This window comes from Malus domestica, chromosome 05 (genome assembly GCF_042453785.1).
Source record: "Malus domestica chromosome 05, GDT2T_hap1".
NCBI lineage: Eukaryota > Viridiplantae > Streptophyta > Magnoliopsida > Rosales > Rosaceae > Malus > Malus domestica.
Genome location: NC_091665.1, coordinates 34,106,031 through 34,220,388, shown reverse-complemented (window position 1 = coordinate 34,220,388; position 114,358 = coordinate 34,106,031). Strand labels below are relative to the sequence as shown.

Below are 114,358 nucleotides of genomic sequence, written 5' to 3'. Positions count from 1 at the left end.
TTTGGAGGTGAAGCTTTGGAGTTGAAGCTTTGTAGGTGAAGCTTTAGAGTTAAAGCTTTGTAGGTGAAGCTTTGAGGTTGAAGCTTTGTTGGGCACCATGAATTGATTTTGCTTCACAGTATCTTAATCAAGAGTGTGTGAAACATTTGAGAATTGTGGTTGCCCTCATTTGATGAAGCTCTTGTTGGCACCATAAATTGGTTTTGCTTCACAATGTCTTGATCAAGAGTGTGTGAAGCTTTTGAGAATTGTGGTTACCCTCCATTGATGAAGCTCTTATTGGAACCATAATTTGATTTTGCTTCACACTATCTTGATCAAGAGTGTGTGAAGTTTTTGAGAATTGTGGTTGCCCTCCTTTGATGAAGCTCTTGTTGGCAATATAAATTGGTTTTGCTTCACACTATCTTGATCAAGAGTGTGTGAAACTTTTGAGAATTGTGGTTGCCCTCCATTGATGAAACTCTTGTTGGCACCATAAATTGATTTTGCTTCATACTGTCTTGATCAAGAGTGTGTGAAGCTTTCTACGAGTTGTAGTGTTTGCATTGTTACAATGGAGAAATGTTTGAAGCAGATGCAAGAGGGCTGAATAGCTTGATCTTCGTATGCCATGCACTGAAGTTGTTGTTGGCTTGCAATAAGGCTTTGTTGGGGACTATAACTCTTGTTGGGCATAAGTGATCCCCTAGCTGAGTTGTCAAGCTTGAGGGTTTTTTATTATTTGTGAATGCTAGGAGCTCACATGTACAAGTTATACCACTCGTCTTCTGGTAGGTGGAATGAATGGTGAGTTGCTTTCATCACTTGGTTGGTGGTACGAATGTGAGTTTCTTGATCACCTTTCATCATATTTCATCACCTGGTTGGTGGCACGAGAATGAGTTCCTTCTTCCCCTGGTTGGTGGCATGAATGGCAAGTTGCCAAATGATATTAGAGTACGGGTTGTACATTTCATCACCTGGTTGGTGGCATGAGGGAGAGTACAGGTTGTACGTTTCATCACCTGGTTGATGGCATGAAGATGAGTTCATTCTTCACCTGGTTGGTGGCATGAGTGGCAAGTTGCCAAATGATATTAGAGTACGGGTTGAACAATTCATCACCTGGTTGGTGGCATGAGGATGAGTTCCTTCTTCACTTAGTTGGTGACATGAGTGGCAAGTTGCCAAATGATATTAGAGTACGGGTTGTACATTTCATCACCTGGTTAGTGGCATGAATGGCAAGTTGTCAAATGATATTAGAGTATGGGCTGTACATTTCATCACCTGGTTGGTGGCATGAATGGCAAGTTGCCAAATGATATTATAGTACGGGTTGTACATTTCATCACATAGTTTATGGCATGAAGGAGAGTACGGGTGGTACATTTCATCGCCTGGTTGGTGGCATGAAGATGAGTTCCTTCTTCACCTGGTTGGTGGTATAAAGGAGAGTACGGGTTATACATTTTATCACCTGGTTGGTGGCATGAAGATGAGTTCCTTCTTCACATTTCATTACCTGTTTGGTGAGAATAAAGGCAAGGTGTCTACGCACATTGTAGTAAGTGTCAAATGACACAAAGTATGTCGAACCCTTTCAAAGAACAGTTGGCTTATGTACGAATGTGTTGGAATGTATGATTGAACGAATATACTGTGAAGCTATTCGTTTATTTGTATAGTCTTGTTGACATATACTTAGAATTTGTTTCATGTTGGAAGCATTCATGTTGAAGCTTTGAACCCAAGTGTTTCATTGCTAGGAATGTAAGAGGATTATGACCGAGTTGTCTAAATCACCTCTTTATTGAATTCATGCCAAATAGTCTTCGTTACATAGAATGTCGAACGGCTGAAGCTTAACACTTGTACAATGTGAGTTTACTTGTAATAGTACTTCAAGTGATCAGCGTTCCATGGATGGCCAAGAGTCTTGCCATCAGAGCTTCTAAGCTTGTAGGAACCAGGTATAGATATCCACTGTCTAGGCCTACTATTCAGCCATTTATGAAATGACTACATAAGAGGTATCATCAAGATGACCAAGCTGATTGGCTCTAGTGCAAGTGGGAGATTGTTGGAAATGTGCCCTAAAGCCAATCATGTGATGATACTTTACGGACATTTCACATGTTAAACTAATCTAGTTTTACATATAAAGGGCATACATTATTGTTTGAGCCGTCTCATATAAATGTTATATGCTTAAACAATAAAGTCCAAGGAATTTGTGATTGGGAGAATGTAATCTAATGAAGTTAGATTCTTGAGACCATTCTTTCGTAGACACATCCTAAACGTTCCTGATCATAGGATTGCCAATTGGGCATTGACAGTCCGTCAAGATCGGTACGTACTATGTCTTCTCTCAGGGAGAGTGATTAGTCTCTAGTCATTGGTGTGTGTGACATCAAGACAAGTACGGTAGGTGCTCAATAGAGAATGAGTTCACTGAACGCGATCAACGAAGAGTTCTCATATTCCATGTCACATGAGAACTCATGGTTGGGATAATGCAAAGTAGTCCTTTGACCTGAGGCATCATAGTTGTCTTGTGGTTAAGACCTTGATCTTTGATTATGTCAAAGTCATCCCACCAGGAGGGTGTCCACGGCATCGTTGGGGTCAAGCCGCTTAGCTATGGAGACAAGTGAATGCGCAACAAGGGATCTCTAACCTTCAAACCGTTTGAAGGAGAATACTCTCTGATATGATTTGAATCTCTGGCCAGAGTATGAATGAGATTTGGGAATGCGTTCCTAATCACATTCAAGGTAATCATATAAGCACAAGACACACATTGGATAGTAAACATGAGAAAATAAACTATCAAACCAAACAATATGGTCAAGAGTATTAGATTAGAGAAGGACCGTATTGCATTTGTAATCCCAGACTGAATAGGTTCTCCACCTCTTCTGATTAGCTTGGGTAACCATGACATACGGCTAGGTGTCACTCATGGTTTGTGGAAGCCCTAAACGTGTGTAATCACTAAAGGGAGAATTGAAAATAGTTTCAATTCACAATCGATGTAAAATGGTTTTAATCGCCCACTACCTCGCAAAAAGGAACCTAATGGATCGTACACCGTGTAAGGTAGAGATGGACGAAATAAATGAAATGAGTAAGATTAATTGAATGGTTTAATTATTTATGGCAATGATTAATTAATATGTTAATTAATCAAACGAATAAGTTCGTTAAAGACCACGGGATAGTTTTGGACCTTAAGGCCCAATGGGCTTCGAACGTCAAGCCCATTAACTTAAGTTGTATGACAATTTAATGAATAAAGATTCATTAAAGCCCAAAAGCCCAAAAATCCCTAAATGGCCGGCCATAAGGAATGAATTAGGGTTTTGGTTATTTAGGTCACTTAAAGAAGTGACTATATAAATGACTTTATAGCCAAATATTCATTAAGTGAAATAAGGGTTTATTTTTGGGGAAAATGGGTGAGAATTGTCTCTCCATTTTCTCTCTAAAGAGGCCAACACCTTGGAGGTGATTAGCTAGTCATCTAATCCTCCAAGGTCACTCATTCATCATCCAATCTCTCCTTGGTGTAGAGACTTAGAGGTTCTCAATTTTGGGAACTTGGAGAACCTATTCTTCCATCCAAATCCATGGATCTAAGAAGCAAGGAATGAAGGCCCTATCTCTTTGGGTGATTAGCCTTTGCTTATGCAAAGAGGAATCTACAAAGGTAAATTTCAACTCACTTTGTTTTTGAGTTGATTATTGGTTCACCAATCTACTAGGCTTTGAATTTCATGGTCATGTTTTGTTTTTGAGTACATACAAGCATGATTCCGCCTTTAATTGTTAATTGCATGCTATATGATGTTGCTCAAATGAACATGTTTTCCCAAAAGATTTCCTTCACCAGGGCGACTGATGCCAACAACTTCAAACGGTCTATCCCAATTTAGACTAAGTGTTCATTCATTCGGGACTCTGTCGCAGAGTAATCTTTTCTTCAATATCCAGTCCCCCACTTTGAAAGAACGAGGTTTGACCTTGGAGTCATAATAGTTGGAGATGCGTTGCTTGTAGGCGACATTCCTCAAGTGAGCCTGGTTTCTGTGTTCCTCAACTAGATCTAAGTTGAGGGTAAGTTGTTTGTCATTTTCGCTTTGCACGTAGTTTTGGACTCGGAACGTTGCTTGCTCAAGCTCAACTGGGACAACTGCCTCTATACCAAAGGCAAGTGAGAATGGGGTTTCTCCTGTTGATGTCCGATACGAAGTGCGGTATGACCAAAGAACTTGGGGTACAAATTCTGGCCAACAACCTTTAGCCTTGTCCAAGCTAGTTTTCAAAGTTCGTTTGATTATTTTTTTGATGGCTTCACCTTGTCCATTAGACTGAGGATGAGCTGGGGAGGCAAAACATAAGTTGATGTTGAACTTAGAGCAGAATATCCTGAACTTATTGTTGTCGAACTATCGCCCGTTGTCAGCGACTATCGCATTGGGAATGCCGAATCTGCAAAAGATGTTCTTCTATACGAAGTCTTCTATTTTTACCTCAGTAATGGTTGCCAATGGTTCTACTTCGGCCCACTTTGTGAAGTAGTCAACTGCAATGATTGCATAGCGAACCTTGCCCTTCCCTGCAGGTATTGGGCCGATCAAATCAAGTCCCCATTGGGCGAAAGGCCAAGGGCTGATCATAGGATTAAGCGGTTCGGAAGGGGAGTAAGGAATAGTTACGTAGCGTTGACACTTATCACATAAGCGGGATATTCTGATGGCATCTTGGTGGAGTGTTGGCCAGTAATATCATTGGCGAAAAGCCTTGTGTGCTAGGGATCGAGATCCAGCATGATCTCTGCAGACTCCTTCATGTATTTCCCGAATGACAGTTTCCGCCTCTGCGGGCGTAAGGCATCTTAGGTATGGTAGGTTAAAACCCCGCTTGTAGAGTTGGTCATTAATGATCAAGTAACAGGTAGCCTTGTATCGAATCTGCTTAGCTTGGACTTTGTCATTTGGAAGGGTGTCATGAGCAAGGACTCTATAAATCGGGGTAATCCAGCTATCCCCCTGTTGTAAGTTGCACACTTCCGCTACCATGGTGCTTGGTGCTACCAACAATTCGACCTGAATTTTTCTCCCAATCTTGTCTTCCACCGCTGAGGCGAGGCGAGGCGAGCCAAGGCATCTGCATGACTGTTTGCCGCTCGAGGAATTTGGGTGATCTGGTAGTGGAAGTGCTTAAGCAACAATTGTGTTTGTGCCAGATATGCAGCCATGGAGCTATCCTTAGCGTCAAAGTTGTTGGTGACTTGGTTAACCACCAATTGGGAGTCACTGAAGATATCAATTCGTTTAACCCCAAGGTGTTTGGCCAAACGTAAGCCTGCTAAAAATGCTTCATATTCGGCCTCATTGTTCGACGCCATGAATTTGAAACGAAGAGCATACTCCATCGCCACTTTGTCAGGGGTCGTAAGGACTAGTCCTGCTCCACAACCCTGTTGGTTGGACGAGCCATCAACATATAGACTCCATGCTAAGGCTATTGGTTCTATTTTCTGAGCTTCTGAGGGTAATGAAACCACTTCTTTATGCGTAGAAACAATGTCAACATGATATGTGAAGTCGGCGATGAAGTCTGCCACTGCTTTGCCCTTCTCAGTTGGCTTTGGGTGGTAGGAGATGTCAAACTCACCCAATGCTATCGCTCATTTGATCATTCGCTCGGAAGTGTCAGGACTTTGGAGTATCTGTCGAAGATGATGATTGGTAAGCACGATGATGGAGTGTGCTTGGAAGTAAGGGCGAAGTTTTCGAGCAGACATGACCAATGCTAGAGCTAATTTCTCAATGTTTGAGTATTATGTCTCCGCATCTTGTAAGGCCTTGCTAGCGTAGTAGACAGGCCGTTCGACATTACCATCATTTCGAATGAAAACGGAACTTACTGCTGAAGCCGATACTGACAGATAGATAATGAGAGTGTCACCAACCTCAGGTTTGGAGAGCAGAGGGGCTTTACTCATGTAGTCTGTGAGATTCTTGAATGCCTCAGCACATTCATCAGTCCATGTAATGTACTTCTTACTTCCCTTAAGTGCTTTAAAGAAAGGAGCACATCTGTCTGTGGCCTTGGAGATGAACCTAGTTAAGGCTGCCACCTTGCCAGTAAGGCTTTGGATGTTTTTTGAAGTTACCGTTTCCTTCATGTCGAGGATTGCTTTGATCTTCTCAGGATTAGCCTCAATGCCTCGTTAGCTTATCATGAAGCTTAAGAATTTGCCAGAGCCTACGCCGAAAGCACATTTGTTGGGGTTCAACCTCATTCGATACCTCTTCAGAATAGTGAAAGTTTCATATAGGTTGGTGATGTGTTGGTCAACATGTTTGCTCTTGACTAGCATATCATCAACGTAAACTTCCATGCGCTTCCCAATCTGTTCGGCGAACATTGAATTAACCAGTCTCTGATAAGTCGCTCCTGCATTCTTTAGGCCGAAAGGCATGACTTTATAGCAATATAGTCCTATGTCAGTAGTGAAGGCTGTGTGTTCTTGGTCCAGAGGGTTCATGAGGATTTGGTTGTATCCTGAGTAAGCATCCATAAAGCTCAGAAGTTCACACCCTGCCGTAGAGTCTATAAGTCTGTCTATGAGAGGAAGAGGAAAGCTATCCTTTGGGCATCCTTTGTTTAGGTCGGTGTAATCGACACACATTCTCCATAAGACCTTTTGGAGCAGAAAACTTTCCTTGGTCGGATTCTTTTTAACAAGGACAACATTTGCTACCGACGTTGGATAATTGACTTCGCGGATGAAGCCTATACCTTTGAGTTTTTCAACTTCTGCCTTCATTGCCTCGTATCGTTCAGCGTCATAAGATCTTCACTTTTGTCTCACTGGCTTGGTCTTGGGGTTAATACTTAAGCGATGACAAATGATATCGGGAGAGATGCCTGGCATGTCCTCGTATGACCAGGCGAAGACCTCAGTGTTCTCTTGCAAAAAATAGATCAATGCCAACCGAATGAGTGGTGACAAGGTGGTGCCAATCTTCACCATATGATATGAATAATCTTTTGAGATAAAGACCTTCTCCAACTCTTCAGCGGGTTGTGTTTGCTGGGTGAAAGAGTCATCTCGAGGATCGTCGGGTTAACTGTTGCCACCGTGAAGATCCAAGTTGTCTTCGTCTGGGCTGGTCTTTATGACTTGGTCATGTATAGAAAGGGTTTCCTTGGGCACAGGCAGGTGTTGTTGCTTGACCGAAGTGTTGTAACATGATCGTGCACTAAGTTGATCTTCTCTGATGTAACCATTGCCATAGGGGGTTGGAAATTTCATTAACAACATATGTGTGGATACCATGGCCTTAAGATCATTGATGCCTGTGCGTCCGAAGATGACATTATATGCCGTTGGGCAATCAACCACCAGAAAGTTAGTGGTAATGGTAGCTGTGTAAGGGCCTGTACCAATGGTGAAAGGTAAGTGTATGCTCCCCAAAGGTTGCACGATATCACCGGAGAAGCTTATCAGAGGGGAAATCGAGCGATCGAGCAAGTGTTCATCTACATTAAGTGCCCTGAAAGCTTCAACAAACATGATATTGATTGAAGCCCCCGTGTCTACCAGGATTCGTCGTACTTCAAAGTTGGCTATGTGAGCTTCCACAATCAGTGGGTCATTGTGAGGGTAGATGATACCTCTTTCTTCCTCAAGGTAGAAACATATTGGATCCTAGTTAGGCTTTTGATACTTACCTCCCATGATGTCTTCCACGTGAAACACTTGGTGACCAGACCTTAAAGCTCGCTCACTATTTTTCATGGCCCTGTTGGAAGATTTAGATATGGGTGTGCCACCACTTATGGAATATATCACATTCACTTGGCGTTGGTTACGGTTACCCCTTGGAGGGTGAATAAAGAATTGATCAATTTTTCCTTCATATGTTAAAGCTTCAATATGATCACGAAGGGTGATACATTTCTCGTTGTCATGGCCGTTATGCTCGTGGTAGCAGCAAAACGTGCCCATGTTTTTCGTGGGCTTGTAATCCGGGTGCCTCGGCTTTGGCTTCGGTATTATGTGTGCTATGCTGGGGTAAATGGCCACGCATGTGGCGTTCAAAGGTGTGTATGCCTCATACCTCGGGGTAGGGGCTGTCCTGACACGTGCTTGACCCACTGTGTTGATTGCCTGAGGTCGGGGATTATCATGGCGATACCCTTGGTTATCGCGGTAGTGTCCCTTACTCCTTTTACTAAAATGAGACTGGTGAGGATGGAAATCTTTCCTTTTGCCCTGAGATTGATATATATGTTGACTTGGCAAAGTATTAAGTAAGACATGGGGAGGCACCACTATCGTTTGGAAGGTCGAGGTTTTCTCATTTGGTTGGATCTGGCTTCCACTCCCTACTTGCTGATAAGGGGTGGTTGTGGGGGGTTTCCCTTGATATGTATTTGCCTCGGCAGAGGCATGGTTGTAAGCCTGTGTCATCACCTTAGAGTAAGTCTTCCAAGTGTTAGCATTGATCATGTACTTGAAGAAACAGTCACGTAGGCCTGCTGTGAAGGCTTTGAGAGCAGTCTTGTCATCTGCCTTGGCACAATGGGAATACTCATGGTTGAAACGGCCAGCATACATACGTAATGACTCGTCTGGCTTCTGGCGAATAGTGTACAAATCATCTGCAGAATGCAAGTGATCGGTTTGGAAGATGTGTTGAGAGATAAACAGTTTCCTTAGTTCCTCAAATGAGTCTAATGTCTCAGGTGGAAGACGGCAATACCAGTTTAGAGCTCTGCCAGAGAGGATGGAGGGGAAGATAAGACATCACTCTTCGTTGGTGTGCATCTGATATGCCATGGTGGACTCAAAGAGGTTAAGGTGTTCAATTGGGTCATCCCTTCCAATATAGAGTTGTAAACCAAGCTTTTGTTTTGTCTTCGTTTGAAGGGGGTGTCGATGATCCTCCTTGTGAGAGGGCCAGGCCTGGGTTGGTTCCAGTCAGGTATCTCGGCCTGACGTTCAGCCTTCAACTTGTTTACTTCCTCAAAGAGCTGGAGGACAAGGGGGTCCTAAGTGGAGTCATGTACCACTGGGATTTTCTTTCGTAAGTCTTCATCGCCTTTTGGAAGTAGGAAAGTTTGCGCAATGGTGTGTGATTTTTCCTTGGACTCGCCGTACTAACTTCTAGGGCGAGTCTGTCGGAATACCTCAGAGTCCCATGTACCTTTATGTTCTTTTGGGGCATGTCGTTTCTTCCCTAGATTAGCAGCTGGCCTGGGTTGTGGAAGAGGACCGAGTCTTTCAGAAACCTTTGGGTCATTGATCTTCAAGCATATGTGGAGGGGATTCTCTCGACGTTGCTTTAGGAAGTCTCGACAGTCACGATAAACGGCTTTCGATCATTTCAACCCTTCTGCAAGGAGGTGTCTTCCTCCACTTCTCTTGCTTCGGGTCGAAGCAGCTGGGTTGAGAGAAGTCTCATGTTGATCAATATTTTGATGATTAGCTCGCTCCTCATCAGGGATACCCATGTCGAAGGAAGGTGACCCTCCGTGTTGGGGGGCACCCAGGTGATGATTGATGTCCACAGGGGTAACGAGCTCGCATGTTTGAATACGCCTAGTTTCGTGGAGCTTCTCATACTGCTCCTAGAAGACCTCATTCTTCATTGCTATCTTGTTGTTTTGAGCTTCTAGCTCATCGACTTTAGCTTGAAGAGCAACCCTCTTTCCTTCCTTCTTTCGTTGATTCGCACTAGGTGCAAGAGGGGTGTCATTATGTGTGATGTGGCTTCCTTTGCTCCCCACGTTAGAGAGGGATGCTTGGTCAAAAGAGAGTGTACGAATGGTGGAAACCAGCTTGACAAAGCTGAACAGAGTGGGAATAAGTGTCGTTCCCACAGACGGCGCCAAATGTTGATGCACAAAATCAGCGAGGACTTTGGTACAACAGAAAATGTTAAGTTTGTAACCTTCGCTAGATTGCTCCGGTCACTAGTGTGGATAAGTATATAAATGGATAGAGACAGGGAAGCAAACACAAGATGTACGTGGTTCACCCAGATTGGCTACGTCCACGGAGTAGAGGAGTTCTCATTAATTGTGAAGGGTTTACACAAGTACATAGGTTCAAGCTCTCCTTTTGTGAGTACTAGTGAATGATTTAGTACAAATGACATTAAGAAATATTGTGAGAGAATGATCTCTATTTATAGAAGAGAGTTTCTAATTTCATTCTGACATTGACACGTGTCGTGTTGTGATTGGCTTCTGATGTTGACACGTGTCGCGCTATGATTGGCTTCTGATGTCGACACGTGTCGCGCTGTGATTGGCCTCTTGGTTGGAGGGAAACTCTTCTGGGTCCTTGACGGTATAACGTTGACCGGTGTTCAGTAGTTTCGGGATTGGTCAAGTATAGTACAAACAGAATTTTTAATTTTCTCGGCAAGTTTGGTGTTTATAGGAGATGGATTTGGATCCCATCGGATCCAAGTTCTAGATATCCTTACATCTTAATCATTCGATGTAAATCATACGGTAAGAAATTATTTAAAAAATTTTATTTAAAATTAATACAAATAATATGTAACGAAAATTAATTGTACGATGTGAGAATTCTTAAGAGTTCTAAGATTTTTTTTCATCCATAGGGTCGTATAAAAGAAATTTTATAACAAAGAATATTTTGTGGACTCATCTTCTTCCACTAGTTTTGTGGTCCGCTGACACGTTGGTTTGGAAAAGAAAAAAAACAACAAAAAAAAAAAACCTTTCTATTTCGAGCTTCGTATGGTATGGACCAAAAGGGCCAAAACTATGTTATTGAGGACCGGGCCAGGATGAACAACCAGAGTAATTGGAAACTGGTTTGGTTGGGTTTTGATTTGGTTTCGATTTTGTACCAAAAGGAGAAAAATTTGTTTCGGTTTAGTTTGGTTTGGTTTGGTTTGATTTATCTATTGAGGAGAAGCATGTAAGCGATTACGTTAAGGTGCGGATATCGTGTTCTCTTTGGCAAAGCTCTCAAGACATCATTTAGACAATTAGGTTAAGGAGAATCAAGCCCTCATCAATTTGGCAAAGCTCTCAAACCAGTGCATCAATATATCTTTTGATTTGTCCCATCCAAAATACAGTAACTCAACCGAACCATTGTATGATTCAAATCTATATGCACAACAAGCCTTAACAAAATTAGTGTATAACAAATCTATATGCACAACAGAAAGAGTCCAAAATTCTACCACAAAAACACTTTTATTTAGCTAATAAGAAAACACTGAATAATGAAGAAGTAGGAGGATGATGGCCAGGAGAAGTTGAGTTGTGAGACATAGTATGAAGAAATGAGGGAGAAGGGGTGTCATTTGTAGGCTCTAGGATCACCACTTAGTCAATAACCACCAAAGGTCTCTCACTTCATGATGAGTTACAGGAGTTACACGAATAATGAAATTTGTAGACTTCTTAATTAATTATTCGAGAGTTGTTATTTTATTTTTTATTTTTTTAATAAATTACGTATTTATACTAAAAAGGCAGGAGAGTGGGTTAAGTCTCATAATAGAGTAGCAATAATGTGGTTCAAATCTATCTTTAGTGATAATACGCCCAATTATATTAGACACTCCCCAATTAGACATTTTTCACTATGATCGGAACATGGTGCGGTATGTCTTATGTCATTATACAATTGGAGGAATTTTTTTTTTCAAGTGTTCTTCCAATTATATAATGATATGTGACAATATCGTCCTGTATTCTGGTTATAATGAAAAATCTATCCTACCAAGTTTCAAAACATAGTCGAATCACTTTAACATGCTTTATTATAAAATTCCAAGAGATCCTTAGGGACATTTATCTTTATTTATGAGAGAATTTCAAGAATATTGATAGAGTACAACATCATAACCCCATGATTAATCACAAATACAATCATATTAGCACGATCCACCAAATTGAATGCAATGTGGTTAGAACAAAATTTTTTTAATTAAACACAATAATCAATAACAACAAAGGGATGATCTTTGAATTAGCAGATCAAACCCTAATTAATCAGAACACATAGAGGGCAGCCAATTCTTCCAATGACTCTGAAGTGCTACCAAAGCTGGGATCTTCTGCATTATTCTCTAGCATCCACAACAAGTGATCAAACAAAACCACCTCACAGTTTACCAAGATGCCATCTTCCTGTCCTCGATTTTGGTTCGGTGACTTGTCGATCAAGGCATCTAACAACGGATGGTTGAGGTACTTTGAGCTAATCACATAACGCTTCCTCGTGCTTCCCACGAATATTACAGTTTGGCGATGATGAAGTTCATGACTTTCATGCACACATATATTCTCCCTCGTAGATTTCGACCTTAGGCTACCGCATGATGAAGATCGCCCTAGCTGTCTTGACAAGCTCTTGCACTTCCGTAGCAGAAAATTCATCTTCTTCATCCTTAAAAGCCTAATTGTTTTGGATCGAAGATCGATCACAGAGAGAGAGAGAGAGAGAGAGAGAGAGAGAGAGAGAGAGAGATGGGGCGTTAAATTTTGATTTAAATTTTGATGGAGAAGTAATTAGGGTGATTGGAAATATAAGGGAGGCTTGGGAGACACTCATGAAATCACTGAAGTAGGATTTAAGATGTGAGGATTGGGTTGAGTTGGTGCAAAGTCGTTGTTTTCCGGTACTCGAAAAAATGTGGGGTCTATAAATTTGCAACCAAGCATCTTTTTTAGTGACAAAAACAAGTCATCTTTTTTGTTGAATACAAATGTTGTGCCTGGTGTGGTAGGGGCATCTTTTACACACCTGGGCACAGTAGACAGTCAAGCAAGCACAAGCACAAATGGTACTAGGTAGCTAGCCAAAGACATGTTCCTTCTTAAAGAACTCAAATGTTAAGAAAATCTCACGTTTACTCGATTCTATTTAGCTTTGATTCCTTTTATTAACATGATTGGTTATTTAGGATGTTCAATGATGGATAAAATAGCGTACGCTAACTAGACAAAGACGTGATATCATTAATTCTTAAAGAACAAGAAACAACGAATGCTTTGAGAAAATTTCACTTTTGGCTACTTTTCTTCGGCTGTGATCCTTTTGTAGGCATGATTGACTGCTTACGATATAGAATGACCATTTAGAGCATGATTTATGTTTAACCAATCTACACTTTAAACAATCAATCATGTGTCGATAAATAGGATTAAAGTCGAAGAAAATTAAACAAAAATGCGATATCTCTTTACACGTCTGTTCTTTCTTGAATAATAACAAACGTCATGATCAGAAAAGAAATCACCAGCCAGCACCTCATCATATCCCCCAATGGTTCTATATACAGGTGGACTATTCACTTGGCCAAATACTAGTTAGTCACTTCAAAGATAACAATAAATCACATAGGGGTCCAGTTTTAATGGTGCGTAGCATTCAATTTACAAGTATTTTAACCGTTAGATTTGATTTTCACAACTATTAAATTTTTTATTTTCAATCTTAGCCGTTCAGTTTTGGTATCATTCAATACTACGTAGCATTGAAGAATTTCCCTCGAGTTAATATTAAAAATAATATAATTAACAGCTAAATGAAACGTATTTGCAACAATCGAGAAAACCCCTTTCATGACGGCAATCAATTAATTATATGAAAGAAGGTTTATTGAACCCTGCTCAAGTTCAAATCCCTCTTTCATAATTTAAATAAAATTAATATAATTATCTTACTATTTATCAAAGAAAAATGAGTTATTACATGGGACCCTGGGGGTTAATAATGCAATTAAGATGGACCAAGTGTTGATTGGGAATAGAAAAATGCAGATACGTATGTTATCATTTTCTTCTCCTGAGCCAGCTGGATTCCACCATTGATGTATTGTGTCGTGTAAAGCGGTGGTAAACTGCTTGTTGTTGCTGAGTCTTGACAAACACCGGAACACATGCTAGCCACTCACCAAATATGTTGAAAGCATCTTATCATCCGGTTGAAATGACTCCATCTCCATGCATTTCTTTCTCCTGTTCAGATTGACATGGCATCCTCCTTTTGATTTGGGATGCATGTTTTTCCACTAATGTTATCAACACCAACATCAACACCAACATCACTGACATAGGTTTTTAACTCAATCACCTTGTTAGGGATCTTGCACGGTTGTATAAGTAAATTGAGATACTCATTATATTTCTAATTGGTTTTATGGTAATACCTTAATTTTCTTTATGATATCAAAGCATGTTGTCCCACATGTGAAGCCCAACGGCCACACGTACGTTCCATGTCACTCCGTTTGTGTTGTCTACGTATTTGGCTTGAAAATTCTCACAAGTGACTCGGTGACATGATGAGAATGAGTCTCATCAATGTGTTGAGAATAAGTCCACATTGATGGGAGGAGAGACTTTGCATAGGTTTATAAGTAAGTTGGGCTACTCCTCGTATTACAAATTAGTTTTTTGATTTGGGATGCATGTTTTTCCACTAATGTTATCAACACCAACATCACTGACATAGGTTTTTAACTCAATCACCTTGTTAGGGATCTTGCACGGTTGTATAAGTAAATTGAGATACTCATTGTATTTCTAATTGGTTTTATGGTAATACCTTAATTTTCTTTATGATATCAAAGCATGTTGTCCCACATGTGAAGCCCAACGGTCACACGTACGTTCCATGTCACTCCGTTTGTGTTGTCTACGTATTTGGCTTGAAAATTCTCACAAGTGACTCGGTGACATGATGAGAATGAGTCTCATCAATGTGTTGAGAATAAGTCCACATTGATGGGAGGAGAGACTTTGCATAGGTTTATAAGTAAGTTGGGCTACTCCTCGTATTACCAATTAGTTTTATGATGGAACCTCAACTGTCTCTACACCTATTACTACATGTGAGATTTGATCACAGGCATCAATGAGATTAGTAGTGAATCTCCCACTAATAAATTGTTTGTCATACTCGTTTTGATTTGAGATGCATGTATTTTGAGTTACTAAATCTGTAATAATTTAATCCGCGTTGTTTTCGGATTAGACATTAAACCCTAGATATGGAGAAAAACTTTCATATTCTAAATGCACAAACTCTATGTTTATATCTCTCTTCTTATGCGGCACATTAAGTGTAGACGTGAACCAAGGTATGTACCCTCGTCAAGTTTTTTGTCCCGGACACATTTCACTTATTAATTAGCAACAATGTTTATTCGACCAACACTATCGTTGCGCAAACACATTCATATATGTTCAACACTAATTCGTCGATTTTAAGTCAGTTTCAAGTCGTGTAATCATGTCATTCGCCCCACGTAAAAAGAACCACTTGATCATAATAAAATAATTAATGCAAGTGGGACCAGGTCACATAAAAGTGTTGTGTGTTTTGGAAAGCAACGAATGGTTTCTTTCTCCAAACTTCCGAGTGTGTGTGTATATATAGTAGCTGGGCGCCAAGTGATTAATCAATGTGTCATTTGTTGGCCAACATCATCAAAACTTGTCCATTTCAAACCAAATACAAAGACAAATTATTCTTAGTAGTCGATAGCGACGTCCGATCTTCGTTGCTTGTTGCTTAAGATTTTTTTTGCACTACAATGTAATGTCACATTTGTAAAATAACTCCTACCCCGAAATTGATTTAAACTCTGAGGAAAAAAAGCCGAGCATAAGTTCACTTGCGACATCATTGTGGATGCAAATTTCTTCCTCATTCTTGGACAAAATTGCACCTACAAAACAAATAACACCTTAGGTTAAGGCCAAGAGCCTCACGCGCCCACGATGAATGGAGGGCTTTGGCTGAAGAACTTCCAATGCCAAAGTTAGAATTTTGAGAGAAAAGTGTTTGGAGAATTTAGAGAATTTTACGAGTGTAGAACTTGGGTTTTGGAGAGAATGAAGGTGTTTATATAGGGGTGTGGCCGGCCCCCTTGGGAGGAGAGGGACCGGCCACTTGGATGGCTTTTTGGTTTAGGTTCTTAATTTGTAGCTAATTAGTAAATTAATTGAATAATAAATCAAATGATTAGCTAATTAATATAATTTGAAATGACAAATTTGGGGGTTACCTTGTGGAGAATATTTGATGAGGATGGATGAAATAGGTTTTAAATAAATACCTATTTTGAGCACTTTTGACTTGATTGAGGGATGGTTATCCACTGCTCGCGCGTAAGAGTTCATGTGTTCCTCGAGATTAGTTTTGTCCCTTTAACCCTAGAATCCACTTGTCACCTTAATGTATCAATATGAGGTTGTTATACTTTAAAACGAAACAGCATCACATCTCCTTCTTGTACAATGTATTCTTTATCCTTAGATTTCAACTGCAAACATTAGAGTAGATTGGGTGAGTCAGTTTGATCTGCGATGATATCAAAGGACAATAGACTTTTCATCGATGTTTGATCTAGAATGTACGTACATGTTACCCTATCTGTTTGTGTCCTTTATATATCAGTACTAGTTGCTAGTCTAGATAACAATTACTGTGTGGGACTATAACCTATGTTTGTACCATACTTGACCAATCCCGAAACTACTGAGCACCGGTCAACGTTATACCGTCAAGGACCCAGAAGAGCTTCCATTCAACCAGGAGGCCAATCACAATGCGACACGTGTCGACATCAGAAGCCAATCACAGCGCGACACGTGTCAACATCAATAGCCAATCACAACACGACACGTGTCAATGTCAGAACAAAACTAGAAATTCTCTTCTATAAATAGGGATCATTCTCCCACAATAATCTCTAATGTCATTTTGTACTAAACTATTCACTAGAACTCACAAAATGAGAGCTTGAACCTATGTATTTGTGTAAACCCTTCACAATTAATGAGAACTCCTCTACTCCGTGGACGTAGCCAATCTGGGTAAACCACGTATATCTTGTGTTTGCTTCCCTGTCTCTATTCATTTACATACTTATCCTCACTAGTGACCGAAGCAACCAAGCGAATGTCACAAAACCTGACACTTTCTGTTGTACCAAAGTCCTCACTGATTTTGTGCATCAACATTTGGCGCCATCTGTGGGAATACGCTTATTCCTACGCTCTACAACTTTGTCAAGCTGGTTTCCACCGCTCGTACACTTTCTTTTGGCCAAGCATCTCTCTCTGACATGGGGAGCGAAAGAAGTCATAGCACACAGAATGACACCCCCCTTGGACCTAGTATGAAGCAACGAAAGCATGAAGGAAATAAAGTTACTCTTCAAGCTAAAGTCGATGAGCTAGAGGTTCAGAACAACAAGATAGCGATGAAGAATGAGGTCCTCCAAGAACAATATGAAAAACTTTTCGAGATGCTTCACGAGGCTAGGCATGCTCAAACACACAAGCTCGTCGCCCATGTTAAGGTCAACAATCATCTGAATGCCCCCCAACATGGAGGGTCACTGATATCCAACACGAACATCCCTGATAGGGATCGAGCTACACATCAATGTGATAATCAACATGAGACTTCTCTCAACCCAGCTGCTTCAACCCGAAGCAGGAGAAGTAGAGGAAAACACCTCCTCACAGAGGGAGTGGAAGGATCAAAAGCCGTCTATCGCGATTGTCGAGACTTCCTAAAGCAACGTCGAGAGAATCTCATCCACATAAGCTCGAAGATCAATGACCCAAGGGTTTCTGAAAGACTCGGTCCTCTTCCACGACCCAGGCCAGCAGCCAATCTAAGGAATGGGCAACAGGTCCCAGAAGAACATGAAGGTACATGGGACTCGGAAATATTCCGACATACTCACTCTAGAAGTCAGTGTGGCGAGTCCAAGGAAAAATCATGCTATCTTGATCAAACTTTCCTACTTCTAAGAGGCGACGGGGACTTACGGAAGAAAACTTCAGTGGCGCACGACTCTACTCAGGACCCCCTTGTCCTACAGCTCTTTGAGGAAGTAAACAAGTTGAAGGCTGAACATCAAGCCGAGATACCTGACTGAAACCAACCCAGGCCTGGCCCCCTCGCAAGAAGGATCCTCAACACCCCCATCCAAGCGAAGACAAAGCAGAAGCTTGACTTACAACTCTATATTGGAAGGGAAGACCCGATTGAACACCTTAACCTCTTTGAGTCCACCATGGTATACCGGAGACACATCGACGAAGAACAATGCCTTCTCTTCCCCTCCACCCTCTCTGGCGGAGCTTTAAACTGGTATTGTCGTCTTCCACCTGAGACAGTAGACTCATTTGAAGAGTTGAGGAAGCTGTTTGTCTCTCAACGCATCTTCCAGACCGATCGCTTGCATTCCGCAGATGACTTGTACACTATTCGCCAGAAGCCGGACGAGTCATTACGAAAGTATGCTGGCCGCTTCAGCCATGAGTATTCTCGCTGCGCTGAGGCGGATGACAAGACCGCCATCAAGGCCTTCACGGCAAGCTTACGTGACTGTTTCTTCAAGTACATGATCAATGCCAACACTTGGAAGACTTACTCTGAGGTGATGGCACAAGCTTACAACCATGCCTCCACCGAGGCAATGACATATCAAGGGAAACCCCCTACAGTCACCCTTTATCAGCAAGTAGGGAGTGGAGGCCAGATCCAACCGAATGAGAAGACCTCAACCTTCCAAACGGTAGCAGTACACCCCCTGCCTCATTTAATGCTTCGCCAAGTCAGCAGACATATCAATCCCAGGGAAAAATGAAAGATTTCCATCCTCGCCAATCTCATTTTAATAAAAAGAATAAGGGGCACTATCGTGATAACTCAGGATATCGTCACAATAACGCCCGTCCCTAAGCAGTCAACGCAGTGGGCCAATCACGTGTCAAGACAGGCCCTACCCCGAGGTATGAGACATACACACCTTTGAACGCTACATGCGCGGCCATCTACCCCAGTATAGCTCACCTGATACCAAAGCCAAAGCCAAAGCCAAGACAACCAGATTACAAGTCCACGAAGAACACGGGCATGTTTTGCTGCTACCACGAGTATAATGGCCATGATGGCGAGAAGTGCATCATCCTCCGTGATCATATTGAAGCTTTGGCACGTGAAGGAAAAATTGATCAGTTCCTCTTTCACCCTCCAAGGGATAACCGTAACCAACGCTAGGTGAATGTGATATATTCCATAAGCGGCGGCACACCCATGTCTGAATCTTCCAATAGGGCCATGAAAAATAGTGAACGAACTTTAAGACCTGGCCATCAAGTGTTTCACGTGGAAGATATCAGGGGAGGCAAGTATCAAAAGCCTAACTGGGATCCAATATGTTTCTACCCTGAGGAAGAAAGAGGTATCATCTACCCTCACAACGATCCGCTGATCATGAAGGCTCACATAGCAAATTTTGATGTGAAACGAATCCTGATAGACACAGGTGCTTCAGTCAATATCATGTTTGCTGAAGCTTTCAAGGCACTTAATGTAGCTGAACACTTGCTCGATCGCTCGATTTCTCCTCTGATAAACTTCTCTGGCGATATCGTGCAACCTTTAGGAAGTATACACTTACCCCTCACCATTGGTACAGGCCCCTACACAGCTACTATTACCACTAACTTCCTAGTGGTCAATTGCCCGACGGCATACAATGTCATCTTTGGGCGCACAGGGATCAATGATCTCAAGGTCATGGTATCCACACATATGTTTTTTATGAAGTTTCCAACCCCTTTCGGCAATGGATACATCAGGGGAGATCAATTTAGTGCTCGATCATGTTACAACACTTCAGTTAAGCAACAACACCTGCCTGTCCCCAAGGAGACCCTCTCTATACATAACCAAGTAGTAAAGACCAGTCCAGATGAAGCCAACTCGGATCTTCATGATGGCAACAGTCAACCCGAAGACCCTCGAGATGACTCATTCACCCAGCAAGCACAACCCGCTGAAGAGTTAGAGAAGGTCTCTATCTCCAAAGACCATCCAGATCGCATGGTGAAGATTAGCACCACTTGGTCACCACCCCTTCGGTTGTCGTTGATCTCCTTTTTGCAAAAGAACGCCGAGGTCTTCGCTTGGTCATATAAAGATATGATGGGCATCTCTCCCGATATCATCTGTCACCACTTGAGTATTGATCCCAAGACCAAACCAGTAAAACAGAAGCGAAGATCTTATGATGTTGAACGATACGAGGCGATGAAAGCAGAAGTTGAAAAACTCAAGGACATAGGCTTCGTCCGTGAAGTCAATTACCCAACATGGGTAGCAAATGTTGTCCTTGTTAAGAAAAATCCGACCAAGGAAAGTCTCCTGCTTCAAAAGGTCTTGTGGAGAATGTGTGTCGACTACACCGACCTAAACAAAGGATACCCGAAGGATAGTTTCCCCTTTCCTCTCATTGATAGACTTATATAGACTCTACGACAGGGTGTGATCTCTTGAGCTTCATGGACGCTTATTCAGGATACAACCAAATCTTCATGAACCACTCAGACCAAGAACACACAGCCTTCACTACTGACAGGGGACTATATTGCTACAAAGTCATGCCCTTCGGTCTAAAGAATGCAGGGGCAACTTATCAGAGGCTAGTTAATTCAATGTTTACCGAACAAATTGAGAAAAGCATGGAAGTTTATGTTGACGATATGTTAGTCAAGAGCAAACATGTCGACCAGCATATCACCAACCTATATGAAACCTTCACCATTCTGAAGAGGTATCGAATGACGTTGAACCCCAACAAATGTGCCTTCGGCGTGGGCTCTGGCAAATTCTTAGGCTTCATGATTAGCCAACGAGGCATTGAAGCTAACCCCGAAAAGATCAAAGCAATCCTTGACATGAAAGAGCCAGTAACTTCAAAAGACATCCAAAGCCTTACTGGCAAGGTGGCAGCCTTAACCAGATTCGTCTCTAAAGCCACGGACATATGTTCTCCTTTCTTCAAAGCACTCAAGGGAAATAAGAAGTACATTACATGGACGGATGAATGTGCCAAGGCATTCAAGAACCTCAAAGAGTACATGAGTAAAGCCCCTCTGCTCTCCAAACCAGAAGTTGGTAACTCTCATTATCTATCTATCGGTTTCGACTTCAGCAGTCAGTTCTATTCTTATTCGAAAGGACAGTGGTGTCGAACGGCCCGTCTACTACGCTAGCAAGGCCCTACAAGATGCGGAGACACGATACTCCAACATTGAGAAATTAGCTCTAGCATTGGTCATGTTTGCTCGAAAACTTCGCCCTTACTTACAAGCACACGCCATCATCGTGCTTACCAATCACCCTCTTCGACAGATACTCCAGAGTCCTGACACGTTTGGGTGAATGATCAAATGGGCGATAGCATTGGGTGAGTTAAACATCTCCTACCAATCAAAACCAGCCGAAAAGGGTCAAGCAGTCGCAGATTTCATCGCCGACTTCACATATCATGTTGACATTGCTTCTACACCTGAAGCAGTAGCTTCATTACCATCGGAAGCTCAGAAGATAGAACCAACAACCCCAGCATGGAGTCTGTATGTTGATGGCTCATCCAACCAACAAGGCTGCGGAGCAGAATTAGTCCTCACTACCCCTGACAAAGTGGCGATAAAATACGCTCTTCGTTTCAAATTTAAGGCATCGAACAACGAGGCCGAATACGAAGCCCTTCTAGCAGGCTTACGTTTGGCCAAGCACCTTGGGGTTAAACAAATTGATATCTTCAGTGACTCCCAATTAGTGGTCAACCAAGTCACGAACAACTTTAATGCTAAGGATAGCTCCATGGCAGCATATCTTGCGCAAACATGACTTTTGCTCAAGCACTTCCGCTACCAGATCACCTAAGTTCCTCGAGCGGCAAACAGTCATGCAGACGCTTTGCCTCGCCTCGCCTCGACAGTGGAAGACAAGATTGGGAAAAAAATTCATGTCGAATTGTTGGCAGCACCAAGCACCATGGTCGAAGAAGTGTGCAATTTACAACAAGGAGATAGTTGGACACCCCAATTTATAAATTCCTTGCTCATGGCATCCTCCCAAATGACAAAGTCCAAGCTAAGCAGATTCGATACAAGTCTGCCCGCTACCTGATCATTAACGACCAACTCTACAAGCGCGGTTTTACCTTGCCATACCTAAGATGCCTTACACCTGCGGAGGTGGAAATTGTCCTTCGGGAAATACATGAAGAAGTCTACGGAGATCATGCTGGGTCTCGATCCCTAGCACACAAAACTTTTCGCCAATGATATTATTGACCAACACTCCACCAAGACGCCATCACAATATCTCGCTCATGTGATAAGTGTCAACGCTACGCAACTATCCCTCACTCCCCTCCCGAGCCGCTCACTCCTATGATCAGCCCTTGGCCCTTCGCCCAATGGGGACTTGATTTGATCGGCCCAATGCCTGCAGGGAAGGGCAAGGTCCGCTATGCAATCGTTGCAGTTGACTACTTCACAAAGTGGGCTGAAGTAGAACCCTTGGCAACCATTACTGAGGCAAAAATAGAAGACTTCGTATGGAAGAACATCCTCTGCAGATTCGGCATTCCCAATGCGATAATCACGGACAATGGGTGGCAGTTCGACAACAAGAAGTTCATGATGTTCTGCTCTAAGTTCAACATCAACTTATGTTTTGCCTCTCCAGCCCATCCCCAGTCTAATGGACAAGTCGAGGCCGTTGAACAAAATAATCAAGCGCACTCTGAAAACTAGCTTGGACAAAGCTAAAGGTTGTTTGCCAGAATTCGTACCCCAAGTTCTTTGGTCATACCGCACTTCATATCGGATTTCCACAGGAGAAACTTCATTCTCACTTGCCTTTGGTACAGGAAGCAGTTGTACCGGTTCAGCTTGAGCAAGAAACATACCGAATCCAGAACTACATGCAGAGTGAGAACGACAAACAACTCACCCTCAACCTGGATCTAGTCGAGGAACACAGAAATCAGGCTCACCTGAGGAATGTCGCCTACAAGCAGCGCATCTCCAACTATTACGACTCAAGGGTCAAACCTCGCTCTTTCAAAGTGGGAGACTGGGTACTGAAGAAAAGATTACTCTGTGATATAGTCCCGCGTGAAGGAACACTCAGTCCTAACTGGGACGGACCGTTCGAGGTCGTCGGCATCAATCGCCCTAGCTCTTACAAGCTCAGAAGCTCCGACGGCAAGACCCTTATCCATCCATGGAATGCTGACCACTTGAAGTACTATTACAAATAGACTCACATTGTACAAGTGTTAAGCTACAGTCGTTCGACATCCTATGTAACAAAGACCATTTGGTATGAATTCAATAAAGAGGTGATTTAGCCAACTCGACCCTAAACTCTTTTACATTCTGAGTAATGAAACACTCAAGTGTTGAAGCTTCAACGCAAATGTTTCCAATACAAAATAAAATCTAAATATGTGTCAACAAGACTATACAAATGATCTATGCAAATATAGCCAAACATTCATCAATGATAGGGCAAACACTTAAAGCTTGATAATGCAAACACTTAAAGCTTCATAATACAAACACTTGCTTGATAATGCAAACACTCATAAACATGCAAAACAAAAGAAAAACTCTCAGGCTTATAACATGGCACATGTCATACAAACAACAAACTAGTGCAGGTAGAGTACATGCAGAAAGTGAAAGCACTTCTAGTCATCCTCATCTGAGGTTGAACCCCTGATCATATCACTATGAGTCATACCGCCATTTTCTGCATTTTCAAACTCATTATCACCCTGATGACTCTGCTCATCAACACTAGCATCATCGCCAGACTCATCTGCACTGCTAGAATAAACTGCAAGGTCGAAGGTCTCACCTTTTCAATGATGCTCATCTATTTCTTCACGGTATTTTCGAAGAACGCTTCCATCATCATAACGATCAAGGACAGCCATCCACTTTCTTTTTTCAAAGTGAACTTCCCGGGTACAGCGAGGTCTAAGTACATGGAGAAAGGCCTGGGAACCCAAGAACTCCTTCACAGCAGCTTCATTCTCAGTCGGGATACTACTCTTCAGCTCAGAAACCTCAACCAATGTACTATCCAACTCCCATTTAACCTTGGAAACCTCGAGTATAATTGTCTCCAACTGTACCTTGAGTCTCAAGTTCTCACCATTCCGCCTCTTCAAACTCTCAAAATGTTGATCCTTGACTTGGATGGCCTCAGCCAAAGCTTTGCTCGTCTTCCTGGCATCATTCACAAACTGCTTATTCTCTTTCAATTTCATCTTGCACCGCTCAACCTCTCGCAGTCTGTCGTGATACTCAACCATGACCTGCATGACAAGACGATCATCGCTACCAAAATAATGCTAATAAAGAGAAGAAAACAAGGAAATGACAAAGTAACACTCACATATGAAGACAGCTTCAACATCCGGTCGCAATTCGATTCATCTTTAGCTAAGGGCTCTCCAAGCTCATTGAAAGTGAATCGACGTCCTGCCAGTCAATTGTTGATATACCTAAAGTCCTTTGGCCACATGGCAAACTTCAAATCCTTCCAAATGACATTATCAACCTCTTCCTTATCTTTACCCTCGCTGCTAGAACTAGGATCACCTTTCTGCCCAATGTGCTCCCTAACTGGAGGAAAGATAGGATTGATAGTAGGAAGAGGAAGCAGCAATCGCATATCTTCCCCGGCAACTATGGCAGCAGCACATCCAATGGCCTCAGCTTCAGCTTTCTTTGAGGCAGCAACCTTGAGGACTTCTTCTCGAGACTTAGTTTTAATGATTGGTCTCACTCGGTGCTTGCGAGCTTCCTTGTGAAACAAGATGTCTTCTGAAGGAACTAACATGGGCACTCTCATTTTCTTGGTGCTAGTCTCCACTTTCTTGCCCACCTTCTCCACTGAACAAGGAAAATCAAAGTAAGGAATACCACATTATATATCTATATAAAAAAAGAAAAAAAAATAGGGAAGAACAAGGATCAAGTGAAGGATACAACTTACTCGCTCGTCTCTGGCACTCGGAAACTAAGGGCTGGAAACCGTACTTTCGAAACAAGGGTCGTAGCTTACCCAAGTGTCTATCTTCTTTGGGCACCCTCAGCATTTTCTCTACATCAGCTAGCTCCTGTCCGGAGAGTTTGATGGTGCCTCGTGTCACTGCATGAAGAAAAATCTTAGAAGCAAGAGAAAATCACAATAGCAAATAATGAGAAAATGGATACATTATAACCTCAAGTCTGGAAGTGAGTAGGAACACGTCGCTCAGGCGTGACACCCTTATTATGCTCCCATGGAAACTTATCATTCTTATATATAGTTCAACATGGCTATTGACATTCAAAATTCAAATTCAAATCATGAGAAAGCCCTACATGGAAAATCTTCAAACTTCTAACACTAAGGAGTTTCAAATTTCAAATGTTTCAGTTCCCCCCTTAAAAAAAAAAAAAAAAAGGAAGGGGGAACACAGCAGCTTCATCAATATGATTCAACTACCAATCTCAAAAACTTCGCACTATCTTGATGAAGATAGTGCGAAGCACAATCAATTTATGGTGCCAACAAAAGCTTCATCAATGGAGGACAAATATCAATCTCAAAAGCTTCGCACTATCTTCATCAAGATAGTGTGAAGCAAAATCAATTTATGATGCCAACAAAAGCTTCAACCCCAAAACTTCACCTATAAAGCTTTAACACCAAAAGCTTCACCTATAAAGCTTCAACCCTTTAACACCAAAAACTTCACCTATAAAGCTTCAATCCTTCAACACCAAAGCTTCACCTATAAAGCTTCAAACACAAAGATTCACCTACAATACAAAATTTCAACAACAAAACATATAAAAGTTTCACTCTTCATCAAGATAGTGCGAAGCTAATTCAAGTTTTGTGTCCTAAAAATAGCTTCAACTAGTCACGCTATATACCCAAACAAAAATCTATAGTCAATAAACCTTACCTATTAAACTATTTTCCAAACACAAAACCTTGTGGCAAATAAACAAATTTTGTTCACAAAACCAAGATTCTCTTGAACTTGTACAACAACACATGACTAAACACAAACATTTTTTGTTTTACATCCGCAATATCCCTATCATAAACAGACATACAATTATATAAAATCCAACCTAAGCAGCCTTTTTCTCCATCTCCCTCTTCCGCCTCTTTCTATCTATCAAATTTCTGCAACTCCTGCTCTTCCTCAGTGGAGCTGAATTTTGGACATCTTATAGTTTTTGAGCAGATGAACAACTTTCACGAAGGAAATGTTTCTATTTGAGCGACGGAAGTTAGAGTTGAAGCTCCAAACATGATGGTCAGATTTCTGCAAGCTTTAAAGCTACTGCGGTGTTTCGAAGATCTGGAAATATTCAACCGTTAGTTTGTTCTGAATTTTTGATATGTTATGGAAGAGATGATGAGGAACAACTTCGATAAAGAAAGTATGTTGATCTGAACAAGAGAAAATGAAGTTTCGAAGCTCACAATAAGTCTGGCGAATTAACAGAAAAATGATGAACAGCTACTCTTCATACCTAACTTTCTGAATTTGTACTACTTCGATGGATCTCAAATTTGGATATGTTGTAGTTCACAAGGTGAGGAACAACTTCGATGAAGAAAGTATGTTGATCTGAACAAGAGAAAATGAAGTTTCGAAGCTCATAATAAGTCTGACGGGTTAACAGAAAAATGATGAACAGTTACTCATCATACCTGAATATCTGGAGTTGTACTACTCCGATGGATCTCAAATTTGGATATGTTGTAGTTCACAAGCTAAGGAACAATTTTCATGAAGAAAATCTTGCGATTTGAGCTACAGAGAATGGTGTTATATTGAAGAGCTACCGCTCTCTCTACGTTAACTCCCTCATTCACTTCCTTGGCTCAAACACCCACATTTCTTTCAACATGGCTTTGGAATAATTCAGATTTTTAGTGGAAATGAAAACTTTTCCAACAAAGAAAGGAAAAGGCAAAGCAAAAGAAAAGCTAAATGCCACAAAAAGTGACGGACAAAAGGAATAAATGAACAATGCCATATTGAGAACAGTCCAGGGAAATGGGGAAGAAGACACAGGCAAAGGGATGAGACATTGTTATTATTTCTCTACCTCCCAACATGAAGCAAGAACCCGCCAAGTTGAATCATTGGCGGCTGAAGTGATAAGTCTCAAACAGGAGATTAGAGGGCTCAAGCATGAGAATAAACAGTTGCACAGGCTCGCGCATGACTATGCTACAAACATGAAGAGGAAGCTTGACCAGATGCAGGAATCTGATGGTCAGGCTTTGCTTGATCATCAAAGGTTTGTGGGTTTGTTCCAAAGGAATTTATTGCCTTCGTCTTATGGGGCTGTACCGCACAATGAAGCTCCAAATGATCAACCTCCAATGCCTCCTCCTTCTGGGGTTCTGTCCAGTACTGAGACTCCGGATAACCACACTCCGGTGCTTTCTCTTTATAGGGCTTTACCGACTGCTGAGACTTCTCCTAAGCAACATTTATAAAGGCTCCCTCTTGTTTGTTTATTTTGACTCATGTATATGTACATATTTGTAGCTTATCGGAAATATTAATAAATAAGTTTTGCTTCATTTCAACGTATTGTGTTAAATACACCAAAACCTTCTTCAAAAAGTTCTTTGAATTTTTTCTTTTGTTGAAACTTGTATTGTTGAAGCTTTGTGAGTGAAGCATGTAGTTTGAGGTAGTGTTCCCTTAATTTCCCTAGTGAGGAAAACTTCTCGGTTGGAGACTTGAAAAATCCAAGTCACTGAGTGGTTGTGAGACTTCCGAGTATCAAGGTGCAGTAGCATATGGTGGGAGTCTCCCAAGTCTTCAGGCGAGGAGAGTTGCCGAATGAGGTGTCTTACTTGCTACCAATTTGTCAAAGTAACGAAGCCTTGTTTTGATGTCACACCTTCATATATGCCTTATCCAAAAATATTTCAAGCTAGTTTTAGCTTTGCGAGGGCCCAAAATTTTTGTGTAGCCCAAAACTGCTCATTTGTTTTCAAGCCCACGAAAAGAGGGGATCCAGTGCCTTTGTTCATTTTTTATTTGGTTGGCAAGCCTAAAGAGGAGAAGAGGTTTGTGCCCACTCCCCTTTATTTTATTTTTTTGTGAAGCCCAATGATTTCTTGCTTCATGTTGGGAGGTAGAGAAATAATAACAATGAGACTCAAAGTCTCATCCATTTGCCTGTGTCTTTTTTCCCATTTCCCTGGACTGTTCTCAATATGGCACTGTTAATTTATTCCTTTTGTCCGTCACTTTTTATGGCCTTTAGCTTTTCTTTTGCTTTACCTTTTCCTTTCTTTGCTGGAAAGATTTTCATTTCCACTAAAAATCTGAATTATTCCAAAGCCATGTTGAAGGAAATGTGGGTGTTGGAGCCAAGGAAGTGAATGAGGGAGTTAACGTAGAGGGAGCGGTAGCTCTTCAATATAACACCATTCTCTGTAGCTCAAATCGCAAGGTTGTCTTCATGAAAATTGTTCCTTAACTTGTGAACTACAACATATCCAAATTTGAGATCCATCGGAGTAGTACAATTCTAGATATTCAGGTATGATGAGTAACTGTTCATCATTTTTCTGTTAACCCGTCAGACTTATTGTGAGCTTCGAAACTTCATTTTCTCTTGTTCAGATCAACATACTTTCTTCATCGAAGTTGTTCCTCACCTTGTGAACTACAACATATCCAAATTTGAGATCCATCGGAGAAGTACAACTCCAGATATTCAGGTATGATGAGTAATTGTTCATCATTTTTCTGTTAACCCGTCAGACTTATTGTGAGCTTCGAAACTTCATTTTCTTTTGTTCAGATCAACATATTTTCTTCATCGAAATTGTTCCTCATTATCTCTTCCATAACATATCAAAAATTCAGAACAAACTAACGGTTGAATATTTCCATATCTTCGAAACACCGCAGCAGCTTTGAAGCTTGCAAAAATCTGACTGTCATGTTTGGAGCTTCAATACTCTAACTTCCGTCGCTCAAATAGAAACATTTCCTTCGTGAAAGTTGTTCATCTGCTCAAGAACTATAAGATGTCCAAAATTCAGCTCCACTGAGGAATAGCAGGAGTTGCAGAAATTTGATAGATGGAAAGAGGTGGAAGAGGGAGAGGGAGAAAAAGGTTGCTTAGGTTGGATTTTATATAATTGTATGTCTGTTTATGATAGGGATATTGCGGATATAAAACAAAAAATGTTTGTGTTTACTCATGTGTTGTTGTACGAGTTCAAGAGAATCTTGGTTTTGTGAACAAAATTTGTTTATTTGCCACAAGGTTTTGTGTTTGGAAAATAGTTTAATAGGTAAGGTTTATTGACTATATATTTTTGTTTGGGTATATAGCGTGACTAGTTGAAGCTATTTTTAGGACACAAAACTTGAATTAGCTTCGCACTATCTTGATGAAGAGTGTGTGAAGCTTTTATATGTTTTGGTGTTGAAATGTTGTATTGTAGGTGAAGATTTGTGTTTGAAACTTTATAGGTGAAACTTTGGGATTGAAGCTTTATAGGTAAAGCTTTGGTGTTGAAGCTTTATAGGTGAAGCTTTGGTGTTGAAGGGTTGAAGCTTTATAGGTGAAGCTTTTGGTGTTAAAGGGTTGAAGCTTTATAGGTGAAGCTTTTGGTGTTAAAGCTTTAAAGGTGAAGCTTTGGGGTTGAAGCTTTTGTTGGCACCATAAATTGATTTTGCTTCACACTATCTTGATGAAGATAGTGCGAATCTTTTGAGATTGATATTTGTCCTCCATTGATGAAGCTTTTGTTGGCACCATAAATTGATTGTGCTTCGCATTATCTTCATCAAGATAGTGCGAAGTTTTTGAGATTGGTAGTTGAATCCCATTGATGAAGCTGCTGTGTTCCCCCTTCCCTTTTTTTTTTTTTTTTTTTAAGGGGGAACTGAAACATTTGAAATTTGAAACTCCCTAGTGTTAGAAGTTTGAAGATTTTCCATGTGGGGCTTTCTCATGGTTTGAAAGAGCGAGGTTTGACCCTTGAGTCGTAGTAGTTGGAGATGCGCTGCTTGTAGGCGACATTCCTCAAGTGAGCCTGATTTCTGTATTCCTCGACTAGATCCAGGTTGAGGGTGAGTTGTTTGTCGTTCTCACTCTGCATGTAGTTCTGGATTTGGTATGTTGCTTGCTCAAGCTCAACCGGGACAACTGCTTCTTGTTGATGTTGAACTTAGAGCAGAACATCCTGAACTTCTTGTTGTCGAACTGCCGCCCATTGTCCATGACTATCGCATTGGGAATGCCGAATCTGCAGAGGATATTCTTCCATACGAAGTCTTCTATTTTTGCCTCAGTAATGGTTGCCAAGGGTTCTACTTCAGCCCACTTTGTGAAGTAGTCAACTGCAACGATTGCATAGCAGACCTTGCCCTTCCCTGCAGGCATTGGGCCAATCAAATCAAGTCCCCATTGGGCGAATGGCCAAGGCTGATCATAGGAGTGAGCGGCTCGAGAGGGGAGTGAGGGATAGTTGCGTAGTGTTCACATGAGCGAGATATTCTGATGGCATCTTGGTGGAGTGTTGGCCAATAATATCCTTGGTGAAAAGTCTTGTGTGCTAGGGATCAAGACCCAGCATGATTAGATGAAGTAAATATTGATTAGATGAAAGGTCTTGTGGCGAAAAGTCTTGACTAACATTGTTTAAGAAGTTTACTGAAGTAAATATTGATTAGATGAAACCAATCTAAGACCTCTCTCTTCCTTAGATACAGCTCTGAGTTACATTCTAAAATAGAATGTTAAATAATCGTGTGGTAATTGCTTCGCACCCGAATGTTGACCAAAGTTGGAAAGAATTTATACATGTTACTACTAGCTAACACGAGAATTAAATCTAAAAACAAGCGGAAAACTTACAACTCCTCTTTCCCTTGCTGCAGCAAGCGAACCAGCAGCGACAAAATCATCATAAGCCACCTAACAACAAAGGACAAGAATTGTTATTATTTTCATATTTCCCATGTATCATTTAGGTAATGTGCAAGGACAGGATCTCTTAGTTCTAGTAACATTATTAAAAACTTTAACAAGTAGGTAAGATGTTTTATAATGAAATTATAAAATTAGCTCTCCAGCATTTGATCTTAGATGAACGAGTTTACCAATATTAATTGTTACAGTGGATGAAAGAGATAAAACTTGTCAACTTCTATCTACGATTCTTACTGTCTCAGCTCGAATGAAACCTTTCTCAAAGTCAGAGTGGATGGCCCCAGCAGCTTGAGGTGCAGTCATTCCTAAATTAACCAAAAACAAGAATCAGAGAACAATATTACATGAAGAACTCATTCATCATACTTCCTAACCTATCTAAGTCACTTCATGGCAGCAAGGGGCTTTGTTTTCCATTCAAAACAAAAAAAGATGGCAAAGACAATCAAAAACTGGAATTTTCAACCCACAACGATCAGTAAAACAAATTCTGTGCATACAAGTTTACATTTAGCAAAACAAAAGCTCACCTGCAAGTATGGTCCATGCTTTTGTTTCCTGTAAACAACATGACAACAACCTTCTTAACAAAAATGGAATATGTTTTAACTTTTCACAGTCGGAAAAATTCAGAAACTCATTCTTTTAACCTTCTCTCCGGAAGTAAAGTAAGTGCGTAGCCCCAAGACGCTATATGTTGCTCTGATAAGATTTCCAAGACCGCTTTCACCAACACCAAGAGATTCCAAAAATTCCGTTCTTTCTTCATATGGTAGTTCAGTAAGCTCAGACTCAACCTGAAAATGCAAACTTCCTAGTTCACATGTCTAGTGTGATATTGAAGGCAAACAAAAACGTAGGAACATAAAAAAATCACTAAATTCCTATCAACCATTACAAGCAAAGAGAAAGGGCACCTTTTGTGTATATTTGCTTAATTTCAAACAATAATACTTATGTTCTCATGTATCAGTATCACCAAACCTGTGCAGAAATAGTCACAACTCCAGATTGCAACTCGGGAGCAAGATTCATCACTTCTTTGACATGAGGATTAAGCTCAGATTCTGCAACGTTAGCAACATATATAATAGGTTTCATTGTAAGCAAGCAAAGATGATTTACAGCATTTTTCTCCAAATCTGTTAAAGCAACTGATCGTGCTGATTTTCCATCCATCAGTGCATTCTGAATTTTGTCTAAGGTGGACCTTTCCATTTCCTCCTGAAATTAGAACTCTTGGTGTCTATGATTTTGTACAACCTTAATACTTTGGGTAATAGAGGAGAAAAAATAAAGGGGATAGAGAGTGATGTACTTGTGCACTGTACAGTAAGTTAGCATCGGATAAAACTATACCTTGCCTTTGGTTTGTGAGTCTTTTGCCTTTCCTTTTTTCAGCTTCTCCATTCTCTTCCCAATCTGCATTTCTTGTGAATAAGACAATTTACTTCAATCAGCTCATCCAATCTTACCAAGTTAATATTAAATATTAAAGATTTTTATATAGAGGCACCCTAAGACAAAAGTTTAAGATGTTAAGACAAGGAACAAGGAACTCCCAAACAGTGTAAGCTACGAAGTTATCATAAAAAATAATTATATACAGCTTCAACTTAGGACAAGAAAATGGCACTAGCATTTAACAATATGTTTGCATTAAATATATGTATACACATGTATATATAGGTGGCTGTGTAGAGGATTGTCTAATTCATACAGCATGATAGTTCACTGCCAAAATACTTCCCATAAATCATCAATTGACAAGCTCATGAATCGATAAGTCCTGGTTCCCATCATTTATGCCCAATTTCAAATCAAATGGATTTAAAATTGTAATACTATTTCAAAGCATAGTAAATCTGAAAGACCAACTGGTTTGTGAGCTAGGTAAATGACAGACAAGGAATCAGGATCCACAGCATCACAAGAAATAGGTATATGAACTCCAGAACTTGCTAGGAAGATGGTAAGCATATAGAGGAATATTAATTAGCAAACCTGGTCCAGATCTGAGAAAATAAGCTCCAAATCGATAACATCAATATCAGCCTTGGGATCAACTTTGCCACTCACATGAACAACATCGTTATCTTCAAAACAGCGAACAACCTGAAACAACATTGAACATGTCAATAACAATGTGGAGCTAAGAATTATTGATGAAAAGTATCAACAAAATGACAATGCATATAATGATTATACAAAACAAAACACAGAGAAGAAGCTGGGCCCCAAAGTATCGACATGAAAAAACAATTTTATAAAACAAATTCATGAAGGTATTTTCTCAATTCAAAACAGGGAAGCCTTCAAAACATCTGAACAAATAGTAAGGGATTGAAACCTGAAGTATGGAGTCCACTTCGCGAATGTTTGATAAAAATTTATTCCCTAACCCCTGCAAGTAATGAGAATAAACATATAAGTTGAGCTGATTCATTCTAACATATTTGCAACAGAACTCAAAATCAGAACATGAAAAGGGAAAGCGAATAAACAATTAACTATGCAAATGTCACCTCCCCCTGACTGGCACCCTTGACAAGGCCAGCAATATCTACAAGTTCTATAGATGCTGGAACCGCCCGCTGAGATTTGCTGAGATCAGAAGGTACAGTGAGACGGGGATCTGGAACTGCGACAATTCCTACATTCGGCTCTATAGTACAAAAGGAAAGTTGCCAGCTTGAGCCTTTCCATTCTCAACCTACACACAAAAAACCCTTTTCATTTCAACACTGTGTATGGCTTCTTACAATACATAGCAGACAGAAATCCAGATACACAATATAACAGCCATCCGACAATTGGGGCAATACATGTATACGAAAAATAAACACTCCTTCCTCTTATGTGACTGAAAAAATGAAATGGGGAAGTAACTACTGATGCAAATTATGCAATCACAAATAAAAAATACGATATTTTCTTCTGAGTAAATTAAATATACAGTCAACTTTCTGAGTGAAATTAAAAATATGGTCTTTAAAAGCCTAAAATTAAAAGTACAATCTTTTCTCCTGAGTGAAAATAAAAATACAATCTTCATGTGCACAAAACAAACAGATAAATTTATAAAAATAAGAAATTCAAATGAAAATATGAGTTAACCTCGCTTGCACAAACCAAACATAATATGTGTGTGTGTGTGTGTGTGTGTGTGGACTTGCCGACGTTGGGGAGGCCAACGACGCCAGCTTTGAGGCTCATGCTAATTTTTGATGAGGGCCCCGCAGAGAAGCGCCGCCTTCTGCCGAAACCGGTGGCTATGACCCCCATCAGCTGTTGATGATTCCTCTGCTTCAGCGGAACGAGCAGAGATGGAAGTAGCTGACTGCATAGTGCTGTTCGAGCCATTGGAGCTTCGAAGCAACCACAAAGAGAGAGAGAGAGAGAGAGAATGTTCAATTTATCTGTTTGCGGGGAAATTTTGTGTGTCGCTGTGTTGTGTGTAATGTGTATTCAGGGAAATTGTTTTTTTTTTTTTTTTTTTAATTTCTTTATTTAAAAATTTTTGAGAAAATATTCATATTTAAATTTTAGAGCCCATAAATCAGAAAATCAAACCTTCAATAATTAGCTGGTTTCCTTGAGAAGAAAACCTCTTCAATTGCCTAAATTCTATGAGTAATGTTAGGAATGTTAAATTTGTAGATTAAGGATGTATTCAGTTGAGAATTTGAGAGATTTTAATTGATGAGGACCCAGCTAATTATATGTAAAATTTTATGGAGTTTAACTGATTTATAGATATTCTATGTAAAATTGTAATTCAATTCCCTCAAAATATCATGGGAAGATGTGAGATTTGTAGATGCTTAAAATATACTACAAAATCTCTCAAATTCTCTCTAATTCCTCAACTTTTCCAAATTCTTTAAAGGGTAAACATCCAAAATAGTCCATAAGATTTGCATGATCAATAGAAATGATCCCTGAGATTGAAGATCAATAGAAATGGTCTCTTAGATTGTCCACCATCCATGATTTTGGTCATTCCGTTAAAAAATATTTGGGCAATTTTCAAAGCTTCATAACTCAATCGATTATTAAACAAATTCGACCCATAATATATCAAAATGAAGATAAGATAGTGTAGAACAATATTATACCTATTTGGAAGCTCAATAATTGCCGAAGATTGCCAGAAAATAGCCTGAAAGGTGACTGGTCCGAGGGAAAACTGGAAAACTCACCGGAAACTGGGTAAACTTTAAACGTTCGTAACTTCTTCAATACTCAACAAAATCTAGTGATTCACAAATGAAAATCATACTTCTCGACGAGACGAAGAGAATGACATCTTTCTTGACTGCTAACTTACCGTGGTTTGGCCGGAAAACTGCTCGAAAGTGGCTAACTGGAAAATGGTTAGCCACTTTCGAGCCATTGTCCAACCAAACCACGGCGAGTTAGCCTTCAAAAAAGGTACCCTTCTCTTCGTCTCATCAATAAGTATGATTTATGATTTTCGTTTTTGAAACACTCGATTTCGTTGAGTATTGAAGAAGTTATGAACGTTTAAAATTTACCTAGTTTCCAGCAAGTTTTCCAGTTTTCCTGCGAACCAGTCACCTTTCAGGCTATTTTTCGGCCATCTCCGGCAACCATTGGGCTTCCAATAATCTTATTCTACACTTTCCTATCTTCATTTTGATATATTATGGGTCGAATTTAATTAAGAAACGACTAAGTTACAAAGTTTTGAAAATTGCCCAAAGAGTTTTTAACGGAATGACCAAAATCATAGATGGTAGACAATCTCAATGACCATTTCTATTGATTTTCAATCTCGGGGATCATTTCTATTGATCATACAAATCTTAAGGACTATTTTGGATGTTTACCTTTCTTTAAATTCTAATTCTAATTGAATACACTTTGAATGTTATAAACTTCTTTAAAATTCTAATTGAATACACCAGGATTTCTAAGAATTTTAATAAACTATCTTAAAACCGAATTAAATACACATTAAAATTCAGATAATCACTTAAAATCCTGATTAAATACCCCTAGATTCATTAAAAGAATTAAAATCTCTCAAAATCCCAATTGAATACACCCTCTAAGTTTTGTAAACTAAATGATATGGAAGTTGATGATTGAATTATTACTTAAACGTTGATAAACGTGCTCATTTCTTAATAGTGACACATCATTTAGTTTGTAATTTTAGTCTCCTTAGCATTACTCAAATTCTATACACACAATTGGGGATGTAGTTCATTTGAACAAGGTGAAGAACTTGTTCCTTATATAACAATTTGTCCAAGTATTTAGGGCTCATTTAAAACTACTATGTAAAAAGCGTTTTTTAGAAATGTTTTTATTCTGTCAAATTTTTTATTAAATATAGTCCAAATATAGTCCAAAGTAAGATTGGTTTTCTGTAAACATTTTTAGGTGAGTGAACACGTTATTACATGATTGATTGGTTTGTCTCTAATCTTAAATTCCATTCCATGTAATAGGTTTTTTTTTTTTTTTTTTTTTTCCTGACCATCTAACAGGTAGTTTACCCATAAGTGCTTCTGTTATAAGCACTTTTATCATAAAACATCAAAACTTTTGTTAAATATCCAAATTCTTTATGAAAAAATCACTTCATAAATCACTGCTCATAAGCACTATAAATTTATTGTATTTTACACCCTTTGAATTTGGAGTGATTTTTAAATATATAGTACTATTCACATACTCATTTTTACCTCCTACACATCCTTATTTTTTTTTGTTTTGTCATTGATCCTTTTTAATCAATCTGATGGACAAAAATTGAGAGGGGTGTGTGAGAAGTAAAAATAAGTGCGTAGATATCACTACCCTTCATATTGCATCCTAAAGTGTGTAAATTATATCAATTTGTGTCTTCGATCTAATTTATTGTATGAAAATTCATTAAATTGATGACATGGTGGACTTGCGACCCTTATGTGAGAGATTTTTTGTGTGTCCGGAATAAGAGGTGGTACGCCACTTGAGATCCTTATATGAGAGAGATTTTCAATTGTGTAAAGTTTTTTTCAAGTGTTACTCTAGTTGTATAATTATATGTGGCGTATGGCTCCGTGTTCCAAGCACACTAAAAAGTCTGTCCTTGTATGGGCTAACTTGTAAGCCACATTTGATTATCTGAAATAGATCAACATGTATGGAATTTAACATATAGAACATATTCATTTTGATTTTGCGTTTTCTTTTCATTTTTACAGAGAAGAAATGGAATTATATTAAACTAAAGTGTCAACTTTATATGTCATACTATGGTTTAATGATATTTCTATTCGTTTGTTAATAAGAGGTCTTATGTTCGATTATCGTCAAAGGCAAATTTGAACCAAATTATTGATAACCCATTGTGAAGCTTAGCATATCCCCTCTCCCTTAGCGTAAATAATATTGTTTGTTCTGTAAAGAAATAAAGTGTTAACTTCATATAAAATGTCTACATCAACTTGGTATAAAAATATTTGAAGAGTTTTCTAAAGAAACATTTTAGAGATAGCTTTTAAGTCAACATGTATAAAAGAAGTCTTGCTTTTTTTTTCTTTTTCTTTTCTTATGAAGCTATGGATTTGATTGAGAAGGGGATTTGTGCCTAAGTTAATTAATAAAAATCAATCTTGCACTTGAAGTCTCAAATTCAATTTTCTTTTCAACATTGGTTTTAGATGAAATTTTTCTTTACCCACTTCTAACAAAAACGTCAATGAGAAAACATTAATGGTACAAAAGTTTCTAGAAATAAATTTGTATGCAAGATTACAATGGAGCATTACACTTTTTTCAATCCAGAATCACAATATTACCCTTTACGTATCTATCATAACAGTTAAAATAAATAATTATTATTACGCTGCAAAAGTGCACGTAAAAGACATAGAATAACTTCATTAACACGCTATAACTGTCTCTATTCCATCTTTATTTTCTATTCCAAATCAATTATTATCTTTATTGTATTCATTTTAATATTCACTCCCATACCTAAACATGACTTTAATTCGAGTGTGGGTCTCCTTTCAATGGTGAGTGTTTCCTCTCACATCACCCCTACTTAAGGGGAGGAGGATTCTCTCTTTTTCTAATCTCTCTCCTCTCCTCTTCCCTCTTATTTAAACGGTTATTGTACGATTTAGCCACGTTAAGATCTTATATTGATTTTTTTATAAAAATAATAAGACAAAAAAATAATATGTAAAAAAAGAGGAGGAAAGAAAATAAGAATAGAAAGGGAAAGAATCTTACTTGCTACTTTAGCCCATATAAATCAAGAAAAGCATTTCCACTACCGACTTCTACAACCTCCTTTTATTTTTCAATTTTATTGTATTTTCTAAAACTTTTTCAGAAAAAAAAAATATATATATATAAAAATATTTTCACCTCACCGTCCTCTCTTTATTTTATCAAATCCGTCGATCCAATCCCAGTTTTAATAAACCAAAAAATCCCTATCAAAATATTAGAAAAAAAAGGCTCAAACTTTATCCCCTGCCTGCCTGTCTTAGGGTTCTTTTTCGTCTCACAAATCCAACCCAAAGACAGCAGCTTGGCCGAAACCATGGTGGATTCTTGTACCCCAACCACTGTACAGTTCTTCTCACCAGTTTTTCAATCGTCAGCTTAGCGGAAAAACCTCACACAGATTTCAGCTTACAAGGGTTTTTGCTCCTCTGTTTTTAGATTCAAATTTTGCTTCGGAGATTCGGTTCCTGATTAATTTTTAGGGTTTACTGGGTTCTGTTCAGTTTTCGCGTTCTTTGATTACATTTGAATATCTATATCTATATATATATACGTATATATACTGGATATATAGGAGAAATAGTGTAGGAAATGGAGGGGTTTGAAAGTAGGGGTAGTATTCAAGAGGCTGCCTCTTCTATCCCGCAAGATCTCAACCAATTGCAGCTTAATTCCTCAGGTTTGTTTCTCTGAGCTTTCTGGGATTCTTCTGTTATTGGTTTTTCATGATTTGCTTTGCTGTTTTGATTATTTAGTATTGTTTTTGGATCTGGGTTCTGTTTGGCTGCTGAGAAAACAGACCGTAAAAGTGGGAAATTTAACTGTGAATTGTTAATGGAGAATTTGATACTGTTTACTGGAAACCAAATGGAACAGTTTTTGGATTGCTGTGTTGTTCACTTTGGTGTTTGGACTATGTTCCGTTCGTGTTGTTTGAATGTAGTTATTAACTACTTTGTGGTTCAGCTTAGGATTTGAATAATTGTTGGACAAAGGTTTAATATAATCTCGTGCTCGCCTATGCTTTTTTGCAGCCAATATAAATATGGTTTTGGTGTGTCTTTCAGATAAATAAAATGTTCTGCAGTCAATCGGAGGTCTCCATACTTCATAATATTTACTCTTTTAAAAAAGAAACCCTAACTTGGTTAATTATGTAATTAGTTTTATACAAGTTTCAATTCTCTATGTCAATGTATGAGACTCAGTAATACAATATTTTCAATAGCTATTTGGCTTCTTGAATAAGTAGTTGCATGGTGCTTTATTGGAAAGTGTTCTTTTTTCTGCTTCATTACGTAATTATTTGGAGCATCATTTCATTCTTCGTTTGACTTTGACTTCTTCATTTTATGCAGGAGAGGTATTCGACGCATCGCAGTATGCATTTTTTGGTAAAGATTCTGTTGAGGAAGTTGAATTGGGAGGTTTAGATGAAGAGGAGGCTCCAGTTGGGTTTGATGAGGAGGAGTTTCTGTATAATAGACAAGAGGTTAAACCTTTTGTTCACTGATTTTTATAATAATCCCTAAGTAAACATGTGCAACCTGTTTGGTGCATGACCGAACTCTATGTCCCTCGTTCCTCCTCTCATATATATATATATATATATATATATATATATATATATAAGTCCCTCTTTTCTTTCTAAGTTTTGACTGTTGTAGGTGTTAAATGGCAGAAGGAAAAATTGCAATGGGTCGAACTAACTGTTTTTTTCTTATTGGCAGGTTGACATATCTCTATCTGATATTGATGACCTATCATTAACCTTTGAAAAGGTTAGTTTACTGCAAACTTAATGATGCAGGTAGTAAAGATGCATTATTTTGTATAAAACTCTCAACCAAAATGAAGCGGGTTAAACTAGTCCTGATGTTTAGTTATTAGTGTTTTCATTCTGTTTAATTTTCTGTTTCACAATGGGCGAGGGCATTTTGAATCAGAAAATTCTGACAATTCAGTTGGGAACCAAAATGTGGGAAAACTGTGTTCAACATCTTTTAAGTCCTGTTTTTATTTCAGTGAGTGTTCTTCTTTATTTAAAAAAAAATTATGACAAGTCAGTTGTTTGTTTGGTAAAACAGGGTAGAATTATTGGTTGTTAATTTATGTGCATCTTAAGATGGAACATGAAGAGTGGTTGTTATTTATTTATTAGTTACTTTTTTTTGTGGGAGGGAGGGGTTAAAGGTGAGTTGGGTGAGTAGTTTGGACGGTTCCAATAACACCGCTCTTATCGAGGGTGGATAGAGTATAGCAATAGTGATAAAAAGATGAATCTTAGGTGATGGGAACCGCTCTCATTGAGGGTGGTTGGAGTATAGCACTACTGATAAAAAGATGAATCTTAGGTGATGGAACTGCAAGTGGCATACCAACTTAGCGTGGGGGAAGAAAGCAAAAGTCTTATAGGGCTAGCAGTTCATTTGGTTTTATAAGGTGGCTGCTAGGAGAATTTGGGGAGACGGTGTTAGATTTTGGGTTCTCTATGCACACCATCGCAGCTGAATGTAGGGACCCTTATGATGGGATATTTTCTTTTTTAATCTGTGCATGCTCATTTTTTCTTCTACATAATAAAAGTGTGTTGCTTCTCAGAAAATATGGCATGCCTCCATCTTGCATTTGTTCTCAAACATTCAATTCTTGCGATTGAATGCCCTGCCCTTTTAAGATGTTTTATTTAATCATGTTGAGACACGAAGAAATCATTAATTTCATAATTTACTGTTACAATTTTGTATCATATGGCCTTTATATTTACTTTAGTGAACTGTGTGCTAGTAATTTGGGTTAATTGTTTCATGACAAGAAGTAGTGGAGTCTGTTTATCTGGAGTTTACCATGAATTTATGATCAACAACAGTGTAGCAATATGAATGGAATGCACCTCTTGTAGTGGACCTTGGATATTTCTTTTGTAGTGTAGCATTTCTCTTCGTCCAAACCAGTTTCTCTATCAATAGGTTTATTCTTTTTGAGTTGCATGTTTAGGGCAAAATTCATTGCACTGTGAGTTAGGGCGTGCTGGTTGTGGATAATTATGTTTCCTGAATGTGTTGTTTCTGTTGTGCTTATGGTTAGACTTTAAATTTTGCTTGGTAGGAAGCATGAATGCATGGTATTTTACTTTTGAACCAGCAAATGAAATTAACACAGGCTACTTATATACCTGGTTATAGGAACTAACATTTTTTAGGTCAAATTTTTGTGTGAAGTTATAAGTTCTGTAGAGAATTTGAAATCTGGCTGCTAATATTAATCTAAGCTTTCTAATTCTGTGCTAACTTACAACATACCGTTTGAAGTTTGAGCCGTAAAGTTTCCATTGTTGTTATTATATCTTGAGGTATTTCTGGGTTTTGTGTTCTAAGTCACTGTTTTGGCTGCAGTTAAACAAGGATGTTAGTGGAACTAGGAGTGCTGGAGTAATTGGTGATAGAGGATCCAGAGAAAGTGAGTGCAAATGTCGGTTATCTTTTTTTTTGCTAAGTTGCTATAACCCTGCTTCAAGCCTGGTTCTGTGTAGACTGAATATCTTTTCAGTTGATTGCAAAGCCTTCATTTGTTTCTATGATAACACAGCAACATTATTATTATTATTTAATGGTTTCTGTTAACCCGGCCACAATTATTCTTATTTCATGGTTTCTGCTGAAACCTTGTAAAGTATAGCCATAGGTAGGATATTGAAGAAGTTCCTTTTAGGTTGGATCTGTGTTATATTATGATGCGAAACCTAGAAGTGAAATATTTACTTTGACCGTTTGGTTTTGACGTGCACATCATTCTATCCGTTGGAGAGTTTTTTCTTCATTTGTGTTTAAGCTTTGATGAAAAGTGCTAGTGGCGTGCTGTGTTTGGAATCAGTTGCAGTCCAATAATTATGACTAGTCGATTTGAGTTCACTGTTGTGTCCTTGAGGACTTATTGAATATATTTGATATGTTGATGTCCATAGAAGCTTCTAATTATAACATGTTTCTTCCAGGTTCATCTGCTGCTGAGTGGGCGCAGGAGCATTTTCCTAACTGGATTGATGAAGAGATACTTGATGCTGAAAGCACTCAGGATGGGAAACGATGGTCTTCACACCCATATTCTTCAGCTCGTCCAGCAGACTCGATGCCTTTGTATAGAACTTCTTCATATCCTGAGCCCCAACAACAGCAGCTGCAGCAGCAGCAGCATCAACATTTTTCCAGTGAACCAATTCTGGTGCCGAAATCAGCTTTCACTTCTTATCCACCTCCAGGTGGCAGACCTCAGCAGGCTTCGCCAAACCGCCAAGCAAGCCACCTGAACCCATATCTTTCTGGTGGGCCCCAGGGGGGGTTGTCTTCACCAAACCTATCTCCTTACTCTAGCTCTCAACTTCAACTGAATGGATTACCTCATGTATCGCATTTTGGTGGAAATTTGCCTCAGCTTAACCCTGGTCTCTCTAATAGCCGACCCCAAAAGCAATGGGCCAATCAAAGTGGTGTTTATGGAGATCATCCGGGTCTTATGAACAATTTGTTGCAACAACAGCTAGCTCATCAGAATGGTTTAGTGCCTCCACAATTGATGCATCAGCAACAGTCACAACCACAGGATCCTAGACTGCATCATCCAGTTCAGCCATCATTTGCTAATTTGTCGGTAATGCAGTCTCAACTGTTTAACCCCCATCTTTCTGCATCCCCGCCCTTGGTGAGCAAGTTTGAAGCAATGCTTGGTATGGGTGATCTTGGAGATCAAAGGCCAAAATCAGCTCAGAAAGTTAGACCGAATATGCGTTTTTCTCAATATGGATTTGATACAGGTAGCCACAGGAGGGAAGGTGGGTGGCCACAATTTAGGTCCAAGTATATGACAGCTGATGAAATTGAAAATATACTCCGAATGCAGCTAGCTGCAACACACAGCAATGACCCATATGTCGATGATTACTACCACCAGTTTTGCCTTTCAAGAAAATCTGCTGGGGCCAAGTTGAAACACCATTTCTGCCCAACTCAATTAAGGGATCTTCCTCCTCGAGCACGAGCTAATACTGAACCACATGCTTTTCTCCAGGTTGATGCTCTTGGGAGAGTCCCCTTCTCCTCAATACGGAGGCCTCGCCCTCTTCTTGAAGTTGAGCCTCCAAATTCATCTAGCCCTGGCAACACTGAACAAAAGGTTTTTGAGAAGCCGCTAGAGCAGGAGCCAATGCTTGCTGCTAGGGTTGCAATTGAGGATGGGCTTTGTCTTCTCCTGGATGTGGATGACATTGATCGTTTTCTACAATTCAATCAACTCCAAGATGGTGGAACCCAAGTGAGGCGTCGGCGGCAGGCCTTGCTTGAAGGACTTGCAGGATCTCTTCAATTAGTTGACCCACTTGGCAACAATGGCCCCACGGTTGGGCTTCATAAGGATGATCTTGTATTTCTAAGGTTAGTCTCACTTCCCAAGGGCCGGAAGCTCCTGGCAAAGTACCTGCAGCTTTTATTTCCCGGTGGTGAGCTCATGCGAATAGTCTGTATGGCCATCTTTCGTCATTTAAGGTTCTTGTTTGGTAGCTACCCTTCTGATCCAGTGGCTGCAGAAACTACAAATATTCTTGCAAGGGTTGTTTCATCATGTGCTCGAGGTATGGACCTTGGTGCACTTAGTGCCTGTCTTGCAGCAGTGGTTTGTTCCTCAAAGCAACCCCCGCTTCGCCCCCTTGGAAGCCCTGCAGGAGATGGGGCCTCTCTTATCCTCAATTCAGTTCTTGAGAGGGCAACTGAACTCTTAACTGATCCTCATGCTGCAAGCAACTACAATATGACCAATCGGCAACTTTGGCAGGCCTCCTTTGATGAATTCTTTGGCCTTCTGACCAAGTACTGTGTAAATAAATATGAAACTGTAATGCAGTCACTGCTAATGCAGGCCCCTCCGAATGTGGCTATTATTGGCTCAGATGCAGCCAGGGCAATTGGTCGTGAAATGCCAGTTGAACTGTTGCGTGCGAGCCTTCCTCACACTGATGAGCATCAGAGGCAGCTGTTGTTGGACTTCACGCAGCGGTCTATGCCCATAGGATCATCTAGCAGTGGTGATGGGGGAAATGGTTCTCACATGAATTCAGAGTCTGTGCTGAGTTGATGCTAAACCATGTGGAGAACCAAGAAGCAGAATTTCGAGAAAGAAAAGGAATGAGAAGACATTCTATTGGATTGCGAAATTATTGGGTTCTTTTCTACTTGTGCTTTTACTTGTGAGCAAATGCAACATCTTAAGCGAATAAAGTGGGTGTTTAAGAGCATATATATGGTTCGGGTAAGTTTAGTAGTTTAGCGTCGTATGTTATATTTTACTTATTTCCATGCTTATCTTGAAAAACTTGTAAGCAAGCCTCTCTTTGTAATCCCTTCAAATCCCGAGGGATGGTTTTCCTATTTTTTTTTAATGTTTAGGAGGGGGAATTGGCGGAGTAGATATATTTCCTCAACTTAGGAGCTTATTTTGATGCTCTGTTGTGGAATTTTAAAAATAGAGATGTAGGAGGGCTTTTATTATGATGCTCTGTTGTGGTATCTTTAAAAAGACATGTAGGAGGAGGAGGAGGAGGAGAGGGGTTTATGTACAGCTTTCGGTTCTGTTGATCTCCCACATTCTTGCAAGGAAAAGGGTGTGACCCGGTGCACCCAACTTTTGCTGATGCGGGGTTAGGGAAGGCAGATGATGCAGTGACAGCCACTCCGGACAGATTGCTTTCGCGACTTGAATCGACAATTCTTAGTTAATTTTCGGGCCAGTCTTCCATTATGAAGGCTCGCATTCGTTTACTAATATTAGTATTGAAGAATGTTGGATGTAGTATTTGTTATGGTTGTGTTCGATTCTTCTACAGTAATGGCATCAGGGGCCGATGCAGATAAGGGTTCTCGTCTTCTACACGTAGTATGTTTTTTCTGTGGGTTGAGTTTTGAACTTGAAAAACAGTATGTTCCATTTGGTTGGTGCTCTCTGTAGATGCCCTGTAAACTCATTGTTTCAGTTGACTATTAAGTTCTTGCATCTTATTAGGCTGTGGGCGGCCGGGTAATATGTCGCCATCTTGTACTCTTTTCGTGCGATATATCTCCTGTTACACCTAGAATCTCCCCTAATTTGGAGTTGCTAGTTTACTGTTTGTTGGATGTTACGTTTCCGTCAAATACCTTTTATCTGAAAAAAGAGGAAAAAAGTCGTTTCTTACCAGAAAATGCCATGATCCTTGGTGATTTTGAAAATCCATCAAATGTCATGATCCTTATGAATCTAATCACCGCCTTCGACAGTGTAAACTAAGTTTAGGTTCATTTTTTGGGTCAATAGTGAGTGAGAGTTGAAACTTGAAACTCTTCGAGTTAGTTTCGTTTTTTTGTGTTGCAGATAGAGAGAAAATATGTTGGGAAAAAGAAGTGTTTTGACGACTGAAAATTGGAAACTAGAAACAATTATAATTTGTTTTCGCTTTTATGTTTTGTTTTTGTATAATCAACTTCATTTCGGCCGCCTCCCAACTACTATTTTCGTCCTTCGTTCTTCATTTTTATTTTCTTCCTTCGTTCTTCATTTTTATTTTCTTCCATATACTTTTCCGCATAACACAAACAATGTAAATTCAAAACTAAAAACTAAAAGTGAAATAGTTATCAAACATGTCCTAGTGTTTCTTTACGGAGAATCCTGGCTCGTCTTGTTTCATTATGATTGATCCTCTCGAGAGTTCAATGTCGATGGTGTATCTGGAGAACGACATGCGTATTGGCTTGGTATCAATGTAGCATGAACAAAAATATGGAGGCCACGAAGACGAACGTTAGCTGTTGAGATGCTGCTAGGGTTCCATATGGAAGATGCTTTCACTTTCAGTCTCTGGGGTTTTGGAGGAACTTGGGAGAGTGGTAAGTGTGATGTCGTATTCACACTGCACATATATTACCACGGCTAAATACAGGAGGGTTTAGATGTCGTTTTCAGAATATGGCACAACTTATTTAATTCACTCAAGAGGTAGTTCCAAATCGATGCACCAAAATTGTGAACCATTTTTCAAGTTTTCCACACTTGGTGTGCTCGTGTCGACCAAATGCTCGACGCCAAAAAGACCTTTTTATATTTGTAACAAGACTTTAAGGCAAGAAGAAGACTTTGTAGCAACAATTTACTTGGATTTAAGTGTTAGTCATATCTTGCACTCTTCGAATTTTGAATTTTGGAGGTCCCTTATCTTTTAAAACATGAAAAAAACAACTATGACTCGTTTGGATGTGCTTTTAAAATGACCGAAAGAGCTTTTAAAGAAAATATTTTTTTGTTCCAAAAGCACTTAAAGTGCTTCCTGAAAGAAGCACATGATTTGTGCTTTTTCCAGCAAGCACTTTAAGTGTTTTTCCATAATTTATTTACATTTTTACTAAGAATTGATTTCAAAAACATTTTCACCAAAAACATTTTCAGTCATTTTAAAAGTACATCCAAACGAGCTTTATAATGTTTGAAATTGCTACTCCATTAGCCTCACTTGACTACCAAGTGAACTGCTACTTTTTAATGTAATGCGTGATAGTTAATCACCATTGCCCATAGGACGCCAAATTGATGTTGAAAGGATCATTTTTATCTCTTCCTATATCAAAAGGGTTAGGAATTTTCGTTGAAGAAATTATTATCAGTTGTCTTTTGTAGACTCAAGTTAGCATCCTACGTTAGTAAAAATGGGTTCATCGAGTTCTAGGTCAAAAAACAACGATTCACTAGACGGTTGGGGGTGAAAGAGGGGTCAATAGTGCAATAATTCTTAACTTCATAAGCATTTTGTGAAATTTTAAAAAGATACATGTCGAGCCGTCACAGGCTTCAAATCATAAGATGGTCTTTAGGCTTATCTTGCGTTTCCTAAAAAGAAATAGATAATTCAACCACCATTTCCTAATAAATGTGCCTAAATATGAAAGCAGTCCACAACTGACAACGTCCTATTTCTTGTAGGGAACTTTCAAGGTGAACTTTAGATTAACAAGTTCTCCATATTTGCTTTCCTAAAACTACAAGGCCCGATGACTAGATATTATGCTAAAAGCAAACCAATTGTTGAATAACTTGTACATTCTGCAAAGTATACAATCCCAATCCACCTTTCTTCTTTTTCCCTTTTTCTTTCTTTTGGAATTTTGAAGCACTCAAATTCGTACTAACCACAACCCTAAGAATCTACCACGAAGCTTGGAAAGTAAATTAGAAGAAGGGAAAAAGAAAACAGAAAATTGGAGTTATGGATCTTCAACTTTGGTTTAATTTCAGCTTTGGTTCTTGAATAAAAAAATCCGTGAATAATGATTTATGAACTCATCGCACTGTTAAGCAACAATGCTTTTGAGTAACACCACTAGAATTTCTGCCTAAAATAAAAGGTTTTAACAAACAAATAAAATATATAATTAGTTCTAACGAGTTACTGAAAGAACTATTACTCTACATTGTGACAAGTTCATGTACTAATACTACGATGTTTTATTTCCGAATTCAAAAACTCTAATTTCAATTTTCTCAACAGAAAAAGGAAAGAGACACAATTGCATTTATAAGCACCATGTGCAAGTTCATAAGAAATGCAAAGAAAACAATAAATTTGCAAACGTGAAATGCTAAATATATGTTTGAATTAAATGTCGATTAACGTACTTATTTCTTATTGGTGACACATTATTTGGTTTGTAAATTTAGTGTAAAAATTTGATCTCTCAAACATTATCCTACGTGAAATATGTTAAATAATAGAATGGGCCATGCTTCCAAGAAACAAGAAATTAATTCAAGCAAGAATAGTCCATGCTGAGATCTTCAATATAAATTGGGAATCTCAATTCCATATTTTTTTACCTAAAAAATTAGGAATTGGATCCTCTCATGAGCAAAGGCTCGGGATCCTCTTGATTCAATAACACGGGCCGTTGAATTTTAATCTAACAGTTATAAATAAAAGGCTCCTCTAAAAATTATAATAATTATAATCGTTGAATCAAAATTTAACGACCTAAGTTAATAAATTACGAGTATCCCAAACCTTTGCTCATAAGAGGATCCAATTCCAAAAAATCAATCAAATTCTGCAGTTCTTGGGCTTTGTAATTTTTGTCCACAAACAAGTTAACGCGGCCACCTTTAGAACAGCAGAAGGGGCATCAAGTTGTCTCGGTGGTCAATTAAAGCAAAGCCGACACTCAAGCGCAAAAAGAGATTGAGCAATTAAGCCAACAAAGTATGTAATTCCATTAATTAATTAATGGATTAGAATACTCCACCCAACTTTATTCAACTTTAGACTAAAGATTATTAATTCACGAACCAGTAATTGAATTCTTTCCACGTGTTGAGATCGATCGAAAATGAAACTTTATCGTATGGTACTATAACATCGGAACGTGATATAATTAATTTAGCTGTTAGGGTATAGCATTAAGAATCGACCTAATTGACTCTTTACGTAATTTGACACATGAAAAAGTAATTCATTCAAAAGATATTTCACCGGTTCAATTTGTTCATATTCTTGAACGAAAAATTATTATACGACATTAGAACACAACAAAGTAATTTAAGTTTTAACTAAAACACATATTACATTATGATGAACGATAAATTAATACTTGATGCAATAATAATAACCAATCCATGTGTTATAATACATGCATGCTAGAAAAATACTAAGGAGACTCTCTTAAAAGTGAAACTCTACCCAAACTTTATGATATCTTATGTTTTTAACATAATATTTTATAATGTTAACACGAGAATTAACGATAAACTCGTAGGTCAGAAAATCCATAAAGACTTGAAAAGTCTCCTTAGAATTTCTATGCATGCTATGCCATGTGAGTCTCTATCTTCTAGACCTCTAGTAGAAGAGAATAATTTCTCAATGAGAAGTACTTTATCACCCAATAAAGACTTTGGTATTCATGCTTCTTCCTACTTAAACTCTGCTCTAAGAACAAAACAGATTTAGGCAAGCTGCCACTTCCCAGTTCCCACTGCTTTCACTACTCTTTCTCTTAAAAAATGGGTTCCTCAGAATTCTCTCTCTTCCAACCATCACCAAAACGCTCCGTTCTCCACAAAGCCCCTTCCCTAATAGCAGATGGCTTTCTCTTCGTCGGAGGTGCATCGTTGGCTCTCTCTGTTGTCTGGGCTCTCCTCACCTTCATAAACCCCACCACCATAAGCTTCGACAACATCATCGCATGGAACGCCGGGCCATGCGGACCCGACTTGCGCTCTGACCCGCCGGAACCCACGTTCTACGACGACGAAAATCTCAGCTACGCGTTTGGGGAACCAGTGAAGGATTGGGACTCCAAGCGCAGAGAGTGGCTGAAGCTCCACCCTTCATTCGCTGCCGGAGCCGCCGTGGACAACAGAGTTCTTCTCGTGACTGGGTCACAGCCCACAGTGTGCAAAAACCCAGTTGGGGACCACTTGCAGCTGAGGCTCTTTAAGAACAAAGTTGATTACTGTAGGATTCATGGGCTCGACATATTTTACAACAATGTTTTGCTGGATCCCAAGGGTACTGGGTTCTGGGCTAAATATCCGCTTTTGAGAGCGGCTATGTTGGCCCATCCCGAGTCTGAGTGGATCTGGTGGGTCGACTCAGACGCGGTTCTCACCGACATGGAGTTCAAGCTTCCGTTGGAGAAGTACAAAGACCACAACTTGGTCGTGCATGGGTGGTGGAACATGTTGTATGAGCAGAAGAGCTGGACGAGCCTCAACGCTGGGGTTTTGTTAATAAGAAACTGTCAGTGGTCACTGAACTTGCTCGATAAGTGGGCCAGCATGGGCCCACAGGGTCCCGATCCCAAAAACTGGGGGAAGATCCAAAAGTCCTTGATCAAGGACAAAGCATATCCAGGCTCTGACGATCAGTCGGCTCTGATTTATCTCTTGATAAAGGAGAAGTCGAAATGGGCGGATAAGATTTACTTAGAGAGCGAGTACAACTTGCATGGGTACTGGCTGGGGATAGTGGACGGGCTTGATGGGATAAGCAAAGGGTACCTGGAGATTGACAGGGAGGTGGATTTGCTAAGGAGGAGGCATGCAGAGAAGGTCAGCTTGTTTTATGGTCAAATGAGAGAGAAGTACATGAGAGAGAGAGGGATTTGGAGAGAGAATAAGAGGAGGCCATTTGTGACGCATTTCACAGGGTGTGAGCCTTGCAGTGGAGAGCACAATGGAATGTACACTTGGGAGGCTTGTTGGAACGGGATGCAAAAAGCTTTGAATTTTGCAGATAATCAAGTGCTTAGAAGATTTGGGTTTGTTCATCCAGACCTACTCAATTCTTCTTGGGTTTCTCCTTTGCCATTTGATTTCCCAGATGCTTGAGTTTATTGGTTTTCCTTTGTTTAATTAGTGTGTAATTCTGCAGTTTGTGCCTTTTGCTTTTAATAGAATGTGTAAATATGTAACAAGAGAGCCTCTCTGTGGAGGACTTAAGTACGCCGGCCCGCGGCGTGCCAGGCACCGCGCTTTTGGTCTAGGGCATGGCCGGCGGTGTAGGAAAGTCTCTCTCCTCTTGAGTCTGATTGCACTTCGATGCACTTCTGGATTGTGTTGGAAAGTTGGATTTTAAGCAACGTTCAAGATTAAACAGACATATTTCTTGAAATTTAAGCATGTGTTTAGTCTTCATTCCCACCCATATAATTTACAGTAAGTCTTTGATGTTCTTTGTATTAACCTAATATTTCTCTTCTTTCTTTTCTCTTAAAAGACTGAATTTGTCAGTAAAGAATTTTATAGTGTAAATTATGGTGAGAATTGTGCCTTCTTGAATTGGTGCTGCAAAACGATTTCCATGATTACACCAAACTAAGGATAATATTAGGAAACCAAATTTGTAAAACAAATTATGCATCACCAAGATGAAATAAGCACGTTAATCAACATTTAAGTAATAATTCAATAATTAAATACCACGTCATTTGGTTTTTAAATTTGCAAATTTGATTTAAAAATTTGATCTCTTTAGTATTAATAGTCTAATTTGCTCCAAAATGCTTAAAGTATAGCTTGCAAGAAAAATGATATAAAACGCAAACTCCTTTTCTTATATTTCTCTCATATCAAATAAATCCCACACAAACAACATTCTCATTGAAGAAATTCTTGGGTGCGGTCGTCTGTCAGTGCATACAAAACACCCCATATCTCTTGTTTTGGTCCAGCTCTTGTGTTTGATGATAATTTGTTATGAATGTCCATATTGAAGAATATTTCGGATATTTATAATTAAAGGAAAATATTATTGGCATTCCAAAAATCTTATTCTACACTCCTTACAAGTGTATTTTTCTTTCTAAATATAGAACGTTTGGAGTGTAGAATGAAATTTTTGGAGTGTCAATAACAATTCCCTAATTAAAAGATAAAAATTAGAAATAGAAAAGTGCACTTAAACCCATCTTCCAAATTTTTTGACTACATCGTTTTTCTTTATTTAGCGTGCTTGATCATATTACCCATGAAACATGATACTTTGAAGGGCCTTAATTAGTGGAGCTTGACACGCCCGCGTGGCTCTCATGCATGCTAAGAGTCAAAAGACTACAAAGTTGACGGACCCTATAAATTTCGTTGTCATGCCAGGTCTCCAAACTGGAAGAGTCGCCCACCACCAATTCCGTCGCTAAAGCCGCCCTAATTGGTGAGGAAAATGATACTAAGCTCCAACCTCATGTCAAACCCGTGACACATTACCCATTGAACTGCATGCCACGCATAGCCGCTAGGGTTCAACAATGGAAAGCAACTCATCATATTGCCACCTTCACAAAGGCCCCCAAAGGCATCGAAACCCCACAGTGTTTTCCATTAGGGCCTAAGGCAGTTCACACTTGAGTTAGACGATAATACAGTATCTTAGAGTAAAGACGATTTAGGGTTTAGGGGTTGAATAGAATAATCCGGGCATTGTATGTTCCATGACAGTTTTTATTTTTTCTGCCTTTTTCCGAAGGCTGATAATTATTCATAACTGTTAACTTGACATCAAAGAAGAGTTCAACTCAGTGCTTTATTTCTGTCCTAGTTTGCATCCACTCTCAAACCTAAGGGCGAAAGTCCTACACTCTGGGGATCTACATTGACAACTACTCCTTAACTACATTTTCCACCCCATTCATGTATTAACCCAACCCTGGCACACCAGTTATGCAGTTCAACAATGTTGCAATGAAACTTCAATTCATTGTTAAATACTAACCAAATCCAGCCTTTCTTGTTACTGACCTATCACTTTTATTGCACAAAATGTGGTAATAAAAGCACAAACCCTACCATAGTAGGGTCTTCCCAACGCAGTGAACACAAATTGTACGAGACAATGTGCAGATTGAATACACATAACTCAAAGCCAACCATACTTGTTGGAGTCGGAGAGGATCAACACGTACTTTAACCTTCTTACCTCAATGACATAGCCCAACCTATGAAATAGGTGTGTACCAGATAACTTAAAAGTTGGGTGGCGGATGTACCTTCAGTTAGTTACTTGATGTACAGGATAAATTTTTCAATGTGCCGAGAATACGATCCATAAATTTTTCAATGTGCCGAGAATACAACCCGCTACACCAAGTGTCTAATACAATTGGTTGAAATATTTTTTCTTTCAAGTTTCCAACGACACATACTTCGACAAAACCAACACCTGGAGCAAATTTGCCCACGGCCTTGACTCAGGATATGACCCAGCTGAGCCTACATTCTATGATGATCCAAACTTCAGCTACTTGATTGGGCAACCTGTGGAAGACTGGGATGAGAAGCGCAAGAAGTGGCTGCTGCATCACCCTTCTTTCTCCGCTAGTGTACGTGATCGGGTTCTTCTTGTGAAGGGGTCTCAGAGCATAGCAAGCAGTAACCCAGTTGGTGATCATTTGCTGCTTCGGTTTTTCAAGAACAAAGTAGACCATTGCTGACCCCACGGCTATGAAATCTTCTACAACAATCTGGCGTTCCATTCAAAAGTGACTGGCGCCTGGGCCTAATTACCAACTCTCCGTGCTGCCATGCCGGCTCATCCTGAGGTGGAGTGTATGTGGTGGGTGGTCTCAGATGCGATTGTCATAGACATGGACTTCAAGCTCCCACTAGAGAGATACAATGACCACAACCTAGTTGTGCATGGGTGGTGGCATGAGATATACGACAAGCAGCTGGACGAGTATCAACACCGGAGTGTTCCTGATACGCAACTGCCAGTGGTCCATGAACCTCATAGAGGCATGGATCACCATGGGGCCACAGACCCCAGACTACGAAAGATGGGCGTAGATGCAAAATTCATTGATCAAAGGCAAGCAAATTTCAAATTCAGACGATCAATAGGGTCTGATTTATCTTCTAATAACACAGCAAGAAGGATGGGCAAACAAGACTTACGTGGAAGGTGATTACTACCAACACGGATACTGGTTAATAGTGGATGGTCTTGACACCATTACCAAACGATACATAGAGATTGAAAGAGAGGTGGACATGTTAAGGAGGAGACACGCGGAGAAAGTGAGCCAGTTCTATGGAACTATGAGAGACCAACATGTGAAGGATAAGGGATACTGGGAAGATGATCTCAGAAGGCCTTTTACCACGCACTTCACCAGGTGTCAACCATGCAACGGGCAACACAGCTCCGCCTACACTTGGGAAGCTTGTTGGAATGGGATGCAGAGGGGCCTTTAAATTTTGCAGATAATCAAGTGCTTAGAAGATTTGCCTTTGTGCATCCAGACCTGCTCAACTCCTCATTTGTGTCTCCCCTGCCATTTGATTTACCGGCAGCTGACTGATTGTTTGCCCATTCTGCAATTTGTACTCTTGCCATACTTTCAAGTTAGTACGGCATCAGGCCAGGTTCAGTCCTACTTCTTCCTCTTTCCTATATTTTCTTCCTTCCTTCACTCCTGTCATAATGGTGAAGACTTCCCTTCCCAGAGTTTTTCCATTCCATTAGGATCAATCTGTACGCCATCTGTTTTCCATTCCCCACCCTGACTATGAAGCACAGATATGGGAGATTTGGGAGCACGGGGGATATGGGAGCGTCAAAAATCAAAGAACTTTATCAAACTGGATCTAATGCTTTAAATGAAAGCATGACCCCAAGCCAACCAGGCTCCTCGCTTTGTGACGGTCAGGGGAGAAATGTCTACCGTACGCAACTATACCCTTGCTTTGCAAAGAGGCTGTTTGCACGGCAAACCCCTGGCCTTTTGGTGACAAAGGAGTTGACTTTCCATTGCGCCAAGGCTTGCCCTCCTTTAAAAGCATAAAACAATTAAAATCAATGTTACAAAAGAATTATCAAAGCTCTTTCGCTATATCAACTGATGAAAAACTGAGTGAATTAACCTATTCATTTTCTCACAAACAAAATTAGAGTTTGTCATCTTAATAGCAGAGTAACTCTGTGACCTGTGTCAACATTAATGTGAGGATTACCATTGATTTCAAAGTAACTTGGCTTGGAATTATGAAGACCCTCGTTTTTCAATCATGAAGACAGTGAACCCGGGATTTATGTGGGATAACTAGAGATATGGATAAATTGTCAACATTGTTTACCAATTTTAACAGTGATTTGTGTTTAAAATAATTAGCTTTAAAATAATTAGCTTGTTCTAGTTTATTTTAAACTAAGTAATTGAATATGTATTTTAATGCGTCTATCTATATTATCAGTACAAGAATATAGAAAACAAAATGACCAAGACAATTTTCATTTTCAAAACCTCCAAAATCTACATTTCAATAAAAATCACCTAATAAATCAGTTCTAAAACAGTGTTATTGAGATTGTGAGCTTCAACCTGCCAAGAAATGATGTATCTGATTCCGGAGAGCTGCAATCCTACTCGAGCTATGCTAATTTCACTTCAAGAGCAATGATGACACCTGCAGGAAAGAGAGCTCTAATGACAATGTATCACATGCACACTGTGCATACAATATTGCTGAAAAGCTGGACGGTTACAAAGCAGAATTTTATCAAACCAAATCTGATTTTATAATGAGGCAAAAGATTGAAAAACTAACACCAGATAGTTGACAATGAGTGTAATGACAAGTAAAATCAATGCTATAAGAGAATTAGAAATCTCAACAACGATCTTCGTCATATCATTAACTGATGAAAACTAAATGCCTTAACCTTTTCAATTTCAACTACAAAATTGAGTTTGTCATCAAAGTAGTGGGACTCTGTCAGCACCAAAGTGAGGATCACAATTTGACTCAAGCTAAGCTAATTTCACTTCAAAAGCAATGATAATGCCTGCATGAAAGGAAGGTGGAAGATCATTATTGTTTCTCATAACTGTTCTCCAGTAATTATCTGTTTTGCATGAGAGAGAAAATACTGAACTTAGAAGAGCGACCGGAAAATAATCACGGCTGAATGGTGAAGTTCCTACTACGGAGATCCATCCTCTACAGCCATGCTTCTTCCCTAGTGCAAAGGAACAACCTCTGTGTTGTAGACGGTAGACTGTTAATTTTAGGCATTTTGTCAACTCTGCTAACCTGCTTGAGATATATGCATTAGTAACAGAGAAATGTGGAGGAGTGAACATGCTAGGTGACATGCTGACATTATGAAACACAAAGCAATACATTTGAAGGATTAAAAATACAGTTTTACTTTGACCCTAATTTGGCGCTGACAAAAGAAAGAAATATCTACAAATGCCTTATCTACAGCTGTTCTCTCACTATCCCCATCCCCGTCCCCACCACCCCTCCCCACATATGAACATACAAAACAAAGAACAAGAAAATTGTACTACTCAAGCAGCCAATCCCTTATGTCAAAAAGAGACCATGCCCTTACTTTAAAATCTACAAAATCTTTTCTGAAAAGAGAGCATAAGAAAATTGGCAGAATTAGCATTTGGTTGCACAACAAACTCTCCAAAAGTAGTCTATTTCACATTTTCATATCTTTTCAATCATCTACGTAGAAATAAAATCAACATTGATTACCACCCTGTTGAGAGAGATGAACAGAGGCTGCACGAATCATCTCAACCAGCATTTCATCAAGTGCGTCGAGTTCACCAGAATCACACAGTTGGCGATATAAAGGGGCTGCATAAGTTGCTGCAACTTCGGCCAACTTCCACAGAGAAAAATTGGCAGCAATTTGTAGTATCTTAATAGACAACTCTTTGGCAGAACTGAGAGTTGATATGATCACATCGAAGCATGCTGTCTGAATATCTTCCATGAGCCAGAACTCAGAAAGCCAACAGAGCTCTACATATGGCTGCAGCTCATGTAACTTTTCTTCGGTGTCCATATTATTCCATAAACATCCAGAGGGAGGCTTTGGCAGCTTACCACAATAGAAGCAGTTGACTAGTTTAACCATTGCTTCCCAACTAATAGAGCTCTTTATGGTTTGTGAATGGCTGCAAGTGTTAAAAAAACATTTAAGGGAGAGTATCATTCTGATATATTGCAACAAGTATGCAAAACAAAATCCGGTAAAAAGAAAGGATATGTTATACTTTTGATAGAAGTGATTGAATAAACTAGCATCCAAAATGCCAAATTTTTCAAAGTAAATCAATGATAATTGCAGTTCAGATGTGAAACTAATTTATAAAGAATCCAAAACCTAGGCATCACCTTTGCACCATCCCACACAAACCCTGACAGAAGGTACAAAGGAAAAACAAGCACCGCCACTGATGTTGTTGCACTTAAATACTCAGATATGCAAACGCAAAAGAAGGCCAATGTCTCCCATAAGAAGAGTAAACAGTAGCCACAGAATCTGGTTAGCATCATACCTCTCATCTTCAAACTATTTGCTTTAACAAAGATAACAAATCATTTTTTACTATTTCCTATTGACTACCTTTCCTTCCTTGAGAAAAAGGTAACAGGATAAGCCTGACAATCTATAAACAGTTTCAATGAAAAGATGGTTAATAGCATGCTATCTAACAACATTTAAAATTGTTTGAAACAATGGAAGTTCATTAAAGATGTGTATACCAATATGAACAATTTGACATGCAACAACAATTATAATACCACCGCATTTTTATTACAAGAGCATCACATCCCAAAAAAGATGACAATAACCGCTGGAAATCACTTTTACCATAAGCCAATTTGAGGAACCACTTTTCAAAACCTCTTCATACAAGTTAACGAGATAAATTTTGCAGTACATTAAACTGTATAGTTTATTGCTTTCAATAAGAGGATGTGTGTATATGTGTGCTTTATATATGGAAAGAGAATTGCAAGCACCTCTCTTGCATTCCTGACTGTAACAAGGCCCGCAAATAATCACAACTTGATGACAAAATAACTTTGTGAACGTGCATATGTGGCACCGAGCGAAAGCAAATACCACATGTCCAGCCCAAAAGCTCAGTTGTCTTAGCTTCTAAGATGACATCTCTGAAACCAAAACCAAACAAATATTACTAACATGAATCGGTACATTTGGAAAACCAACCAGAAGCATGAAGTTGGAATGCAAAATAAGTGAACTACTAAAAACTCGTTTATAATCCAGTCAATCATAATATACATGAAAATCCTCAACCCAATAAGAGAACCTTTAGACAGGACTTGGAAAAATAATGCCGATGTTGGGTAATCTAAAACCATTCAAAATACTCTACAGATCGCTTACTAATTCCTTGTATATATGTATAAAAACACATGTACATTTTCTTTCTGTTTTTCAGAGTAAGGGTGAGAGGAGAAAGACAACTGAGTTAAGAAGGAAAAGAGTGAGAGCAGATAACAATTATATGATTGCAACTAAATACCATTTCAAACAGTTTCAAAGTTGATTAGAAAACCACTATCTATATTCTTCCCCCCTTCTCACTGACATCTCTCATCTCCTTCTCCCCTCTCCCAACACAAAAACCAACTTTACCATACAGGCCATTAGCTTCTTAGAATGTGTATCGAGAGTCTGTAGTGATATTTCAATCAATAATTATGCATACACAATAGAGCACCTTAAATGTTTTACTGGCTTGACTACACAGTTTCCCCTGTATTGTCAAACCAAGACAGCCTTATATTCAGAGAACAACATCTAGAGATTCCTATATGAACCACAGTAAATGCACTCTTTCTAATGGAGAAACAAACGTGAAACATAGAACTACATATACAAAGGGGTTAAAAACAATTGTTATGTGAGTGTGATGCAGCAAAACACAGATATTAAAGTAGGAAGCCATACGAGAAACGACACCCAGACAGACGAAGAGCTGCACTAAGATCAAGGCTGGGGTGAGCAGAGCCCCACTTGGGACGTTTCCTATAAAGCATCTGTAACAAAGACTGTAGATTACAACGTTTGGCAAGAGTCCTCAACTTCTTTACAAGTTCTTGTCCTGCTTGTAGATATCCCAAATAGATATACTCCAACAACATAACCAACGCTTGGTGATCAACATGAACAGATAACCTTATGTCTTTACAGAACTTTTTACAGATTTCCATAGAGCATGTCACTGAAGATTCATCACATGTTACCTCGCTGGGAAACAGCACTTCAGAAGGCAACAATGATGGACATTGAGTTGCAAGCACAACACCATGGACCCTCAAACACTCTCCATTTGCAAGAATGAGTTGTATGTCAGCATAATCCTTCTCAGTAAGTGCCTTGCCAATCTTTTTCCCAAGTTTACTTGGAAAACCATAATATCCAAAATAACTAAGAACATATGCAGCATACCATTGCACTCCAGGAGTACGACTGTTGTTACAGATATCCTGAAGTTCACTAACAAGTTGAGCTTCTATTGGTCTCATCTCACCAGAAGTTTGGTCTAGGTTATTTCCTAAGCATCCCCAATGCTGTATCCACTCAGCCAGCCCCCACAAACTGTAAAACAAAAGAATGTCTTTGCCTTCCCAGTCTTCTGCAGAAACCCAACAGCAAATCCTCTCATGGAATGGATTATGCAGATGAGGAGCAAAGCTTGATCTTTCTAAATGGAAATTATTAGTTAAGCACCACCTTATAAAAGCCAATAATGTTTTTACACATTTTTTACCTGAGACTTGGTACTGTGGCAAAGCTGAATAGCATGCTAATCCCATTAAATAAACAATAATTTGGAGTTTATCTGGAACTCCAAAATAATTCCCAGATGACAAATTATTTAGGAAACCCAGTAAGGTTTTCAAATACTCCCCTCCATCTAGTCCTAGTATTTCGGACAATATGAATCTGGTCTTCGACGCAATGTATTTACAGGGTGAATAAATCATCATTGAAACTGCCCTTGTAGCCGATTCACGTCTGAAGGCACCAGCAATATCATTTTCATATATTTTATGCCACTTTTGAATTGCATCAACAAAGGTCAAACTATCAGAGAATACAGACAATGCAAAATTAGAAAATTAACAACCATATATAAGACATTAACTAAAATGGTACCTGCAGGATCACAAATTCTTTTTAATTAAAAGTATGGAAAATGAGTAGGGTTTTTTTCAGGATGAGCCTTACCAAGCACATGTGATGAGGATGTTAATATAGATTTCCCTTTCAGGGTTGAAATCCTCCCCACAATGTATTGCAAGCCATCCAAGAATATCCCAGATATAACTCCTCAGAACAAGAAGATAATTGGCATTGAGACCCTCCTTGGCAATAACCATTTGCTCATCCAATGACATGGAACATTTGTATGGTTGGTTGTGAAAATTTTCAAGGAGAAGATCAAGAAGGATTTTGTCAATCCCTTGTTTCCACATATAAATGTGATGCTCCCCTTCCCAACGAGTTATCAGAGCCAAGCGACATGCCTCCTCTAGCAAAGACATCTGGTCATTGCTGACCTTTCTAGAATGTGAGTTCCACTCACTCATTCCAGAAATTATGGCTTTGATGATAGGTTTGTAACCTAAGCTCATCATTAGTAAGCATATTTCTTCATTTATCTGAAACAAAAACCGTTGAAAGACAACAGAGTTAAAAAATAGTTATGACCCTTTAACTATTGCAACAGGATATCTTATAAGGAGACCAAGATAGAACTAACACCACTAGGCACTGGGCTAACTTGAATCCTTCAATGCGAATTGAGTGTGGATGAGAGTTGTCCATGCATTGCACCATCTGTTCGAGGATCTCTCCACTTTCCAATACTTTTTTGGCCCCAATACCACATAAAGCTGAAAAAAGTAACAGAAGCTTAATCCAAACAGTCAAGAATATAAGCTAATAAATAAAATTTAAACATAAAATTAACTTTTCATGATTAAAAGTTTAATACCTAAAGAAGAATACAACTTCAAAACTGCAACTTTTTCATCAATATCTAGCTTTAACATTTCATTTAAGCCATTCATCAGTTTAGTATCACTCCAAACAGAAAACCTGGATGACGGCCACCACCATAGTATTGTGCTCAAAAGTAAAGCCATCTGTTGGAAATATTTCAGTGTCTTTGTACATCCAGGAAAAAACCGTAAATTACTGACAACTTGAGATACACTTTCTGTTTTCCTAAGAATTTCCCAAACGTCTTTCTCACTCTTGGTACTGAGGTTTGAAAGAATAAGATTCAATGCTGTTGCAGATAAAATAGCTACTTCTGTTTGGTGCGAAGATAACAAAGATGACAAAGGATTAACAAGCTCTAACACATAAAGCTGCAGTACTGATTTGGGGAAAATACTGACTAATTTTACTGTCACATCCGCTGCCATCCTCAACATGGATCCATTGTCAGATTGAAGCATCCAAACCAATGCGCCAACAATGTCAACAACTGAAGCCTGAAAATCGATGGAAACAATGATGAGAATATGTATAAGTGCAATCAGATACAGCTCAAAACTGATACAAATTACGATGTGGCTCTATAGAATTTTAGAAACATAATGTATCCTCCAAAAACTTGGAAAGGAAACAGAATTTTCAAGAGATGGCGCACCAGTCACCACCAATACAGTGCCTTCCACTCAACTTGTTTTCCCCAAAATTTTCTTACCAAGGTTTCGATATTCCATCTCTAACAATGCGATACAAATAAAATTGATGATCAAACTAAATACAACAGCCAGCATGAACTGAACAAATAACAGACTAAATCGTTTGCTCCTCTAAAAAGATGGATATTGTTATACCTTCACATGTGGATGGTGCCGCGTATCCCCAGAAACAGAATCGAGAAATGCAGCTATTGAGTGGAGCACATGTCTTTGTATCTCGATATCGACACACTGCCATTTTTTCACCTTGTCGTGATTAATTCTGCAAGACACAAGCCAGGTCAGGAAGAACATTCTACTGTTTAGTCAATTAGCTATAACAATCAACACATTAACTATGTAATTCCCCGATCAACAAGATTTTACGCTTTCGACTCAAATGCCTCACATCCAAATTAAAACAAAATATTAAATTTCTGGGCTCTCCTAGTTTATGAGCTCTTGTCTTGTGCATGCTTCCCTTCCCTAATTGTTAGTTGGAAGCTGCAAGTGGGTTTTTTAAGGGGCAAATTCTACCAATGATTCCTAACACTTGAAATCAAAATCCAAAATCCAAAATCCAAATCAAGAAATGGTTGAACTTCCATACAAAACCCTAGAGAGAGAAAACTTTGAAGGATAGGAGACTGACCTGGTGCCGAGGTTCAGAGCATGATTGAGACGCTGATGGAGGGTGCAGGTGTGACCGGTGAGGCCCTTATTACTATTGTCTGCAGTTCCCTGCTTTGAAATTGAAGGTCTCATCTTTCCTTCCTCTCTGAGTGCTGGCTCTTCGTCTACCTCAAATTTCAGATAAAGCTAGCTTTGGTTTGATGATGCCCAATTGGAATTTGGATCCTCAAATGTTTCTGGAATTGCCGCTACCGCCATGGCCAGAAACCTTCCTCTTTCCCTTTTTTTTTTTTTTTTTTGTTTTTACCCAATTAAAAATCCGTTATCATTGTTCTCAACCTATCCAAACGTGCAACTATCATCCTTTAACTAAAAATTCATTATTATTAATCCCTTAATTTTAATCAAACCAAAGAAATTATTCTCTAATTTTAACTCAATTGAATCAATAGTTTCTCAACTTTAATCCAATTGTAATAATCGTCATTCCAACATAATTCATTTTGACAATATTACGATGAAGTTGACAAAAATAACTATAGATACATGTTTTGATAAGTTAAATGATCCCAATTGTAGCAATGATCATTCTAACATAACTTATTTTGACAAAATTCTAACGAAGTTGACGAAAATGATCGTAGTTACATATTTTAATGGGTTGAAGGACCAATGATAATGAATTTTTAGTTGAATGATCATTATCTAATTTAATTAAAGTTGAGAGATATTTTTGCAATTTACTTTTTTTTCTCCTTTGTCAAAATTAAGCGAGGTGGGCCTTGGGCCACTACTCCTCTAGTCGGCCCAAACTTATGGCTACTTTTTGTTTTTGTTTTTATTTCATTTTTTATATTATATTTTAAATGAAATGCATTTTGGTCCATTTCCATTTTGTTTCAGTTGTTTTAATTTTGTCAAATTGGTTATTGTTTTAATGATATATGACATAGGTTTAACCATGTTAGCCAGAAATTGTGTGCAATGTTGCACATTAAATTTGCATCGTCTCCTTTCTAGTTATCCTTTAAATGCCAACGTTGCAAAAAATTAATCAAATTTGAAATCTTTTAATCATCTGATGATGATCCAATAAATGGACAAATGATGATGCATATTATATTCATTTAAACACCATAATTTTAACAATGTTAATTAAACGCTTCTATGAATATGTTACTTAATATTCATATCGTCGATTTGAACAATTTGAATTATGAAACTTACATGTTGGATAACGTAAGTATTACATGTACTGCACTTACCATCATAAAATAAAACACGTTCTAGACATGCACTCGTAATATCAAGGTTAAGACGAAGCCAAACCAAGGCCAAAACATAGGTTAATCTGCAAGGGTCAAAACAAAATAGCCAGTCACTTGTATACCCAACAAGGCATATTGTAAAATAGAACTGTTCTCCGAATTCTTTTTCTTATTATGTAATTAAATTTTGTTAACTTTAACGAAAAACTTCCGGTACTATTTACTTTAACAAAAAACCACATTTTTACACTAAAAAGTCAATCATGGTACTATTCACTTTTACCCTTTATTTTGTCTTTATCGTTAAAACTCAAAGTTTTCAAATCATTTTAATTAATTTTTCCTTAAATTTTACTCATAACAACATTAACATTAACATGAATTAAAAAAAAATACACTGCTTGAAAATAATATCACGAAACATAAAGAAACAAAAAAAAAATACACCGTAAATAAATAAAATACACCAACCCAATTTTACGATCCATCACCAACTCCACAAACTTATCATTGGGATAAAAAAAACACCAATAAACCTCATCCATAATAAGGAAGTCCAACCATGGACGGAGTCACCATATGTCTACTGAGAGCAACTGCTCCCACTGAACTCTTTTTATTTCTACAAAACTGTAACTTAAATCTCAACTCAAAATACCCTCTCACGCTTTTGAGCTATGTAATTTTTCCATTAACTAATGATTTATAATTTTATCGTTCAAAACACCAGTTACTCAAAATCATGTTGTCCAATAAAATAATAACATTGTACCAAAATTATAATTTAATTTCCTCATTCGAAGTAGCCCTCACAAAAAAAAAAATTCTAGCTTCGTCCACGAGTTCAACCCATATTTTACGTCGTCAAATTGTCTCCAAAGTCTTGCGTCAGATTGTCTCCAAAGTATCAATATTGTGAAACGTTTTGTATTTTATTTACAAAATTTTATTTATATATGGTAGGAAAACAACTTCCTTCATGGTCTTTGTCAATGTTGGTTATAAAAAATTGTCCAAGATCTTTACCAAAATATTCATATCCAATCTTGGACAACTTCATCCTCTTCAGAATTTCATTTCTTTAGCCTTTTGTTTTTCTTTACTTTTAGTCCAAAATCATGCTCAGAAAGGGAAGTAAAAATTAAGAGCTTTCATGCTTTAAAAAAATTAAGAGCTTACAGCTTAAAACATAAAACAAACACAAAAGGGATGCAGAAAAATATGAGGAGAAAATAAAAGAAAAAAAAATTGGAATAAACATGCATCTATCTACTTAGTACTAAGAGCAGGAGGAGTTTTCTTGGGAAATTTAGCACTATCAGCAGGAGGAGTTTTCTTGGGAAATTTAGCACTATCAGCAGCAGATCCCGGGCCGCCTTCTCGTTTCGTAAGATCGGGTTTATGCTGCTGCATCTGGGATCGATCATTGCTAGAATCTTCATCACGAGGCTGAGCCTTGGGAATGTTACGAGCGCTGGAGAAGAGATCGACAGGCTCCGACTCGGCAATCTTGCCTCCTTCAAGAGGAGTCCCATGCTTGTACGCAGTCCTCACAGCTTCGTCTTCATCAAGCCTCGCCTGCGAAGTCGCATACTTTATGTCGTCCTTGCTCTTTGACATTCTTTCACTTCTCTCTATCTAGGGCTCAGACTGAACCGCATGAGAAATGCATGAGTCGGTTCTGATGACCTGCTTTCATTTATAAGCGTGTTTTGTATCAGTACGTGGCAGATTGGCTTAAGATGAGTGTGACAGCTATACAATTCAACTTAACACGTGGTGTTTTTGTTTCCGCGAAGAATTTTTACGACACGAGTATACTATTAGTATTGCGTTTGTGCAGACAATGTTATACTATTATAAGTAAGTTTTTCTTGACATAACATTGTATTATTGAATTAGATATAATATAATAAGTAAGTTTTTCTTCATATAACATTGTATTATTGATTCAGAACTCTATTGTGTACTAAGTCAATGTACCATGGAAGTTCTTGTTTGCTCTTTCCATTTGACATAGTGATGTGGCGCCCGACGTATTTACTTATGAGAAATGAAAATTTGAGTTATTTTGATTTTTGGTAAGTGTTATAATCTAAGTGAACACCTTTTTTCTTACTCTTTATTTTTTTGATATTATGGTGACTAATTCAAACAGACAAGACTAAAGACGGTGAGAATTTAAACTTTGAAAGCAAGTATTCATAAATGGATTTAAACTAAAATATTACTAGCCTAAAAGAAACAAAACAGAGTGACTATTTATCGTCCAAATTCTTCTCTCCTTTTTTGCTCTCCTATATGAACGGTTACAGCTCACGATTAAATTGTTAATATTTTGTATTGACTTGTTTATTAAGAAAAAAGAAAAAATAAAAAGGGAAAGACACAGAAGAAAGTGAGACAGAAGGGAAGGAAACGAAGGAAATTTAAAAGGGAGAATGATTGAGGATTCTCTCTGGATCCTCTTTGTGAGAATCTCAAGAATTCGTGAATCATATTCGTTTATTGTACATCGTACGATCAGAAATTATTTTTAATTTTTTTTATTTAAAATTGAAATAAACAATACCTGATAAAAACTGATCGCAAGATGTACAGACACAATTCACAGTTGAGGATCCAGATTCGAAAGAATCATGCTTGAAAAATGCACCACCACCTTTGAAACCCTTATCTCTCACGAACGGCCGAGTTCGACCTCACTTTCCTCAAAGACCAAATCTCTGTCACTAATTACTATGTTTAGTTAGCGATAACATTATTACATGGACTTAGTTATGTGTAAAGATCAAATCTTCATCTTTAATTACTGTCTAATTAGTGACAACATTACTACGTGGGCTTAATTCTGTGTTGTGTGCGTTCATTTGTAAGCTCTGTGTAATTTTAGGTCGCTTAAGATGATTAATTTTTGTTAGCTACAAGCAAACACAAAACGTCGACATATTTTAAGCCGTTAGATCAAAATCCAACTGTCACCAGTTACCAATTTTAAACATCCAACGATCAATTGTGCGACGAGGGTTCAAAATATCCTCATCAAACTCAGAATGCTCCTTCTCTTTCTTCTTGAAAGCAAAACTAAATTCAAATCGAGAAGACGTCGAGAAGCATATGCTAACCCCCGTCTTCTCGATTCTCACTCGGGTATCATTTGCTCGTTATCAGCATCGCCTTCTGTTTCAACTTGAGGCTTTGAAGGAGCTTTGGAACCAGGAGGCTGCTTCTTCTTAATCCCGCTCACAATGTCATCGATTCTGAGAAGTAGGCAAGCGGATTCTATGGCTGTTTTAAAGGTCTGAGCCTTCACGTTGTACGCATCCCAGATCTGACATGTTAAAATTAAGCAATTAACAGCCTTACACACTAGAAATTTGATGTTCAAGACTTCGCGGATATGCTCAAATCGTAGCTAGTCACATTTATTTTAGTAATAAGCAGGGTTACAGCAGTTGCCCTCACATGGGCGCTGTCAAAATATGCACCAATCGCCCAACGAACTCGAATATTGTCAAAGTAAAAAGAGAAAGAAAAGAGCAACGTAATTATGGAACTAAAGGAGATCCACGCACCTTTTTCTCTTTCACGTCAGTTATTGCACCAGTGTTTCCGTCTATGCCAATCCATGCATTTTCACCATTCGCATGCTATGGAAAGAAATTGTAATTTAGATAAAAATAAAATGCATCAGAAGAGATACATAAATGATAGTAATACTAGAACAGAACAACGCCATACAGTAAAGATTCAAACCTTTCCCTGCAGCGCCGTCATAGTTCTAATCACATTAACACCACAATTCTGAGCCAAAGTTCGTGGTATAGCCTCAAAAGCTATAGCAGCAGCTTCATACGGCCACTGTTTTACCATCAAAACACAAATGTAAAGCCACAGCTAATTCTTAATCTCCAATATGTCAAAAGCATGTGAACTCAAGCAACAGAGGTTCTTAGTCTTAGTGTTCATCTTTCTATTTTCACGAGGAGTTCTCCAGATTCTTGGACCAGTTTACACAACAGATACAAAACTTTTAGATGAGGAAAAGTGCGCTTACCTTTTCGATACCATCTACAGATGAACTCTTTTGCTTCAATGTTGCAGATACAGTTAACTCTGTAGCACCACCACCAGGAACAAGTTTTGGATTTTTGAGGATGTTTCTTGCTACTGACATAGCATCCTACAACAAAGTAATGAATAAATAACAAATTTCACATATTATATTTACTTCCACGTAATGGGATAAAAAATATAACCATCATACCTGCAAATTTCTTTCCACTTCATTTAAGAGATCCTTACTAGGGCCTCTTAAGAGTATAGTACATGCTTTGGGATCTTTGCAATCAACAATGAATGCAAAAAACTCATCACCAATTTTCTTGACCTCAAATAGCCCAGCCCCTGTACCAACATCAGACTCTTGCAATTCATCTGGTCTGTTAACAATAACTGCCCCACAGGCCTTAGCAATTCGGTTATTGTCTGTTTTTCGCAACCTCCTGATTGCACTGACGCCAGCCTTGCTTAGGTAATGGCATGCCAAGTCACTAAGCCCCTTTTCTGTAATAACCACATCTGGCTTAAACTTCAATATCTGCACGCAGAGGCTCTCGATGTATTCTTCTTCCAATTTTAGTAGGACTCCCCAATCTTCTTCTTTAAGTAACTCAGCATTTGTTTGGTTCTCGCCCTTCTTATACTCAAGAGGACAATCAAGAAGAATGATCCTTGGGTTAACAATCTTTCTTCTCATTTTTCCAGGTGCGATAACATCTTTGTTAAACATTACTCCTTTCAGAACCATTGAATCTTCCAACTGGCCACCAGGAACCTTCTCAACCTTAATGTACTTTTTGATATCCACTTCTCGCAGACCCTGGCCAAGGTCCACCCCGACTATTGTGGTGGCATCAAGCGCTAAATCCTACAAGAACACAACCCAATTTATGGTCAGTCATGACTCATGAGTGAGTTCATAGTAATTTGTCACTAGAATGATAGAATCAGATCTGAAGAGCGAATATCAATAGTCCAAGTAATTGATTCTCATTGCAAGGCGGCTCATTCAAATGCAAGACATAATACATAACCAATAACATTGAAAACTATGAAATCAATGCAGTAATTTTCCACTTAGAGACGCAAAGTAATACGTTCGTATAGAGTTAACTTGCAGGCAAGAGGCCACAGCATATCTATCAAATATTCTAACGTGATAGACAAAGTTAGTTTATCTTAATTGTATAATAAATAAAGGAAAAAAATACAAACGTCTGGAGTCAAGAATAAAAGTTAGAAATCCATGGTTAAACCTCACTTTTAGTTTAAATATGATGTTCATCTCTCTGAACTACAAAGCTAAAGCTAATAAGTATCGACTCTTTTTTGAAAATATTTTCCTTGACAAAATCTTAAATTTTTCTCAGTATATCCTTCATAGGCCACTTTACCTAGATGAAGAATCATAACACCTGGAAACCAATAAACAAGAAGAAATAACTAAATGCAAAACCTTTATTTAAACAGTGCTTACAGCAATTAAATCCCCAAACTGACTAGTGAACTTTGTACCGATACAACTCTTGACCAGCCCCAACATTGTTGCACCTGCCATGGAAACCATACATAAGTAACATGCCAAAATTGCTAGCTTAGCATTTCAAATAATTGTTAATCAAGGTAAATTATTATCACACAGGATATTCAATCACTGACAGGTTTGCAATCATAACAATGAGTGTTATCATCGGCAAGAGCTGCCACTGAAAATTCTACCATTCCCGACCAATTATGCTGTTTTGATTCCTTAACACACTCACAATATGAATTCCTAATTCAATCTAAGTGAAACTAACATAAAAGAGATGAAATAAAGGTTACAGCCACAATTGCTAAACGAAAATTAAGCTATGCCTATTCCCCAATTTTTCCTAAGCAAAATCTGCGGCTGCAACATGAATCCCACGAACCTGATTGAGCACAAGGAATAGTGCCCTGAGTTTATTTCTATGTTTCAGTCTTATGCATGCCGTTACATTCTCACAAAAGTTAGATTAAATGAGAGCAAGAGACCCAATACAAAAATAATCGGAATATAATTTGATGATGTAGAAAGAAACCAAAGGAACTTACGATCCTTCACATCAATGTCCATTGCTATTTTGTCAAGAACAGCAATAGCATCCTCCAGCGCTTTGTTGTAGGCTACAACGAAAAAACAGAAAATTTAAAAAACATCGAAACAAAATAATTAGAAAAAGAATAAATCGTAAACCAAAATCAAATCCAAAACTTTACATGAAAGAAAAATCAGAAGGAAATATGTTATCGTTATTTCTTTCAACTTACCTCGGCAAATAACAGTTGGATGATAGTGCTTGTCAATAAATGCTTCTGCAACATGGAGCATCTCACCAGCTACACCAGATTTCATTCCAAATGTAAGACATAGAGCAAAGTTCATGTACACATATACTACTGTTGTAACCTGTTCAGTAAATAGAAAAGTACACAATCTTCCTCAAGCTTACTAAATTCCATGATATATATTATTATCAAGTTAATCCCGTCATCTTTGTATAAATTACTTATATACCATGCAATGTAGAGCACAAAATAGATTTAACAAACATAATAGGGATTTTAGCATTAAGCCTCCAAATACAACATTTGTTAGCAATAAATACCTACTTTAATTCTACTTATTTTTTAAGTCATCAACTTCCGTTGTTGTATAGCTTTAAGTCCTCAATATGCTGGACCATTTTAGCAATCAGCCCACATTTTTTTTGTTGACTTGACCTCAATTTTGGCCCTAAAATTTATCAATAAGCCCATTAAAGGCTAAGAAAACAAGAATTTGTAAGGTTTTCTCTAAAACTTGAAGTTATAGGGTTTTTACAGGGAGAAATGCTAGCAATCTTTGCACTTGAACCTTTTCACTTCTTCACTTGACACGTGTCATTTTTTACATAAAAGCAAGACATTTGATGCCCTTGAAATTATATTTTCTATTTTTCATTATTAATTCCTAGCCAAAAGCATTAAGGTCTTTTTTTGTGTAAAAAAATGACACGTGTCATTTGAAGAAGTGAAAAGGTCCAAATGCAAAGGTTAGTGCACAGGTTGCTAGCACTCCCCTTTTACTAGTCACCCCTATTTATTAATTGAAGACAATTTATTTTGCTCCATAAAAAGATTGAACAATAATATATGCCAATAAGTCACAAGTATATATTACATCCTTAAATGAACTTTGAGTTGCATGTAGGTAAATAATGCTAAAACCATACCAAGGACAATGACAGATGTTGTTCCATCGCCTACTTCTTCATCTTGTGTGCGACTTAATTCAATCATTGACTATCACCAAAAATTTCAAAAGAGCAAAGGTAAGAATGACAAAGAAAATGAGAGGGAGGAGAGGGGGTTCATATAAAAGTAAAGGATCGACAAGAAAGAAAATGCAAAACTAGATAGGGAACAGAAGTTTTTGAACCAAAAAGATTAAACAAAAATAAAATCCAGAAAGGAACAATTTGAGACAAATATCATGCCTTTGCTGCTGGGTGAGCAAGATCCAATTCACGCAGAATGGCATTTCCATCATTAGTCACTACAATTCCTGTCAGAAACAAGGGTAACATGTTAGTGTATTGCAAACTCATCAAGACCCAAACGAAAGCCATGGGGATAATAGATGCATGAAATAGTTACATCACCCGTAACATCAATCTAAACTTTACTTAATTGCAAATAGAAATGTAAAAGAACTTCTTTGATTCAAAATAATTTAATCACATGAACAAACATGCCGCCACGTAAAATAAGGGTTTACTGCGTTGTAAAAACTGAGGGAAAATAAATCATTATATTCAATTTCAACAAAAATACAGAAACAACGATAAAACTTATCAGACCGCGAGAAAAGAATTACCTCCACTAGCGTCAAGTAGCATCTTGAGCATGGACCGAGGACCCAAGGTTGTCCGGATTATGTCAGCAACGGCCTGTAATTATCAAAATGCTTAACATTTGTACGTTCATGAGACTCGAAGTGCTAATAGTCTGACAAGTATCCACAGTGGAAGCATAATAATATCCTCTTGAAAAGAAAATACCATTGACAACTGAGACCCTAAATGCTTAGAATTCTTTTGTAAGAAAATACTAAACATTTCACAGTTAGAAGGTTAACACTCCTGGCAACTCATCCAGAAATTAATACATTCGAAACAAATACTAAAACATACATTTTCAGATGAATTTCAATTCAATTCAGTTTTCGCTAACCTTGTTCACAAAACCCAAACTTACAACAGCATCTTATTTTGTAAGTCATTCACCAAATACTGAGCTAGATTGACCAAAACAAGCCCAACATACCACATCACGTGAAAAAAAAACCTTATTTATAGACTTTTTCAAATTTATATACTTGATTGACATACGAAAGTAAACACCATCAACAAAATTAGATTCAAATAAACATCTCTCCAAGACTTGATCACTTAAAACCATTATTTTCCCTTAAACGAACAAAACTATTTAGGATACATTTCAATCCAAAATAATATTTTTAGATTCGTAAACCCAAATGCCCTTAATCTCACCTTCGATGCCTGGATATTTCCATGGTGTACTTTAGTCCCCGACTCACGCTTCAATGAATCTTCTGCTCAGATAAGTTCAAAACAGCAAAAATAAGCAAATGGGTTTTCAAAGGAACACAAATCATAACAAATAAAAAAAAAAAAAGGCAGAAAACGAGGTTTTCAGAAACCCAAATGAAAGATCAACTCAAAAACCTAAACTTCAAAGCAACCGCAAGTTAAGGGGGAAAAGGAAAGAAGGGAAGAGAGCTTACTGAGGACGAGCACTGGGGCTTGCATGTTGATGGCGAGATCTGTGTGAAACTGTGGAGTGTGTGGAGGAAGGAAGAAGAAGGAGAAGAAGAGAAGAAAAGAGAACAGAAGTCCGGAGAGGGTTTTATGCGAGGGAAACGCCGAAAGTGAGATTTTAGCGAAACCCTGGTAGTGCGAAATAGGTCTGCAAAATGGGACGGAGCGACCCGGTTGATCCGAGCCGATGCTCAATTGGGCTTTAAAAGTCTTTCTAAATTTCAGGCTGAATTATGTTGGCCCAAAACGGATTTTTTTTTTTTTTTTATGGCTAATAGAAAACGAACACTAGTTAGTTTGCTACTAAAGTTGAGTAGGAATTCTTAATTGAAAAGTTTTAGCCGATTCACATAACTTTGTATTTATGATCAAAATCGGTTTTAATTGTAAATCCCTATAAAGATCATTGATCTCATATTTGGACAAGCGTTGCCTATCTCATGTAGATGTCATCTATTAGGTAATACCTCATATTGTACTGACGCCCGTTGATGTAGTAATCCAGTTGAGGTGATTTACCTCCGTCAGGTTAGTAAAGAGGGGTGAACGCCCGAGTATTGTAATATCATTTTGGGATCATGAGACTCTAAATAAAGCATGTCATATTCATGTGTCAAACGAGGCAATCGCCTCTAACACAGTAGTTGGCTTTCTCGATCTTCTGCTAAATCCTCCTTGCCTTCCGGTAGGACAGTTCTTCTACTGTCAATACATGCAATCTAATGACCCTATCATGCCCTAAAAGCTACGTTCTTCAACTTTGCGAAGGACCCGAGCAAAATTTGCTTGATTTGGTTCATAGAGGAACTCTTATTTGCGTGTATTGCCTGAAATGTGAAGGGTTGAACTAGCTAATAGAACGTAGATAAATTCTGGGATTCATAACAATCCTATTTTTTTCTTTTAATAAGTAAAGGGAAGATTCGAACTTAACAGGGATCATGGTACATAAATGAAACCTGAGCTTCGGTTAATTCACATATAGCGTCTCCTTTTAAATACTAGTGAAAACCCCAGAGCAACTTATTGGGTGTAACTCAAACTAAGATGAAGCAGCACAAACATACTTCGTGTGGTTTCCGGGTCATTTCGATTTTATATTCTTCTATTTGACTATTAAATAATTAGTGGACGATGCTTCGTGGAAATGAGGGATATAGTGCACAACCATTGACGGCTAGCTTGTGTACTTGTATTTCTTGGTCAACATTCAACCCGAGAACTATCTCTATATATATTCAACCCGAGGAACTTTCCGAGCTTTGCTAATATTTCTTAAGAGATTAGCTCAGTTGAAGATTCAGATACAATGAATTAATAACTGAATAAAGTTGACTTTTCCTGCATAGGAGCAGTTGTTGTGAGGTGAATCTGGGTCTTTAAATGGAGGGTTCTTAAATTTGTGATGAAATTAAATGGGGAGCAAGATCATGGCTTCTGACGTGAAGGTCGAAGTCGTTCACAAGGAAACAATTCGTCCATCCTGTTCAACTCCTCCGCACCTCAAAACTACCAATAACCTCTCATTTTTTGATCAGCTTGTTCCTCCAATTCATATCCCACTGCTTCTCTTCTACCCCATCTGCAACAGCGGTGATGATTTTGAGGTCAATGATATCAATCACCGATCTTTGGTTGCGGAAAGATCCAAGCTTCTAAAGACATCTTTATCTGAAGCCCTCACTCTCTTCTATCCCTTTGCAGGAAGTTTCCAGTTTAATGATTCAATCTGTTGCAATGACCAGGGGGCTGTGTTTCTTGAAGCCCAAGTCAACTGTCCCATGTCAAAGATTTTTGACAAACCAGATCTTGGAATGCTAGGGCAATTGCTTCCAAATGATCATACAAGTCATCTTCTACAAGTCCAGGCCAATTTCTTCGAATGCGGTGGATTGGCAATCGGAGTCAATATTTCGCATAAGGTGGCGGATGTTTCCACACTCAGTAAATTCATTAATCGCTGGGCTGCAATTGCACTCGGCTCGCCAAGAACTATTGATGTGGTGCCTCTCGTAGCATTTGGGGCTGCATCTTCTCTTTTCCCACCACTAGATTTCCTAAACTCACCGCCAGCGCCAACTCCAACTAGTGACATGAAATTTGATATTAAAGAAACGTGCACGACAAGGAGATTTGTGTTTGATGGCTCAAAGATTGCTGCTCTCAAGTCCGAAGCTGCCAGTGCCAGCGTGCCAAATCCAACACGAGTTGAAGTAGTGTCCGCACTCATTTGGAAATGTGCAAAGGAAGCGTCAAGATCGAAATTGGGTTCAGTAAGGCCCTCTTCATGGTGTCAAACAGTGAACATGAGGAAAGTACTTGCGCAGACCTTGGCAGATAAAGATTTGCTAGGGAATGTTGTGGGGTTGGTTACATCAAAGACGGAAGAATCTAGCAGTGAAGCACATGATCATGATCTTCGAAGCCTGGTTACTATACTGAGGAAGGGCATTGAGGAATTTAAAGAAAAATATAGAAATGGAGTTAGAGGGGAGGAATTCTGTCAACTTTTCATGGAGAATGTGAACCTCATTATGAAAAAGGATGATACAGACAGCTATAGTTCCACCAGTTGGTGCAGGTTTCCGCTATACGAATCCAATTTTGGTTGGGGAAAGCCATCATGGGTCTTCATTTCTAGTGTTGGTTCCAAGAATTCAACTGTCTTACTGGATGCAAGAGATGGCGATGGAATAGAAGGGTCCTTAACTTTCAACGAAGAAGACATGGCCATATTTGAAAGCAATGAGGAGCTGCTTGAATATGCATCTTTGAATCCATCTGTAATTTAATTTGTAACCCCCCCACAAAAGAACCTTCTCTAGCGCTTAATTTCTTAGATGGGTATTGGATGAGTTGGTTGATCACTCATTGTATTGATGCTTGTACGCTAGGTTGTACCAAAAATAAAGTCTAAAACTAGTGCTTTCACTAAATGAATTCAGGCATGTTTCAAATTGGTAAGGGTTAAAACTAGTGTTTTTGAGTCATAGAAGTGCTTTCTCAAAGCACCTGCTTTGTGCTTTGTAAGGAAGCACTTATCCAGAACATGAAAGAAAAACCATTTTTCCCTTCCCCACCCTCCATACCTCGATCATAGCCACCATTCACACATCATCTAGATGGCGTCCACCTTTTTCACCTTTTTATTGTCTCACTCTGTCTCTCTTAAATTTTTACTTTTTACGTGAGATTTAGCTCATCAAATTTCAAGTTTCTGGTGGCGGACCATAAAGTTTGGAAACTGGGGAGAGAGGTTGCTGGGGTATGTTTACAAGTAGGGGAGCTTGAACCATGTTTCGGTTTCAGGGGCAAAGCATATTATCCGACCGACAACCGGTGAGTGCCCAGTTGATGATATAAGATTGGGTTTTGGACAGAGGGTTGTTAGGGAATGTTAAAGGAGGATAATTTTCGTCCATTTGCAAAGGTTCAACAAAAATATGAAGTGTTTTTTGGAGGTAGATTGTCTGCCCTCGTGTTACCGTGCCCTTCTCATCCTCTCCTATTTGTGCGGTCACAGTTAAATCACGTCAACATTTTATATTCCTATTGTCTTTTGTCTTATTATCTCTATTAAAAAATCAATATAAAATGTTGACGTGGCTTAACCGTGACCGCACAAATAGAAGGGGATGGGAAGGACACGGTAACAGGAGGGCAGACAATTTGCCTCCATTCTTTTTCATGTTTGCTGTTTGAAGTTGTTCGTGACCACCAATGTCCCATTTCTCCCCTCTTTTTTTGTTATTTTTATCTTTTTATTGTTATTGTTATTTTTATCAACATCTGAGAATTACACATTTACATCCCTGTAAAATCTACGAGAGACATGTCTTTTTTATTGCCTTATCTTATTATTAATCCTTATTACTTCACAGATCATAAATAGCATCATTCTTCCGATTTATTCATCATACATACGGACTGCATTCTATCTTGAAAACGACTTTACATCAACACATGAATATTCATTACTCACTCATTTAAATATGTAGTGGACCACTACATGACATGTTAATTAAATTACAAACCATATACTTAATAATATGCGACCATCTATATCCTCAATTTCCAGTAGAGCATTATAAATTTAATTACTTAGTATGTCATTTAATTATATGTGATTACGAGACCCTTATAACAAGAACGGGACATTAGTCCATCGATATTTAGTTCTCGTCTAGTATGAAAGTGAGGCATGTAGCCCCATAAGTATATGAATATAAAATTCATATTCAAGCAATTAGAAGCATCTCACTCATTGCTATAGTCCGACGTTGAATTTTCAATTGCACTATTCATCTCGGGTATGGATTCGAGCTTTAATTTGAATTAATAACCGTTTGCCACTGGATCCTTTGTTTTGGGCTCTTCTTCACAGAAAACAATGGGCTTGAGCTGCTGTGCTTGGGCCTAGAGAGGGGTTAGGGAAAATTACCCTTTTGCCTGGTTCAATCCATACCTGACGGACAGAATCGTGGGGTATTTTAGTCTTTATGCGTATAGGGGGTGATGTCGGTGTCAATCTGATGGGTTGAGGGGCAGGGTTTGCCAAGTTCACCAAGTTGGCCACTTTTTATTCTAAAAGAAAAATGAGATGTATAAAAACTTGCAATAATATAGATTTCGAGGAAATATAGTGTTAGAACTTTTTATTCTTATAATTTTTTTATTTTTGAATTTCAAGCCAAAATGATAATCACTCGAAACTTCAAACTTGAGATTAATATAATTTAGTCATTAATTAAAAATTATTAGGTAGTTAGTAATACTCAATACACATGCACTGCCAACAATTTCAAGTATTACTACAAAAAATAAAGAAAATTAACGAGGAAGACGATTGTACCGCACCACTCTAGTTTAAATAATGTAGTGTAGAATGGGCGATTATGTCGCACCATTAAAGTAGCAAGAAAATTGAATATGCAGTGCAAGATGGGAGTGATTATACTACATCATCTAAAATTGCAAGAAAAATATATATGCAGTACAAGATGGGTGATTATACCACATCATCTAAAATTGCAATAAAATTAACATAAATAAACACTATGTTAGTAATAAGGCTACAAAATAAGAAATAAAAAAATATAAGTAATTATTAAATTGAGGACTAGTAGAAGGCATGATGGTAGCAACTCTTCATGGTGGTGGAAAGGGATCACAAAGAAGGTGTGGAAGAGAAGGAAGATGAATAGTAAAATTTTGGAGGAAACATTTTTCGGCGAAGGAAATGAAAATTGTTATGATTAGATAATTGTGCTGATAACGTGTTATAAATAAACAAAAACGAGAGAGAGAACCTTTGCTAGAAATCGAAATGGAACAAGAGCAATGTATCACACCGTTCATTTTCATAACTGTACCAAACAATGAATGCATGTAAAGTAAAGAGAGGGAAATTGGTAGTATTACTTCCTACTTTTGATCTTTATGTAAGGGAAAGAATTGGCACAAATTGTTTACTCATATATGTAGATAGAAAGATGGGGTAATTGTTACATTACGAAGGTCCCTTTATATAGGGAAACCTTACATCTATAGGAAACAATAACATTAGTGAAAAGTCATCATTCATGTTTACAATTTCATCTCCTAAGACATTTTTTTTCACCGAAAGTGTGACAACCAGTCCCTAATTTTACGATTTTATAAATTTTAAAAATGTGAGTTGACCAAAATGCCCTTATAAGAGAGATTGTTGACTTTCTTTGACCGTCTTTTCGTGATGCATATGAGCTATTATTTCACTGTATTCTTAAAATAATCGATGGTATGAACGCATAGGCACAAACAGAACTGAATTTGGGGTTACGACAAAGATTTAACAAACTACAAAACGTGATGGGCGTTTTGGTAAAATCACATTACGGTAGATATTTTTCTATTTCTTCATTGGTGACTTTGAGTTGTGTGCCAAGTGGGGCCCACACCACTCCTCCCATCACTCCCATGCCTCTTCTCAGTTTCTCTCCTAACTCTCTATTTTCACTTTTTCTCACCCAAACTATCGTTTTTCTCTGCACACACCGAGAGACTGTGTACCACACAACACACTTGCCACCTCTTCGGTGAACTCCATCTGAACCACCATCGCCGTCTCACTACCTGGACGAGTTCCATAAGACCCAAAAGCGAGGGAAAAACCCCCAGGTCTTTTCGTCCCTCTATTTTTTACAAACCATGACCACTATCACCATTCTCGTGATTGGAAAACCACATGATCACCACCATTCTGCTGCGGTGGAGCACCATCTCCTCTCTCTTGCCGTTTTACTCAGGACACCCTCGCTTGAGGTTTTTTTCCCATTCAGTGAGAACCACCACTACTCAACGTTTTCTCTGACGACTTCCGGCGTAGATCTTGTCAATCTTAGTGATGGTAAGTTTAAAAACACATTAAATGAAATCCTCTCATTATTTAGAATCACCTATGTGCGTGATATATGATTTTTGGGCTTGTTTGTAACAGAAAACACCTCGAGGAGACTCCCTAGATTGAGCTCGTTTAGAGCTCTAAAAGTTAGGCTTGCAACCTGCAAAAACTGCAGGTTTTGTGAAGAAGGCGCGTGGGAAGCTAGTGCAGCCACCTTGTGGTGGCACGTGCGGCAACACGTGGAGAAACTTGAGGTCCCTCCTTAGGTCTCTCGACGTGCCAAATCTGAATCAGCCCTCCATTTTCTAAAATTCGACCGTTTTAAAAGAGTTTTTTATTAGCCGTACTTTGTACAAAAATGCGTTTATATGTTAGTACGTTATATATTTACATAAATTGTCTCATTTCTAGGTGAAACGCATCGTAAGGATCTTCGATGCCCGTGAGGCGGGTTCGACTTAACGACATGATTTGTGAGTGGTTTTTTTTTATATATACATATATTTGTTTAGTTTCCATATATACATCTAATAATGAATTTTCTACGTGACTGCCGTAATTAAATTAATGTTTATAGGAAATGATGTAACAATGAAAATTAGTAAATCATTATAAATCCTACGATATGCCTTAATTAGATTTACGGCTATGAATAATATTATGTTGAATACATCTATTGAATCACTATGGCATGACTATATTTGTGTTATCTGTTCATCGTTTGCTGCATCAGTATTAGTACTAGCCTGAGCTAGGGCCAGTCTTTCACGTGTGTGTTCACATCATACTGTACACCCACTTTGGATCCATTGTAGGTGTCAGTCCTGTCCTAGATTGCTATAGACAATTAGGACTCGTATGTGATGCGCCTAGCGCAAGTCTTTATGTGATTGTAGTACTAGAGCGTAAATCATTATTACACATAGTCTGGTTCATGTTAGAATACATCTACATGAACTCGTGTGTCAGAATATGTCGATGAGCACTCGATGTGATATGTTTATTTTTGCTAGATATTGTGATTACTGGAAGTTATATGCCTATTTACAAATTTTATAACATATTGAATTCTTGAGATATTGCAGGTTACGGTAAGTATTTTCATACTATACGTGGTATGTATATTTTGGAAACTATAATTGTTTTATGATGAGGGGTTATAATGTTTTCAAAAAAGTTTTTATAAAACTTTATTTTTAGGCCCACTAACCCTTGTTTTTCGTCACTCTAGGTTTTAGTGCTAAGCTTTCATGTCGACGAGGATTCTTGGCAAATTTGATATAAGTGATTACCTTCGATGGTATAATTCTCATCATACTTTACTGTACTTACTTATGCTCTGACATCACGTGTGAAATTGGTTCATTCCCGCTCACAAGTGCACTGTTATATTTAGGCACTTTTAGGTTTAAATTTATTCACATTTTCCACATTACTACACTTTATGGCTTAGTCACATTCTTGGTGTCGGCTAGCACAACTTGATTCGGAGTCCAAGTGGACATTCCGGGTCGGGTTGTGTCAGAAAGCTTTAATTGTTGTCACGAAAATCCATTTTGGTTTGCTTTCTTATACATCATATGTGTGGCATTCACACTATATTTCACAACACGATATTTTCAACTAGAGAACGATATTAAACAGGGATGCATCAAGTTGTACCCCCTTCTCTGATTAGTGATGAAATAAAGCTTTAGGTAAAAATATCATGAAGCTGTACCCCTTTTAAATTATATTTCACAACACGAGAGTTCAATATATCATCAAGAACTGGTAAGCAGCTAAAGCAAGTCCTGCATATCGTCAATCTTCATATAAATCACGGGTTAATTAAGTTACGATCTGTCGTTCTTAATACATTTCTCAACAGTTAAAGCAGCAATGGTGTCAAAGTTGATTATTTAGACACATAAAACTGATTAACTGTTGAGTGTTGACACTATTTAATGCAGGTGAAATAAAGAAAAAGGCTTTTCATTCTCATTCAACTGAATTATAATTACACTGTTGCCTCATCCCCCATCTGCAATTTCTAGCAACGAAATGAGAAGTAGAGAAGTTGCAGAGGTTGTGGGAATGTTCTGCTGCCCGTTGAGATTTGTTGGACGAGCAGGGGTTCTTAATTCTTATGACCAATTTCTTAGTGCTCCAGTGGAAATCTGGTAAAATTCAAAGTCGTGATTCCCTAGTTGAAAGATTTGAAAGGATGTATGTCATTTGACCGTGGCTAGAAGTTGGTTGAAATGTTTTAATTAATGTCTATTGAATTTTATTATTTATTTTAATCATGAATTTGCCCTTCAATGTTTAAAATCTTGAATAAACGCAATACTTGATTCAATTATAGATTTTGAATTTTAAAACCTTACTAAAGAATAAAAGCAAAACTCAAATCAATGAATATATACGGACACTTAGCATGCATCGTCAATTGATACCTTCTCAATAAATAAGCAAATTCTATCCGCATTACAAGATGCAAGTATCAAAACCTACCCATGTAGATTACTTAAAATAATGTTATTGGATAGTCCGGTAAACTGAACAAATTACTTGAATTTGACTTTATCGCTATGAAAACCATTATTTATTTTTTATATTTTTTATGAAACTGATATTTATCATGGAACTCTTAAGTTAAGATGATTCTGAAAGCTGACTAACTGGTAACATATGGATTATCGATTCATAGGATATTGGACATTGGACATTATAATAAACTAAACTAAATTACTTGAATTTTCCTTGATTGTATAGGATGTATCGACGTGGGAAAAGCTGTGTGTCTTTATATTAAACTGAGATTTGAAACTCTCAAGTGAGAAACAATATGGGTTCTGAGATAAAGGTTGAAGTCCTTCACCGGGAAACAATTAGACCATCCTCTCCAACTCCTGACCATCTTAATATTAACTACATTGCAAAGATAAAAGATTGGTACAGAGGAAGGGGACAGAGAGAAGCAAGAGAGATTTTAGAGAAAGAGTTTAGAGAGAAATCGGTTTTGTATTTTCTTACTAAAATGAAGGTTACACATACTATTTATAAAGAAATCCTAACTACTTTAACCAAATACTAACTACCTAACTATATTACTAACTGTATTACATTTGTACCCTTAATACTCCCCCTCAATCTCAACTCGGGTATCCCAGTGTGAGATTGCAGCAGATTCGCAAACAGCAAACACCGAAATATGGATAAATGGTTCGGTTTCTTCTCAACTGCAGTCTCCCACTATGGTGCCACAACTGACAATTCAAAGTTCTTCTTAACTGGTATGGCCCTAACTTTTGCAGACTTCCAAAACAACAGATGTAAGACAACATCATTATGTTTACATATGTCATCAATAAGTCTCTGATCTTCACGTAGTTTTCCATCATACACAACTTCTTGTTCTTCTAGATCAACAAACTATTTACTTTTAACAAACACAACACATCAAACTCTACAATCCTTCAAGCTTCAAGCTTTCAGCAATGGAGAACAAATGAATACCACCGGCATTACATTAAGGTCAATGCCGCTCTTGCACTCCTGATCTTGATTAGTTCCACTGATCGTCTTATTGCTTTCATCAAAGTGCACATGAGAACTACTTTTCCTTGCTCTCTGGTTCTCCGGTTTCTCCTTCAATTCTCGGGTTGGATGATCTCTCTTGTTCGCGCACCTCAGATTCGTTTTAAGCCAGCAAAGAACAACCCCCTGCAAACCAAGCCTTTCAACAGCTACAACTCTAATCAACTAATCTTTACAGAAAACATGGCTTCGTGCCCACAAACTTCAATCAACTAATCTATACAAAAAACATGGCTTCGTGCCGCAAACTTCAATCAACTAATCTATACAGAAAACATGGCTTCGTGCCGCAAACTTCAATCAACTAATCTATAAAGAAAACATGGCTTCGTGCCGCAAACAAACAGTAACTGGCTTCGTGCCGCAAACAAACAGTAATGGCTTTGTGCCCAAAGAAACAAACTTGAAATGGCTTCGTGCCGCAAACAAGGAATAATGGCTTCGTGCCTCAAAGAAATCAATCGACTACTTCACAAAATCAAAGAAACCTTTTGCAGGGAATTGGCAGCTCCACCAGATCATCAAAGTAGTGGAACAGAGAACAGAACATGGATCAAATAACACCAGAGAAGCACAGAGAGCTGATATGCAAACAACACCAAGAAGAAACCATAATCCAAAATCTGCAGATCCAAGAATGTAGAGCATATATCACCTCAAATCAGGAATACCAGATCCAGAAAAACCTTATCGGAATATATTGTGCACAACCCAAGCGTATGAGATATATGAACAATATCACCTGATACGAATCAAATCTTTGAACACAACTCACGAACAATCCGTCGAACACCTTTGTAGCCCAACCCTGATTAACATCGCTCAGATCCAAAGCTACGGGCCAAGAACACCGTGAATCGAAATTGGTCCGTCAAGAAACAGATTCGAGTACCACACTTTTTCTCTCAGACTTTTCTTCGAACACCTTGTGAACATGACTTAAGGTACTTACTTGCCGACTTTCTTAGCAAGATTATCGTAGAAGACGAGCGGTTTCTCGGTGTTGGAGACCTAAATTATGAGGAACACTCCAAGATCGTCGAGTAGTGTGAGGCCGGTGCCAGGATCGAGTTGCTCACTGCTGATGATCAGGCGGCTGTGCTTCTCGTCGTCGCCGTCGAGATGAAGAAGGTATTCTGAAGGTGAAGGAAGAGGAGAGGAAAAATCCAGAGACCCAAAAGTAAAAAAAAAAAAACTATGAATACGGAAGCATAAACGATCAAATACACGAAAACGAAAGAAAGTAATGAAGAAAGATAGAAGAAGAATCGACCACCAAGATCCATGGCGTGAGCCTTGGTGGCTCTGATATCATATTAACTACATTGCAAAGATAAAAGATTGGTACAGAGGAAGAGGACAGAGAGAAGCAAGAGAGATTTTAGAGAAAGAGTTTAGAGAGAAATAGGTTTTGTATTTTCTTACTGAAATGAAGGTTACACATACTATTTATAAAGAAATCCTAACTACTTTAACCAAATACTAACTACCTAACTATATTACTAACTGTATTACATTTGTACCCTTAATACTTAAAACTATCCGCCTCTCGGTTTTCGATCAGCTTTCTCCAGATGCTTATGTCCCACTACTTTTGTTCTATCCCAACGTGATATTAGTATCCATGATGAGGTCAAGAGGAACGAACGGTGCCATCCTTTGGTTTCGGAAAGATCCAAGCATTTGAAAACATCTTTATCTGAAACCCTCATTCACTTCTATCCCTTTGCAGGAAAATTTCAATATAATGATTCAATCCGGTGCAATGACAATGGGGCTGCCTTTCTTGTGGCCCAAGTCAACTGTCCAATGTCAAATATTTTGGACAAACCAGATGCTGGGATGGGAAAACAGTTGCTTCCAACTGATGTAGATTCCACACAAGCAGACATGGGCTATCTTCTCCTAGTCCAGGCCAACTTCTTTCAATGTGGGGGACTGGCAATTGGAGTCAGCGTTTCACATAAGGTGTCGGATGCGTCTACACTCAGCGCATTCATTAAAAGTTGGGCATCAATTGCTCTTGGCTCTGCCAGCACATATCATGTAGAGCTCCCCGCAGAATTTGGGGCTGCGGCATCTCTCTTCACACCATTAGATTTCCTCAACGCACCACAGCCCGCTGTTGAGTTCCCTAAAGAAAAGTGTAAAACTAGGAGATTTGTGTTCAATGCCTCAAAGATTGCTGCTCTTAAGTCCAAAGCCGCCAGTGTCACCGTTCCAAATCCTACACGGGTTCAAGTAGTGTCGGCGCTCATTTGGAAGTGTGGCATGGAAGCATCAAGGTCAAACTTGGGTTGTGTGAGGCCATCTGAGTGGTTTGTACTGGTTAACATGCGAAAAATATTGGTGCAACCCTCGGCAGACAACGTATTGGGAAATTTTATTGGTGTCTTTGCGACAAAGACTGAAGCAAGTAAGTTTGTAGATAATGTTGAAAGCTTGGTTACTAAGCTTAGGGAAGAAATTGAGGGATTTAAAGTAAAATATGGTATTGGTATTAACGGGAATGATGTATGGGAATTTTCCAAGGATTATTGGAAACTCTTGATAAGGAATGATGTAGAAACATATAGCTGCAGCAGTTGGTGCAGGTTTCCTTTCTATGAAAACGATTTTGGATGGGGAAAGCCATCATGGGTGACTCAGGGCATGGAGTTCAAGAATCTACTTGTGTTGATGGATACACGAGACGGAGATGGCATAGAAGTATTCTTGACTCTCAAGGAAGAAGACGTGGCCATATTTGAAAGCAATAAGGAGCTGCTTGAGTATGCATCTTTAAATCCAACTGTAATTTAGTTTAATACTGCTGAACCTTTTCTGATCTTTCATTGTTTTGATGCTTGTACTTGCACTCATTTTGTACCAAAAATAAATCCAACACTAGTTCTTTCGTTGATTACATTGTACTATAATAAGAAATGTTATATAGGATCTGTTGAATATGTGGCTCATTTCTATTGGGCTCTTCAATATTGTTAGCTAGCAGCCCATTTGTTTGGCCTTTTCGGTTTCCCATTTGTATGCCACATGAGTGGCTTTAGAGCAAGTTCACTCTTAAAAATGCGTTAGCATTCAGCTCATTAAATCTATTCAAATGAATAATGATTAACTCTAATGAAATGAATAATGATTAACTCTAATGAACAGTAATTGGCAAAATACATCTCTACCCCTAAAAAATGCGCTGGCACAAAGTCTAGTCAATTCATATTAAAATATTATTAATTTTTTTTTATAAAATAATAAAAAAAACAGTTTTAATTTTGGATATGATTTTTAACCAATCTTGTCACGTCATGTGTCATTATCCAAAAGTGTTGAAAATATTGAAATGTGGTGTAAGGTGGAAGATGATGGTTAGGTATTTATAGAAAAAAATAATAAAATTTTGTTTTATTTTTTCTGTATTTTTAAACAATTTTTAATAATTTTTTATTAAGTTAATTAATTTGGACCGTTGGATTTGAGAAAGATTGAAATCCAACGGTCCAAATTTGGACACGTGGCCAACGATCATAATTCTGACTGTTTTTTTTTTATAATGTTTTTTGGTCGAAAATCGTGGACCGTTGATCTAGGAATCGGATGGCCTAGAAAGCGCCATGTCACTTGCCGTTGGTTTTGAATTTCAAATTTTTTTGACCGTTGGAAATCCAACGGTTCAGAAAACTAGCAATTGGAAATCCAACAGCCGAAGATGCGCCATGTAACGACCCGCCCCCAAATATTACAATTTTTATAATTTTAAAATATGAAATTATGAAAATGGCCTTCGAGGTAAAGGCATTGACTTTTGTTGACCGCCTTGTTGTGTCACGTAAGATCTATTTTCTTGATGTATCATCGTAGTACTCATCACTATGAATGCGTGGGTGCAAATGGATTCGAATTCGAAGCTAAAATAAAGCTTCTACAGAATTTTAAACGCAAGGGTATTTTGGTAATTTCACAAGTGGAGATTTTTTATCCCACCCTTGGACCACTCACAGGCTGCCACGTGGCAGATTTCTCCCCCATTTTCTGGAGGTTTCTTTGGTTGGCCCGTCACTTCCCCTCCCTCTATTATTTACCCCCATTTTCTGTCATTCAAACACAAACACACACAGACATCACATTTTCCCCCCTTTTAGCTGACAGCACCTCACCCTCTATCTCCCTCATCATCTTATTCTCTGCCGTGACCATCCCCTCACCCCAGCTCTCATTCCTCTTTCTCTGTGTAGCCAAAACAAACACATAAAACCACCCTCTTAACTCTCATTTTTCTCTCCCTGTGCAACCTTTAACCACCACCACAACCACCTTATCACTCCGGCGAGCACACCCTCAAGCAACCATCATTCTAGGTCCTAAAATAAGCAAGGAAAACTTTTCTTCTCCTTCACATAGCATGGCGCAATTAATGTGCATCCAATTCAGACGATGTATCGCCGTCTTCGGCGAAGGTGAGCTTCAAAACTTCTTTGATCTTCTTCCCCCGTAGGCTAGATCACTTTATTGATGATTAAAAGTGACTATGGTGAAGGTTTTAACACGAAAATCAACTCGGGGAGCATAAATTTAAAACCATGACTGTTTGGCCATATTCTAGACATTTTTTGGGCCAACCTCGTATTCCCTCGAGCCATCCAAGAGTATGAATCTCTTCTCCACATTCCTAACTACATCTAGGCTTTTGAATCACTTGATTTGGGCTTGTATCAAGCTCAAAATGAGCTCTCAAAGTTGGACGAAAAATATGGAAAAATTCCAGAAAATTCGAAGTGGTGAGTACGACCGTACTCGTGCGCATGAGTGCGCGTGGAGTGTATGCGCCTTCGTCGGAGGCACTATGCTCCGTCGTCGTCCATGGCGGCGATTGGTGGCGTCGACAACCCATCCCGGTGCATGGGGTGGCACGTGGTGACTAGGGCCGCCGCCTCGTGGCGGCTTATATATATGGTGGTGAGTGGGGGAAACCCGAGGTCCCTTCTTAGGTTTTTCAACGTGCCGGATCTGAATTCGCCGTCTGTTTTCCCAAATTCTATTGTTTAGGTATAGTTTTACTAAACGGTTCCTAATTGTGTTTATGCATGTTGACAGGAAGCGACGTCATCCTCGCTAGCTCGAGTGGTTCCCGGGCAACAAAATATCTGTGAGTGGACCCCTTCTTAACTTATATATTTTTATAAAATATTAGCCTAGCATGCATTGCATATTTTATGAACGGAGCATGATTTATAATATGTTTTACGGATTTTCATACTTATAGTTTACGAAATAGTTTGATTTATCGAAACTATGTTTTATTAAAGGTATTGAATTATTGGATTTGCATATATGGATTTCTATGGTTTTTGAATAAGATTTATATTACGATTTTACGAACATGAATTATTTTATGGATTTCATGAATACGATTTATCTTGGATTTATGAGATGAGACTTCGAGATTTTGAGCTCCGGGATTGATATGAGATTTCTAAGGTATGTTTTTGGTACTTACCTAGTAGGTTATCATACGGCACATCCGCACACCACGGGTATAGATGTCTATGGCCATAGGACACAGATGATGGAGGAGTGAGATATGATATATTATATACCCCCAGCTTCACTACCGAAAGCGGTGTGGACAACTTCACTAGCCATAGCTAGTGTCGGTGTGGATGTATGCTATTTTATTCAGCTTCACCTTCGGGTGATGGACAAGTAATTCAGCTTCACCTTCGGATGATGAACAGGTACTACCTTCGGGCGACTATGATACCCTTAGTTGAGTACTTCACAGATACGATTTATAGATGTTTTACAAATGTTTTACACGACATGCTAGGGTTTTTATAAAACTTATATGTAGTATTATATATGTTTTCAAAACAAGGGGTTATTATGTTCGGAAATAAAATGTTTTCTTATTATTAGTATTATTATTATAAACTTTGGTCCACTCACCTTTGGTTTTGCGCCCCCTCAAGAGTTAGGATCGAGACACATGATCTCGGCATCAGAGCACTTCGGCGTAGTTATCCTTGAGTATTCTCAGTATAGGTATCTTTTCCTGGTTCGTATCTTTTTATAGTCATTCTCTCATATTATTCTTAGTTAGTTGTATGCTTTGAACACATTTCTGCTTTGGTATAATCGTTCTAATTGTATATATTTTATTTGTATGCATGTTTAAATGGCTTTGTCACCCTCGGGTGTTGGCCAACACGTGCCTACCTTGGTATGTGGGGATATCGGGGTTGGGGCGTGTCACCCACGTGGCTTCTCCCAACTCCCGATTATTGCGCCTGCAACGGCAAGCCCCACGCCCTTTATCTGTCGGGAACGCGCCGGACGCAAAAAAAAGGAGTGCGCCTCGCTAATGTCATGCTGACGCTAGTGTGACGTCAGATATGTCGGGACATTGCTCATCACGTTTTGGGTCGGCCTATAAGCTGGCTTGGGTTGTGGGTTAGTCTATTTGGATTGGCTTGAGGGTTTTTTAGGGAAGTTAGCATATTTTTAAGACTTTGTGCCAGCCTACCTCATTAGGGTGGAGTTTCTCTTAGGGTTTAAGGCAGCAACTCCACTTTATAAAGGCATTCTGCCTTTTTTGGTTTTGGGGAGAAGAGGTAGCAGATGAAAGAAAAATGAGCTGTTAGTAGTGAGAAAAAGAATTGATGCTCCCCCTTTGTTAGCAATCACTCGATCAAAGATATTGGTGTTACATTTTGTGGTTTTTTGGAGAGAAGGGATTTGGTATGTGTGTCCATCTTCTTCATTTGTTCTTTGTATGAGTGAGAGCTATTGGGTGTATGTGAGTTTTGAAATTTGAGAGTTAAACTTAATTTGCAATCTCCATTTTGATTATTAGTGGAATTTTCTTGACGTCTCTGAACTGGACATAGGCTTATGCCGAACGAGTATAAATCCTTGTGTCTTTTGGATTATTTGTCTTGTCATATTTTGTCATATTAGTTTATTGATTTCATATTTGACGTTTTCGCACAACAGGATCAATTTTTTCTATATTGAATATGAAAACATAATTCTTAACGCAAACCAATAATTTGGAACAATTAATTGTTGGTAGCGAGAGGTATCCGGGAGACTATATCACTGTGAATCTTACTCTGTAGATCAAAATAATGAAGAACACTACAAAATTGTCAAGGTGGCTACATATAGATCCACTATAGTGAAAAATGTTTACGATTAAAGAAAAACTAATGAAAAATGCTTGAAAACTTTGAGTTTTAATGATAAAGACAAAATAAAGGGTAAGTACATAATACTATGATTGATTTTTTAGTGTAAAAATATGATTTTTTGTTAAAGTAAACAGTACCGGGAGCTTTTCGTTAAAGTTCCCTAAAATTAATCCTCATATCTGGAGAATGAGAGACCTTGCAAATGTGCTTATAAGTAGTTATTCCTCATATTGTCATTTTAGTTTCCTGGTTGAAATATCACATCCACGTCACCCTATTTATGTTGTCCACGTGTTAAGATTGAAAATTTGACACACGTGTACGTGTGGATGAGGGGACGTCAATGGGTGACTCAGACTATGGAAAGGATATGTTTGTGTTGACTGATGCAAGAGATGGGGGTGGCAGAGAAGCGTCCTTGACTTTCAATGAAGAAGAAATGGCCATATTTTAAATCAATGAGGAACTGCTTGCCTATGCTTCTCTGAATCCGAGTGTCATCTAATTAGTACTGAAAAAATAAAAGTTACAATGCCACTTGTGATTCCTAGGTTTTTATTCTCCTGGATGTTGATGATATTTCATTGTTTTCTTGCTTTCGTTTTAGAATTACAAATAAAATGTAAATTCGGGTTTTTTCATTATATAATTCTTTTCTTTTGCTGGACTAATGCAGTAAATCCAACCCAGTCTAAAATAATAGTCATTCCTCGTCCGACAGTCCAAACAAGGACAGGCCAAAAATGAAAAGGCCTGCATACTATAACACAACACTTAAGACTTATACAGTAATTAGTGATGCTGGTTTAAGTAGTAACAATAAATAAATAAATAAAACTCTTAACCATAGCCTGACAGAGAGGGAATACAAGAAAAATGATTCCTTTTTTTTATTGATTAAATAAAGATCTGACAAGGAATAAAAGAAAAAAGTAAACCAATAGATTCCATTTTTTAGTGAAGATATTCCTTCGGGCATATAACAAAGGGGAAATGATAAACACACATCCTTTATAGCTTTCTACACACTTCTGGTTAATTATATCCGTTGTTTTCGTTTGATTTATTCAATTCAATAGCCTAGAACAAAGAAGGATGTGAAAAAAACTATAAAAGGTGTGTGAAAATCAGCTCCTATAACAAAGTGCTTATGCATGATCCTATTTCATATGTTTCTTTAAGGCCGTATTCTATTGTACGAATTGGACAATGACAAACAGAACAAAGTAGTCGAATTAATTCCATTGCGCTGGATCTCCCGATGTACGGCGACTCCGTGTGTCTTTATATGAAGCTGGGAGGTGTTTGCTATGAAACTCTAGTGTGGAGAGAAAAGATGGGTTCAGAGATGAAGATACAAGTCATTTACAAGGACACAATTAGACCATCATTGCCAACTCCTCACCACCTTAGAAATTTAAGCCTTTCTGTTTTCGATCAGCTTTTTCCGGATATTTATGTCCCACTACTTCTCTTTTATCCCAACGACAATAATAAGTATTTTGAGGGCAAACATTCTTTGGTTGCCGAGAGATCCAAGCTTCTAAAGAAATCATTATCTGAAGCCCTCACTCGCTTCTATCCATATGCCGGAAATTTCCAGCACAACGCTTCAATTTGTTGCAACGACCATGGAGCTGCCTATGTTGAAGCCCGAGTGAATTGTCCCATGTCGAAGGTATTGAACAAGCCCGAACTTGTGATCCTAAAACAATTGCTTCCAACTGTTTTAGACTCCTCACAAGCAGATACAGGCTATCTTCTACTCGTGAAGGCCAACTTCTTTGAATGTGGTGGACTTGCAATTGGGGTTGGCAGCTCACATAAGGTCGCCGATGCTTATACACTAAGCAAATTCACTAGTTGCTGGGCAGCAATTGCCCGTGGTTCTAATACTATTATGTTGGAGTATGTGGCCAAGTTGCCAACTTTTGGCTATAAACAATTCAAAAGAAAAAAGACAACATGATGATGTTTCTTCCTTGTTTTGGGGAAAAGAAAAGCACACTTTGTCTAAAGTTTTTCTTTGGTCCATGTGAGAAGTCACGGGTAGAAGAAAGGGTGAGAAATAAAAGCTCATTTTGTTTTAGAGAAGAAAATGGAGAGAGCTGCAGAGAAAAGGAGTGCAAGCTGCAGAGCATCAGAAAAATATAAAGGGTGCAGCAACCCTTCGTTGAAGAGAAGAAGAAACTGCTCTTCTTTTTGGTTAGCAATCATCCATCATAATTGTTGTTGTAATAGCTTTAAGCTATATGTATAGAGAAGAAATTATACATTATATTTCTTTCTCTATTTGTTTCTGTGGTGTGTGAGAGCTATTGGGTGTATTGGGTTATTTGGGTTGTGAGATTGCCAACATTTTGTAAACTCCCATTTGGTTGATAGTGGATTATTGGGTGAGCTCCTACTGCTCCGAGGACGTACTCCAGTTACACTGACTGTTGAGGAACCTCGTTAAAATCTTGGTGTTCTTTAATATTTTGTTCTTGCATTTTCATTTGATAAATATCCTGTGGGTTAGCTTGAGTTGGTTCCATAAGGTTTGGTGCTGTCCTAGCACAACAATTGGTATCAGAGCACTGGTTGCTCTTGGGTACTGTCTAGTTGCCAAAGATGTCAGACGGGCAAGATGAGAATCCTTTTGGAAGCAGCTCCGGGTTTGCAAGAACTATGGTGCAAAATGCAAAGTTCGAAGTGGAAAAGTTTGATGGCACAAACAACTTCGGGATGTGGCAATGTGAGGTCAAAGATGTGTTGGCTCAACAAGATCTACTTGCCGCTTTGGGAGAGAAGCCGGAAGCTATGTCGAAGCCGAAATGGGAGAAATTAAATTTGTGGGCTTGCTCTTCAATTCGGTTGTGCCTTGCAAAAACTCAGAAATATTTTGTGATGCGGGAGACAGTAGCAAGTGTGTTGTGACAAAAATTAGAAGATAAATATATGACGAAGAGTGCAGAGAACCGGCTACACTTGAAGAAAAAACTCTACCGCTTTCAATACAAAGAAGGTACAAAAATGATTAGACACCTTGATGCTTTTAATAAGTTGATTGCCGACTTGTTAAATTTAGATGAGGATATTAAGGATGAAGATAAGGCCTTAATATTGTTGAATTCCTTGCCGGACTCTTATGAGCATTTTGTTACCACTATTATGCATGGTAAAGAAACTGTGAAATTTGAAGATGTGTCAAATGCCTTGATGAATTATGAAATGAGGCATAGAGATAAAAATCATGATAGTACCTCTGAAGCTTTATTTGTTAGAGGTAAATCATCGGAGAGGAGATCATCTTCTAGTAGGAAAAAATCACAGTCTCGACCTAGAGGAAACTCTAAAGGTAGAAAACCTTTGGAAATGGATGAATGTGCCTTTTGTCATAATAAGGGCCATTGGAAGAAAGATTGTCCTAAGTTGAAGACCAAAGGAAAAGAAAGTTCTGAAGCCAATGTTGCTGAGGTTGAAACAGATCTTTTTGATTTTGCTTTAACCACTTCCTCATCATTTGATTGTGCTACTAAGTGGGTGTTGGATACGGGTTGTACTCATCATATGACTCCTCACAAGGATTGGTTTTCAAGCTTGAAAGAGTTTGATGGTGGCGTTGTGTTCATGGGAGATGACAATCTTTGCACAACAAAAGGGATTGGTACAGTTCGTTTGAAGTTGTATGATGGCATGGTTAAAGAGTTGACAGGTGTTCGGTATGTACCGAATTTGAAGAAAAATCTTATTTCTTTGGGTACTTTGGAATCCAAGGGCTTCAGGTTTCATTCAGATAGACAGACATTGAAAGTTACTTATGGTGCACTTGTTGTGATGAAAGCTCCTCGAAGTGGCCATTTGTACTTATTACAAGGAAGCACTGTGACAGGTGAAGCATCTGTAGTCTCAGAAAATATGGGCACATCTGATTCTGATACTACTAAACTGTGGCATATGAGATTAGGCCATGCTGGTGAGAAAGCTCTACAAGGGCTTGTGAAACAAGGTCTTCTAAAAGGTGCCACGACTTGTAAGCTTGATTTCTGCGAGCATTGTGTCTTGGGAAAGCAAACTAGAGTGAAGTTTGGTACTGCTGTACATCAAACGAAGGGCATTCTTGATTATGTGCATTCGGATGTTTGGGATCCTACAAAGACTCTCTCTTTGAGTGGTAGACATTGGTTCATGACCTTTGTTGATGATTATTCAAGAAGGTCTTGGGTCTACACTATGAAGCATAAGAGTGAGGTCTTGAGCATTTTCTTGGGTTGGAAGAAAATGGTTGAGAACCAGACTGGGAGAAAGATTAAGATTTTGAGATCGGATAATGGTGGTGAATACACATCCAACCCTTTCTTTAAAGTTTGCAAAGAAGAAGGAATTGTGAGACATTTTAGTGTTCGGGGAACTCCACAACAAAATGGAGTTGCAGAAAGATTGAATCAAACCTTGCTTGAGAAGGTTAGATGTATGTTGTCTCAGTCGGGTTTAAGCAAGTCATTTTGGGCAGAAACAGTTAATTATGCATGTCACATCATCAACCGGTTACCCTCAGCTGCTGTTCAGGGTAAGACACCAATGGAGGTATGGACTGGAAAACCTTCTTCTGATTATGACCATATCCGTATTTTTGGTTCACCTGCTTATTTTCATGTGACTGAAAATAAACTTGATCCTAGAGCCAAAAAGGCTATCTTTCTTGGTTTTAGTAGTTGTGTCAAAAGTTACAGGTTATGGTGCCCAAAGATGAAAAAACTTGTAATCAGCAGAGATGTGACATTTGATGAAGAAAGTATGTACAAAGTCTCTGAGAAGAATGTGAAAGATGTCCAACAGGTGGAGCTTGAGAAAGTTGCCTCTGGTACTTCAAATCCTATTTCCGCTGATGTCGAAGCCACTACAAGTGAAGAAGTTGGAGACCATGAGGATGTTGAAGAAGTTGAACTTGAAGATTCTATTCAAGTTGAAGAGCAAGTTTCACCTCAAGAGTCTATTGCCAAGAACAGAGGAAAGAGACAAATTACCAAGCCAGCTCGGTATAGTGACTATGTTGCTTTTGCTCTTCCTATTATCATTGGTGATATTCCATCCAATTTCGAGGAAGCCATTGAGAGTGATGAGAAGAAGAGGTGGTGCAATGCCATGGGTGATGAGATGAATTCTCTATTGAAGAACAAGACTTGGGAGTTAGCTAAATTGCCTAAGGGCAAGAAAGTTATTGGTTGCAAATGGGTGTATGCCAAGAAGGAAGATGCTGATGAGAAAAGTAATGTGAGATTCAAAGCAAGATTAGTTGCTAAAGGGTATGCACAAAAGGAGGGCATTGACTACAATGAAATCTTTTCTCCGGTTGTGAAACACTCCTCAATTCGCATTATGTTAGCTTTTGTTGCACAGTATGATCTTGAGCTTGTGCAACTTGATGTGAAGACGGCTTTCCTACATGGTGATTTGAATGAAGAGATCTATATGTGTCAACCGGATGGGTATATAGTGAAAGGGAAGGAGAATTTGTTTTGCAAATTGAAGAAATCACTTTATGGCTTGAAGCAATCTCCAAGGCAATGGTATTTGAGGTTTGATAAATTTATGAGAGGCCAAAATTATTCTAGAAGTCAATATGATCATTGTGTGTACTTCAAGAAATTGCAAGATGGGTCTTTCATTTATTTGTTGATATATGTTGATGATATGTTGGTTGCCTCAAAGAATGTCGAAAAGATTGAGAAATTGAAGAAGCAAATGAAGAATGAGTTTGAGATGAAGGATCTTGGTGAAGCGAAGAAGATCCTTGACATGGAGATCACTAGAGATAGAGAGAAGGGTTTGGTCAGTTTGAATCAAAGACAATACCTTGAGAAGTTGATTCGGAAGTTTGGAGTTCATGATTCAACCAAACCGGTTAGTACCCCTTTGGCTTCTCATTTTAAATTGAGTTCTCTACAGTGTCCTAAAACTGATAAAGAGAAGCTGCAAATGAAAAATATACCATATGCAAATTTGGTTGGTAGTTTGATGTATGCAATGGTATGCTCTAGACCGGATATTGCTCATACAGTTGGCATGGTGAGTCGATATATGCATAATCCAGGTAAAGAACATTGGCAAGCAGCTAAGTGGATATTGAGATATCTCCATGGTACTCGAGATGTTGGTTTATGCTTTGAGAGGGATGACTCTGGTATTGGTCATTTTGCAGTTGGTTATGTTGATTCAGATTATGCAGGTGATTTGGATGGAAGGAAGTCTACTACAGGCTATGTGTTTACTATGGCTAAAGGACCAGTTTGTTGGAGGTCCATTTTGCAGTCGTCTGTTGCCTTGTCTACTACAGAGGCTGAATATATGGCAGTTGCTGAAGCTATAAAGGAGGCCATTTAGATACATGGGCTGATTAGAGATTTGGGGGTTGATCAGAAGCAGGTGGAGGTACATTGTGATAGTCAGAGTGCCATTTATTTGGCTAAGTATCAGGTTCATCATGCGCGGACCAAGCACATAGATGTGCGTTATCACTTTGTTCGTGAAATTGTTGGTGAAGGGGAAATCATTCTCCAGAAGATTCCAACTAAAGACAACCCCGCTGATATGTTGACTAAGGTTGTTGGTGTAGCCAAGTTTGTTCATTGCTTGAACTTGGCTCATATTTTGCCTATATAAAGAAGGCGTTGAGCAGTAGGAGTTTTGGAGCATTTGGCTCTGCATGAATTGTTCTCTTGCTAGTGTTTGGGAGTGTTTTTGTGTTGGTTGGCTTATCACGGTGATTTCGGAACTTGGCCAAGGTGGAGATTGTTGGAGTATGTGGCCAAGTGGCCAACTTTTGGCTATAAACAATTCAAAAGAAAAAAGACAACATGATGATGTTTCTTCCTTGTTTTGGGGAAAAGAAAAGCACACTTTGTCTAAAGTTTTTCTTTGGTCCATGTGAGAAGTCACGGGTAGAAGAAAGGGTGAGAAATAAAAGCTCATTTTGTTTTAGAGAAAAAAATGGAGAGAGCTGCAAAGAAAAGAAGTGCAAGCTGCAGAGCATCAGAAAAATATAAAGGGTGCAGCAACCCTTCGTTGAAGAGAAGAAGAAAGTGCTCTTCTTTTTGGTTAGCAATCATCCATCATAATTGTTGTTGTAATAGCTTTAAACTATATGTATAGAGAAGAAATTATACATTATATTTCTTTCTCTATTTGTTTCTGTGGTGTGTGAGAGCTATTGGGTGTATTGAGTTATTTGGGTTGTGAGATTGCCATCATTTTGTAAACTCCCATTTGGTTGATAGTGGATTATTGGGTGAGCTCCTACTGCTCCGAGGACGTACTCCAGTTACACTGACTGTTGAGGAACCTCGTTAAAATCTTGGTGTTCTTTAATATTTTGTTCTTGCATTTTCATTTGATAAATATCCTATGGGTTAGCTTGAGTTGGTTCCATAAGGTTTGGTGCTGTCCTAGCACAACATATTACTGATCACATAGAGCTTCCTGATAAATTTGGTGTTGCAGCTTCTCTTTTCCCACAAGTAGATTTCTTGAATTCGCTTCAACCTGCCCTGGAATTTCCCCAAGAGAAGTGTATAACTAAGAGATTTGTTTTTGATGCCTCAAAGATTGCCGCTCTTAAGTCCAAAGCTGGTAGTGCCACCGTGGAAAACCCAACTCGCGTTGAAGTGGTATCAGCGTTGATTTGGAAGTGTGCCATGGAAGCATCGAGATCAAACTTGGGTGTTGTAAGGCCATCTGAGTTGTCTCAATTTGTGAACATTCGGAAAATATTGGTGTCGCCTTTGGCAGAAAACTTGTTGGGGAATCTTGTGGGGCTCTGTGTAGCAAAGACCGAAGCAAGTGAAGTAGACGACGTTCAAAGCTTGGTGACTAAATTCAGGAAAGAGATGGAGGAATTTAAAGTAGGATATGGAAAAGGAATTAGCGGGGAGGAAGCGTGTGAGTTCTACAAAGAGTATGGACACCTTATGAAAAGGGATGTGGACAACTACAACTGCATCAGTTGGTGCAGATTTCCTTTTTATGAAGCTGATTTCGGATGGGGAAAGCCGTTATGGGTGCCTCACATTGGAGGACTGAAGAATCTAATTCTATTGATGGACACAAGAGATGGCGAAGGCATAGAAGCATCCTTGACTCTCAAGGAAGAAGATATGGCTAAATTTGAAAGCAATAAGGAGCTTCTTTCGTATGCATCTGTGAATCCGCCTGTCATTTAATTAGTACCAGTGGCAAAATACATTTTCATCTTCTTCAATGAATATTGCTGGACCTTTGACGATCTCTTATTGTTTTGATGCTCGTACTTTCTCTCTGCTTGCCAATAATCAAATAAAGGGTTTGTGCTGAGATTAAGGTCTAAACTGATTTAAAATAAGTTTAATTTTGCTCAGCGTGGCCTTAGTTTGTTATAGATAAATGGCTGAGATTAGATGCTTGGTTATTAGGCTCAGATGCAAGCAAGTATCCTTTTTCAATTATATACTATTTGTTATATACAATTTTGTGGATTACCTTAGAATAGGTTTGGACAATAAACGGGCTCAAGTAAACACGTGGTAAAAACTGAGACTTTTTAACATATTCAGATTCCTAACGGGCAGACTGCTCATGATGAATAGCAATCTACCACGGGCATCGATCGTGGTAGAAGGCTTTTGATGAGATGTTTTGATTCCCCAATATTCCCCAAGATTCCCCACTTCTTTGTTTTGTTTGTAGCATGGGGCAAAACGTCATGTGTTCCCTAAGAGCATCCCTGATGAGAGCTCTATCCTTCATGAAGCAACTGCATTTGAAGCCATAACGAGAAATTTCATTCTCAATGAGCCGGAAAATGGGGCTAGATCCATCACTTGGGCTAACAACTTCCTTGATTGGGTGCAAAAAAATTAAGCAACATCTAGCCCCAAAAAAACAGTAGGTCCCACGAAAAAAGTAACCCATGTGAGCCAAATTGTGCCACTCTCACCCACTTGCGAATACATTTTATACTCTCATTTTATTCATTTTTAATTCTTTTTCTTTACATATTTTTGTTTCAAAGGTTCTCCTCCATTTTATTTGTATGTGTTGATGCACAAAACCAGAGGTCTTGGAACAACGTAAATCTGACGTGAATCTGCAAGTAATGTAAATGACACAAGATGTATCGTGGTTCACCTCAAGGTTTGGGCTACGTCCACACTGATTGTATTTCTCTGTAAGGATGAGAGCTCTGAGATGGTGAGGATATGGCCTAAGGATTGTTCTCCTCAAATTGTGAGGGTGGGGAGTCCTTTTATAGAATAAGGGCTCCTCACGTATTACATATTTGCCAATTCCTTTATTACATAATTACATTTAAGTCCTCCGAGTATTTGTACGAGGTCTAAATACGGAGGTCCTAAGTATGATATAAACAGTAGTCCTCCAAGTCTTTAGTTAAGAGAGTCTTTTGGCTGGAGACTTGAAATTCAGTCCATGTGTGGGCCGAAGTAACTAGATGTCGTCTTGAACTGATACTTGATATGAGGCGGTGCTCAAAGTGAAATGATGCTTAACTATAAGTAGCACATGTTGCGAGGCTGCTCGGCTTGTGGCGCTTGAAGGTGAGGGGGTCCTTTTTATAGAATAAGGGCTCGCTCATTAATACATAAATGATGGGCTAGAGAGGAGTCCCTTTTATAGAATAAAAGCTCGCTCCTCAATACATAAGTGATGGGTTAAGAGTGATGCTCGCGGCGAGGCAGTTGTTCAGCTGGCGGTGTTGCTCTCTAATAAAGGTGAGGGAGTCATTTTTATAGAATAAGGGCTCGTTCCTCAATACATAAGTGATGGGCTAGGAGTGATGCTCGTGGCGAGGCGGTTGCTCAGCTGGCGGCGTTGCTCTCTAATGAAGATGAGGGAGTCCCTTTTATAAAATAAGGGCTCGCTCCTCGGTACATAAGTGATGGGCTAGGAGTGATGCTCGCGGTGAGACGGTTGCTCAGCTGGCGACGTTGCTCTCTAATGAAGGTGAGGGAGTCCCTTTTATAGAATAAGGGCTCGCTCCTCAATACATAAATAATGGGTTAAGTCCCCCAAGTATTTTTCATGAGGCACAGTTGAGGCCCAATATATGGTACATAATGTAGTCCCCCAAGTCTTCGGTCAATAGAGTTTGTTGGCTGGAGGCTTCAAATTGAATCCATGTATGGGCCGAAGTGTCGGTTCTTCGGAGGCGGTATTTGTATACCATGCACTGAAGCTTTATTAGTGAAGCTTTGCAAGTGAAGCTTTGAAGCTAGAGCTCTGTAAATGAAGCTTTCGAAGCTGGAGCTTTTGTAAATGAAGCATTTGAAGCTAGAGCTCTGTAAATGAAGCTTTTGAAGCTGATTGACATGAGTGATGCTCATGAATGTTTATGTTGATTGACATGAGTGATGCTCATGGATGTTGTCAAGAGTGATGCTCATGAATGTTAACATGAGTGATGCTCATGAATGTTAACATGAGTGATGCTCATGAATGTTGACATGAATGATGGTCATAAATGTTTATGTATGATTGTCATGAGTGATGCTCATGAATGTTTATGTATGAATGACATGAGTAATGCTCATGTATAATTTGGAGTACTGGGCGTACTTTTGATCACCTGGTTGGTGGCATGAAGGAGAGTACGGGTTGTACATTTCATCACCTGGTTGGTGGCATAAATGGCTAGTTGCCAAATGATATTAGAGTACGGGTTGTACATTTCATCACCTGGTTGGTGGCATGAATGACTAGTTGCCAAATGATATTAGAGTACGGGTTGTACATTTCATCACCTGGTTGGTGGTAATAGCGGCAGGTTGCCGAATAATTTTGGAGTACTGAGCGTACTTTTGATCACCTGGTTGGTGATAATAGAGGGCCTAGCTCTTTTGGGCATATGGGCATTCGCCCTCCACATGACATTACAGCCCATTATTTTGGGCTTGCCGTTTATTTTTTTGTTTTTTGTTTTTTGTTTTGTTTTGTTTTTTTTAATTACCCTCTAATGGGGTTTATACATATTACCCTATGATGGGGTTTATACATATTACCCTATGATGGGGTTTATACAGATGTCTCTGAAAGATAATAAAAATAAATTACATCATTCTGGTGGGGTGTTTATTCCTTGTTTTTGCTTTCTGCTTTTGCTTTCTCTTTTCCCTTTTGGCAGATGGCAGACAACGCTTTCCGTATTGGTTGAGGAAGTGCGCAAGCAATTATCAACTATCACAGCTGGGTTTCTTTGGTCATCCTCGGGAATATTTATTTCAACCTTGCTGACAAGATCTGCCTTACCATTAGCAGCTTTGGTATATATGCCTCATTTTTTTCTTTTTTTGCTGTTTGAACACAAGCTGGTGTACTCCAGCTGTAAAAACCCCATCTGCTTTTCCTTCTTTCCATTTTACCTTTTCTACTTTACTTTTGCTTTCCACTAAATATTCTCTCAACAAAGCTTGCCGTGCTTTCACTCTGTTAGGCACAGGAGCCGGCGCTGGTACTGAAGATGCACTTATCTTCATAGATTTCTTACTTTTCTTTGTAAATTTCTTCTCTATCATATTTTTCCTGTTCATTGTGATTCACAGCTACATCTTTTCCCTTTAACGACGCCTTCCCTCTTTTCTTGAATTACCCAACAACCTCTTCCGCCTGTTCTGTATCGGGACTCCAAAGAAATCGTCGCCCCCGATCGCTGAATAAATTGCTAGGCAGTTGCTCATAAGTACCGACAAGTCCTTAAGCCACTGGTCCATCTTGTTCCTAATGTCGCCGCCATTGATTTGCTCAAAACCCTCCCCGTACGTGTCCTGGTTCGTGAGCGTTGCGCTCAGCCACATCAGCAAGTCCTGTATGGACGTGGACGCTGCGCCGGGGACAACGAAGGTGAGGGCATGAGAGAGGGCGTCGACGGAGTCGTCGATGAGCTCGAGGCAGTCATCATAGGCGGAGCAGAGCAGAGTGCATCGCTGAGGCACTGCAACGTCATGTTGAAGGAAATGTGGACGAGGTCATGCTCCGACGCGGTGGTGGAGCCGGGGAAGTCGAGTAGGGAGTCGACGCAAAGGGAGGGAAAACACGTCTTGGCGCATGAGTCTGAGATGGCCTTCGTAAGCTTGCGGTGGATGGCGGAGGAGGTAGCGGAGTTTGAAGCTTTGAAGCGGCCGGCGACTAGGATGACTGTGGAGACGACGGACGTGAGTATGAGTGCGACGAAGAGGAGATAGATTAGGATAACCTTGTTCTTGCGGCTGCAGCAGGTTGAAGATTAGGATGACATTGTTCTTGTGGCGGTTTGTAGGAGTGATGGGTGGTTTTTTGCCACGTGTTGCTTGAAGGAGCCTTCCAGCTCCGACGATTTGAGTATGCCGTAATCCATATCTTTTTCGTAGAACTGAAACTGGAAAGAACTGAAAGTGGAAAGTTTACAAAGTTCTTAGGACTGATATACTGAAATTCACTGAGAGGGAGGGAAGAAATCAGAGAGAAGAAGTGTCTCTTGGTTTTGCAGATCCACGGTGGACAGTGGTGAGGTCTCACGGTGGTAAGATGAAAAAATGAAAGAGAACCGACATAGCTTTTTGTGTCGATTCCCACAGACGGCGCCAAATGTTGATGCACAAAACCGGAGGTCTTGGAATAATGTAAATCCGACTGTGAATCTGCAAGTAATGTAAATGACACAAGATGTATCGTGGTTCACCCCAAGGTTTGGGCTACGTCCACACTGATTGTATTTCTCTGTAAGGATGAGAGCTCTGAGAGGGTGAGGATATGGCCTAAGGATTGGCCTCCTCAAATTGTGAGGGTGAGGAGTCCTTTTATAGAATAAGGGCTCCTCACTTATTACATATTTGCCCCTTCCTTTATTACATAATTACATTTAAGTCCCCCAAGTATTTGTACGAGATCTAAATACGGAGGTCCTAAGTATGGTATAAACAGTATGTTTAATGCTTAAGACATAAAATGATATAATATGTTATACTAAAAGTGCTTACTTTTACTAATTTCTAAATAAAAACCCAATAAATATTAAAATGAGGTTAGAAGTTTAGAGACCTAAACTGAAAATATAAACAGACAACATACCTAAATTGTAAGGGCATTACTATTTAGTTATGAGATGAATCTTATCTTGTCTGATTTCAGAGAAACAAACCAACACATAAGATTGAGATAAGAGAATCTAATCCAACGGTTTATAAGTCACTACTACAAAAGTGGCTTATTGTGTCGGTGGTTGGTGTTGGTTTTATATAATATGATGGCGGATAAGACATTTCCCACAGCCTTTTTACATGGTGTTGGAATTACTGTCAGTTATAACCGACATAAACTGTCTATGTCGCTTATAACCAACATAGACTGTTAATGTCGCTTATAATCGGCATAGTTTTTAATCTTTTTAAATGGTGGTGTCATATAAAAAGAGAATTGTGTCGCTTTCAACAGACATAAAGTTAATGTCGGTTAAAAAGAGAATCGTGTCGCTTCTACCCGACAATAATAATTATTTTTAAATATTTTAATTCTTCTTGTCAAATGAAATAAATTGATTTTTAACAGTTTATCCAAGGGCAATGGGCTGGAAATTTCTTGCATGCTAAATTTTGGGCGGGCTATTCCTTGCTACAAAAAATTGTGATGTCGGTTATATCCGACGATGTAACCGACACTATTATGAAATGGTGTCATTATGTACCATATATTAGGCCTCAACTGGGCCTCATAAAAAATACTTGGGGGACTCTAGCCCATCACTTATGTATTGAGGAGTGAGCCCTTATTCTATAAAAGGGACTCCCTCACCTTCATTAGAGAGAAACGCCGCCAGCTGAGCAACCGCCTCGCCGCGAGCATCAACTCTAGCCCATCATTTATGTATTGAGGAACGAGCCCTTATTCTATAAAAGGGACTCCCTCACCTTCAAACGCCACAAGCCGAGCCAACCAAGGCAACACAAGCTACAAGCAGAGCAGCCTCGCAACATGTGCTACTTCTAGTTGAGCATCATTTCAGATTGGGCACCGCCTCATATCAAGCATTAGTTCTAGACGACATCTAGTTACTTCGGCCCACACATGGACTGAATTTCAAGTCTCCAGCCAAAAGACTCTCTTGACTGAAGACTTGGGGGACTACTGTTTATACCATATTTAGGGCCTCGTATTTAGATCTCGTACAAATACTCAGGGGACTTAAATGTAATTATGGGATAAAGGAAGGGGCAAATATGTAATAGAGGAGGAGCCCCTTATTCTATAAAAGGGGACTCCTACCCTCATTCTAGGAGGAGCCTCACTCTCATCCTCAGAGGCCAATTCCTAGGTCTCTCCTCATCCCTCTCAAAGCTTCCTCACATCCCCTAAGCTCTAAGCTCTCTCTTCCTCTTCAACAGAGAAATACAATACAATCAGTGTGGACGTAGCCCAAACCTTGGGGTGAACCACGATAAAATCCTTGTGTTCTTTGTGTCATTTACATTTCATGCAGATTCACGGTCGGATTTACGTTGTTCCAAGACCTCCGGTTTTGTGCATCAACATTTGGCGCCGTCTGTGGGAATCGATACAAAAAACTATGTCGGTTCTCTTTCATTTTTTTTCACCTCTGCCGTGATTCTGCAGAAACACTAAACCAAAATCTCAGCCCATCTCTCTCTCTCTAGAAACCCAGAAATGGCCCAAAAATCCATTTCCAAAACCACATTCAAAAACAAGTTTTAGAAACAGCCCATTGGGCATGCCAAGACACACTCTCTCATTCTCTCTCATCACTCCAGTAGAGTCGAGACAAGACGAAGAAGACCAGAAAAATTCACCTCTCTCGTCTTGCCTATCCAATCTCAAAACCCTTTCTTTCTGCACAAAGAGCGACGCTCGACCTCATGGACCTGCTCCGACCCAATCTATCCCGGGTACGGATCCTGGAACCCACCAACCGCATCTACAAGCACCGCCTGATCTCTTCCGACGACTCCATCTCCGGCAAGAAAGGCACTGGTTCTGCCAAATCTAGCAAGGCAGATTCAGGGAATCAAATCTCTCATCTCTGTCTTGTCTCTCTACCTTGATCAATGACGTGATGGAGCTCAAGGCTTGGATTGGTTAAATGATGGAGGAACTCAACGTCGGCCTCTGCAATAGGAGCTCGGCAGTGACAGGATCCCGACCTGGTGACTTGTACAGACACCCAGCGCACGACTCAGGCGGGTCGACCAGGTCAGAGAACCTCGCCAGGTCCGACTGCCTGGATTGATACGGGGCTCCGGCAAGAAAAGCAACACGAAAGGGCGGCGAAATCGAACGGCTCGATTGATACAGAACGGGTCAACTCAGAAGGAACTCGGAAGAAGATCAGGCTGGGGTAGGCGAGGGTTTGGCGCTGCCAAGTGTGGGAACGACGGCAGGCTGGGACGAAAAATTACGTTTTGTTCTCTAAGGTTGGCGCTGCTGCGTTTATTTCTGTTAAAGAGAATGAGGAGGACGAGGCCGGCGAAGCTTTGTATTCCGGTGGTGTCCCCGGGATTTGGGTCTGCTCCGCCGACGCCGTCGACGACAGGTTGGAGAGAGGTGATGGAGGATCGCTACTCAGCTAGTCTTAATCTTGAAGGTGATCCCAAACAGCTTTGTGCGGAATTGTGAGAGATCAAACAATTTCATTTCCCAATTTCTCCCAGAAAGTTCACTTTTCTGATCTTTCCGAGAAAGATCGGATTTCAAATTTTCAAAATTCATAGGAACTGTTGAAAGCCGGGAGGATCACATCACCGACTCGAACGGCTGAGAGTCAGAGAAGAAGCAGTAAAACTTTCGATACTTGACGCTACTCGGCTCCAGATCGAATAAGCTCTACTGGATTTTTCCCCTTTTTTGTGATCTGCTACCTTCTCAGTAGCCAAACGCTGGGAAATTAGCTGCTGCCATTTTTGTAGTGTTTGAAGTTCTCAGATATTTCTGGATCGTCAACCCCGACTCCGACGATGAGGACCACCGTGATTCCAGATATTTCTGCACTGCTTCTCTGCCCATCTTCAGCCCAATTCTTGGTCTGACGGTTCTCTGCTCATCCCCCGACTCTCCTCGGCCGACTCTGACTCCAAGTCATCCGCATCAGAGGGCGTGGTCATCGAGGAACCCTGGGCGTTTCGTTCCCCGAGCAAGATCGCGAGTTTCTCTTCTTCCGAAATGAACGACACTAGTCCTCTTGTCGTAGATGTGCAGCGCACGACGCCTACCACTCTTACGACGCCGTTTTATTCGTTGCCGGAAACGTACTTGTCACCGGGGATCGAAAATTTTGCGAGCCCTTTGAGCCAGGCGCAGAGGGAGGAGAGGGATGATAGCTCTATAGCTGCTCATAGCATATCCGGGAGGTTCCCTTCGGTCTCTTTGTTCAAGGAGTATAAGAATGCAGCTATGGCGATTCTAGAGAAAACAGATTACACTATGATTTATGGGCATCATTTCATCAAAAAGTCAGGGTGGTAAGTTCTCGGATGGACGGGGCGCATGCGACCGGCGTGAGAAGAGATTCAATAAACCAGCAGAGAAAAGGAAAAAGGAGAAATGATGGCTATTGCTGCTAGTGGCCTTAAAAGCTGCTTTTTGACTTTCCAGAAGATGCTGTAAAGACAAGTCTATGCCTCCGCCATTTGCAATCTGCAAAAGTAAAGCAAAGTAAAGAGCACTTCACTTTACTTTTGTCTGCCATCTGCAAAGGCTAATGCACCTGGACCTCAGCAAGAGCAAGAGAATAATAAATGCAGCGCAAGGAAAAGAGAAAGAAAAGGGAAAGTAAAAGCAAAGCAAAGTAAAAGAGCAAAGCAGAAAGCATGGCTACCCTTTCAACATGAGATTTGCGGTGGAAAAGAGCAAGGCAGAAAGCATGGCTACCCTTTCAACATGAGATTTGCGGTGGAAAAGAGCAAAGCAGAAAATATGGCTACCCACTGAGATAATTACAAAAGTAGAAAAGAAAGAGAAAAACAAAAGTAAGGAATAAACATTCCACCAGAATGATATAAACATCTGTATAAACCCTATCAGAGGGTAATAATACAAAAAAAAAAAAAAAAAAAAAAAAAAAAACGGCAAAGCCCAAAATTAATGGGCTGGAATGTTGTGGAGGGCGAAGGCCCATAAGCCCAAAATAACACCAACCAGGTGATCAAAAGTACGCCTAGTACTCCAAATCATACATGAGCACTACTCATGTAATTCATACATAAACATTCATGAGCATCACTCATGACAATCATACATAAACATTCATGACCATCATTCATGTCAACATTCATGAGCATCACTCATGTTAACATTCATGAGCATAACTCATGACAACATCCATGAGCATCACTCATGTCAATCAACATAAACATTCATGAGCATCACTCATGTCAATCAGCTTCAAAAGCTTCATTTACAGAGCTCTAGCTTCAAAGCTTCACTTGCAAAGCTTCACTTACAAAGCTTCAGTGCATGGTATACAAATACCACATCCGAACAACCGCCACTTCGGCCCATACATGGATTCAATTTGAAGTCTCCAGCCAACAGACTCTATTGACCGAAGACTTGGGGGACTACATTATGTACCATATATTAGGCCTCAACTGGGCCTCATAAAAAATACTTGGGGGACTCTAGCCCATCACTTATGTATTGAGGAGTGAGCCCTTATTCTATAAAAGGGACTCCCTCACCTTCATTAGAGAGAAACGCCGCCAGCTGAGCAACCGCCTCGCCGCGAGCATCAACTCTAGCCCATCATTTATGTATTGAGGAACGAGCCCTTATTCTATAAAAGGGACTCCCTCACCTTCAAACGCCACAAGCCGAGCCAACCAAGGCAACACAAGCTACAAGCAGAGCGGCCTCGCAACATGTGCTACTTCTAGTTGAGCATCATTTCAGATTGGGCACCGCCTCATATCAAGCATTAGTTCTAGACGACATCTAGTTACTTCGGCCCACACATGGACTGAATTTCAAGTCTCCAGCCAAAAGACTCTCTTGACTGAAGACTTGGGGGACTACTGTTTATACCATATTTAGGGCCTCGTATTTAGATCTCGTACAAATACTCAGGGGACTTAAATGTAATTATGGGATAAAGGAAGGGGCAAATATGTAATAGAGGAGGAGCCCCTTATTCTATAAAAGGGGACTCCTACCCTCATTCTAGGAGGAGCCTCACTCTCATCCTCAGAGGCCAATTCCTAGGTCTCTCCTCATCCCTCTCAAAGCTTCCTCACATCCCCTAAGCTCTAAGCTCTCTCTTCCTCTTCAACAGAGAAATACAATACAATCAGTGTGGACGTAGCCCAAACCTTGGGGTGAACCACGATAAAATCCTTGTGTTCTTTGTGTCATTTACATTTCATGCAGATTCACGGTCGGATTTACGTTGTTCCAAGACCTCCGGTTTTGTGCATCAACAAAACCGATACAAAGAGATTCGGTGAGGGATTTGAGGGGAAATTATAGAGAGATAAATAGAAAGGGAATGATTGGGGGATTAGAGGGATGGTCATAGAGAGAGAAAAAGTGAGGGAGGGAGGGGGGTTGATTTTTGGGTTCTTCCTTCCAGATTTGTTCCGTAAAACCTTTTGGGTGCAATTCAATAGCCTCCCCATTTCCCCTGAACGAAAAATTTGAACCCCACAACTCAAAACTCACTCATATGTTGCCCCTCCTTGGCTTGCCATTCTACTTATCTCCCGATTGTTCTTTCTCTCCGTTCAATTCGACTTCGATGAGTTCTTCGTTGTCCTCATGATTTCCCAGTGGGATTGAAATTTGGGACTTTGTGGTACTCTCTCTCTCTCTCTCCCCCCCCCCCCCGATATGTATGAATTGAGTTCTGAAGTGCATGTGCAGGCGAGCGCATTCTCTAACCAAGCTTTCAAGGGGAACTCATCAACGATTTGCTTGCTAAGGGATTACAGAGACTACCAGAATAAGTGAGAACTATATCTACTTGAGCAATCCTTCCTTTTAGAATAGTCTAAAAAATTCATCATATATCAATAATGTCTAAGCTTTACGAATTCACTTGTAGAAATGGAGCTGATATCATGCCTTGACAATTTGGAAGATGACGCCCAAAATTTAGCACGTGGGAATGGGTAAAATATGAAGACCTCAGAAACGGGTGAAATTTGCTTTTGAACTCTTATGAATGTATATTGGCGGATAAATTCTTAGTTTTGTTCATTTTTATTTATTCAAAAACTGAAATTGTCGTTTATATATATATTTTTTAATTATTAACATATTTTTTGTCGGTTGTGAACGGCAAAATGTATCTTTATCCGATGGGAAGAAAGTGTTAGGTTTGTTTATTTTTATTTATTAATGGTTAGTGGTGTCGGTTAGGAGCGACACAAACCTGCTTTATCTGAAGGTCTGTTCCAGTATTTAATGTCGCCTGTAACCGACACTATTGTCCTTTTTTTATTTTAAAACGTTATGCGTTTTCTTGGCAGTTTAAGGGGACTAACCGACAACAAAAGCCTTTTCGTGATGCAAGCAATAATGTTGGTTCTTTTATCCTCCAATACATGATTTTATGTCGGATTTTTGCTAATATCTTACAGTAATAGGCTTTTCGTGTCGTTTTTTCAAATGATACTAATGGGTACATTTGTAGTAGTGAGTGAAGAAATCTAACTTTGTAAGAATTTTAAATTTTTTAGGTTGAAATGTTCATAAATTTTTTGAGATAACATGTCAAAAAATCAACTCAAGAAAACTTTTATCCCGTAATCAAATCACTACATAAATAAATATGTATAGCCCCATATAGAGCCCAAAAGTAAATGGCCCCTTATTGGGAGAGATTTTTTTATGAAGCCTTAAAAATTCCTCGGAGCTCTAAAATAAGTTACATCCCCCACTTTTCAAGCCTCCATTACAACGTAGCTGGGGATTTTCTAACAACTTAAGTTGTTGAGGCTATATGCTATGCAATTGGTTTTCATAATTGACCATTAGGTTTCATATGTTTCTTTGATGCCATATGGTAACAATAGTATGATATACTAATTAGTATAATAAAATAAAGTGAAAAATTCAAAGGAATCTCACATTGTACTAGAGCTGTTGTCACGTGCGGAATGTGAATATTTATATTGATGGTGTTTGTTATGAAACTCAAGTGTGGAGCAAAAAATGGGTATCGAGGTGAAGGTGAAGTCATTCACAAAGAAACAATTAAATCCTCTCCAACTCCTCCCCATCTTCAAACTACCAAGCTTTCTGTTTTCGATCAGCTTTTTCCTGATATATATGTCCCTCTACTTCTCTTCTATCCTAAAAAAGGTAGTGCTGCTGAGGTCAATATTAATACCGATCACCATTCTTGGCAATCGAAAGATCCAAGATCCTCAAAGGATCATTGTCTGAAACCCTCTTCTATCCCTTTGTAGGAACTTTCCACTATAATGATTCAATTGATTGCAATGACCATGGGGCATCCTTTCTTGGAGCCCAAGTCAACTGTCCCCTATCAAAGCTTTTGGAAAAAGCAGATCTTAGAATGCTAAGCTAGTTGCTTCCAATTGATGGGGAATCCAAACAAGCAGTGACAGGCTATCTGCTTCTAGTCTGGGAATTTTTTTTTCAAATGTGGTGGAATGGCATTGGAGTCAGCGTTGCACATAAGGTAGGTGATGCGTCCACAATCAGCACATTCATCAAATCCTGGGCTGCAATTTCGTGATGCGTCCATAATCATGCAGTGCTTCCAGGAGAATTTGGTGTTGCAGCGTCTCTTTTCCCACCACAAGATTTTTTCAATACACCCAAACCTACCCTGGAAATGCCAAAAGAAAAGCGCATAACAAAAAGATACGTGTTTGATGCCTCAAAGATTGCTGCTCTCAAGTGCAAAGCTGCCAGCACCACAGTCCCAAAGCCTCCCTGCGTTGAATTAGTATCTGCTCTCATTGGAAGTGCACCATGGAAGCATCAAAATCAAAATTTGGTTTCATAAGGCCATCCGCGTGGTGTCAAGCGGTGAACATACGGAATAGACAATTTATTGGGAAATCTCGTGACATCCTTCGCAGTAAAGGCCACAGAAAGTGAATTAGATCACGATCTTCAAAGCTTAGAGTAGATCACGATCTTCAAAGCTTGGTTGCTAAACTAAGGAAAGACATTGACGAATTTAAAGTGAAATACACTAACACTGTTAGTGCGGATGATGCATGTGAAATCTTCAAAGTGTATATGAATCTGTTAGCAAGGGATGATATCGAAACCTATAGTGACAGCAGTTGGTGCAGGTTTTCTTTCTATGCCACGAATTTTGGATGGGGAAAGCCATCATGGGTTTATCAGAGAGTGAAATCAAGAATATGGTTGCGCTGATGGATGTAAGCGGCGGCGATGGTATAGAAGCGTCGTTAACTTTCAATGAAGAAGACGACCATATTCGGAAGCAATAAGGAGCTGTTGCATATGCTTCTCCGGATCGGTGTTTCAGGTAGTACAAAAAGAAAAACCTCTGTAAGAACATGATTCTTTTGGTACTAAAAGAACATGATTCTTTTGATGCTTGCAGTCATTGTACCAAAAGTGAAATAAAAAATGGGCTCTTTCCTTGCATTACATTGTTTTTTGATAAACTTTTAGGCGCACTATCCCACTGCCAACATCAATAATATTATTCCTAACTTAACTATTTATTATTAAGCATTAAGCGCAAGATTTTTGTTGTAAAACTACTCTTCGATCAAACCAAAACAATCACCCAAAAACATGAACAATGGAAGCTTACTTTATTGATTTATAAAGTATTACAAGAAACTCAAACTCACACAACTAGTTTCTTGCCACATAAGTCTCTCACACTATACTCATCTCTACACACCCTAACGTTAAGGTTCTTTTATATACTAGTTAAAAACATAATCCTAAACTGAGTTGGAATCCTAAACCTATTTGAAACTTGCGTCCAAGTTTCCCATACCTATTACAATTAGAACTCCTATTTCAGCTAGGAAACCCTCTCGGATTCTATACCAACTTCAACAAACTCCACCTTGGTAAGAAATCCATCTAGAGACTTCATCTGCTTCCACTGCTCCACCACTTCCAAGTATTAAACTTTTCTCACATGCACCAAATCCAGACAATGTTTGAATTTTGATGCACCAACTACCCTTGTTAACATATCTGCAGGATTATCAGCCGAAGCAATCTTCTTTACAAGAATTTCACCTTCAGCTATAATCTCCCGAACGAAATGATATCTCACATCTATATGTTTGGTCCTTGCATGATGCACTTGATACTTTGCCAAGTAAATGGCACTTTGACTATCACAATGAACGTCCATCTTGCACTGCTCTATTCCCAAATCTGCTAGTAAACCAAGTGTCCAAATAGCCTCCTTGATAGCTTCAGCCATTGCCATATATTCAGCTTCCGTGGTTGATAGAGCAACGGTTGGTTGTAGTATTGACCTCCAACATATAGGACCATTAGCCATGGTAAACACATACCCTGTGGTAGATCGTCGTTTGTCTAAGTCACTAGCAAAATCAGAATCTACATATCCAGTAGAGAACTTCCCGATTCCTCTATCATTTCGCTCAAAACAGATTCCGGTGTTCCTTGTTCCATGCAAGTATCTTAGTATCCATTTAGCAGCTTCCCAATGCATTTTACCAGGATTATGCATAAACCTACTCACTAATCCCACTGCATGAGCAATATCAGGCCGAGTACACACCATGGCATACATCAACCCTCCAACCAAACTGGAATAAGGAACATCCTGCATCTTAGTTCTTTCTTCATCACACTTAGGGCATAGCTTCGTGCTCAACTTAAAATGAGGGGCTAGAGGTGTACTTACAGGTTTGGTTTCATCAAGAATGCCAAACTTGTGTAGCAATTTTTCCAAATATTGTTTCTGCAATAAACATACCTGTCATTTCTTTCTGTCCCGTGTGATTTCCATACCCAAAATCTTCTTTGCTTCGCCGAGGTCTTTCATTTCAAACTCATTTTGCATCTGAGTTTTGAGCTTTGAGATCTCAGTTTTATCACTGGAGGCAATAAGCATATCATCCACATAAATCAGTAAATAGACATATGTACCTCCCCTTGCTTTCTTGTGATACACGCAGTGATCGTATTGGCTCATGGTGTAGCCAAAATCCTTCATAACCTTATCGAATCTCAAGTACCATTGCCTCGGTGATTGCTTTAAACCATATAGAGATTTGTTAAGCTTGCATACCAGATTCTCCTTTCCTTTCTCTTCGTATCCTTTAGGTTGACTTATGTAAATTTCTTCAGATAGATTTCCATGCAGAAAAGCAGTTTTTACGTCCATTTGTACTAACTCGAGATCAAACTGCGCTACTAGTGCAAGTAGAATTCGAATGGATGAATGTTTTACCACCGGAGAGAAGATTTCATTATAATCTATTCCTTCCTTCTGAGCGTAGCCTTTTGCTACTAATATGGCTTTAAATCTTACCGGGCTTGCATTATTTATTCCATCTTTCTTTGCATATACCCATTTGCATCCAATGGCCTTCCTTCCCTTAGGTAGCTTCACCAGATCCCAAGTTTTGTTCCTTTTTAGTGACAACATTTCATCATCCATAGCTTCATGCCACTTCTTTGCTTCTTCACTACTTGCTGCTTCTTTAAAGTTGGTAGGAATATCTGTTTCGATTACTGGCAATGCGTATGCCATACATGAAACACAATCTTGGAACTTAGCAGGAAGCACAACCTCTCTTTTCCCTTTTCTCTTGGCAATACATTCTTCTTGATCTTGGACATTATCAACCATACTGTCTGCTTCTTGCTCTTCTTCTTGATCGACACATTTTTGATCTTCATTATCTATTTTATCTTCGACACTTGATTGTTCAGTTTGTTCCTTTGATAGCTACACCTCATGAACAACCTTTCTATCTTCTCTCAGTTTCATATAGGTTTCATTGAACGTCACATTTCTGCTTATTACAACCTTCTTGAGTTCTGTACTCCACAATCTGAATCCCTTGACGCCATTATTAAACCCTAGAAAGATAGCTTTCCTTGCTCTCGGGTCCAGTTTATTCTCTTTCACATGGTAATAAGCATCACATCCAAATACCCTTAGTCTTTCATAGTCTTGAGCTATTTTGCCTGACCATACTTCCATTGGAGTCTTTTCGTTTAAGGCTGAAGACAGAAGACGATTAGAGATGTGACATGCATAACTCAATGCTTCTGCCCAAAAACGTTTTTGCAGTTTTGCCTGTGACAACATACATCTGACCTTTTCCAATAGTGTTCGATTTAACCGTTCTGCAATTCCGTTCTGTTGGGGAGTTTCCCTAACACTGAAATGTCGAGTGATACCTTCCTGCTTGCAGATTTTAAAGAAGGGATCAGACGTATATTCTCCCCCATTATCACTTCTTAAGACTTTCAACCTTTTTCCAGTATTCCTTTCGACGGTGTTTTTCCATTCTAAGAAAATATCCAGCACCTCATGCTTATGCTTCATCATATAAATCCATGCTCTACGTGAATAATCATCAATGAATGACACAAACCATCTCTTTCCTCCTAGAGATTCATTCTTCGCAGGTCCCCAAACATCCGAGTGTACATAATCCAGGATACCCTCAGTTTGATGTATTGCAGTTCCAAATCTTACCTTTGTTTGTTTGCCAAGAATACAGTGTTCACAAAAATCGATCTTCCCACTTTTGGCTCCATCTAGGACCCCTTGTTTAATCAATCCTTGCAATGCCTTGTTTCCCACATGTCCTAGCCTCATATGCCATAGAGAAGATGTATCTGATTGATCACTTGCTGCCACCATAGCCATCTGAGATTCAATAGTGGTGCCTTCTAACAAATATAGCAAACCCTTTCTATGTGCTTTCATGATCACTAATGCTCCTCTGGCTACTTTCAATGTCTGATTTTCCGAATAGAATTTGCAACCTTGAGAATCAAGAGTGCCTAACGAGATTAAATTCTTCTTAAGATCTGGGACATATCGTACTCCTTGTAGCTCTCGGACTACACCATCATGGTGTTTTATCCTAACACTGCCAATTCCTTTCGTGGCACATGGGTTATCATCCCCCATATACACCGTTCCAGTGAGGGTTTTGAAAGAGGAAAGCCAATGACGTTGAGAGGTCATATGATGGGTGCATCCAGTATCAAGCACCCATTGATTCATATAGT

The 114,358-nt window shown here is 39.1% G+C and overlaps 9 protein-coding genes and 2 pseudogenes across 11 annotated transcripts; 6 read left to right on the top strand and 5 right to left on the bottom strand.

Moving 5' to 3' along the window:
• Positions 1-15,478: 15,478 nt before the first annotated feature.
• LOC103426773 (uncharacterized) lies at positions 15,479-34,254 on the bottom strand (annotated as a pseudogene).
• On the bottom strand, positions 23,397-25,267 carry LOC114824936 (uncharacterized). The gene is made up of 4 exons (XM_070822617.1): positions 25,131-25,267; positions 24,902-25,057; positions 24,299-24,798; positions 23,397-24,218 (listed from the first exon to the last, which is right to left on the bottom strand). The coding sequence occupies exons 2-3, from the start codon at positions 25,002-25,004 to the stop codon at positions 24,392-24,394; spliced, it is 510 nt and encodes a 169-aa protein (XP_070678718.1). The 5' UTR covers positions 25,005-25,057; positions 25,131-25,267; the 3' UTR covers positions 23,397-24,218; positions 24,299-24,391.
• Positions 34,255-38,260: 4,006 nt separating the features above from the next.
• Positions 38,261-45,268, top strand: LOC103407022 (protein PAT1 homolog). Its single transcript, XM_029102778.2, has 5 exons — positions 38,261-38,827; positions 39,507-39,640; positions 39,879-39,929; positions 41,544-41,607; positions 42,143-45,268. The coding sequence occupies exons 1-5, from the start codon at positions 38,740-38,742 to the stop codon at positions 44,269-44,271; spliced, it is 2,466 nt and encodes an 821-aa protein (XP_028958611.1). The 5' UTR covers positions 38,261-38,739; the 3' UTR covers positions 44,272-45,268.
• Positions 45,269-49,017: 3,749 nt separating this feature from the next.
• Positions 49,018-50,827, top strand: LOC103426761 (glycosyltransferase 6-like). The gene has a single exon (XM_008364840.4). It carries the CDS (start codon positions 49,216-49,218, stop codon positions 50,542-50,544), a length of 1,329 nt encoding a protein of 442 aa, XP_008363062.2. The 5' UTR covers positions 49,018-49,215; the 3' UTR covers positions 50,545-50,827.
• A 1,890-nt stretch (positions 50,828-52,717) lies between these two features.
• On the bottom strand, positions 52,718-62,166 carry LOC103454491 (BTB/POZ domain-containing protein At1g04390). 3 transcript variants are annotated; one of them, XM_029102776.2, is made up of 12 exons: positions 61,847-62,166; positions 61,351-61,477; positions 60,495-60,999; positions 60,263-60,393; positions 59,726-60,159; positions 58,442-59,581; positions 57,484-57,636; positions 56,203-56,630; positions 55,586-55,743; positions 55,373-55,495; positions 55,032-55,116; positions 52,718-54,480 (listed from the first exon to the last, which is right to left on the bottom strand). In XM_029102776.2, exons 1-9 carry the CDS (start codon positions 61,957-61,959, stop codon positions 55,739-55,741), a joined length of 3,036 nt encoding a protein of 1,011 aa, XP_028958609.1. In that variant the 5' UTR covers positions 61,960-62,166; the 3' UTR covers positions 52,718-54,480; positions 55,032-55,116; positions 55,373-55,495; positions 55,586-55,738. The 3 variants fall into 3 exon arrangements, with proteins under 3 accessions (XP_028958609.1, XP_028958610.1, XP_070678717.1); XM_029102777.2 differs by having other exon boundaries at positions 56,206-56,630; positions 61,847-62,163; XM_070822616.1 differs by lacking the exons at positions 52,718-54,480; positions 55,032-55,116; positions 55,373-55,495; positions 55,586-55,743 and having other exon boundaries at positions 55,998-56,630; positions 61,847-62,163.
• LOC103455172 (galactomannan galactosyltransferase 1-like) lies at positions 52,806-54,011 on the top strand (annotated as a pseudogene).
• Positions 62,167-66,025: 3,859 nt separating the features above from the next.
• LOC103454511 (T-complex protein 1 subunit gamma) lies at positions 66,026-72,156 on the bottom strand. The gene is made up of 13 exons (XM_008394098.4): positions 71,968-72,156; positions 71,714-71,775; positions 71,038-71,110; positions 70,658-70,725; positions 70,394-70,463; positions 69,450-69,518; positions 69,234-69,305; positions 68,635-68,708; positions 67,363-68,025; positions 67,153-67,278; positions 66,852-66,956; positions 66,671-66,745; positions 66,026-66,426 (listed from the first exon to the last, which is right to left on the bottom strand). The coding sequence occupies exons 1-13, from the start codon at positions 71,990-71,992 to the stop codon at positions 66,238-66,240; spliced, it is 1,671 nt and encodes a 556-aa protein (XP_008392320.2). The 5' UTR covers positions 71,993-72,156; the 3' UTR covers positions 66,026-66,237.
• A 1,153-nt stretch (positions 72,157-73,309) lies between these two features.
• Positions 73,310-74,937, top strand: LOC103454521 (BAHD acyltransferase At5g47980-like). The gene has a single exon (XM_008394108.4). The coding sequence runs from the start codon at positions 73,417-73,419 to the stop codon at positions 74,791-74,793; it is 1,377 nt and encodes a 458-aa protein (XP_008392330.3). The 5' UTR covers positions 73,310-73,416; the 3' UTR covers positions 74,794-74,937.
• Positions 74,938-83,503: 8,566 nt separating this feature from the next.
• On the top strand, positions 83,504-84,828 carry LOC103436212 (BAHD acyltransferase At5g47980-like). The gene has a single exon (XM_070821645.1). The coding sequence runs from the start codon at positions 83,775-83,777 to the stop codon at positions 84,765-84,767; it is 993 nt and encodes a 330-aa protein (XP_070677746.1). The 5' UTR covers positions 83,504-83,774; the 3' UTR covers positions 84,768-84,828.
• A 5,576-nt stretch (positions 84,829-90,404) lies between these two features.
• On the top strand, positions 90,405-97,352 carry LOC103409293 (BAHD acyltransferase At5g47980-like). Its single transcript, XM_029103666.2, has 2 exons — positions 90,405-91,032; positions 96,551-97,352. The coding sequence occupies exons 1-2, from the start codon at positions 90,411-90,413 to the stop codon at positions 97,348-97,350; spliced, it is 1,422 nt and encodes a 473-aa protein (XP_028959499.2). The 5' UTR covers positions 90,405-90,410; the 3' UTR covers positions 97,351-97,352.
• A 13,791-nt stretch (positions 97,353-111,143) lies between these two features.
• On the bottom strand, positions 111,144-111,932 carry LOC139196224 (secreted RxLR effector protein 161-like). The gene is made up of 2 exons (XM_070821896.1): positions 111,309-111,932; positions 111,144-111,227 (listed from the first exon to the last, which is right to left on the bottom strand). Exons 1-2 carry the CDS (start codon positions 111,930-111,932, stop codon positions 111,144-111,146), a joined length of 708 nt encoding a protein of 235 aa, XP_070677997.1.
• Positions 111,933-114,358: the final 2,426 nt, after the last annotated feature.

Excerpts from the sequence above, each read along its gene's own strand:
- LOC114824936 (XM_070822617.1), bottom strand. The coding sequence starts at position 25,004 with ATGCTGAGGGTGCCCAAAGAAGATAGACACTTGGGTAAGCTACGACCC. Across the intron at positions 24,799-24,901 it reads CGAGTGCCAGAGACGAGCGA|TGGAGAAGGTGGGCAAGAAA; the intron begins GTAAGTTGTATC and ends TTCCTTGTTCAG.
- LOC103407022 (XM_029102778.2), top strand. The coding sequence starts at position 38,740 with ATGGAGGGGTTTGAAAGTAGGGGTAGTATTCAAGAGGCTGCCTCTTCT. Across the intron at positions 39,641-39,878 it reads TTCTGTATAATAGACAAGAG|GTTGACATATCTCTATCTGA; the intron begins GTTAAACCTTTT and ends TCTTATTGGCAG. Across the intron at positions 39,930-41,543 it reads TATCATTAACCTTTGAAAAG|TTAAACAAGGATGTTAGTGG; the intron begins GTTAGTTTACTG and ends TTTTGGCTGCAG.
- LOC103426761 (XM_008364840.4), top strand. The coding sequence starts at position 49,216 with ATGGGTTCCTCAGAATTCTCTCTCTTCCAACCATCACCAAAACGCTCC.
- LOC103454491 (XM_070822616.1), bottom strand. The coding sequence starts at position 61,959 with ATGAGACCTTCAATTTCAAAGCAGGGAACTGCAGACAATAGTAATAAG. Across the intron at positions 60,394-60,494 it reads GAAGTTGTATTCTTCTTTAG|CTTTATGTGGTATTGGGGCC; the intron begins GTATTAAACTTT and ends TACTTTTTTCAG. Across the intron at positions 56,631-57,483 it reads CAGTCAGGAATGCAAGAGAG|CCATTCACAAACCATAAAGA; the intron begins GTGCTTGCAATT and ends TAACACTTGCAG.
- LOC103454511 (XM_008394098.4), bottom strand. The coding sequence starts at position 71,992 with ATGCAAGCCCCAGTGCTCGTCCTCA. Across the intron at positions 70,726-71,037 it reads GCTACTTGACGCTAGTGGAG|GAATTGTAGTGACTAATGAT; the intron begins GTAATTCTTTTC and ends TGTTTCTGACAG. Across the intron at positions 66,427-66,670 it reads CTGACGTGAAAGAGAAAAAG|ATCTGGGATGCGTACAACGT; the intron begins GTGCGTGGATCT and ends TTAACATGTCAG.
- LOC103454521 (XM_008394108.4), top strand. The coding sequence starts at position 73,417 with ATGGGGAGCAAGATCATGGCTTCTGACGTGAAGGTCGAAGTCGTTCAC.
- LOC103436212 (XM_070821645.1), top strand. The coding sequence starts at position 83,775 with ATGTCAAATATTTTGGACAAACCAGATGCTGGGATGGGAAAACAGTTG.
- LOC103409293 (XM_029103666.2), top strand. The coding sequence starts at position 90,411 with ATGTACGGCGACTCCGTGTGTCTTTATATGAAGCTGGGAGGTGTTTGC. Across the intron at positions 91,033-96,550 it reads TTGCTGGGCAGCAATTGCCC|TTGGTTCCATAAGGTTTGGT; the intron begins GTGGTTCTAATA and ends GGTTAGCTTGAG.
- LOC139196224 (XM_070821896.1), bottom strand. The coding sequence starts at position 111,932 with ATGCAGGATGTTCCTTATTCCAGTTTGGTTGGAGGGTTGATGTATGCC. Across the intron at positions 111,228-111,308 it reads CTGCAGATATGTTAACAAGG|TGGAAGCAGATGAAGTCTCT; the intron begins GTAGTTGGTGCA and ends GTGGTGGAGCAG.